The sequence below is a fragment of the Oncorhynchus mykiss genome, chromosome 6, assembly GCF_057628025.1.
Source record: "Oncorhynchus mykiss isolate SJ-2025 chromosome 6, ASM5762802v1, whole genome shotgun sequence".
In the NCBI taxonomy this organism is placed as follows: Eukaryota; Metazoa; Chordata; class Actinopteri; order Salmoniformes; family Salmonidae; genus Oncorhynchus; species Oncorhynchus mykiss.
The window spans coordinates 17,779,115-17,898,668 of record NC_143027.1 but is presented as its reverse complement, the minus strand read 5'-3'; the positions used below and the strand labels follow the sequence as shown (position 1 = coordinate 17,898,668).

General features: G+C 44.1%; 1 protein-coding gene across 1 annotated transcript; it reads right to left on the bottom strand.

The window, feature by feature from the left end:
- Window positions 1-12,800: 12,800 nt before the first annotated feature.
- LOC110525363 (protein FAM222A) lies at window positions 12,801-80,598 on the bottom strand. Its single transcript, XM_036979495.2, has 3 exons — window positions 79,623-80,598; window positions 45,755-45,909; window positions 12,801-16,253 (listed from the first exon to the last, which is right to left on the bottom strand). The coding sequence occupies exons 2-3, from the start codon at window positions 45,858-45,860 to the stop codon at window positions 14,770-14,772; spliced, it is 1,590 nt and encodes a 529-aa protein (XP_036835390.2). The 5' UTR covers window positions 45,861-45,909; window positions 79,623-80,598; the 3' UTR covers window positions 12,801-14,769.
- Between the last annotated feature and the right edge of the window lie 38,956 nt (window positions 80,599-119,554).

The window sequence follows — 119,554 nt, the reverse complement described above, 5'->3', positions numbered from 1 at the left end:
GTAACCCGAACGACGCTAGGCCAATTGTGCGCCGGATTCATTAGGGCTCACTGTGGCAAAAGGCTTTGCAACGGAAAACAAACTGAGCGTTTGTTATTGGACAAGTTCAGATAGGCCCTCCCTGTTTCAGTCGGTTTTCTTCCATTTAGTGCCTAATAAATTGGGCCCCAGGCAGTGGTGTAAAGTACTTCAGTAAAAATACTTGAAAGTACTACCTAAGTATTTTTTGGGGTATCCGTACTTTACTTTATTATTTATATTTTTGACAACTGTGACTTTTACTTCACTACATTCCTATACATTTCCCTGACACCCAAAAAAACTCATTACATTTTGAATACTTAGCAGGACAGGAAAATTGCCTAATTCACACACTTATCAAGAGAATATCCCTGGTCATCCCTACAGCCTCTGATCTGGCAGACTTACTAAACACATGCTTTGTTTGTAAATTATGTCTGAGTGTTGGAGCATGCCTCTGGCTATACATCATCAAAAAAAAGAATAATTATGCAGTCTGGTTTGCTTAATACAAGGATTTTGAAATGATTTATACTTTTACTTTTGATACTTAAGTATATTTAAAACCAAATACTTTTAGACTTTTACTCAAGTAGTATTTTACTGGGTGACTTTCACTTTTACTCGAGTCATTTTCTATTAAGGTATCTTTACTTGTACTCAAGTATGACACTTGATGGTACTTTTTCCACAACTGGCCCCAGGTATCATGGGGGAATGTGGCTGATGAGATGACCTTTCGTCTAGAATCTGAGAAGGAGCAAACTTGGGATGATTCAGAGTGTCAAAATAGCAGGTTGATGGTACAGTGACGGCAGAGCTACAGCAGCCCATTGGCTCATGCTATGGGCGTTTGTCCTCTTGATTTCTTGTGAAATTGCCAGGGACTCAATGTAGCGTGCAGGTGGATGAGTTTTGCTAATAAGAGAAGCATTTCTGCTCCACAGATCCCCTCTTTTCTGTGTGAGTGAGCGTGCATGAAATCAGTGTGCAGTGAGTCTCCCAGCTCCACATGCTCTGCTGGAGACGGCTGCCTGTGCCTGCCTCATCAGCCTGGGAGCTTATCACAGGGTTTAGGTGGGTGGAGTGGAATGGAGTGGTGGTGGGGATGGAAGGGAGAAAAACAACGACAGCTCAACTTTCAGAGTTGGAGGTGCCAGTGTCATTAAACATTTAACTGGGGTGCTTGTAGTTTGAAGCCAGGATTCAATCCAAGGCGCATTTAAATAGCAGTGCACTGGACAGCCAAACAATGAGCCTTTTTAAAGGCATTTTCCTCAAAGTTTGCTGATATCTCATTCACGGTAAACGCTACACATGTCGGCTCAAGCGTAAATTATAGCTGAGTTGGTAGCTCAGCTGGTAGAGAATGTCGCTTGCAACGCCAAGATAGTGGGTTTAATTCCCAGGACTACCTGTACTCAAAATGAATCCACACATGACTGTAAATTGCTTTGAATGAAAGCATCTGCTAAATGGCATATTTAAAATGTTTTAAAGTTTTTTAATTTAACCTTTATTTAACTAGGCAAGTCAGTTAAGAACATATTCTTATTTACAATGGCGGCCTACCCCGGCCAAACCCGGTGCCTTTGGAAAGTATTCAGACCCCTTAACTTTTTCCACTTTTTGTTAGATTACAGTTATCAATCTACATACAATACCCCATAATGGCAAAAGCAGGTTTTTGGAAATATTTGCTAATTTATTTAAAATATAAAAACATAAGTATTCAGACCCTTTACTCAGTACTTTGTTGAAGCACCTTTGGCAGCGCTTACAGCATCGAGTCTTCTTGGGTATGACGCTACAAGCTTTGCACATCTGTATTTGGGGAGTTTCTCCCATTCTTCTCTGCAGATGCTCTCAAGCTCTGTCAGGTTCGATGGAGAGCATTGATGCGCAACTATTTTCAGGTCTCCCTAGAGATGTTCGATAGGGTTCAAGTCCGTGCTCTGGCTGGGCCACTCAAGGACATTCAGAGACTTGTCCCGAAGCCACTCGTGCGTTGTCTTGGCTGTGTGCTTAGGGTCGTTGTCCTGTTGGAAGGTGAACCTAGAGCAGGTTTTTATCAAGGATCTCTGTGTACTTTGCTCCGTTCATCTTTCCCTTGATCCTGACTAGTCTCCCAGTCCCTGCTGCTGAAAAACATCCCCACAGCATGATGCTGCCACCACCATGCTGCACCGTAGGGATGGGGCCAGATTTCCTCTAAATGATGCTTGACATTCAGGCCAAATAGTTCAATCTTGGTTTCATCAGACCAGAGAATCTTGTTTCTCATGGTCTGAGAGTCTTTAGGTGCCTTTTGGCAAACTCCAAGTGGGCTGTCATATGCCTTTTAATGAAGAATGACTTCCGTCTGGCCACTCTACCATAAAGGCCTGATAGGTGGAGAGATGGTTGTCCTTTTGTAAGGTTCTCCCATCTCCACAGAGGAACTCTAGAGCTCTGTGGGTGACCATCAGGTTCTTGGTCACCTCTCTGACCAAGGCCCTTCTCTCCCGATTTCTCAGTTTGGCCGGGCGACCATCCCTAGGAAGAGTCTTGGTGGTTCCAAACTTCTTCCATTTAAGAATGATGGAGGCCACTGTGTTCGTGGGGATCTTCAATGTTTCAGAAATGTGTTTGTACCCTTCCCTGGATCTGTGCCTCGACACAATCCTGTCTCTGAGCTCTACGGATAATTCCTTCGACCTCATGGCTTGGTTTTTGCTCTGACATGCACTGTCAACTGTGGGACTGAATATATAAATGGGTGTGTGCCTTTCCACATCATGTCCAAACAATTCAATTTACAACAGGTGGACTCCAATGAAGTTGGACTGTATGACTGTATTACTGTATAATGCGCTGCTCTATAACGCATCTTGAATTGAATCCTGGCCCTACTTTGTGGTGTAGATGTGTTTCCAAATGTGCTTAACGCTCTCATACCCTATAGGCCTACTGTTGTACACGCTCTCACATACAGTACACACCAACAAATGAAGAAGAAAGGGAACTTATAACATGGTCACTCTGATTAAATACCATTCTTTGATTGGATCAAGTTATCACCTGACAGCCAGAGGTAAAAAACACACGTGTAGAATTCTGTCCAACTCAAAGCCCAGGAACAAGTACAAGAGGGAATACACATACATTTCACTTTGTCTACTGGAAGCTACTTTATAGTATGAGCGAGAGCAAGCGACTGTGAGAGGAGGTGAGGGGAGAGAGAGGTCAATGGCTTTCAGTTGACCTCTAACTAATCAGGGTTATTCCTTGTTTGGAGAAACCTCTGCTACCCCCTCCCTTCCCGATCATGCAATGTATAATCAGCTGCTATAGGACACCTCCTTTTGGCTAGCTTGCTAAATTGAGTGTAAAAAAGAGTTTAATCCAAAGCTTGTTTTATCTCGCCCTCTCTTTATCTAAGCCCATCTTTAGACGTTCCCAGGTCATGTGATCTGGCCAAGGCTTTCGACTCTGTCAATCACTACATCCTCATCGGCAGACTCGACAGCCTTGGTTTCTCAAATGATTGCCTCGCCTGGTTTACCAACTACTTCTCTGATAGAGTTCAGTGTGTCAAATCGGAGGGTCTGCTGTCCGGACCTCTGGCAGTCTCTATGGGGGTGCCACAGGGTTCAATTCTTGGACCGACTCTCTTCTCTGTATACATCAATGAGGTCGCTCTTGCTGCTGGTGAGTCTCTGATCCACCTCTACGCAGACAACACCATTCTGTATACTTCTGGCCCTTCTTTGGACACTGTGTTAACAACCCTCCAGGCAAGCTTCAATGCCATACAACTCTCCTTCCGTGGCCTCCAATTGCTCTTAAATACCAGTAAAACTAAATGCATGCTCTTCAACCGATCGCTACCTGTACCTACCCGCCTGTCCAACATTACTACTCTGGACGGCTCTGACTTAGAATACGTGGACAACTACAAATACTTAGGTGTCTGGTTAGACTGTAAACTCTCCTTCCAGACCCATATCAAACATCTCCAATCCAAAGTTAAATCTAGAATTGGCTTCCTATTTCACAACAAAGCATCCTTCACTCATGCTGCCAAACATACCCTTGTAAAACTGACCATGCTACCAATCCTCGACTTTGGCGATGTCATTTACAAAATAGCCTCCAATACCCTACTCAACAAATTGGATGCAGTCTATCACAGTGCAATCCGTTTTGTCACCAAAGCCCCATATACTACCCACCATTGCGACCTGTACGCTCTCGTTGGCTGGCCCTCGCTTCATACTCGTCGCCAAACCCACTGGCTCCATGTCATCTACAAGACCCTGCTAGGTAAAGTCCCTCCTTAACTCAGCTCGCTGGTCACCATTGCATCTCCCACCTGTAGCACACGCTCCAGCAGGTATATCTCTCTAGTCACCCCCAAAACCAATTCTTTCTTTGGCCGCCTCTCCTTCCAGTTCTCTGCTGCCAATGACTGGAACGAACTACACAAATCTCTGAAACTGGAAACACTTATCTCCCTCACTAGCTTTAAGCACCAACTGTCAGAACAGCTCACAGATTACTGCACCTGTACATAGCCCACCTATAATTTAGCCCAAACAACTACCTCTTTCCCTACTGTATTTAATTTATTTATTTATTTTGCTCCTTTGCACCCCATTATTTTTATTTCTACTATTTCTATTTACTTTGCCACCATGGCCTTTTTGCCTTTACCTCCCTTATCTCACCTCATTTGCTCACATCGTATATAGACTTGTTTATACTGTATTATTGACTGTATGTTTGTTTTACTCCATGTGTAACTCTGTGTCGTTGTATGTGTCGAACTGCTTTGCTTTATTTTGGCCAGGTCGCAATTGTAAATGAGAACTTGTTCTCAACTTGCCTACCTGGTTAAATAAAGGTGAAATAAAAAAAAATTTAAAAAAAAAATGTGGTTCCCCCTCCCTTTAAATCTCCATATAGGAAAGAATGTTATCCCATTGCACAATCAAAAAGGTACCCCTCCCCACTTCATGTTTTGTCCTCCCTTTGTAAACACCACACTACTACATACAGCTCATACTTTCTTGCTTCCCCCTCAAACCACTGCAGGACTTTTCTCCAGTGGTGGAAAAAGTACCCAATTGTCATACTTGAGTAAAAGTAAAGATTCATTCATAGAAAATTACTGAAGTGAAAGTCACCCAGTAAAATACTACTTGAGTAAAAGCCTAAAAGTATTTGGTTTTAAACATACTTAAGTATCAAAACTAAATGTAATTGCTCAAATATACCTATGTACAAAAGTAAAAGTATAAATAATTTTTTATTACTTATATTAAGCAAACCAGACAGCATCATTTTATTTGTATTTATTTTTTGGATAGCCAGGGGCACGCGCCAACGCTCAGACATCATTTACAAACAAAGCAGGTGTGTTTAGTGAATCCGCCAGATCAGAGGCAGTAGGGATGACCAGGGATGTTGTCTTGATAAGTGAGTGAATTGGACCATTTTCCTATCCTGACAAACATTCCAAATTTAACGAGTACTTTTGGATGACTCAAGTAGAACTTTAAAGCATTTTTACTTAAGTACGTTACACCACTGCTTTTCTCCTAACGTGGGGCACCAAGGTTAATTATGCAACAGTAATGGTCAAACTATAGATGAGAGAGAAGCAGTAGATAGTACCAAAGTCACCCAAATCCTACCTCACCCAAATCCTGCCTGCCTCAGTCTGCAACTACACCTATCAGGTGAAAAGGCCACAGTGTATTGCAGAGGGCAGCAGACTACAGTATGCGATCATGGTGTGGTTCATGGAGTTTCAGCCTCCCACCACTAATGGACTTACCTTGGTTACCATAATCAGTTAGGACAGGGGTGGGCAAGAATTTTGTCTTGAGGGCCAACATTTCTGCGTAGATTTCTTACCAGAATAATTTGTTAATCAAAAGGCAATTTACGGGCCAGATTGAATTGGATTGGGGGACGGATCCGTATGTTGCCCACCCTTGAGGAGGATCTGATGGGGGAGACCTTTACACAAGAGGTGGAGGGAGACAGAGGGAAACTGAGAGACAGAGGGACAGACAGAGAGAGAGAGAGAGAGCATGTGTGTATTTTATACTTTCAAGTGAGTAGGCCTACTTTGCAGTGAAATCATATTATCATAACATAGCCTTCTACCCACTGTGAGAGGAAAAACAACCAAAGCCGTGGACATAGAAGCCATCATCCATTTTATTTACTTAATGTCAAACAATATTACAGAACAGAGGACAGAATAAATTAACCATCTACATCAACATAAAGAAATTCACTCCTGAGATTGACAAAAAAGCAGGGAACAGTAATATTAGAATGATCCACTATGGTACCTGGGCTGGATGAGGGGTGGAATTGTGAATGAGGGGGCACACAGCGGCAGTCTCAGCAGATTGGATAAGATCGAGGTGGTGAGGGGGGCTGTAGGGGCGAATGGGGGGAGATTGTAAATGTGGGCTGGGATAGAGGGGGCTAAGCAATCACAGGGATGCTTTGCTGTAGGCACATTCAAAAGTTGAACATTCCAAGGCTAAAGGATTTTACAGCTGTTTTATTTTTAGAATTCAGAACCTTTTATTCAAAATCCAAGATTCAAATACACTGAGCAAAAAGATAAAAGCAAACGTAAAGTGTTGGTTCCATGTTTCATGAGCAAAAAGCTTATTTCTCTTAAATTTTGTGCACAAATTGGTTTACATCCCTGTTAGTGAGCAAGTGGACTGAACATTTCCCCGAATGCACTGGATATGATTTTCTCAAGGTTGTGGCACCCTCAGACTTTGGCAGCATTGGAGATCATTGTAGAATCTGTCCTGTTTGTCTACAGGAACCACACAAAGTGCCACACGAACAATGAATAGATACAATTAGAACAAACAAAAATTCCTCAGACTTTTTAGATTGGATACAGAAATATAGCCACCCCATGAAATAGATGAGAGATTTGGGGGCCCTTCTAGAATTAATTTGTTGTTACATACAGTTGTAACATTGAAGAAAAATTCTACTTCGTAGGTGCCTGAAAATTGTGCCCAGCTGCACTCCTTTGGCAGAGAAGGGCTTCTAAGCGGTGCCTCTGATTCTACTGATCTGATCTTGGATCTGTGCTATAGGTTTATTTTCCAATGCTTTTACTGCTTTTTGATGACATAAAGAGAGAGAATGCTAGAAACAACAGTACTGTTCATTCAAACTGAATATTCACATGCCAATCTGTCAACTGTGTCACCAGTGACCATGAGGGATAACTGTAAGCACTCTGCTGTGGGCGATTCAATCCCCAATATAGATATCATGCAACTTGTGTAAGGCTCTTATGTCACCTAAACAAGCCTCCTCAAGAAAAACAGATTTATCAATAGAAACGTTGCTTTGCGTTAAACAGAGCCAAACGGCGAAGATTTTGTTGATCTGATGTTCCAGTTGGTAGCGGAGAGGTGGAGGAGGATAGGTCCCTGAGATAGGGGACCACAGGGGCCCAATGGGGTAGCCAGGGGATATGTCTCAGCTAGCCCTCTGGTAAGGAGTGGAGTGTTGACCTTCATTGATCTGCCCCTGTCCCCTGTTCATATCTGCAGTAGTTCTATGGCCACAGGCATGTACACAAGGTGAAAAGACCCCATGGACTTGAAGCCAGGGGGCGGGGGTGGGGGCTGGGGGAGTTTACTGAGAGATCTTAACAGCCTGTCTATCACAGTCTATCCCTCTTCACCTCTCCCCCATTGGCCGCACACTTAGTATCTTCCCTCTGCCAGTGTCACTGTGTCTTTCAGATACCTGAGATGCAGAGCACTGGAGGAATGCATCAATAGACATTCTGTGATATTAACTTTTTTCCATATCCATTGGCTACAGTTAGATAGCAAAAAGGTTGTGGAGGTCATTCTCTCTGTAGTAAAAGAGTAGACGGTTGTTATATATCCACTGACCTCTGCCCTTCCAGGAACAACTGGCAGGTGATAAACAAGAACATACATTTGTGCTTCATACAAATGGAAACCATTCAATACCCCTCATTGAAGACTGTGCTAGACCGGGATTCAAACAAACTGCACCGACATCCCACTGCACTTGACTAATTAAGGTCATTTTATGCTTCAGCCGACATCTGCAGCATTTACCAGTGAAATTTACCAGTGAAAAGACCGTGTGATATTGGTGTAGTGGGATTTGTTGGAATCCTGGCCAGAGATCTTGATAGATTGGCAGAAGGGTTTGATGTGAGTAACCAGTGTGCATCATAACACTCCCAGAGGCACACACTACTGTTTCTCAAGCATAGCCTATGTGAATATGGGAGAACAGTCACCAGCTGGGAGGCTGAAACCAGCAGCAGCCGCAACGTGGCAATTATCCTGATTACTAAATGCTTCAGGGCTTGTTCTGACCCCCACTGCCTCTCCATCTCTCTCTGTTTGTGAGATCTGTCACAGAGAGCAGGCAAGGCCCCACAGCCAGCTAGGACCTGGGCACATACAGCCACATCCATGCATAATCCAACAGAAAACAAATCCCCCCCAATCATCAAAAACAGTAGGCCATCTTTCAAAAGAGCCTTCGCTGCCTCGGAGCCCAGGGTGTTGTAGAAGAGGAAGGCCCTCTGAGATTGGCTGTGTTTCAGTGACTCCCACCCCCCTTATTCTGCCCCATCCCTTCAGTCCTCCGAACATTGGGTTTGTTTAAGCACTGGTGAACTCTGTTGGCCCTGGATGAGGGCGAGGGAGGGAGGGCTTCCATAATGACATGCCATATGCCACTCTGCCTCTGCAGCTGAGAGAGGTCCTGCACGGATGGACCCATGGATGGACGCCCACAAGTCTTATTGAAAATGTAATTCCATTATCCTTATATAGGCTGAGCATCCATTGTCCCAAGTAGACAGAGGGTAAGGTATATTACATCAACAGTAACCCCCCTTTATCCAGAGTCTGGGACAGAGGGTTTTGAGTCTGTGTGACCACAAAATAAAGCCTCCTATCCCATCCAATGAAGCATGCGAGATACATTGTAATAGTATTACTGAATGCTAACAATCTAAAACAATCGCCTTTATTGACCAGGGGTCAATGGTTCCGATTGTTATAGATGGAATGGAACGATGAGACTTTCTTCATGGAATAGTTTAACTCAAACACAGTATTATTCTCTATCCTCAGACAAGTACCATTCTGAAAAGCAGTGTTGCAAATGGACATTACATAATAAATCAACTGTCTACAGTACTAGAATTTGAGAGGATAGTGCCCATTGTGGAGTGCAGAGCTTTAAATGTGGCTATAAAATAATATAAGCCTCAATTTAAGTCTGTGTGGAGTCAGGAGAGAGGAAGAGAGCTGAGGAGTAAAGTCCTGCACATCCACTGTTTCAAAAGCACATTGACAATCTGCGTTTCAACGCACAACAATAACCTCCCAAAAGGGACAGCCAGAAGATGACATGCCCTGCATGAAGAGATACCCGTCTGGAAGGGTGCTCCGAGACGTTCCTTTTGTGGTGACAACGATCTGACAGATACGACCCAAAAGAAGAAAGACAATCCGTCAGCATGCCAAGTCCCCAGGGGCTCATGTGGTCAGCTTGAGTGTCTGCCACAGTGAAGTCGAAGGGCAGAGGACGTGAGATCACAGTTCAGATGTTTATTTCTAAAATATTGTTTCAATTTTCTAATAAGGAAAAAAATGTAGATTTGATGGTATTTTGTCATTTTCTAAAAAAATTAAAACATGAGAAGAAATACCTGATGGGATAAGGGATATAGTACAATATAGTTAAAGGGTTTTATCGATTCTTCTGTCCCTCAAGAAAATCCCCTTGCTCTCTGAAAAACAGGATATAGTGCATTACAATCCTGTGGGCAAATTCATCCCACTCCCACAGTTCGTCACCCAGGCGTTATCCAATACTCTCATTAGATGGGAGGCCCATCACCACTAACGTTTCCTTGTGGGAAAACGCTGACACTAACTGCTCCACACACTGCCTGAAGTCTCACTAGCCCTCCTCCAACATCATGTGACATGGTTTAATGCATGGGTGCAGAAGCCAAAGGGAAGGGGATTTGGGATCTGATGCATCTTCTGTAAATCTGTCAAAATATTTCGACAAGACTGAATAAAACGATGCCAGAAACAGAACTGTGGTGGGGGTACTAAGCTGTTGAAACAACATGAAAATATTTTACTATGGAATGTTAAAAGGCCCAGTGCAGTCAAAAACATGATTTGCCTGTGTTTTATATACAGTGCCTTGCGAAAGTATTCGGCCCCCTTGAACTTTGCGACCTTTTGCCACATTTCAGGCTTCAAACATAAAGATATAAAACTGTATTTTTTTGTGAAGAATCAACAACAAGTGGGACACAATCATTAAGTGGAACGACATTTATTGGATATTTCAAACTTTTTTAACAAATCAAAAACTGAAAAATTGGGCGTGCAAAAGTTAATACTTTGTAGCGCCACCTTTTGCTGCGATTACAGCTGTAAGTCGCTTGGGGTATGTCTCTATCAGTTTTGCACATCGAGAGACTGACATTTTTTCCCATTCCTCCTTGCAAAACAGCTCGAGCTCAGTGAGGTTGGATGGAGAGCATTTGTGAACAGCAGTTTTCAGTTCTTTCCACAGATTCTCAATTGGATTCAGGTCTGGACTTTGACTTGGCCATTCTAACACCTGGATATGTTTATTTTTGAACCATTCCATTGTAGATTTTGCTTTATGTTTTGGATCATTGTCTTGTTGGAAGACAAATCTCCGTCCCAGTCTCAGGACTTTTGCAGACTCCATCAGGTTTTCTTCCAGAATGGTCCTGTATTTGGCTCCATCCATCTTCCCATCAATTTTAACCATCTTCCCTGTCCCTGCTGAAGAAAAGCAGGCCCAAACCATGATGCTGCCACCACCATGTTTGACAGTGGGGATGGTGTGTTCAGCTGTGTTGCTTTTACGCCAAACATAACATTTTGCATTGTTGCCAAAAAGTTCAATTTTGGTTTCATCTGACCAGAGCACCTTCTTCCACATGTTTGGTGTGTCTCCCAGGTGGCTTGTGGCAAACTTTAAACTACAGTTTTTATGGATATCTTTAAGAAATGGCTTTCTTCTTGCCACTCTTCCATAAAGGCCAGATTTGTGCAATATACGACTGATTGTTGTCCTATGGACAGAGTCTCCCACCTCAGCTGTAGATCTCTGCAGTTCATCCAGAGTGATCATGGGCCTCTTGGCTGCATCTCTGATCAGTCTTCTCCTTGTATGAGCTGAAAGTTTAGAGGGACGGCCAGGTCTTGGTAGATTTGCAGTGGTCTGATACTCCTTCCATTTCAATATTATCGCTTGCACAGTGCTCCTTGGGATGTTTAAAGCTTGGGAAATATTTTTGTATCCAAATCCGGCTTTAAACTTCTTCACAACAGTATCTCGGACCTGCCTGGTGTGTTCCTTGTTCTTCATGATGCTCTCTGCGCTTTTAACGGACCTCTGAGACTATCACAGTGCAGGTGCATTTATACGGAGACTTGATTACACACAGGTGGATTGTATTTATCATCATTAGTCATTTAGGTCAACATTGGATCATTCAGAGATCCTCACTGAACTTCTGGAGAGAGTTTGCTGCACTGAAAGTAAAGGGGCTGAATAATTTTGCACGCCCAATTTTTTAGTTTTTGATTTGTTAAAAAAGTTTGAAATATCCAATAAATGTCGTTCCACTTCATGATTGTGTCCCACTTGTTGTTGATTCTTCACAAAAAAATACAGTTTTATAGCTTTATGTTTGAAGCCTGAAATGTGGCAAAAGGTCGCAAAGTTCAAGGGGGCCGAATACTTTCGCAAGGCACTGTACATTTCCAAACGATGTTGGAATAATACTGTAAAATTGTGAAAATTATAAATGCCCTTTTAGTGTAAGAGCTGTTTGAAAATAATGCCTGAAATTTCAGCCTATTTTGGTGGGATGGAGTTTTGGCCTGCCTGGTGACATCACCATGTGGTAAATTAGTTAATACACCAATAAGAGCGCGTTCTAAACCGCTCTGCCAATAACAGCACATTTTCAGTTCTAACTGAAAACTTTTAGTTCAGTTCTTCCTGCTTGAGAAATGTTTGTTTTCAATTAAAATGCTCAAAAAGAAACAATCACAGTAAGGTAATTATATTGTTACCCCGAAATGATTTGATATTGAGATAAAAACTGCTGCATTGGGCCTTTGATGCTAACTTAAACTACTAGTGCAAGTCCAGGTACTCTTTGGTCTAAGAGCTTTGCTTTGTCAGCATTCCAAGGACTTCCACAAACATTATTAGCATATTCATTAAGACTCATGATTCTGATTAAAAAGCGGGTTGAGGGGAAAACGTAAATTATGTTTGCGGATGCCGTTAGTTGTCTCCTTTTTGTGGCTCTAGTAAATCTAGGGATACAGTGTTGGAATATCTTCAAATTCGAAGATACAACGACTGTAGGTTGATAATTGTTATTTTTCATTGTATGTGAACAATGGATGCAACTCATACTAGGCCATTTGAACACGTGGCAAATTTAAAAGAGCAATGCAAAGGTTAGTTTGGGTTCTGTAATGACCTCAAAAGCATTTATGAAGCCTTTTTAACACACATTTCACACACACAAACCTTAGATATAGCCACACCATGACTCGCCAAAAACACGATCATCTCCAGAATCATGGATATTTGACTTGAGATCCTTTTCTAATTTTTTTTTTAGGACAGTAGAAAAATAATGACAATTCTCACAGCCAAGATTTGGCTTCTGAATATATTCTCAAATGAGATTTATTTTACACCTGAAAACAGAAAAGGATGGGGATCGGGGAACATTGGGAATGTATTCACAACTGTAGTTTACATTTTTTGGTGTAAGCTCAGAGAAACGTTAATACAGTCATAATAATTGCACTTTATATATCTCCACTGTTGCCAGCATTTCCTCGTGACAAAGCCCAGCTCTCTCTCCAGTTAATAAATTCAATTTACCAGTGAAATTTGACTGACAAAGGAAATGCTAATTTAGGACCAGAGGACTGCTTCACTGCTGCACTGATCCAATTTGTCTTTTTTCTCGGGTTCACTCGAGTCCCAAAAGGCATTAGACATCTCAGTAATTTAAGTGCAGCACATTCAAGGGAAACTCAGACATCATAAATATTTAAATGTTCTGAATCCTAAAGTCAATGAATGACCCGGGCTCAACTCATCTCAACCATGGGCTGAAACGTACTAGGAAAAAGCAGTGAACCTTGTCTCATCTCACATCACCTGAGAGGACAGGGCATGATTGTTTCACTTTGTTCTTCGGGGTATGGGGCACATCGGTGTACCCTGGACAGACTCCCCTTTGGTCCCGGCTCACACTCCTTCTATATGATAGGGCCCAAAAGTGAAAGGGATATCCCACTTCTACCATACTTACTTATAAAAGTTAGGCAAGAGAGGAATAGCATTATAGCGGAATTAAGTAAAAAGCCCTCTCATATGAAAAAGCTGATTCAGCCTCATTTTCAGATTCCTAAACCGGGGGTTTCTTTGTTAGGGGGGGGGGGGGGGGTCTAGGGGACAAAAATAAACAAATACACACAAGAGGTCATAGTTGACGACCTCTCAATCTTCAATAGTGACATTTTTCTCATCTTTTCTTTGCAACATTTTTTATTTTGAAGATATACTGTAGATTCCAGTGTTGGTTAGAGAAGAGAGCACTCTGGCCAGCCACTATGCCTTACACTAGAACATCAGAAACTGCCTGTCAGTTTGAGGAGGAATAACTAAATAAACCAATAAACCCCAAATGAAACAATAAAAGCATTGAGACACTTTTCCCCATAGCAGCCAATGCATATAATATACCCACAAATATAGAAAACAACAAAAGTAGTTTCAAGTTTCTTCAACATATCATATCCAAACTACCCAATTCCAAACTCCAAAGTTAAATGTTTTTAAACTCCAAGCAGTGCAATTTATAGTATCAATTATAACAATAATTACTAATATTGTAATATATTTTTCAGTCAATATTGTGATTCTTGCACATCATACCAAAGTATTGATTCCATGTTTTTATTTTTCTTCTTAGTATATTGTGATCTGTTTGTGTATGTGTGTGTATGCATATAGGTCTGTGTGTGTGTGCTTGTGTGCGTGCGTGCGTGCTTGTGTAAGCAAATGTATGTGTGTGCGTATTCTTTTGGAGTTTAGAAAGCAGCCCTACACCTTGGCCCTTTGGGTCCTTCTATGTGACTACAGCACCCCACTGGCGTTCTATTTGGATGGGGGAACAGAGGTGGCTGTATGCACTTCATATCAAGCTATGATTCTCAGGAAAAGGTTTAGTCAACTCAACAACAAAACAAAACAAAAAAAACTGCCCCAAATTCCAGTTGGCAAACTCAACCACGGGACATCAGGAGAATCTTCTAAAAACCAAAACCATTGAAATCCCTTTTCTCCCCCACTGATAAATAACCACTCTGGGCTGAGTGGTTATTTACCCCCCCCCCCCCCCCCCCCCCCCCCCAGCCTGTCATCCAACACAGGATCCAGTCTAACGCCATCGCTTCCCTCCCTGGAGCCCCCTCCCTGCTTCAAGCAGTGCCAGTCTCAACAGACTTGTACATCCCCAGGTAATCAAGATCTTCTGTCCCTCACCTTTAATCCAGATTTCGCTTCATTCATTAATTCTTGAGCTCTGGCACTCGCGCTCTCATCCCCGTTCTATCTGTAAACTGGGAGGCGGATGTGGGCATGCTGGTGGTCCAACAGCCGTGGCACCGACACAGTCTCGTAGCCTTTGCCCAACATCTGCTCTTTAATGCAGGGCGGGTGGATGTCGTTGACCAGGTACTCCAGAGACTGCAGGCTGCTGCTCAGCACCGATGTGTTGCACAGCTGGCTCTTACTGGGCAGGCTGCAGCACAGGCCTCCCCCACTCCCGCTGTCCATGGCGGGGTAGTGGTGATGGTGGTGGGGGTGGTGGTGGTAGCCCATCTCCCTGTGGCCCCCCGTAGCTGGTCCTCCTGTGGTGGTCCTCAGGAGCTCCTGGTGGGGGTTGTAACAGTCACTGTCAGGGGTGACCAGCACGCTGTTCCAGGGCGGGGCAAAGTATTGGCCCACAGAGAAGTTGCCATGCATCCCCATGCAGTTCAGAGGGGAGGAGCTGACCTTGTCCAGGCACCCCCCACTGCCAACGCCCCCCGTCAGGTGGTAGGGTCTGGAGGAGGAAGAGGACGATGACGACAACACCTGGGCCTTGGCCATAATCCCCCCTCCCCCCGGGGCACCACAGCTTTCAGGGGACTTACTGATGGCCCCTCCTCCCCCGCTGCCCCCACTGTACATGCGAAGCACAGCCTGTTGTTGCTGTTGTTTCTGCCACAGGATGTAGTCCATACTGTCCGAGTACACCCCGGCCTTCATGGCCTCGCCACTGTGGGCCGCCAGCGGCAGCCCCGCTCCTGTGTACACCATGTTAGGCTGGGGCGCAATGCTGCCCACATAGCCACCCCCCGAGGAGCCAGAGGAGATGCCCATGACACCCCCCGCACCCTTCTTGGAGGGGCTGGGGTTGGTGGAAGGTGCGGTGGAGGAGGTGGCCCCCTGGCACACCTGCTGCAGAGCCTGGGCCTGGCAGTGTTGGTTTATCTGATAGATGATGCTCTGGATGGAGGGAAGATTGGACTGGGAGAGGGGCTGGGCCAGGCCTCGCCCCCCTGTCACGGGGATCATAGAGCCGGCCACAGTGACGTTAGGGGGCACCGAGCGGGATAGGGCAAGTGCTTCAGGGGGCTTCGAGGACCCCGTGTGGTACACCATCTGGCCGTGGCCATTGGCTAAAGTGCTACTGCTAGGGGGCGGGTACGGGGCCACAGCTATTTGGGCTGGGGAGAGCTTAGTCCGTCTGCCTTCCGAGTTCTTGATGATGCCCTTAGTGGGGCCGAAGGAGGAGGATGAGGAGGCATTGACAATGGCCAGGAGGCCTGTGTAGCCGCCGGTGTGGAGGTGTGGGTAGGGGCTATAGCGCTGGCTACCTGTGGTGTCGAAGCCATTCACAGTCCGGTTAAGGTGCTTGTGCTGGGGGACCCTGATGTTGGTGGGGAAGATCTTGATGGACAGCGGGCTGCTCTGCATCTTCTGGGCGTAGGCATCCAGCTCAGCCACACTTGGGTAGCGGGGAGAATGCATGGGAACCACCAGCTCACCTGCAAAACAAAGAGAGAGACACTGGAGTGAGAACAAGGGACAGAGCTAACCAACATGTGACCAAGTAATACTTCACCCCAGGGAACATCAAACTAATATGTCACCCCAGGGAACATCAAACTAATATGTCACATCAAACTAATACGTCACCCCAGGGAACATCAAACTAATACGTGACCACAAGTATAACTACAATGGTTCAGAATTTTAAAAATATATTTTAATGTAACGTTTAGATCTAAGTTGTAGTATAGGGGAGTAACCACAGATTGGATTCGAACACCTTAATATAGTCATATACGTACGCATCTCTATGGGTGTAACACTAGATAGATATTCTGCCTGGTACCAGAATTACACTTTCATAACCAAGCTCATGGGTCATGCACAACTGAAACTGGTGGTTGTAGTGGGGCTATGCTATCTGGAGTACCTGCAGCCATTCCAACCCCCCAAATTAAATGCCACAATGTTGGAGTCCGCTCACACAAAACACTTTGATTGGCCTTTACTCAAGTAGGAAGAGTTTAACCGACGTGAGTAGAGGTGGCAGGCAGCAAAATGTCCATACAAAAAAATAAAACATGTCAGTGTTGGGGGGTGGGGTACCATGGCGATATTGGATTCAAACAACATTATTCAGACAATTTCATGGCTAATTAACTACGTCCGACAAAAAGTGGCATCAGGGAATATAACTAAATTGACCAACGATAAATCAACTGCCACCAATGACTTGTAACCTCTTCAAAAATGTCATTTTTCTGCAAAAGCTAACAAAAAAAGCACCAAAATGAGAAGCCAAAGAACCAGTCAACGAATGTTATGGCAACCTGAGGAGTTGAGGGTAGGGGATGTGTGAGCGGGACTTACTCCCTTTCATTTCCTATCACAAAGTCATGTTAAAGAGACTCCATAGCTAAGCAGTCACAACTCTAATTTCTCCGCTCCAATTACTGATACCATGTAGAGTTAATTTCTACAATGCAATGGGCCTTCAACTGTGAAAATGATTCAATCGACAAGATCCATATCATAAAGGAAATAAAGTGTGAGTTAAAAAGCAGGGGGAGGGCATAGTATTCATGTCTGTGAATTTAATGCCAAAATGGAAGATGCTTTTTAAGCCGTTCCCTTTGCTCCGACTACAAGAGGATTAAATGCTGTATGTCGAAGTAAAACATTGATGGTTCAAGACAGATATATTAGGCCTATATATCACAACCTTCAATAGTCAATGACAGATATATTAGGCCTATATATCACAACCTTCAATAGTCAATGACAGATACATCAGACTCCAGCATCACAATTGGTCCTAAATTAGACTTATTAAGACTGGATTTAAAAAAACACACAATCCCATGTTTATGGCTGTAAATGAACTGATCACAATGGGATGGAACTGTCATACACAGTCTACAAAACATTAAGAACACCTTAATATTAAGTTGCAGGTGTATGACTAACATCAAGTATGAGTTTCCTGATAAGGACACTGTACATGTCCGAATCTGGACTTGTGCATAAAGGACCATAGGCATCCAGATTAGTGGGTAGCAGGACTGGGACACAACTCTCCCAACCCTCCCTGGTGACAGCAGTGGTGGCACCATGCTTTGATGTTCCCACAGGTACTTATTTCATTTGCTCTAAAGAGAAAAGAAACATGCTAATGGTACGGTGGCAGTTTTTTCTGATCTTCTTTACAACACAGGATAAAAAAACATCTTTGATCGTCACATGGTTTAAAGGACCTGTGCCGCCCTTCGCACCCCCATGATTTCTCCTAATTACTGCCACATGAGAAAAAAAACAATTAAAAAACCCTGCCAGAAACAGCCAGGAAATTCTTTAAAAAAGGTGGATAATTCCCATTCCTTTCTGGTGAGTTTCCACACCTAACTGCTGTGCCGTATATTTTCCCTCCTGCAGAAACCTAGACTCAGTCTATGAGATCAGGCTGGCCACAGAGAAACGCCCCACTACTCCCTCCATCCATCTCTCCCCGGCTCACCCGTCATTTGTCAACAGGTAGAACCTATCTCAGCCCCACAAAGGCAGAGGAGTACAAGGATGAGGAGCAGGAGGTGGAGTAGAAGGGTGAGGAGGAGTAGAAGGATGAGGAGGAGTAGAAGGATGAGGAGCAGGAGGTGGAGTAGAAGGATGAGGACCAGGAGGTGGAGTAGAAGGATGAGGAGGAGTAGAAGTATGAGGAGGAGAAGTAGTATGAGGAGGAGTAGAAGTATGAGGAGGAGTAGAAGTATGAGGAGGAGAAGAAGTATGGAGGTGGTAAATTAGTGTCTGTGCTTTTTCTGATTCTAATTGCCTACAATCATTTCTTTGTTGCAGGGTTTGTGACACACACACACAATTCTCTGCATCATTCTCCCGTTCTCTCGATTTTTCTGTTTCTCTCTCCCCCTCATTTGTGCACAAACACGCTCGTATGCACACACGCCCACAAACACACTTTGATGTGGTGTTTGATGTGCATGGCCAGGGTCTCTTCATCGGTCTTCTCCCAGGAGGAGCAGTATGTCAGGATAAGTAAACTAAGGCCATGGAGAAAGGACACTGCCTGGCGGTGTTCAGGCCAGATCTGCAGCTTTGTGGGACTTATTGGCTCTGGCTGCAGTAGATCACAGTGCTGAGCAGCAGAGTACAGATGGTACTGGCTGATAAACACACTGAGGCACCCACACACTGCATCCTCCCCCTACTGCCTCCCCCCAGGGCTAGGGGTTTCCTACACACACACACACACACACACACAGCATCCTCCCCCTACTGCCTCCCACCAGGGCTAGGGGTTTCCTACACACACACACACACACACACACGCACGAGCTCCAGCTGTGATTGTGTGTTTCACTTGCCATCACTGGAGCATCCTGCTCTCTGCTGAAATGTAGGGCAGGGACGACAACAGGTGCCTGGGCGGGCGACAGCCTGCAATGCCTCCTGGACTAAATGCTTCACACTCGCTTCATTTCAACACCTGACAGCCCTGTACGGATTAATTACTTCCCCTGGGGATGGAAGAACAAACTTTTTTCTCTTCTTCAGAACGAGGCATGAGGCGACAACCGGCACTCTCACGTGTACATCTGAAACAGTGTCACAGAACAGAAGAAAAACAGGAAAGACCAACACGGCTTTATAGCAAAATGCTACGACTACCACTCTCCAAACCATCACTTCAATGACTATCCAACCCCGATACCACAAGATTAAACTACCTGAAGTGAAGAGAAGTGGCATTGCCGGGTGCAGCTAGTGGTGGTGAGAGCTGGACTGGGCTCCCACGCCAGGGTGAGGAGATGGCAGGGAGGCAATTAACGGGCTGACCTTTGCCCTTAACCACCCAGCACACAATGCCCATGTGTCAGAGCGGGCACATCTCTAAATGCCATCGCTCATTAGTGCCAAGCACCCGAGTAAGAGAGGTAATGTGTGTGTATGTTAGTGTATCTGCTGATGTAAAAAGGGCTTTAAAAATACATGTATTTGATTGATTGATGCACGGGTTGCCCGCAGTCCCCATGGTTATATCCACAGGGTGGGCGGGTTTAGGGTCATTAAATATTATGTGGATGAAGGGCAGGTGGGTGACGGGCAGGTTGAATAAGAGAAAACAATACCTTAAAATCCAATTTACACAAGACCACCTGCTCTTTCCATGGCATAGACTGACCAGGTGAAAGTGATAATCCCTTATTGATGTTACTTGCTAAATTAACTTCAAATCAGTGTAGATGAAGGGGAGGAAGCAGAGGAGACAGGTTAAAGAAAGATTTTCAAGCCTTCAGACAATTGTGACATGGATTGTTTCCCATGTGTATCAAGAATGGTCAACCAACCCAAAGGACCAACGCTTGGCATTGTGCATGGTGATCTTAGGCTTGTGTGCGGTTTCTCCTCCATGGAAACACATTTCATGAAGCTCCTGACAAACAGTTATTGTGCTGATGTTGCTTCTAGAGGCAGTTTGGAACTCGGTAGTGAGTGTTGAAACCAAGGACAGATTGTTACGTGTTACGCGCTTCAGCACTCGGCACTCCTGTTTCGTGAGCTTGTTTTGCCTACTACTTCAGGGCTGAGCCGTTGTTGCTCCTAGGCGTTTCCCTTTCACAAACACAGCTCTTACAGTTGACCGGGGTCTAGCAGGGCAGAAATTTGATGAACTTTGTTGAGAAGGTGACATCCTATGACGGTACCACGTTAAGTCACTGAGCTCTTCAGTAAGGCCATTCAGGTACCAATGTTTGCTTTTGCATTTACTCCCCGGGCCCTAAACGAAAGAAACAGACAGAAAACTTTACTTAAGTCAACTATATTGAAGCAATCTATCAATTTATTAAATGATTCTGGTGAGCAAGGGTTTATTTAGTCTTCTAGGGCAAAATATAATGACAGAAGAGAAGCTGCATTTAGCTAATTAGACATGTTCTACCAAAATGTTGGAAATTAGAAATATTTTAAATCAGGCGGCAAAAAAAAATCTCTGACCAGCACACCACTAGTGTCTGTGTGTACCACTACTGTAAACAGAGACCGAGACAGAGACAGAGAGAGAGACAGAGAGACAGAGAGACAGAGAGACAGAGAGAGACAGAGAGAGACAGAGACAGAGAGACAAAGACAGAGACAGAGACAGACAGAGATGGCAGAGCTAGGGATAAACTACAGCACGGTGAGATGGAATTGAAGAGAACAGGACTGAACAGCAGAGGGCCTTTCTCAACAGGGCCTTTAATAACACAAAGCAGATAAAGTGGCTGTAACTGTTCTTGCATCGGTTTTGGTGACATGGAGCTCACCAAGGGCATCGTCCTTGGGGTGCCCTGTGCCGTCTTGTGGGAGCTGTGTGTGTGTGTGTGTGTGTGTGTGTGTGTGTGTGTGTTGCCCAATCCTGAACACTCAATTAACACTCCTTTAATTAGACAGCGGTACTCTGAATTCTGATTAACTCATTTTCTGTGTGTGGGGGTGGAGGAGGGAAAGATGTAGGAGGCAAGGTGGGAGGAGGAGGGAAGGATGGGGTGGGGGGTGGGGTCCACTGGGTATGATGAGGTCCACTGGGTACGATACAGCAATAAAGAGAACTGGGAACGGAATTAGACTGTAAAAAAAAAAAAAAAAAAAAATTCGGTGCACTTCTAAGTGAGGGGTCAAATTGTGTTGATCACAAGAAGCAGTGGCAGACGGAGTGAGCAGGAGAGCGTGGAGTTATGTGAGTTGGAGGCAAAGAAGGGAGGGAGCGAGGGAGGGAGCGAGGGAGAGAGGGAGGGAACAAGGGAGCGAGGGAGCAGGAAAGGAGGGAGAAGGAAAGGAGAGAGACGCGAGAGTACAGTATCAAATTCAGAGCAGCATAAAACTGGTTGGCATTCTAATTAGTGGCTTAATTGAATATTCACAGGAATAAGCCGGAAAGAACTGGATGAAATCCTCTCCTTCCTTGCTTCCATTTATTAGCGCTCCAAACGTTCTAAAATCATGAGCAGGTTGGGGATATTTCTAGTTATTATGAGAAGCCAACGAGTCACACATCAAATGAGAGCATCTGGTATTTTCTCATTCTCAGGCACAAGCCAGTATCAATGTGGTGCTTACTTTACACGTTCATCTATCCCCTCTTATCCTACACCAACAAAGCCAAAGGAAATGTCCTTGTTTAAAAAAAGAGGGGGAACTACTAGGTGGTTGGGCTGTTTGCAATTATGTCTTCACAGAATGATATACACATAACATGCATTAGCTTTAACCAAATCAAAAGATGCTGTGAGGACGAGAGAGTTGGGGCAAATACAACAGGAGCTGATTTGTAGGTAGGTAGAGGGAGAGGGAGAGAAAGATGAAAGAAAACACAGGGTCAGCCACAGTGCAACATCCACCAGGTTCACCGGCGTTAACCTGTTCTCCAGAGACGAGTTGCTGCTGTTAAATGTGCATGAGCTGTCAGCACCATTGAGGGCCACAGAGGACATTAGCTGCTGCAGCCCCAGCTTCAGCCCTGTCACCCTATAAACCACAATGCTTTTAGGCCAAGCCATCCTAATCTACTTTTTTCCATTTCCACCATGCTGCTGCATATTCAATCTGTCCTCCCTCCATCCACGGAGCGAGCAAGCAACGCTTTGCCCTTTCCACCTCATTGTTATGGAGCTATTCAAGTTAATAATTAATGGCTAGAATGGCCTTCCAATCCCTCATGCCCGAATCACTTACTTTGGAAAAAGTTTTACTTGTTTAAATGTATTGCCATTCGGGAATTGACAGATTTGAAAAAGCATTGTTGCGAGGGGACACCCTTGACCCGTGCCTATTGTTGGGTCCTTGGCTAGATTGAATCAGGGTCTATGACATTTCCCCCCCCCCCCCCCCCCAACGCCAGACAAAAGCAGGGCTGTGAAAGGAAGCGCAGGCCAGGGGGTGGAGGGAGGAGCCAGAGGCGGCACGCTAAACAATACCTGCCTTGTGCTAATGGAGGTGTCATCTGGCACATGGCTGATTAGTCAACGATTACAGGCCGGTCCTCGATTGCCGTGACAACTTCTGCAATGCACAATGGGCCCTGATAGAGCCAGCTGTTAGGTCCTCTGCAATTAACCCTGCATCCCTGTCGTCCCCGGCGGTGCGCCACCTCTAATTGACTATTGGGCACACAAAGCAGGGGCTGTAGGCCAGACCCCCCCCGCCAGAGGTAAAAACTATAATAAGAGCTGTCCTGCCGACTCGGCCACCAGTCAATCAAATGTCTGGCTCCCCTGCCGGAGCTTCCGGAGGAGAGAGAGATGGAGAGAGAGAAAACTGAATGGAAGAGCTTGCGTGAGCCAGCTATCAACAGGGTACAGTTGCCTGGCGGGGGTGGGGGACATGTTGATTATGCCCTCAGTCAGGGAAACGAATTCAAGTGCATGTGGGGGGGAAATGAGAGTCCCGCTGCTTGCTTTGCTCAGCATCAGGAAAAAAACATCCCAGGTACACTCATCTATCTCAGTTAATCACAAGGTTGATTGTTACACTGAACAAAAATATAAAAGCAACATGTAAAGTGTTGTTCCCATGTTTCATTAGCTCCAAATAAAATGTTCCATATGCACAAAAAGCTTATTTCTCTGAAAAACACATTTGTTTACATCCCTGTTAGTGAGCATTTCTCATTTGCCAAGATAATCCATCCACCTGACAGGTGTGGCATATCAAAAAGCTGATTAAACAGCATGATCATTACACAGGTGCACCTTGTACTGGGGACAATATAAGGCCACTCTTAAATGTGCATTTTTTACAAACACCACAATGCCAAAGATGTCTCAAGTTTTGAAGTGAGCATGCAATTGAGATCCTGAATGTTCACCAGAGCTGTTGCCAGAGAATTGAATGTTAATTTCTCTACCATTAGTTGCCTCCAACATCATTTTAGAAAAGTTGGCAGTACTTCCAACTGGCCTCACAACCGCAGACCCAGTGTAACCACGCCAGCCCAGGACCTCCACATCTAGCTTCTTCACCTGCGGGATCATCTGAGACCAGCAGCCCAGACAGCTGCTGAAACTGAGGAGTATTTCTGTCTGTAATAAAGCCCTTTTGTGGGGAAAAAAATAGTTCTGATTTGCTGGGCCTGGCTCCTCAGTGGGTGGGCCTGGCTCTCAAGTGGGTGGGACTATGACCTCACAAGCCAACCCATGGCTGTGCCCCTGCCCAGTCATGCGAAATCCATAGATTAGGGCTTAATGATTTTTTTTTGTTAATCGACTGATTTCCTTATATGAACTGTAACTCAGTAAAATTGTTGAAATTGTTACATTTATATTTTTGTTCAGTATTACACACACACACAAAATTATCTGGATTGTGGCTTTATTAATGTAATTGTCCATCTACCCTCATATATATTAGGGTAGATCAGCTTTATTGCAGATAGACAATTACATTAATAAAGCCACAATCTATATCACTTCCAATCCCCCATATAGATATCTATTTTTTTTGTAAATATATATGTATTATTTTATATATAAAGTACCAGTCAAAAGTTGGAACACACCTACTCATTCAAGGGTTTTTCTTTATTTTTACTATTTTCTACATTGTAGAATAATAGTGAAGACATCAACACTATGAAATAACACATATGGAATCATGTGGTAACCCAAAACGTGTTAAACAAATCAAAATACATTCTATATTTAGATTCTTCAAAGTAGCCACCCGTTGCCTTGATGACAGCTTTGCACACTCATGGCATTCTCTCATGAAGTAGTCACTTGGAATGCATTTCAATTAACAGGTGTGCCTTGTTAAAAGTTAATTTGTGGATTTTCTTTCTTTCTTAATATGTTTGAGCCAATTAGTTGTTGTGACAAGGTAGGGATGTTATTTAAAATATGTATATTTTACATTTATTTAACTGGGCAAGTCAGTTAAGAACAAATTCTTATTTTCAATAAGGGCCTAGGAACAGTGGGTTAACTGCATTGTTCAGCGGATTTTTACCTTGTCAGCTCGGGGATTCGATCTTGCAACCTGTATAAAATATATATATAATAAATATATACATAAAAAAAATACACACACACACACACACACACACACACACACACACACACACACACACTTGAAGTCAGAAGTTTACACACACTTAGGTTGGAGTCATTAGAACTCGTTTTTCAACCACTCCACAAATGTCTTGTTAACAAACTATAGTTTTTGCAAGTCGGTTAGGACATCTATTTTGTGCATGACAAAAGTAATTTTTCCAACAATTGTTTGCAGACAGATTATTTCACTTATCCTGTCACTTATCACTTACCCTGTCACAATTCCAGTGGGCGAGATGTTTACGTACCGAAGTTGACTGTGCCTTTAAACAGCTTGGAAAATTCCAGAAAATTATGTCATGGCTTTAGAAGCTTCTGATAGGCTAATTGACATAATTTGAGTCATTTGGAGGTGTACCTGTGGATGTATTTCAAGGCCTTCCTTCAAACTCAGTGCCTCTTTGCTTGACATCATGGGAGAATCAAAAGAAATCAGCCAAGACCTCAGAATAAAAATTGTAGACCTTCACAAGTCTGGTTCATCCTTGGGAGAATTTTCCAAACGCCTGAAGATACCACGTTCATCTGTACAAACAATAGCACGCTAGTACAAACACCATGGGACCACACACCGCTCAGGACGGAGACGCGTTCGGTCTCCTGGAGATGAACGCACATTGGTGCGAAAATTGCAAATCAATCTCAGGACAACAGCAAAGGACCTTGTGAATATGCTGGAGGAAACAGGTACAAAAGTATTTATATCCACACTGAAACGAGTCCTATATCAAAATAACCTGAAAGGCGGCTCAGCGAGGAAGAAGCTACTGCTCCAAAACCGCCATAAAAAGCCAGACTACGGTTTACAACTGCACATGGGGACAAAGATCGTACTTTTTGGAGAAATGTCCTCTGGTGGCTGCATCATATTGTGGGGGTGCTTTGCTGCAGGAGGGACTGGTGCACTTCACAAAATAGATGGCAACCTGAGGCAGGAAAATTGTGTGGATATATTGAAGCTACATCTCAGAATATCAGTCAGGAAGTTGAAGCTTGGTCGCAAATGGGTCTTCCAAATGGACAATGACCCCAAGCATACTTCCAAAGTTGTGGCAAAATGGCTTAAGGTCAACAAAGTCAAGGTATTGGAGTGGCCATCACAAAGCCCTGACCTCAATCCTATAGAAGATTTGTGGGCAGAACTGAAAAAGAATGTGCGAGCAAGGAGTCCTACAAACCTGACTCAGTTACACCAGCTCTGTCAGGAGGAATGGGACAAAATTCACCCAACTTATTGTGGGAAGTTTGTGGAAGGCTACCTGGAACGTTTGACCCAAGTTAAACAATTTAAAGGCAATGCTACCAAATACTAATTGAGTGTATGTAAACTTCTGACTCACTGGGAATGTGATGAAAGAAATGAAAGCTGAAATAAATAATTTTCTCTACTATTATTGCCCAGAAACCTGCTCCTTTTACTCTCTGTTCTGAACGTGCTAGACGGCCAGTTTGTAGTCTTTAGCCGTACCCTTATCCTACTTCTCCTCTGTTCCTCTGGTGATGTGGAGGTTAATCCAGGTCCTGCAGTGCCTAGCTCCACTCCCACCCCCCAGGTGCTCTAATTTGTTGACTTCTGTAAACGTAAAAGCCTTGGTTTCATGCATGTTAACATTAGAAGCCTACTCCCAAAGTTTGTTTTACTCACTGCTTTAGCACACTCTGCCAACCCAGATGTCTTAGCCGTGTCTGAATCCTGGCTTAGGAAAACCACCAAAAACCCTGAAATCTCCATTGCTAACTATAATGTTTTCCGCCAAGATAGAACTGCCAAAGGGGGCGGGTGTTAAAATCTACTGCAAAGATAGCCTGCAGAGTTCTGTCTTACTATCCAGATCTGCACTCAAACAATTTGAGCTTCTACTTCTAAAAATTCACCTTTCCAGAAACAAGTCTCTCACTGTTGCCACTTGCTATAGACCTCCCTCTGCCCCCAGCTGTGTCCTCGATACTATATGTGAACTGATTGCCCCCCCATCTATCTTCTGAGCTCGTGCTACTAGGTGACCTAAACTGGAACATGTTAACACCCCGGCCATCCTACAAACTAAGCTTGATGCCCTCAATCTCACACAAATTATCAATTAACCTACCAGGTACAACCCCAAATCAGTAAACACGGGCACCCTCATAGATGTCATCCTAACTAATTCGCCCTCCAAATACACCTCTGCTGTTTTCAATCAAGATCTCAGCGATCACTGCCTCATTACCTGCATCCGTAATGGGTCTGTGACCAAACGACCACCCCTCATCACTGTCAAACGCTCCCTGAAACACTTCTGCGAGCAGGCCTTTCGAATCGACCTGGCCGGGGTATCCTGGAATGACATTGACCTCATCCCGTCAGTAGATGATGCCTGGCTATTCTTTAAAAGTGCCTTCCTCACCATCTTAAATAAGCATGCCCCTCTGAAAGAATTTTGAACTAGGAATAGATATAGTCCTTGGTTCACGCCAGACCTGTCTGCCCTTGACCAGCACAAAAACATCCTGTGGCATCCTGCATTAGCATCGAATAGCCCTCGTGATATGCAACTTTTCAGGGAAGTTCGGAACAAATATACACAGGCAGTTAGAAAAGCTAAGGCAAGCTTTTTCAAACAGAAATTTGCACCCTGTAGTACTAACTCAAAAAAGTTCTGGGACACTGTAAAGTCCATGGAGAATAAGAGCACCTCCTCCCAGCTGCCCACTGCTCTGAGGCTAGGAAACATTGTCACCACCGATAATTTCACTATAATTGAGAATTTCAAAAAGTATTTCTCTACGGCTGGCCATGCTTTCCACATGGCTACCCCGGTCAACTGCCCGGCACCCTTCACAGCTACCCGCCAAAGCCCCCACCATTTCTCCTTTACCCAAATCCAGATAGCCGATGTTCTGAAAGAGCTGCAAAATCTGGACCCCTACAAATCAGCCGGGCTAGACAATCTGGACCCTCTCTTTCTAAAATGATCTGCCGAAATTGTTGCAACCCCTATTACTAGCCTGTTCAACCTCTCTTTCGTATCGTCTGAGATTCCCAAAGATTGGAAAGCTGCCGCTGTCATCCCCCTCTTCAAAAGGGGTGACACTCTAGACCCAAACTGCTACAGACCTATATCTATCCTACCCTGTCTTTCTAAGGTCTTCGAAAGCCAAGTTAACAAACAGATTACTGACCATTTCGAATCCCACCATACCTTCTGGTTTCAGAGCTGGTCATGGGTGCACCTCAGCCATGTTCAAGGTTCTAAACGACATCATAACCACCATCGATAAGAGACATTACTGTGCAGCCGTATTCATCGACCTGGCCAAGGCTTTCGACTCTGTCAATCACTACATTCTTATTGGCAGACTCGACAGCCTTGGTTTCTCAAATGATTGCGTCGCCTGGTTTACCAACTACTTCTCTGATAGAGTTCAGTGTGTCAAATCAGAGGGCGTGTTGTCTGGACCTCTTACAGTCTATGGGTGTGCCACAGGGTTAAGTTCTCGGGCCGACTCTCTTTTCTGTATACATCAATGATGTTGCGCTTGCTGCTGGTGATTCTCTGATCCACCTCTATGCAGACGACACCATTCTGTATACTTCTGGCCCTTCCTTGGACACTGTGTTAACTAACCTCCAGACGAGCTTCAATGCCATAAAACTCTCCTTCCGTGGCCTCCAACTGCTCTTAAACGCAAGTAAAACTAAATGCATGATTTTCAATCGATCGCTGCCCGCACCTGCTTGCCTGTCCAGCATCACTACTCTGGACGGCTCTGACTTAGAATACGTGGACAACTACAAATACCTGGGTGTCTGGTTAGACTGTAAACTCTCATTCCAGACTCACATTAAGCATCTCCAATCCAAAATTAAATCTAGAATCGGCTTCCTATATCGCAAAAAAGCATCCTTCACTCATGCTGCCAAACATACCCTTGTAAAACTGACCATCCTACCAATCCTCGACTTCGGCGATGTCATCTATAAAATAGCATCCAACACTCTACTCAACAAATTGGATGCGGTCTATCACAGTGCCATCTGTTTTGTCACCAAAGCCCCATACACTACCCACCATTGCGACCTGTACGCTCTTGTTGGTTGGCCCTCGCTTCATACTCGTCGTCAAACCCACTGGCTACAGGTTATCTACAAGTCTCTGTTAGGTAAAGCCCCGCCTTATCTCAGCTCACTGGTCACCATAGCAGCACCCACTCGTAGCACGCGCACCAGCAGGTATATCTCACTGGTCACCCCCAAAGCCAATTCCTCCTTCGGTCGTCTTTCCTTCCAGTTCTCTGCTGCCCATGACTGGAACGAATTGCAAAAATCTCTGAAGCTGGAGACTCACATCTCCCTCACTAGCTTTAAGCACCAGCTGTCAGAGCTGTTTACAGATCACTGCACCTGTACTTAGCCTATCTGTTAACAGCCTATCTACCTACCTCATCCCCATACTGGTATTTATTTATTTATTTTGCTCCTTTGCACCCCAGTATCTCTACCTGCACATTCATCTTCTGTTGATCTACCATTCCAGTGTTTAATTGCTATATTGTAATTACTTCGCCACCATGGCCTATTTATTTCCTTAACTTACCTAATTTTTTGTTTTCTTTTGTTCTACTGCATTATTGACTGTATGTTTTGTTTATTCCATGTGTAAATCTGTGTTGTTGTATGTGTCGAATTGCTACGCTTTATCTTGGCCAGGTCGCAGTTGCAAATGAGAACTTGTTCTCAACTAGCCTACCTGGTTAAATAAAGGTGAAATAAAAAAAAAATTAAAATTTAAAAAATTGACATTTCACATTCTTAAAATAAAGTGATGATCCTAACTGACCTAAGATAGGGATTTTTTTTGCTAGGATTAAATGTCAGGAATTGTGAAAAACTGAGTTTAAATGTATTTGTCTAAGGTGTATGTAAACTTCTGACTTCAACTGTGCATATATTTTTATATTAATTCAACTAGGCAAGTCTGTTAATTAAGAACAAATTATTATTTACAATGATGTCCCACCCTGCTGGGACAATTTTGTGCCGCCCCAATCACGGCCAGATGTGATACAGTCTGGATTCAAACCAGGGACTGTAGTGATGGCTCTTGCACTGATATGCAGTGCCTTTGACCGCTGCACCACTCGAAAGTATAAAGATAGGGCTATTTGGTAAAATACCAAGTCCATATTATGGCAAGAACAGCTTAAATAAGCAAAGAGAAATGACAGTCCACCATTACTTTAAGACATGATGTTCAGTCAATACAAAAAATATGAAGAACTTTGAAAGATTTTTCAAGTGCAGTTGCAAAAACCATCAATCGCTATGATGAAACTAGCTCTGAGGACCACCACAAGAAAGGTAGACTCAGAGTTCTCTGCTGCAGAGGATAAGTTCATTAGAGTTACCAGCCTCTGAAATTGCAGACCAAATAAATGCTTCACACGGTTCAAGTGTAATATTCTTGTTAGAACCTAGTATTGAGTTATTTGTTATAATTACTTGCCATTAGATTTAAGGTGATTGAATTGCTCCCGAATTGTAATGTTGTTAATGCATTTATTTTAAGAAATATTTATTTAATGTATAAGTGAATAGGTTGGTTTGCTTTTAATTTTAAGTTGACCAATAAGTTGGCTTGTTAGGCTGTGGCCAATGGGAGTTGACCTGGTTAACGGGAGGCCTGGGGGAAAAAGAGGGAGAAAGACGTTGAGAAAAGGATGGACGTTACATTATGACCGTTGGTGAAGAAACATTCTAAAAGAAGATGTAAAAATAGAACAACACCCATACCTAGAGTTTTGAAGGGAAATACCGATTTTATTTTATGAGAGTTGTTATAATTTTGTTAAGAAAGACTTAGTAAAGACTGAAGCTACCGTCTCATCGTGGAGGTATTTGACAGCCTTGAGGTTGGCCTAGCATCGTGTGACACCGAGAGAGAATTGCTTGGGAAAGATTAACGAGTTCGTGTTCCCATGGGATTTCTGTTACTGCTAAAGAGTACTGTCTGCATTGATAGCTGTGCTTCCTGTGGATCTTGTGAGGAAACCTGCAAGGAACTGCCATACTTCACTGAGGGAATATCTACGAGTAGTGAGTAACCACGACGGTGGGGTGCTTCTGGACTTTATGTGTGTTGTCATTTTTGTTGAGCTCCAACGCACCAATGGGGTTAACTTCTTGATGCACCCATCCCGTTAACAGGATCATTTTCATCAACATCCCCTGAATTGCAGAGTGCCAAATACAAAAAATATTTAAGTTTCATGAAATCACAAGTGCAATATAGCAAAACACAGCGTAGCTTGTTGTTAATCCACCTGGTGTGTCAGATTTCAAAAAAGCTTTTCGGAGAAAGCATACCAAGCGTTTATGTAAGGACATCTCTCTCAGCAGACAAAACATTACAAACAGCTAGCAGCAAAGTAGATTGGTCACGAAAGTCAGAAAAGCAATAAAATGAATCGCTTACCTTTGATGATCTTCGAATGTTTGCACCTACGAGACTCCCAGTTCCACAATAAATGTTCCTTTTGTCCCATAAAGATTATTTTTATATCCAAAATACCTCCATTTGGTTGGCGCATTATGTTCAGAAATCCACAACCTCGAGCGGTCACGACGGGGCAGACGAAAATTCCAAATAGTATCTGTAAAGTTCGTAGAAACATGTCAAACGTTCTTTATAATCAATCCGCAGGTTGTTTTTACAATTATATAATTTATATAATCAATAATATTTCAACCGGACGATAGCTTCTTCAATAGGAGAGAGAGAGAAAATGTCTGCTCCACTCTGTTGCCGCATGCAAAACGCTGCTGGCACCCAGGCATCCAATGACGCGATGTGATCTTTCTCGCTCATTTTTCAAAATAAAAGCCTGAAACTATCTCTAAAGACTGTTCACACCATGTGGAAGCTATAGGGAAATGAATCTGGTTGATATCCCTTTAAATGGAGGTAAGGCTTGCAATGGAACAGAGAACAGCACTTCCTTGTTTTATTTTCCTCAGGTTTTCACCTGCAATATCCGTTCTGTTATACTCAGACAATATTTTGACCGTTTTGGAAACTTTAGAGTGTTTTCTATCCTAATCTGACAATTATATGCATATTCTAGATTCTGGGCCTGAGAAATAGGCAGTTTCATTTGGGTATGTTTTTCATCCAAACATCAAAATACTGCCCTCTACACTCAAGAGGCAAGCTTGAAACAATTTGGACATGGGTTGTGCACGAATCATTAAGGTATATTATTTATTTATTTTGATGTGGTGCTTTGAAAATGTAATAATACACATCTTGAACCTTATGTTGCCTTGGTGGAGTCATTTACTGTTTCAATTTAATTTAATGCATGGGAAAGTATATCCTTAAACAAGAATCTATAATCATTCCATCTGAAGTTAATACCCTATTTGTCATCACCCTAGATAGTTTACAATAGGGATTCTTATTGAAGATGTCCTTCTCACTAAACATCCCATACTGTTGAGATATTCTACGTAAGTTAATATCGTGAAAGTCAAATTCGAGACTGGTGAGAGGCTTACACATGTACAGTGCCTTGCGAAAGTATTCGGCCCCCTTGAACTTTGCGACCTTTTGCTACATTTCAGGCTTCAAACATAAAGATAAAAAACTGTATTTTTTTTGTGAAGAATCAACAACAAGTGGGACACAATCATGAAGTGGAACGACATTTATTGGATATTTCAAACTTTTTTAACAAATCAAAAACTGAAAAATTGGGCGTGCAAAATTTTTCTGCCCCCTTAAGTTAATACTTTGTAGCGCCACCTTTTGCTGCGATTACAGCTGTAAGTCGCTTGGGGTATGTCTCTATCAGTTTTGCACATCGAGAGACTGAAATTCTTTCCCATTCCTCCTTGCAAAACAGCTCGAGCTCAGTGAGGTTAGATGGAGAGCATTTGTGAACAGCAGTTTTCAGTTCTTTCCACAGATTCTCGATTGGATTCAGGTCTGGACTTTGACTTGGCCATTCTAACACCTGGATATGTTTATTTTTGAACCATTCCATTGTAGATTTTGCTTTATGTTTTGGATCATTGTCTTGTTGGAAGACAAATCTCCGTCCCAGTCTCAGGTCTTTTGCAGACTCCATCAGGTTTTCTTCCAGAATGGTCCTGTATTTGGCTCCATCCATCTTCCCATCAATTTTAACCATCTTCCCTGTCCCTGCTGAAGAAAAGCAGGCCCAAACCATGATGCTGCCACCACCATGTTTGACAGTGGGGATGGTGTGTTCAGGGTGATGAGCTGTGTTGCTTTTACGCCAAACATAACGTTTTACATTGTTGCCAAAAAGTTCAATTTTGGTTTCATCTGACCAGAGCACCTTCTTCCACATGTTTGGTGTGTCTCCCAGGTGGCTTGTGGCAAACTTTAAACAACACTTTTTATGGATATCTTTAAGAAATGGCTTTCTTCTTGCCACTCTTCCATAAAGGCCAGATTTGTGCAATATACGACTGCTTGTTGTCCTATGGACAGTCTCCCACCTCAGCTGTAGATCTCTGCAGTTCATCCAGAGTGATCATAGGCCTCTTGGCTGCATCTCTGATCAGTCTTCTCCTTGTATGAGCTGAAAGTTTAGAGGGACGGCCAGGTCTTGGTAGATTTGCAGTGGTCTGATACTCCTTCCATTTCAATATTAATCGCTTGCACAGTGCTCCTTGGGATGTTTAAAGCTTGGGAAATCTTTTTGTATCCAAATCCGGCTTTAAACTTCTTCACAACAGTATCTCGGACGTGCCTGGTGTGTTCCTTGTTCTTCATGATGCTCTCTGCGCTTTTAACGGACCTCTGAGACTATCACAGTGCAGGTGCATTTATACGGAGACTTGATTACACACAGGTGGATTGTATTTATCATCATTAGTCATTTAGGTCAACATTGGATCATTCAGAGATCCTCACTGAACTTCTGGAGAGAGTTTGCTGCACTGAAAGTAAAGGGGCTGAATAATTTTGCACGCCCAATTTTTCAGTTTTTGATTTGTTAAAAAAGTTTGAAATATCCAATAAATGTCGTTCCACTTCATGATTGTGTCCCACATGTTGTTGATTCTTCACAAAAAAATACAGTTTTATATCTTTATGTTTGAAGCCTGAAATGTGGCAAAAGGTCGCAAAGTTCAAGGGGGCCGAATACGTTCGCAAGGCACTGTAACAGACATCTCAACATCAACTGTTCAGAAGAGACTGTGAATCAGGCCTTCATAGTCAAATTGCTGCAAATAAACCACTACTAAAGAACATGATTAGGAAGAAGAGACTTGCATGGGCCAAGAAACACGAGCAATGGACATTAGACAGACATCTCCCAAATTGGAGATGTGTATTTCCCACCGTAAGCATGGAGGTGGTGTTGCATCGGTTGACATGGCCTCCACAATCCCCCAACCTTAACCAAATTGAGATGGTTTGGGATGAGTCGGACCGCAGAGTGATGGAAAAGCAGCCAACAAGTGCTCAGCATATGTGGGAACTCCTTCAAGACGGTTGAAAAAGTGTTCCAGGTGAAGCTGGTTGAGAAAATGTGAAAGGCTGTCATCAAGGCAAAGGGTGGCAATTTGAAGAATCTCAAATATAAAAACCTATTTTCATTTGTTTAACACTTTTTGGGTTACTACATGATTCCATATGTGCTATTTCATAGTTTTAATGTCTTCACTATTATTCCACAATGTAGAAAATAGTAAAAATGAAGAAAAACCCTTGAATGAGTAGGTGTTCTAAAACTTTTGACCGGTAGTGTATCTGTACTGTTAGTTTCTCTATTTAATTTTTAAAGATAAAAACAATTTAGGTTAAAAGAGTTAGTTTTAAAAGATGAGTATGGAATTGCATGGCTGATTATTTGGTTAATTACTTGCTTGGAGATGACATCTAAAAAATATATTTGAATGAGATTTAAAGATTTGGTATGTAGGCTAGCTATAATTGTTCAGATTCTTATGAAAGTTCATGATGACAAAGATATCTTGAATTATGATTATGATGCATAGGCCTACAAACAGTACATGCAGGAAAATAATTCAGTCTCACCCCACCCCCATCTGTGAACGCCCGGTCTCTGATGGCTACTTGACTAGTAACAGAAATATAGGCATATTCCCGGGAAGGGAATGAGAGTGTTCCATTGACGGCCTGTTAGGCCCTGCAATCTCACATCTGATCTATCACAGCCAACTACAGAACCATGTCAAAAATGGATTTAGACATCAAAAAGTTGTAAAAAACTCATATGACTCGTAATTGTTATCTTTAATTTCAAAGAAGGTCATTCTCACCTCAAATCCAATCAAATAATTTCCTTGCAAATGTTGGCTTTGTGCTTCCTTCCTTCAGCCTCCTGGCACTGATCACCTCTCCTCTTCTCAGGCGCCTGCCTACGAGAGCAACTTCATTGTCATAAATTAGCTTCAACAACTGTAGCCAAGATCATTTTCTCCTCATCTTTGCATTATTTTCTACTAAAACATCGATACATACAGTTCTTTCATTAAATATTTCGACCCCCTTCACTTTGCTACCTTACAGCCTTATTATTTAAAAAAATCTACATACATCAATCTACATACAATACTGCATAATTAGAAAGCAAAAACAGGTTCAGACATTTTTGCAAATTACTATTTAAAAAAAACTGAAATATCACATTTACACAAGTATGCAGACCCTTTACTCAGTACTTTGTTGAAGCACCTTTGGCAGCGATTACAGCCTCGAGGCATCTTGAGTATGATGCTACAAGCTTGGCACACCTGTATTTGGGGAGTTTCTCCCATTCATATTTTCAGGTCTCTCCGGAGATGTTTGATCGATCGGGTTCAAGCCCGGGCTCTGGCACGGCCACTCAAGGACATTCAGAGACTTGTCCCGAAGCCACTCCTATGTTGTATTGGCTGTGTGCTTAGGGTCACTGTCCTGTTGGAAGGTGAACCTTCATCCCAATCTGAGGTTCTGAGCACCCTGGAGCAGGTTTTCATCAAGGATCTCTCATTTGCTTTGTTCATCTTTCCCTCGATCCTGACTAGTCTCCCGGTCCCTGCCGCTGAAAAACATCCCCACAGCATGATGCTGCCACCACGCTTTACCGTAGGTATGGGGCCAGATTTCCTCTAAATTATGCTTGGCATTCAGGCCAAAGCGTTCAGTCTTGGTTCCATCAGACCAGAGAATTTTGTTTCTCATGGTCTGAGAGTCTTTAGGTGCCTTTTGGCAAACTCCAAGCTGGCTGTCATATGCCTTTTAATGAAGAGTGACTTCCGTCTGGCCACTCTACCATAAAGGCCTGATAGGTGGAGTTCTGCAGAGATGTTTGTCCTTCTGGAAGGTTCTCCCATCTTCACAGAGGAACTCTGGAGCTCTGTCAGAGTGACCATCTGTCAGGGAGGTGACCAAGAACCCAAGGCTGTTCTCCACAGATTGCACAGTTTGGCCGGGCAGCCAGCTCTAGGAAGTCTTGGTCGTTCCAAACTTCTTCCATTTAAAGAATGATGGCCAGTGTTCTTGGGGAACTTCAATGCTGCAGACATTTTTTGGTACCCTTCCCCAGATCTGTTTCTCGACACAATCCTGACTTGGAGCTTTACGGATCTCATGGTTTGGTTTTGCTTTGACATGCACCGACAACTGTGGGACCTTATATAGACAGATGTGTACCTTTCCAAATCATGTCCAATCAATTAAATTTACCACAGGTGGACTCCAATCAAGTTGTAGAAACATCTCAATGATGATCAATGGAAACAGGATGCACCTGAGCTCAATTTTGATTCTCATGGCAAAGGGTCTGAATACTAATGTAAATAAGGTATTTCTGTTTTCTATTTTTAATAAATTTGAAAACATTTCTAAAAACCTGTTTTCACTTTGTCATTATGGGGGATTGTGTGTAGATTAATGAGGATTTTAAAAATGTAATCCATTTTAGAATAAGGCTGTAACGTATATAGCGATATAGTTACGTCCATTGTTTTTATTATCTATTTGGTATTTATCTCTATACCCAGACATTAATCAATCAACTAATTTGTTGGTTTGATGTAGCAACATGCCTTTTATGGGCTGTAGGGGAAATGATTGAGGATTGATTGATTCTGAAGGAGTTCCCTATGCACAGGGCCTAACACACACACAAAATCCTGTTTAGAACAGATTATCCAAACCACTCCTCTCCAGTTGAAGCTTACTTCCTCTAGTAGCTAGCACTGTGCATCATCTTATTAGCCTGGATTTTCTCCCTCTCATTTCTCACACTCTCTCACCCAGAGTAAGTGAGTTCCTTTTGGGGTGCTTGCAGAGTGAAATCACCTTGTGGCGAACACTTTATTATCTATAGTCAAAGCGTCACCAAATAGCATTCTACACACACACACACGTGTCACTTTCCATTTGTCTGCGCTCAGGCTGCATTAGCAGAGCCCCGGGCCGAGCCCAGAGCAGAGCCCCGGGCCGAGCCCAGAGCAGAGCCCCGGGCCGAGCCCAGAGCAGAGCCCCGGGCCGAGCCCAGAGCAGAGCCCCGGGCCGAGCCCAGAGCAGAGCCCCGGGCCGAGCCCAGAGCAGAGCCCCGGGCTGAGCCCAGAGCAGAGCCCTGCAGACACCACTGCTACAATACTCAAGTGTTACCATTATTAGGATTATTAGACAGAGTAGTCCTAGTAACGCTGGTGGTCATGTCATAATGGTACCTTATTAGTGATTTTGTTATCCAGAGAGACCGTTTCCATATGTCACCACCACAAAATTCCTATGGCTGAATTATTCAAATGAAGCTTTCTTGCTAAATATTTATTGTTGTTGGTCATCTTAGCTCAGTGTTGTTTGTGCAGCATATATCATGGACAGATTGTATAGCGGATAAACAGAGATGTGTCTGAAATGGCACTCTATTCCATATGGGCCCTAGTAAAAAAATACGGCACTATATAAGGAATAGGGTGCAATAGGGCTCTGGTCAAAAGTAATGCACTATATAGGGAAGAGGGTGCAATTTCACATGCAGCCAAATAGTTTAAAAAACTCCCCACATTATTAAAAGGAGGTAGCTGACTATATTCAACAGTGATTCTAGTCTTCCATCTCCCGGGTTGAGTAGATAGCGAGACCAACAGAGAGCTGGCCGAGCCGGTACCCCTTTGTGTTGGCTGGGGAGGAGGAATGCAGGACGTCAACAGTAGCCATGACGGCTCTATTGTGGGAAGGAGGCCCGTGTACCAAACAAACACTGAATCTGGGGCAACATGTTTACCCCCACAATTCACGTGACCCCGATAAACAAAACAGGCCAAACAAAAAGAGCTATGCCAAAAAACGGGTGTCCAATGGAACTTTTAGACAAATTTAAAAAATAACATTTACAATCTCACGGCGCCGGCAAAGCCCATAGACCCGACCTCCTTTCAAACACCAAGACACGCCAGTCTTTCTTTATTCACCAGCCTGTCCTTTGGTTAAAATGGAGTATACCCTAGGGGAGCCTGGGCCTGGTACCGTGCATGGTTCTGTACCAGGCCCAGAACCATGGCGGTATGGCTGTGACGAGCCTGGCCACCCTCATTGTACACACAGCATGATCTAGAAAGCAGAGCTTTATCAGCAAATACCCGAGTCAGCAGCACCGGCGAGTGGGGGGGCTGTTATGCGTTGCGACTGGCACACCAGCCGATATTGTCATGTGTGATTAGGCCTGTGCTCACGAGCCCGTGAACTCATTCCTGTGGCATCAAAGTCACCCCAGCCCCCTGATCTCTCCCTCCCCCGTCTCTATCCGTTTCTCTCCCACTCCGCCCAGCCCCCTCCAACACAATGTGCCCCCATTGCCCTGTTTGAAGCTGCGCTCCAGTGCCGAGGGACACAGAGCCAACATTCAACATCAACCCAGACTGGTTTTCATTTCCAAAACAGTAGTGTTGACCTTTTTATACACTAATGATCCCTGATCTCTCACACACACACAAGCATGCACTGGGGCACTAGTTTCAATCACAACACACCTCTCCAGATGATAGCCCTGATAAAAGAGGAACAAAAGGAGGCTCTGTGTAAAGCCACACACACACACACACCAGCTATATCATCTATGATTACAACAAGGCACCTCTTCTGTCCTGGCTGCTGTCTTTCAATAGTATTTGCGACTGTGCTACACTATTTCTTAAAAATGCCTACACAAGGGGAGCAGATCCGGCGGCAATGCACACAAAAACACACAGCACCCGTCCTCCACAAACTCAAGTAACCCAGAGTTTGAGTACGGGACCTGAGGACTGGAGATTGTAGGAGCACACAGAGACAAAAATAACAGGCAGTCAGGCAGGCAGGGCAGCAGAGGGAGAGGAGGGAAAGCCGGCTCTGGGCAGGGCTGTCAGACTGGAGAAGGCCTGCAGGTAAATGGGAGAAGGCTCCCGCAGGCTGCCTGAGGCAAAAGCCCAGGCCCTTCTGTTCTATCATTTAGGAGACAAGTCCTCCACTGATTCCCAATTAATATTTAACGCTGTACAGACAACAAGGCCCTCCACCAGCGAGTGAGAGAGACCTTTAATGACTCAATGCAGGTCAGAAAGGAAACTTCCAATCTGGATGGATACCGGTCTGGATATATGAGTAAGGAGAGATTGAGTGTTCTCTCTACATAAATCCTTGTGTCACTTAAAAGCAGTGTAGTTTGGATGGATGACTCGTTTTAGCCCTTAGGGATCCACAGAGCAGTAGTGACAGCCAGGGTCAGCAAGAACACTCACATCTGACACAGTTACTGTATACCGCTGTAGTCATGATACCTCAGAAGTCCAATCCCCTTACACATGCACACAATACAGTCAGGTAAGAGTATTACAGCATTGTTAATTATCCACATTTTGATGAAGAAAGAGTCCTACCCTTGGCAGTGATAGGCTGCCATATCTCAGCGACAATAGAATGTCACAGCCAGCACACAGTGATAGAATGTGTTACTGTCCTGCACCTGAGATACCAAAATGCCATCTAGCTGGGAACGGGTAGCCTACAGTACGTTTCCAAACCAAGTCCCAGTGTGGCCAAAACTAGAGTGGCCTGCTTTCTGGAACCTCACTGCCCTATGAAAAAACAACACTCCACACCCCAACGCCGCGCCCCATAAACAGACGGCAGAGGGCAGAGCGAAGGGGCATGGCACTGTGGGATGCGGCCTGCCGGAAATTATCTTCTGAGTGCCAGCCCTGAGATGCCCGCCACCCTCCTGGCACAATTGAGTGCCAGTGGGCATGAGACAGGCTGCTGGTGCGTGTACTGTATGTCCAGACTGTGTCCGTCCACCAAACCACAGACCCAGGTTCAAATAGTTGTTTTCTTTCAAACATATTTGAGTGCTTGATCGCGATTTGCACTTTTGGAACTATTCCATTCGTTCCATGGTGCCAGGCAAGCTTCAATCGAGCGCAGGTGAAGAAGTTACATCATGATTTTTAAAATTTGTTTTATTTATGTGAGTGGCTGTTACACTTAGTGGTACTGAGGGGGTGTGGCATTGAACACTTGGCTGTCAATCACCTCTCACTTTGAGAAAGGCCACTTTAACATCTCTCCCTGTTCCCCAACGCGGAATAAATGGAATAATGATGGCGGCCGGCCATGTGCAGTGAGCCTGTGGAATTCCAAACGGGAGATGGAAGAGGCAGTTCAATCAGTGGGGAAAGGTCAAGTGCATGCAGATTCTCCCAGGGTACACTGCTCCTCCCCTCTCTCGCCTATTCCCTCTCTCTCCTCCTCTACATTTCCACTCCAGTCCTCTCTCCCTCCGGGCTCAAAGGCAATCAGGGAAAAGGTTGTCATTTCTGCTGCCACATTTAAGTATTCTATAGAAAACCTTTCCCTTTCCCAGGCTGGAGGTATCCGATTGGATATGGAAAGGTAATTCTACGGTCATGTTTACCTCTGGCTCAAACACCAGCGAGAGAGTGGTAGATAGGGTTCTTTGTCAGACACAGACTATTCCCTATATATTGCACTACTTTTTGACTAGGGCCAATAGAATATCAGCGTATTTCCTGTTCTAGCCATTCTATGTCTATGGATACCAGGCACGTAGTGAACCTAGGATATCAGCATAGAAATAGATTATCAGAATGGACATTCCCATTCATTTTGACCCGTTCAAGTTATTCTATTTCTACTGATGCCATAGAAACCCTCTGTGCACCTCCGTGATTGGCTCTCGAGGCCTGCTGGATGATGATATCAGCGTGCCTTCTGGACGTGGGGTTTAGAATCAGGGTCTGCTGTTGGCTAGAGGCACGACACAGATTGAGCTGAAAGTCTGATCCAATCAGGGGGCAGAGCCCGAGGTCTGATCCAATCACGGGGCAGACACAGGAGCGTCTGTGACATGTGCGGTCTAACAAGGGCAGCACCTACAGCGGACTGACCGGGGAAAGAACCCACGACGTGCAGATCCCAATCTGACGGGGCTGTCAAACACGCCATATTGATAGCTACGAGCGTCACGGTCACTCTTGCTGATCTTGCCAACGTCAAACAAACCATATGATGAAATAAGAGAATAAAATGACCTGGACAGTGAACACATTCTCACATCCTTATCAAATTGTTATATTCTCATCAAATTGTTACTTTCTCACATACTCGTCAAATTGTTACATTCTCATCAAATTGTTACATTATCAAATTCTCACATTCTCATCAAATTGTTACATTCTTATGTAGGTGAAATGAGAAGTTGACCTGCTGTAGAGAGTACAGTAGCCTCTGTCTGGGACTATAAAAAGGTTATATCCTCTCCTCCAAATGAATGGCTGCTGAGTGCTGCTGTGCTGTGGTCCCTCCTGACCGGCCCTCTTAAGGGCCCTACACACGCTTTCAAACAGAGCGTCATATACAGTGTGTAGCGGCCTTTCGTTGGGACCCTCAGCCTCTCTCTTAGCCCTCAGCTACACCCTTCTCTGTCTACACCTCCCTATTTAGAGAGAGGCTGGTTCCACAACCACAAAGGGGTGAGAGGAATAAGCCTGGGTGCCTGGGGACTGGAAACTACGTTCAGTGGCATCCCTCTCCCCATACAGGCCCAGGGCCTTCCCTCTCTCTCCCCCGACTGGTCTGGGTGCCCTCTCTCTGGGGGAGAATGGCCTGAAGAGAGACACTGGCTCCATTGCCGTGTCCTCCCCTGCTTCTCACGAAGTGCAGCGTATAGTGGCAGAAGTGATGGGGAGGGGAGGACGGGAAGGGGGGTTGCTACAAATGTCCCATAAGGGGAGATTTAATAAAAAATGACAGGTCCTGGTGCGCGGATAGTGCAGCCCGATACACAGGGAATTTGGGAACGCTGAAAGCAAATGCCTATGATTTATAATTTAAGTAATTCCTCCCCACTCTTAATTCCACGGCCAGATAGCCAGAGAAGAGATTTTTGTTTTAAATCTAAAGGCCACCCCAGTGAGGCTAATCCAATAGGATGTTTCTAAAGGTCCAGTGCAGTCAAAACCTAGATATTTCAGTGTTTTATAAATATTTACACACTATGAGGTTGGAATAATACTGTGAAAATGATGATAATGCCCTTTTGGTGTAAGAGCTGATTGGAAAGACCACATTACATTTTTTGCCTGTTTTGGTGGGATGGGGTTTTGGCCTTCCATGGTGACGTGACCATGCGGTAAATTAGTCAGACCACTAATAGAATGGGAGGTTCAAACCTCTCTGCCAATAACAGCTACATTTCAGTTTTCCCTCCCACCCAGACAGTCCTAGACACATTTTTTCTTGAGAAATTGCCCTTTGCTAAGAAGCTATTTTTATTTATTTTAAACCATTTTAACTGAAAACAATCACAGTACGGTACTTAATTGTTACCCAGAAAACATTTGATATCGAGATAAAAATGGCTGTATTGGACCCTTAAACGCAGGGAGTCAATGGCATTTTAAAAAGCCAGTCTCCCTCTCTTGTTCTCCCCCATCGCTCTCCCACTCCCCATCTTTCTTTCCTTCTCTACATACCGCTCTCCCGCTTCCCATTTCTTTCTCTCCCTCATCACCCTCTCTTCATCTCTTTCGCTCTCCTGGCCCAGATGCAGAGCAGACTGTGATAATGGAAACATCCCTCTCTTTCCGCCTCCCGTTTCTCCCGCTAAGCTCTATGCGCTCGGGGGAAATTGATTGTCTGGCGAGCCGATCTGAACTCTTCCCGCTGATGGCGAAGCCAGTTAAGTCCTTTTTTATTGAGGGTATGAGGGATTTTTAATGGGAGTCGCATCAATGAACTGTGCAGCTGCTCAGCATCGCTGCCCCCCTCACCCACCACCACCACCACCACCACCACCTCCTCCTCCTCCTCCTCCTCCTCCTCCTCACCATCCCCCCACTGCTTTCCTGCAAGGACAGCAGATGCAAATAGCAGAGCAGCTCACCTCTCCTGCCACTTCCAGGTAATAATCTCCCTCACATCCTATTTCTCTCTGTGAGGGGGTGGTGTCTGGCAGGCAGGTAGGCAGAGACAGGCCTCACTCGGGCTACTAAGAGCCAGGGTCACTTTACCCCACAACCCCCACTCCTCCTCCCTCAGCTCAAACTGGGCCAGAGGGTGATCAATCGATGGGGACCTAGCTTTGCACGAAGGAGCCCAGTGTGTGTGCCCACGATCCCCCTGGCCAAAGCTGACATCTGCCTCTCCGCACCCCTTTTGAACAATCCCCTCTCTCATTGAAGGGCCAGTGGCTGTAAAGTACAGTACAATGCTGAAATCCAACACTCAGTCTCACCTCCGCGGGACAGAAAGGAGGTCATTCTTCTCAGATCCACTCATTATATATGGCCACAGTGGTAATATTTCAATCAAAGGGTTTAACAGGTAGAGAGAGGTAGAGAGAGAGAGACAGACTGTTATTTTTCTCTATTGATTCCATCTCTGACTCCCACTGGCTGCTCTTCAATAAGAGGCCCGAGGAGGAAGTGGGCTAATCCTGTTCAAATTGGAGGGAGAGGGAATCGATTAAGACAGCCATTGCCTCCCTCTTTTTCTCTCTTACCCTCCATTTCCCCCCTCTGACTCATTCTCACAGCCCTCCCTCTTTCTTCTCTGTCTCTCTCACTTTCTGGAAGCTCATTAGGGAACCTGGCCGGAACTCACGTCACCATATACAGTACCTGTTCCATTCCCATGGAACCAGGACACACACCCTTTTGGTCTCAACCTTGGCACATACTTGAAAAACGTACACACACGTAGATCTGAACAAAAGCAACACTGACCTTGTCCTCACATTCCCCTTTGCCAGTTGAACCAATCATGTGTATTACATGGGGGTGTGTGACACTTACCCCTCAGGCTGAGGTGTTGCGCTTGTGTCACCTCACTAGCTAGCTTTTGATGTGGCGCAATCGGCTAAGACGCTTGAGGAGGGCAGTCGTGAGTTTGGGAGGCAGAGGTCCCTATAGTTCAGGCCAGGTATGTTGTAATTTATTTACTGTGTTGAAAATGTATTTCTCTGAAGCTAGCTGGTTGTTGTACTCCCATCTTGAGTCTTGGTTCACGTTACTGTAAAATAAAAACAATTGGTTCTCGGGATATTTATTCTATGTAAAACTATACGATCACATTGTGTTATTATAGCCATGTTTGCCCTTTCATTAATGATTATGGCGCAGACAGAGCTGGAGGAATGCAAATTCATAATCGTCTGATTTGAACTTGAACACCTACGCTGTGTGCTTTATTGCCAGACTATAATAAACGGGGCAATCGCCTGAACCCGATGATCCTGTGTATGCCTGTGTCAGTCCTGCAAAGTAGCAACAGTCTAGGGGTTACAGATGCAACAGGAAGATGTGTACATAAGTGGGCCAGACCCACTAGTCGCGGTTAAATAGGGTCTTTCGGATGTCCAACAGTATGTTTTTCTCGAGTGGAATTTTTAAAATTTTACTACTAGTGATATGTTGTTGACAATTAGGCCTATTAGCAGGTGGAACTGTAACATGTTTAAGCTTTTGTAAACAGAGGTTGAAAATGTTAGGTTAACTCCTTCTCTCTATCCGCCTTCCCTTTTAAAATCGGCTTGCCATGCAAACATAGGCCACTAAAGACTCTTGGAGCGTTCTATAAGCGGAACAGCCCCCTCCACCACCGACACACACACACACACACACACACAGGACAGTCTCATTCCACTAAAGGGCTAATCCCGAGGCTTCAGGGAAATTAGGCAGAAAGTCACCTTCCAGGGGAATACGGCAGCTTTCTTTAATCCTTAGCTGGTCCAAACTAGTTTCTTTCCCATTCATTTCCATAACAACTTCCCATGGCCAGTCCCTTTATATACAGTATTTTATGAGAGGGATTTTGGGGATTTTAGAACCCCACAAGGATAGAAGAACTAACACACCTACACAGTCACCGAGGGCCAGGGAGGCACGTTAAACTCTGCACAGTCAGCACAGCTACACAGTCACCGAGGGCCAGGGAGGCACGTTAAACTCTGCACATTCAGCACAGCTACACAGTCACCGAGGGCCAGGGAGGCACGTTAAACTCTGCACAGTCAGCACAGCTACACAGTCACCGAGGGCCAGGGAGGCACGTTAAACTCTGCACAGTCAGCACAGCTACACAGTCACGAGGGCCAGGGAGGCACGTTAAACTCTGCACAGTCAGCACAGCTACACAGTCACCGAGGGCCAGGGAGGCACGTTAAACTCTGCACAGTCAGCACAGCTACACAGTCACGAGGGCCAGGGAGGCACGTTAAACTCTGCACAGTCAGCACAGCTACACAGTCCCTTTATAAACAAAGAGTAACAACATAGCAACCCCAAGGTCTCCCTCTACCAAATCAAATACATTGGGAAACCTAACAAAACTCCTGACCCTTCTTTGCCTTGGACTCACATTTTCGGCTGAGGGCTTGAGGCGGCTCCAGGGCCTTGCTGGCGCACAAGGGGTGCTGGGAAGATGGGATTGGAGGGTTCTGCCTCCTCTGCAGGCAGGCCAGCATGGCGGGGGGGCGGGCGGACAACTACAACTGGGGGACTGCCAAGGCCAACCTGGGGGAGAGAGAGAGAAAGAGAGAGGGGGTTGAACAAAGAATGTGAGAAAAGCAGGAGGATTTGGAAGAAGCTAAGCTCAATGGGCATGAAGGTCTGAAGTTCAGTGGCGGACTGGGACTGGCTCTATGCCACCTACAACTGTCTGCCTGCCTAGCAACTGGGACAGGGATAGCTCTATGCCACCTACAACTGTCTGCCTGCTTAACAACTGGGACTGGCTCTATGCCACCTACAACTGTCTGCCTGCTTAGCAACTGGGACTGGGACTGGCTCTATGCCACCTACAACTGTCTGCCTGCCTAGCAACTGGGACTGGGACTGGCTCTATGCCACCTACAACTGTCTGCCTGCCTAGCAACTGGGACTGGCTTAATGCCACCTACAACTGTCTGCCTGCTTAGCAACTGGGACTGGGACTGGCTCTATGCCACCTACAACTGCCTGCCTGCCTAGCAACTGGGACTGGCTCTATGCCACTTACAACTGTCTGCCTGCTTGGCAACTGGGACTGGGACTGGCTCTATGCCACCTACAACTGCCTGCCTGCCTAGCAACTGGGACTGGCTCTATGCCACTTACAACTGTCTGCCTGCTTGGCAACTGGGACTGGGACTGGCTCTATGCCACTTACAACTGTCTGCCTGCTTAGCAACTGGGACTGGGACTGGCTCTATGCCACCTACAACTGCCTGCCTGCCTAGCAACTGGGACTGGCTCTATGCCACTTACAACTGTCTGCCTGCTTGGCAACTGGGACTGGCTCTATGCCACCTACAACTGTCTGCCTGCTTAGCAACTGGGACTGGGACTGGCTCTATGCCACCTACAACTGTCTGCCTGCTTAGCAACTGGGACTCTCTCTATCCGCCTTCCCTTTTAAAATCGGCTTGCCATGCAAACATAGGCCACTAAAGACTCTTGGAGCGTTCTATAAGCAGAACAGCCCCCTCCACCACCGACACACACACACACACACACACACAGGACATGCCACCTACAACTGCGCTGGTCTGGGGGCAGCAGAGTCAGACAGGTTAGGAGTAGAGTCCAACCTTATAAATAGGACATCTGCTCGAGCCTGGCTCCTGTCTATGAAAACACATGCAGTACGTACATGTAACACTCCTTCCGGAGCAGTGCATAGCATGTGCCGTGGTGACAGCATTATCTATTGACAGCTAAACGGTAATGCTGAGAAAAGAGCAGTCTACCTGCAGCATGTTAACATAGGACCACACTGGGAGAATGTCAGCAAAGGCCTGGGGGACCAAGATCCTAAAGTCCCCACAAAGATAGTAAAACAAGGAAAAGTCTTCCTCTTGGGGACATTTCCCATGTAAGGGTAAGGGGTTAGGAGTTAGGGTAAGGGGTTAGGAGTTAGGGTAAGGGGTTAGGGAAAATAGGATTTTGAATGGAAATACATTTTAGTTCCCCACAAGGATAGAAGAGCAAAACGTGTGAGTGAAAATGGGTTGGGAGTGCCAGCAGTGCATCAGGTCCAGTGACAGCATTAATCAATCTCCCCCTAGGCTAAACATCTCCAGCTCTACTCTAGAGGAACAGAGCCTCTCAAAAATACCATCAGTGTGGAAACACAGAACACAACACACACGCAGCTAAGATCACCTCCGTCAAGGCCCATACACAGACCTGCAGGGCAGCCTCATCCACTGGATTAGATCTAAATTCAGTCACATCGCCATCACCCAACACAATGAGGGATTACAAGGACCGTGGGCTGAATTAATGGCCATAAAGAGGCAAACTGTGTCTTCTCATTAGACGTAGACTAACATTTTGTTTGTAAACTAAAAAGAGACGTGCAATGTAAAAACAGTAGGTCAGAACCTCAACCAGACCTAAAACATTATTGTCTACGATGTTTCAAACTATTTATTTGCTCTGTCTGGGACACTGTGCTGATGGAGTCTCCTGATGGCAATGCATGGATATAAATCAGTATCGTTTTCATTACATGAAAACAAAGAGAGCAGTCAAATATTTCACCGGGGCTGTCAATGCCGCCGTCTCTCGCCGTGATGCACAGCAGATTATTGAACAATTATTTCTCACGTGCTTGTCAAATGCGGTGAATCACTAGATGAACATTTAGCCACATTCGCTCCAGTACTTAGTGTTATAGATTCAAATTGTAATATGAAAGAAATTAATTAAAATGATGAGTAAATGACTAGCGGTAACTCTTTAGAACCCGTAGCGGCCATCGAAGGCCTTTCTTTAAATTACTAAAGCGGCCACGAACTGCCTTGCTTTTCTAACAATAATATCTGTGTCAATATCGCAAAATGTACTTTACCTGTTGTACTCACGTGGCTGTTGTCAACCATAAAAAGAGAAACAGGGTTCACTTCACTTCTCAAAATAATGGCGCCGAAGCGGACACAACTTTTAACTGTGAAAGAGGCTGTATCTCTGTTGGTTAGTGATACGGATTCGGACATGTCCTGGCAGATTGAAATACGATGATGTTGATGTGAGTTAAATAAGTTAACAGTACATACAGTGCCTTGCGAAAGTATTTGGCCCCCTTGAACTTTGCGACCTTAGGCGTCATCAATAAGTGCATCGAAAGGGGCCTCCCGGGTGGCGCAGTGGTTAAGGGCGCTACCCGGGAGGCCCCTTTCGATGCACTTATTGATGAAGCCTATGACTGATGTGGTGTACTCCTCAATTCCATTGGAGGAATCCATATTCCAGTCTGCGCTAGCAAAACACAGTCATATATCTTAACATCTGCTTCATCTGACCAGATTTTATTTCTCGAGTCACTGGTGCTTCCTGCTTCAAATGTTGCTTGTAAACAGGAATTAGGAGGATAGAATTATGGTCAGATTTGCCACATGAAGGGTGAGGCAGAGCTTTGTATGTGTCTCTGTGTGTGGAGTAAACGTGGTCCAGAGCTGTGCCATCAGAGACTCTGGGTTCGCGCCCAGGCTCTGTCGTAACCGGCCGTGACCGGGAGTTCCGTGGGGCGACGCACAATTGGCCTAGCGTCGTCCGGGGAGGGAGGGCTTGGCCGGTAGGGATGTCCTTGTCTCATCGCGCACCAGCGACTCCTGTGGCGGGCCGGGCACAGTGCGCGCTAACCAGGGTTGCCAGGTGCACCGTGTTTCCTTCGACACATTGGTGCGGCTGGCTTCCGGGTTGGATGCGCGCTGTGTTAAGAAGCATGACTTTCAACTTCCGTCTCTCCCGAGCCCGTACAGGAGTTGTAGCGATGAGACAAGATAGTAGCTACTAAAAAAAATATTGGATACCACGTCGTCCCCACCGTGACCGTACGTACTGCCACTTTCAAGGAGTGGGACTCTAACCTAGAAGCTTATAAGAAATCCTGCTATACCTTCCATCAAAGCGTCAATACAAAACTAAGATCGAATCATACTAAAACAGCTCGTCAGATGTCCAAGCACACCAACACAGTCGTGAAGAGGGCACAACAAAACCTATTTGCCCTCAGGAGACTGAAAAGATTTGGCATGGGTCCTCAGATCTTCAAAAGGTTTTACAGCTGCACCATCGAGATCATCCTAACTGGTTGCATCACTGCCTGGTATGGCAACTGCTTGGCCTCTGACCGCAAGGCACTACAGAGGGTAGTGCGTACTGCATCACTGCTTCCTGCCATCCAGGACCTCTATACCAAGCGGTATCAGAGGATGGCCCTAAATGTTCAAGACTCCAGCCAACCTAGTCATAGACTGTTCTCTCTGCTACCGCATGGCAAGCGGTACCAGAGCACCAAGTCTAGGTCCAAGAGGCTTCTAAACAGCTTCTACCCCCAAGCCATAAAGACTCCTGAACAGCTAAACAAATGGCTACCCAGACTATTTGCATTGCCCCCCCCACCCTCTTCTACTACTCTCTTATTATCTATGTATAGTCACTATAATAACTCTACCTACACGTACATATCACCTCAATTACCTCGACACGCTGCACATCGACTCCGTACCATATCCCCTGTATATAGCCCCGCTATCGTTATTTACTGCTGCTCTTTAATTATGTTATTCTTATCTTACCCCCAAAAAAGTATTTTCTTAAAACTGCATTGTTGGTTAACTCAAACTTGCTCCCATGCAGACACAATCTGTTTTTAGGTTGTTAAAGGATGGGCCATTGTGAGCGCATACATTTGTTTGGGGTTTTTGTAAAATTGTATTTCCTGCCACTGATAGACATCTGTTTAGGATTAGAATAGGTGAAGAGGAGGGGATAAACGGACGGACAAGGGGAGGGGGGGGGGGGGGGGGGGGGGACGTGACAAACAAGTCCAACTTCCTCCTCTCCTCTCAAAGTTAAGGCAGTAATAGGAGAAAATTGGTTCTTGAAATGGAATGGAAGGGGAAAGCGGTCTCTTTGAGAGCAAGATAATGACTCGGAATACATTTGGCAAGAGCAAATGGAGAATAATGGAGGGGTAGTTACACAATTGTCTTTCATTTTAGGAGAGGGAGGGAGGCAGGGAGGGGGAGATGAGGCATTCCCCATTAGGATGGTCTTTGGTCTCTATCTATGCTTTGTGCCCCCCCATCATCCCCCTGAACCACTAGCCTTTAACGAATGGGCTGTGAGGGAGGGCTTGTTGTGAAATTAGTATCTTCACAGAGGACACAGAGAGGCTTTTAGCCTGTGAATGGCCAGTAATGAGCTCAAAGTGCCTGTGTGTTTGGGCCAGGCCTGCCTGTGCGTGTGCGTGTGCGTGTGTGTGTGTGTGGAAATGGCACTGCACACTAGTGGGCTTTTCAGAGGCACCTGGCGGGGGGAAAAGAGTGCTCCTCTTTTTCAAACCCCTTTGTGTGCGCACATATAGGTCTTCTTTGACTATGCATACAGCATATGCACACATTTAGCTTCAGTTGGTACACTATGTTACAACAATTTGTCTAACAGATCCACAGTAAGGATGCATGGTGTAGTTATATTAACAAGAATTTAAGCTTTCAGCCGATATAAGACACTTATATGTACCGACATTTCTTGTTTCTCTAAAATCTGCAATCGTGACAAGGCGCTGCATGATTTACAACTGTCCCGTTGACGGGACGCCTATCCCCAAGTCTTAACCACATCTGAAGGTACTGCTAATGGAAACACACCACCTGCCCCCTATTCACTAATCAAGTCCACACACAGTTATTTTATTACACCAATGAGAGGAGAAGTCCAAAGCCAGGAGTATTGGCCCCTGCCCCAATCTGCTAACTCCACTGCCACAGGGTTTGGAATGGGGGGCAGAAGATCCATCTCTGCACAGGAGCGAATAAGCTGTAATAAAGAGACTGTGGGCTGATGGAAAGGGGGTATTCTCTCAGTTTAAAGGTTGTTAAAGTGGAGCATTGATCACAGGAGATGTCTCCCCCTGTCTAGATAGACACCAATCCAGGTGGGGAGAGCAAACCGAGAAAAGGGCCGCTCACACTCCAAAAGTGGAAGCCATAATAGAAATGTATGACTAGTGTGTGTGTTGTGTCTATCAATGCATGTGTGTGCACGCGTGCATGCACTCTGTCCTGGTGAACCCCCTCCTCATCCACCATAGCAGGCCTGGTCAGGGAGCCTAGTGGCTGGCTGGTAGTGGGCCTGCTTAGTGAACAGGGCGGGCTTGGGCCTAATTGAATGGTGACCCACAGGCCCACTGTGGGACGCCCCATGAAGTGCTTTTAACAAGCTGCTGTGTCTCCCCTGTTAATCAGTCCAAACAAGTTAATCCAATAGACACACTCAAAGCCCTTTCTTTTCCTTTAACAAGGCACTGCCTCTACCCCCTAATCTCCTAGCTCCCTTCTTTCTCTCTCCTCTCTTCCTAACCCCCTCTGTCTTTCTTTCTCTCTCACACCATACCACCACACGAATGGAGGGAGAATGAAAGGCCCCATTAGGAGTGGCTGGCAGTAAACCCCCCCCCCCGCCTTAACTTTCCTCCACACACAGCAATAAAAACACACACTACTCTATCGTGGATAGAGCAATAGGACCGCTACAGACAAACACAAAAGGGAGAGACTCCCACAGATCACAGACACACACCACCGCACAAGTACAAACACACACAAATTCTGAGAGGACATTTGCTGACAGGGATATTAAATAAAGCATTGTTAACAAACCCCCCACAGCTACACAAACAAGAGACCCTATAACAAGTCTATACACAACAGTCCTGCCCAGCCCAACACACCAGCAGAACCAATTCCTAGACCAACAGAAGGTCATTGTGTTCTAAATCCTACAGAAACCATTTGTAAGGTGACACATGATTTAACATGTAAGGAGGATGGTGCAGCAGGATGCATTAACTTCACTGCTAGTATTGATGGTAATACTGTACGATAATAATTAGAAAACCTTACCTCTGAGGTAAGTATGCCTACCAGAATGTATCCATTGTCACCACACAGCCCAGTTTGTTAGTTATTGCCAAGTTAAGTACCAGCTAAAACTGGGCTGTCAAATAAAGTGGTACCCTTTTGGTTCCATATTCCAGTCAGCTTCAGTTTATCAGTCATGAGATGCTGTCAGTCCAATGGCAGAGAGTAGGTCATCTACACACCTGCATAGACTAATCAAATGTCAACCATATCATAGCAATTGAGTTCTGAGCCAAATGCTGCATCAGTGAAGGGCTAGTGGTCATTAATGCCCAATAAAAAAGGTCACCCAAATGAGTCAACCATGAAACTCTGACCAAGCAACAAGCCCTGCATTACAGTATATGTATGACAAATAAATACACTGATTGGTGCTGTTGTTGGCCAGTGGGAAATGAAAGCTTAAGTGGAGTCTGTCAGAGACAGAGGAAACAGGAGCAAGTCTGCATTTAGTCTCTTTGGTCCACCGCAAAGAAGCAACTTTCCTGTTACGGCCCCAATGATGCCTCCAGCTCTTGACATGTCAGTGAGTCACTGGGTTGCTCTATAGCCTACACCGCTTACTGACTACATGCTAAGACAGCCACTTCTGAAGTAGGACTTAACATCCAAATTACAACTCCAAAATCAGCTTAAATTGAATCTATTTTAGAAATGTTATTAATGTTTCTTTGTTGTTATTTCATAGATTTTTTGTTTAAAGCTAAGCTAACTTTAAAATTATGCCTAGCGGGCTCTTACTAGACTTAATCAGTTCCAGAACTCTTTCAGTAAAACCCTATCATACTGTTCTCAAGGTCTCATCTCCAGACCTGGTCTCAAAAAACCCACAGAGTATCCCAGGGTCACACTCCGAAATTGTGTCACAGTTAGATCTATTCATGGATTAACACAACAACACAACGGTCTATTATACTGCCCCCTCACCCACACTGCTCCCATTTGAATATTCAAACAGAGCGTCGTCTTTCACCGTTTGGTTCAATGTTCGTTGGTGCCGTCGTTTCTCAGCTTGGCTCCAACAGATCAAAGAGAAGCCGTCAAATTTTTAGGAAGGAATCAAATGCAGCTGAACAGAGGGCGACAGAAAGAGCAAAGATTTACAACCGCGTACACACACACACACACACACGTCACATGCACGCACCCACACAACCCATCTGAAAACATGTACGTCTGAAAATGTGTGTGCTGGTCAATAAATCAATGGAATATAATTAAAAAACAAACAATGTGATGCCTTTCCTTCTCGGCTTCATGTTTAAATCTGAACAAATCTGTGTTACTAAGGTGACCCCAATTTCCATTGCTGCAAAGCACAAGTGCAGGGTCTCTGATTGGAGGGAGTTATAGATCAAATGTACAGTTACGCAGGGATGAGGCTGTCACGACTTCTACCGAAGTCGTTGCCTCTCCTTGTTCGGGTGGTGCTCGGCGGTCGACGTCACCGGCCTTCTAGCCATCATTGATCCATTTTTCATTTTCCATTGGTTTTGTCTTGTCTTCCCACACACCTGTTTTCAATCCCATTCATTACCTGTTGTGTATTTAACCCTCTGTTTCCCCTCATGTCTTTGTCAGAGTGTTTTATGTCAAGTGTTGTTTTATGTTGTATAGGTGTGCGACGGGTCCTCGTACCCATGGTCGTTTATGTACAGTGCCTTGTGAAAGTATTCGGCCCCCTTGAACTTTGCGACCTTTTGCCACATTTCAGGCTTCAAACATAAAGATATAAAACTGTATTTTTTTGTGAAGAATCAACAACAAGTGGGACACAATCATGAAGTAGAATGACATTTATTGGATATTTAAAACTTTTTTAACAAATCAAAAACTGAAAAATTGGGCGTGCAAAATTATTCAGCCCCCTTAAGTTAATACTTTGTAGCGCCACCTTTTGCTGCGATTACAGCTGTAAGTCGCTTGGGGTATGTCTCTATCAGTTTTGCACATCGAGAAACTGAAATGTTTTCCCATTCCTCCTTGCAAAACAGCTCGAGCTCAGTGAGGTTGGATGGAGAGCATTTGTGAACAGCAGTTTTCAGTTCTTCCCACAGATTCTCGATTGGATTCAGGTCTGGACTTTGACTTGGCCATTCTAACACCTGGATATGTTTATTTTTGAACCATTCCATTGTAGATTTTGCTTTATGTTTTGGATCATTGTCTTGTTGGAAGACAAATCTCCGTCCCAGTTTCAGGTCTTTTACAGACTCCATCTGGTTTTCTTCCAGAATGGTCCTGTATTTGGCTCCATCCATCCATCTTCCCATCAATTTTAACCATCTTCCCTGTCCCTGCTGAAGAAAAGCAGGCCCAAACCATGATGCTGCCACCACCATGTTTGACAGTGGGGATGGTGTGTTCAGGGTGATGAGCTGTGTTGCTTTTACGCCAAACATAACATAACGTTTTGCATTGTTGCCAAAAAGTTCAATTTTGGTTTCATCTGACCAGAGCACCTTCTTCCACATGTTTGGTGTGTCTCCCAGGTGGCTTGTGGCAAACTTTAAACAACACTTTTTATGGATATCTTTAAGAAATGGCTTTCTTCTTGCCACTCTTCCATAAAGGCCAGATTTGTGCAATATACGACTGATTGTTGTCCTATGGACAGAGTCTCCCACCTCAGCTGTAGATCTCTGCAGTTCATCCAGAGTGATCATGGGCCTCTTGGCTGCATCTCTGATCAGTCTTCTCCTTGTATGAGCTGAAAGTTTAGAGGGACGGCCAGGTCTTGGTAGATTTGCAGTGGTCTGATACTCCTTCCATTTCAATATTATCGCTTGCACAGTGCTCCTTGGGATGTTTAAAGCTTGGGAAATCTTTTTGTATCCAAATCCGGCTTTAAACTTCTTCACAACAGTATCTCGGACGTGCCTGGTGTGTTCCTTGTTCTTCATGATGCTCTCTGCGCTTTTAACGGACCTCTGAGACTATCACAGTGCAGGTGCATTTATACGGAGACTTGATTACACACAGGTGGATAGTATTTATCATCATTAGTCATTTAGGTCAACATTGGATCATTCGGAGATCCTCACTGAACTTCTGGAGAGTTTGCTGCACTGAAAGTAAAGGGGCTGAATAATTTTGCACGCCCAATTTTTCAGTTTTTGATTTTTTTTTTTAAAGTTTGAAATATCCAATAAATGTTGTTCCACTTCATGATTGTTTCCCACTTGTTGTTGATTCTTCACAAAAAAATACAGTTTTATATCTTTATGTTTGAAGCCTGAAATGTGGCAAAAGGTCGCAAAGTTCAAGGGGGCTGAATACTTTCGCAAGGCACTGTATGTACGTATTTAGTGTTTGGAGCATGTTAAGTGGATTTATATTAAAAGACTCCATTTACACTCCGTTTGACTCTCCTGCGCCTGACTTCCCTGCCACCTATACACATGACTGACAGAACCTCTGACCATAAAAATATGAAGTCAGCAGGAGAAGACACTACGCTCATAGAGATGGAGGAACGCGTCCGGGAACAAGCGGAAGAGATTGACTGTCTGAGAGCCGTCATGGATGCATTGTCCAGAATATGGACCTCTGGGAGAGACAGGGAGTTTCTCCAGCGCCTCCACCACCACAACCGGGATCTACCTTGAACGCTTTTCCCCCTCCTGAACCTAATAAGATCCATTTATCCCTACCCACAGGATACAACGGAGATACTGCCGGCTGCCAGGGTTTTCTTCTTAAACTGAACTTGTATCTGGCCACGGTCTCCCCAGTACCATCGGACCGTGAGAAGAGTTGCACCCTCGTCTCATGCCTCACCGGGAAAGCCCTGGAGTGGGCCAGCGCTCTGTGTAGAGAGGAGGATGCGGCGTTGGACCATTTTGAGGAGTTCACCCGCCATTTCCGGATAGTATTCAACCATCCACCCGAAGGCAGAGTGGCGGGTGAGCGCCTCCATCATCTGAGGCAGGAGACGAGGAGTGCACAGGAGTTTGCTCTGGAGTTTAGGACCTTGGCTGCTGGCGCTGGATGGAGCAACAGGGCCTGATTGACCATTACCATTGTAGTCTACGCGAGGACGTCCGTCTGGCCTGTAGGGACACCACCCTCACCTTTGACCAGCTGGTGGACACGTCCATCAGGCTGGACAACATGCTGGCTACTCGTGGACGTCTAGATTGGGGTCTGGTTGTTCCATCCTCCTGCACCCTCTCTCCCGAACCTATGGAATTGGGAGGGATGGTGCACAGGGAGACCAAAGGGGGTTCCCGCTCGAGCACCATCTATGGTCGCAGAGAGCACACTGCTGGTCGGTGCCGGGTTGGTTCCTCTGGAAATAGAGAAGGCAGGCAGGGCACTCTGACATCACCCCAGGAGAGTAGGCACCCTTCTCATCCAGAGCCCTCTGTTGCACTAATGGTTATCTCAGTCACTTTTCTGGATTTTTCCCTGCATTCCCAGTATAAGGCGCTAGTAGATTCAGGCGCGGCTGGGAATTTCATTAATACAAATTTAGCTCATAGTTTAGGGATCCCTAGTGTTTCTGTGGATATGCCTTTCCCTATTCATGCCTTAGATAGTCGATCATTAGGGTCAGGGTTTATCAGGGAGGTCACCGCACTTTTGTGTATGATAACACAGGGGGTCACAGGGAGAAGATTAGTATTTTCCTTATTGATTCTCCTACGTATTCTGTGGTGCTAGGCCTACCCTGGTTAGCTTGTCATAACCCCACTGTTTCTTGGCCACAGAGGGCTCTCACAGGGTGGTCGCAAGAGTGCTCAGGTAGGTGTTTAGGGGTTTCCGTTGGTGCTACTACGGTGGAAAGTCCAGACCAGGTCTCCACTGTGCGCATTCCCCCCGACTGTGCCGATTCGGCTCTCGCCTTCTGTAAAAAGGCGACTCAATTACCACCCCATCAACGGGGGGGATTGTGCGATAGATCTCCTGGTAGACGCTGCATATCCCAGGAGTCACGTGTATCCCATGTCGCAAGCGGAGACGACAGCTATGGAGACATATGTCTCTGAATCCATGCGTCAGGGGTACATTCAGCCATCCATTTCACCCGTCTCTTCGAGTTTCTTTTTTGTGAAAAAGAAGGATGGCGGCTTGCATTGATTATCGAGGTCTAAATAAAATCACGGTGAAATATAGTTACCCGATACCTCTGATAAATATGGTTATTGAGTCAATGCAAGGGGCACGCTTCTACACAAAATTGGATCTCAGGAGTGAGTACAATCTGGTGCGTATTCGGAAGGGTGATGAGTGGAAGACGGCATTTAGCACCACCTCAGGTCATTATGAGTCATGCCATATGGGTTGATGAATGCTCCATCAGTCTTCCAATCATTTGTAGATGAGATCTTCAGGGACCTTCACGGGCAGGGTGTAGTGGTGTATATCGATGATATTCTGATATACTCCGCTACACGCGCCGAGCATGTGTCCCTGGTGCGCAGGGTGCTTGGTCGCCTGTTGGAGCATGACCTATATGTCAAGGCTGAGAAATGCTTGTTCTTCCAACAATCCATCTCCTTCCTAGGGCATCGGATTTACACTTCAGGTGTGGAAATGGAGAGCGACCGCATTGCAGCCGTGCAAAAGCCTTGAAGGCATTGGCTTGAGGGGGGCTAAACACCCTTTTCTCATCTGGACTGACCACCGCAATCTGGAGTACATCTGGCAGGCGAAGAGACTGAATCCTCGCCAGGTAAGGTGGGCCATGTTTTTCACTCGTTTTGTCAAGGCAGACGCATTGTCTCGGCTGTATGACACAGAGGAGTTTCCTCCTGCTCGGTTTGCGCCCAGTGCAAGGCTCCTAGACACCTGCCCAGAGGTAAGCTACAACCTTTACCCGTTCCTCAACGGCAGTGGTCGCACCTGTCGGTGGATTTTTTGACTGATCTTCCACCTTCACAGGGTTACACCACGATCCTGGTCGTTGTGGATCGGTTTTCAAAGTCCTGTCATCTCCTCCCTTTGCCCGGTCTCCCTACGGCCTTACAAACTGCAGAGGCCCTGTTTACACACGTTTTCCTGCACTATGGGGTGCCTGAGGATATAGTGTCTGATCGGGGTCCTCAGTTCACATCAAGGGTCTGGAAGGCGTTCATGGAATGTCTGGGGATCTCGGTTAGTTTTACCTCAGGTTTTCACCCCGAGAGTAATGGGCAGGTGGAGAGAGTTAACCAGGATGTGGTTAGGTTTCTGCGATCTTATTGCCAGGAGCGGCAGGGGATTGGGCGAAGTTCGTGCCCTGGGCAGAGATGGCTCAGAACTCGCTACGTCACTCCTCCACTAACCTTACCCTAATACACATAGAAAAGGAGTATCAGCCGGTTCTGGCTCCTTGGCATCAGAGTCAGACCAAGGCTCCTGCTGTGGACAATTGGTTTCGGCGCGATGAGGAAACCTGGGAGGCAGCCCACCTCCACCTTCAGCACGCCATAAGGCGCCAGAAAATTGGCGCAGACCGTTGCCGCAGTGAGGCCCCGGTGTTCGCACCAGGGGACAGGGTCTGGCTCTCGACCCGAAACCTGCCCCTCCACCTGCTCTGCCGGAAGCTGGGTTCGCGGTTGTGGGGTCGTTTAAAGTCCTGAGGAGAGTGAACGAGGTATGTTATGGATTACAACTGCCCACTAATTATCGTATTAACCCCTCGTTCCATGTGTCTCTCCTCAGGCCGGTGGCGGCTGGCCCGCTCCAGGAGGCTAAAGTACATGATGTTCCTCCGCCTCCTCTAGACATCGAGGGGGTCCCGGCATACTCTGTTCGATCCATTTTGGATGAGACGTCGGGTGAGGGGCCTTCAGTACCTCGTGGACTAGGAGGGGTACGGGCTGGAGGAGAGATGCTGGGTTCCGGTGGAGGACGTGTTAGATCCTTCCATGTTAAAAGAATTCCACCGTCTCCATCCGGATCGCCCTGCACCTTGCCCTCCGGGTCGTCCCTGAGGCATCTGGGGGGGGGGTACTGTCACGTCTTGCGAAGTCGTTGCCTCTCCTTGTTCGGGCGGTGCTCGGCGGCCTTCTAGCCATCATTTATCCATTTTCCATTGGTTTTGTCTTGTCTTCCCACACACCTGTTTTCAATCCCATTCATTACCTGTTGTGTATTTAACCCTCTGTTTCCCCTCATGTCTTTGTCAGAGTGTTTTATGTCAAGTGTTGTTTTATGTTATATAGTTGCGCGACGGGTCCTCATACCCATGTTCGTTTATGTATGTACGTATTTAGTGTTTGGAGCATGTTAAGTGGATTTATATTAAAAGAGTCCATTTACACTCAGTTTGACTCTCCTGCGCCTGACTTCCCTGCCACCGATACACATGACTCTGACAGAGGCACTCTCGGGATAATCAAAAACAGTCCAAAGTTTAAATACTGACTCCGATTGCATTCAATAAAACTGACAGATGACAGACAAATTAACTTTTGTTTTGTTGGATTTCAGGTCCCTACTATATGTGGCAATGAGCACACAGCAAAACAGTCAGAAACCTAGCAGGTGTTATCCTCCACACACACTCACTTTTCAAACCCGGGGATCTCAGCAGTCCTCCCTCTAGCCTGTAATGCTCAAGAGTCCAGCTGTTGTCAACATGCTCCTTCTCACCACAAGAGAATTGCACCACAAGAGAATCCTATTGGACGGTGAGGGAGGGGAGACCCAATGCACATTTATCTTAATCACCTGCTGGCTACAGACGGCACGGAAACCACCAAGCTATTCTCATGGAACCAGGAGATATGGAGACCAATATGACTGGTAGACTTGTCTCCCTCAGACTCACAAAACACTGAGAATGAAGCCCAATCGAAGAAAACGAGTGTGCAGTAAGATGAACCGTTGGGGTCAGCAATCGTGGAGTGAGAATGGCTGGGGACGACTGATTATTAGGCTATCTTCAAGGATTTGGAGAAGTTGTGTCTCCTGGGGGAGAGGGGGTTATGTCAGATTGGAACAGAGTTTGCCTCTTTCTTCTTTGAGAGATGGAGAGACAGAAAGAACGAACTAGGATGAAATCATCCCCTTTAATAATGTCGCTCCTGAAGTTTAATTAGTTGGTGTTCCCGGCGCATCAAAAACATCAGCGTAAAAAAAAGCCCAGAGACATCTTTCTTCCTGTGGCCACCTCTCCATCAGAATAGTGGCTGCTACTCCAGGCTGCAGCCCTGTGAGTTTCAGCTCTGCGCCCAGGTTAGTCCGTCACTGGAGACAGGTAGTGCTGCCAACACCCAGTAATTAGTGCAGATGGAGACTGTAATACTCTCTTCCCTCCCAGCAGAAATGGCAAGGGAATAAAATCTATAAATTCCGGCATATTAATTCAATTTCAAACCACTCCTGAGTCTGACACCTTGCTGGAGGGTGGAGATAAAGGGAAGGGCGAGTGGCAGTCTGACGCGTGACCTCCTCTCTGAACATTTAAGTCTGACGTCACATACACATAAATACTATGGACAACCTCTATTCTCTCTCCGAAACAAAACCTCACTCCTGATTCCTGACCCTAAGCATTACAACTGGGACCCATCCACAGTCAGTTAAAACCTATTTTAGTTAGGTTGGTTGTTCCTGCACCACCATGCCTCCCTCCCTCCATTTTTTTTCTATTTTTTCCCTTTGGAAGATCTAGTTGGAGAAACCATTAGCATGAGAAAGCAGCCTGGCAATTGTCTTCACCCCACTGAGTCATCCCTGGGTAGAGGATTAGCTAGAGAGAGCCTTGTTTCAACTGCACAGATGCTGCTGCCTCCTAACCACAACAACCACCCACTCCACATTAGATAAAGACCGCCCAGGAAGAAGCCAAGTGACCCATAACTTCAAACAATATTAACTCAAAACACCCCGGCAGTAAGTTGAAAATGTAATCCCCCCCCCCCCACACACACACACACACATTGCACCACCCCTACTACACAACTGTTGACCCCATTTGCTTTTTCTAAATGTCCCCTTTATACATTTAAAAAAAAAAAATTAAAAAAAAAAATTATATATATATATATATTTTTTTATTATTTTTTTTATCTACTCACTAATATGCTTTTCTGTTGAAAATGCAAATCGAAGTATAGGCAGCTTAAACGTGTTCCCTATCCCTGATGATATATGTGATGTATTTAGAGATGGATCTGCCTAAATCGACCCCATGGGCCACCCTTTCTGCCTCTAATCTCCACGTCAACGCCTGGCCTACTCATATGGAGGTGTCACATTTCAGGCTCGCTTCTTTATGAGAAAAGGCACTTCAAACATGGCCGCCTCTTCTCCTGACCTTTCCATGGAGATAATCGATTAAGCCCAATTGGATTGACTCCATAAACGCATACAACTGTTACATAAAAAAAAAAACTAGGAATTCACCCCAGAGGCACAACTTCAAATCCATATAATATTTGTAGGCTCAATTTTCATTGGGGGTTTCAATCCACTTTCTCCAACTTTGTGTAGCGAGGGAGAGAAAGATCCCTTTCAGTAGCTGTTCTGGTATCTGAACTATGACACAGTCAAAAGCTGTATCAACAATCGCTGTTGCACATCCCAATTCAGGGATGTGGCCTCCACAGGACTCATCATAGGGAACAGTCATACGGTCTGTTTTCAGTCTGAATGGTCACTTGACCCAGCAAACACACAACGAACTACCACACAATGTTGCCTCAATTATTGGTTCAAATAGTTCCTCCCTGTTTAGGACTGTTTACTTCCATTTCTTCCCTACCGAACATGGCCAAATCATGTTCCATACCGCATCGCCGTGCGCCTCCCAAATTTAGTAAAAAAGCGTATGGGTCCGCATTGACATGATTGGTTGATGGTAGGTGGGGGCGGTACGTCCTGTATAAACACACATTTATTTGACAACTTCTTTCACAACAGCTCTGCTCTACAAAGCGTGAGTATGAATGCCCTGACTTCTGCATAGGCCGCATAGCAGTAAATGCTGTACTGCCAATGCAGATAGTGGAATAACCATAAATCGTCTTTCACTCTATGCTAATCACATCCTATTTGAATAATGAGGCAATAGCACCCCTCCCTCCTGCCCAGATCCTCTGAATCCTTCACTGAATCCTTCACTGGAGTCTTTGATAGACACTCATTCTAGTTTCATCTATAAAGCTCCTCTCATGCATTATTTATAGAATCTATTACTTTAGGATTATATCTATATATATATATATATAAATAAATAAATAAATAAAAGACTGTCCTGCTTACATTTTTTTAAATAGTTTGCATAATTGGAATCAGGGTCCCAAATTCGAGCTATAAAAATCTGGTTTGTACAGGACTGACGTCCGGAACGATCCAGACCAAGCCTACAGAGCACTGTCTGTACACACACTAACTCTGGTCTACTGTGCCCCAACACCCCCTTCACTTTCCCTTTCTCTGCAGCGTCAGGAAGTCTGCAGAATAATGCAACAGCCTCCTTTGTTTCACTGTAATGGGAGGCCATCTTCCCCAGCCAGGATCTCCACTCTGTCCTGACCAGGCATTGTGAGGAGGTACACAGCCATTTCACTCATCCTCCTCTTCCTCACTTTTATTACAGCAGCCCACAGCTTCCCCAGTGTCAGGGCCAAACCAGGTGGCTTATCCGTTTCCTCCATGGCTCGCCAAAGTTTCCACCCGACACAACTTCAATTCAATTAAGATGATTTAAGCTAGCCAGCCTCCCAGAGAATAAGAGAGGAGTACCCCCAGACGAGGGGGTAAGAGAGAGAGATGGAGGTAGGAAACTGCAGTGACATCACATCATAGTGAAAATAGAAAAAGGCTCTAGGTGTAAATTGTCCATCGCTCATGACAAACGATCTGATAAGGGGAGTTTCTCTCAATGATGCGCTCATTCCCAATAGAGCTGTGAATAACCAGTCTATCACCACACTACTTAGCACCGGCCCCGCTGCACAATTAATAATACGATGGTGTAAAATATGTATATATTCAGATATGCAGTGGAGCTGTCACCAGCTGGTGCGGGGGTGTCGAGGAGGGGAGGGCCGTTGGTGGCGTTTAACCCTAGTTTGAACTATCTGAAAGGAGGAGCAGCACAGTAGTTGGTGACTGTGGGGATTGGTGAGGACCTGTAAACCTGCTAAGTAGCCTTTGCTGTTTTTGTAGGTTGACAGTGGTGGCAGCTGGTGCCTAGGGACACCTAGTTCTGTGGTAGCCTGTTTTTCTTTTCTCCCTCTCCCCATGGAAGAGACAAAACAAATGTACATTTTAATAAATCCTCAAATCAGCAGTGAAAAGACTAGAGTGGCATCAGCAGTTTTGTAAGCCTAAATGCTAACTAAGACCAGTTTGAACTGCAAATCAGTTTGGAGTGTTTCCCCCTTACATCTCAGATGTCCTTTGAAAGCTTGATCCAGGCAGCCTGAGCTGAATAGGCTGGGATGTTAAAGGGGGAGACGCTAGAAAAATGTACAGACAGCCAAGGCAACTTGACCTTCTCTCACACAACACACACACACACACACGTTTGTTTGGGGGACAAGGTGACCCTGTCACTCGGGGGGAGGGTCTGTGAAGGCCTCTCATCTAGACACAATGAAGGCCTCTCATCCTTCACACAGACTCCCACCCGGCTGTGTCAGTTGCGGCCTGAAACAAGACGGGGAGAGAACACCCCACCGCAGCAGTCTTAAAGCCCTTTTCAGAGACAGAGAGCCCCATGAGGTGGGCTCAAATCCCTGCTTGCGATGCCCAGGCATACAACCGACAGATGGGGTGGCTATTGAGTGGCGGATGGGCTCCCCGATCCATCCCCAGTGGAAACAATGGGGCGGCAGGACAAGAGTGCTGCCTCAATGGGGAGGGGAGGAGGAAAATGCCCACACACAACTGTTGAGCTATGCATAGCAAACCCCTTGAAAGTGAAAGAACAGAGAATATTTTCGGGTCGAGGGGAAAAGGATAACACGCATTGTGTTTTGACGCTGGCTGCAGAAGCTCACAGAACTCAATCTGGGACAGCAGTGTTTGTAATGAACCTTATCGACTTCAAACAGAAAAACACAAAGACGTCCCCTCACCACACACTTGCAGTCTCACATAGGTATACATTCATACACACACGCATGCACAGAAATAAGGTTCAACAGAAACACTGCTGTCCAGATTCAGTGTTCACATAGCCTCTCTTCAGTCTACCAATGCCAGTAGAACGAGCGTGTGCGCTGTCATAAGATTCTGGAATACATGAAAATAACCAATAGGCAGCAAGTTCTTCCAGTAAGAGAGGACCAAACAATTATTACAACATCGTAACAACTCTACATTCTGTTAATAATCTACCATGGATATTTGTGTAGATCAAGTTAACATTTACACCACAGATTAATTTATAGTAGTGATTATGGTACTGTAGGATTCTGCAATGACGGAACAGTGTCACACTGTGTCACACTGTCTCAGTGAGCTCAGCCAGGCTGATTGGAGCTGAGCTTTCCTGGTCTGATCAGGTTTCCATGAGACTACCACCAGGCAGTACCCAACCCAACTGGCCTGGAGGGGGAGAGTGGAGACAAGTACCATGATCACATACTTGAGCCACCATATCTGATAAAACAGCTGAACTCTTGCGGCTGTATATTGCTGTTCTGTATATTTTCACACCATCCGTGCTTAAATGAAGTGGGGCTTTATTAGCAGTGCACAGAGGCTTTCGTGACAAATGAAGGTGTCAAGAAGGCTTTTCCTTGACAAAGGCAGTAATTGGGACTCTGAGAACAGTTTTCCCACTGTTAGGAAAATTAACACCAATTGCATGAAACAATTAAACACAAAAACCCAACCCTTAGTAACCACAAGTCAGTCTTCTGAGAATAAAAAAAAATAAGATTGTTGTAGACAACATGGAACCAGCTGTGATCTCCACAGAGTTTATTGTAGGTTACAAGAAATGCACTGTTCTACAAGGTCCCTGTTCTGTTATGCACAGAGTGACTTGTTGGCCTGGTTACTGTTGCATGTCTCATTGAGATGGCTACACCATGACGGCTCAGTGCTCCGCCATGTCGGAATATACTGTAGCAACATTGAAACACACTGCTGCTACAGAAAGCAGTTTATTTCCAAAGATATTCTCCCATAACAAAACTGATCGACAATTCCATATATGCTTGGAACTAGCTATAAATACAGGGATTTCTTCCAGATCAGAGTACAGACACCTGCTGGAGTCATTTAGGAGAGGAGTGGCTGAGGGAGTCCTAAAATGTTGACCGTACTAGAGTATCAGGTAGGGCCAGTGTGCTTTTGACTCCGCATGCCCCCACAGCAGCAGACCAAGATTAGACTTCTAACATTGGAGGCTCAATTTTCCTGCCACAAATGAGACCTAACCCAGCCCTGTTTCTTCTCCTTTTTCCTTTTCAGTGTGGTCTCTGAATGAGCTCATCTAAGTTCTCGGCAAGCAATACTGCTTCTTTGCTCTTCTTTAAAAGATTAATAGGATGCTGTTGTTGTGGTTGAAATGAAATCGGAGGGGTTTCTGTGACAGCAGGAAAAGTGTGAAAACAAGGCAACGAGAGACCATTGTCACGGTTACCAACTGGCTGCCTCCCTCGCCACCACACGATTGTACTTTCAGGTCCAGCTGCCAATCACAGTGGTGGGGCATCAACGGAAGACATTTGAATGCTAAAACCATAGGTCAGGAGCAGACTATTTCCTTGTCACCGACGGGCTCGGTGGGGACTGTGGAGAATGGGGGCTGGAGGAAGGGAGGAGAGGTTTCACCACTACACAGCCGTATGGCTGTGTAATGCCGGATTCGCCCCTCAATCATCGGCACAATGATGCGTTATCACCAAATGTCTTCCTCACAATCCCCTGGTACAATTGGCAGCACGGCCTCGTCACCGTCAATGGAGAACAAAATGAAAACGGGACTGGAGACGAGCCTTACGTGACACTTAATTGGAGACATCCAGGCATTCTCTCTCTCAGCTCCAGTCAACGGTATCCATCAAACTTTGCTTAAACCTATTGCAGTTTAAGCAGCCGCTGTCAGTCTAAAGGGAGACAACCAGCATTATATGCCTGAAAAGCCCGTTTTTAAAATAGTACATCCACTACTTCTGGCTCCTAACAAAAACAGTCCAAGTCAAGGAAGGTGGATGGCAGTGTCACTTATAGAACTGAGCTTTTCTCAGTCAGTCCATAAAGAACCCTGTGCTATTATATGTACAGATGTAGGATCTTAATTTTATCACCCTGTTGCAGGAGAACTTTGATGCAATGCAGGACATTTAAAAGATCTAGTGTATTTGAGGTTTACATTTTTTTGAAGTTTTTAATTCCCACAGAAATTTCAGACATCAACCCCTACAAAACTAGCTATTAATTATAATCCAAATAATAATTCCTGTTGCCACCGGATTATTTTCCTGCTGTACCAAACTGGCTCAAATTAAGATTCAACATCTGTACAAGATTTTCCTCTTCCATGTACTATTGCACCAACAGCATGAAAGAAGCTAAAGACGGACAGCATGAGAGAGGGGGAGAGAGGATAAAGCAAGCGATGCGGTGAGAGAAAGAAACAGAGACAGAGACAGAAAAAAAGCTCAGTGAGCATCTGCTTTCCTCCCTTTCTCCCAGGCTGATCCCAGGAGGAAGTCCCATGCAAGCTTTCCCTCTCAGATCCTGCTTTGTGGCTGACAGACAGGACTGCCACTCGGCTCTCCCCACTCAGACGGCTTTATGGGCCTCCTCGTCCTCACTCTCTCTCTCTCCCTCTCTCCATGCTGCCATGAGCTTGGAAGCGAGGGAGGCGAGAGGGAGAGAATCTCCCAGTGGGTTCTTGTCAGTTCCAGGCCATTACACCTCACTCGCTGGGACTTTGTTTACACACACACGCATGTGCACACGGACACACAGAGGTTGAGAATTGTTAGGAGGGATGCTGCTTGGAATGTGAACAAGAGCTGCAGACAGAGGCAACACTTGAGGAATTTAACAATGTCAAAAACAGGGCTCTCACACCCATCAAATAAAGAATGATACGTGTAGTTGGCCCTTCTGAAAGGGTGCGTTAAGAGTTTTTTACTTGTTGGTTTAAATAAAAATGTTTCATTTACAATGCATGACAACCAAAATGACAGGATCACAGATCCATTCTATTTTTCATTTTGGTTGTTTGATGCTGCACAGAGTGGATGTTCCCTAAGTAGGCGTCGCCAAACAATCAGCTCTTCAAGTCTCATTGGGTGGGCGTATTCCAGTGACAATGTATAGTGTGACAGACTATATGTGAAAAACCATGTCAGCCATTTGAGTGTACTCATGAGGGTGCAGTCAAATTTCTGTGGTCTAAGGTGCCCCCCCCCCCCCTTCTAGTAAATCTATTTATAATGGTCAGTAGTTAAGTCTACTGACTCAGTACAGTAGTCAGGTAGGCTGAACATGCTTGACACACTTCCGTGGTCTTTCAGGACCTTCCTTCCCGGAGAAGCAGTCACAGAACCATACCACATGGGGAGGGAGGGAGGGGGGTTTCATATGTCTGTATGAAGTTCCCCGGGTGGGGGAAGCTGTCAAACCAAGCAACGGACGTAGTAACGATTTGAGTCTCTCTCTGTCTCTCTGAAACGAGACTGAGTGAAGCAGCTCACAGTTGAGCGAACACCAGAAAGAGATGGATGAGATGGCCAATGAGATGGCCAATGAGTTGCCCCCCCCCCCCCCCCCCCATTAACATTTTAGTCATTTAGCAGATGCTCTTATCCAGAGAATTCATCTTCAGATAGCTAGGTGGGACAACCACAACCAGACGGATTACCAGGACATGTACTCTGAGCATGGGCTGACCAACTGGCAAGTGTCTTCACTGACATTTTCAACCTCTCCCTTTCAGAGTCCATAATACCAACATGTTTCAAGCAGACCACCATAGTCCCTGTGCCCAATCACACTAAGGTAACCTGCCTAAATGACTACGGGCCCATAGCACTCACATCAGTAGCCATGAAATGCTTGAAAGGCTAGTCATTTCTCACATCAACACCATTATTCCAGAAACCCTAGACCCACTCCAATTTGCATAGCGCCCCAACAGATCCACAGATGATGCAATCTCTATTGCACTCCACACATGGACAAAAGGAACACATATGTGAGAATGCTATTCATTGACTACAGCTCAGCGTTCAACACCATAGTGCCCTCATAGCTCATCACTAAGCTAAGGACCCTAGGACTAAACACTTCCCTCTGCAACTGGATCCTGGACTTTCTGACAGGCCTCCCCCAGGTGGTAAGGGTATGTAACAACACATCCACTATGCTGATCCTCAACATGGGGGCCCCTCAGAGGTGCGTGCTCAGTCACCTCCTGTACTCCCTGTTCACTCACGACTACACGGCAGGCACAACTCCAACACCATCAGTAAGTGTGCTGATGACAACAGAGGTAGGCCTGATCACCGACAATGATGAGACAGCATATAGGGAATTGGTCAGAGCCCTGACCGTGTGCTGCAAGGACAACCTCTCCCTCAATGTAACCAAGACAGAGTAGATTGTAGACTACAGGAAAAGGTGGACTGAGCACGCCCCCATTCTCATCGAAGGGACTGTAGTGGAGAAAGTTGAGAGCTTCAAGATCCATGGCATCCACATCACCAACAAACTAACATGGTCCAAGCACACCAAGACAGTCGTGAAGAGTGCACGACAAAACCTATTTGCCCTCAAAAAGATTTGGCATGGGTCCTCAGATCCTCAAAAGGTTTTACAGCCAGTCAAGGTCCAAGAGGCTTGTAAACAGCTTCTACCCCCAAGCCATAAAGACTCCTGAACATGAATTTCCCCTCCCCCTCTGCTACTCTCTGTTATTATCTATGTATAGTCACTTTAATAACTCTACCAACATGTACATATTACCTCAATTACCTCGACACTGGTGCCCTCGCACATTGACTCTGTATCCGGTACCCCCTGTATACAGCCCCACTATTGTTATTTACTGCTGCTCTTTAATTATTTGTTATTTTTAGCTCTTAATTTTTCTGTTGTTGTTATTTTCTTAATACTGCTTGGTTAAGGTCTTGTAAGTAAGCATTTTACTGTACCCCTGTTGTATTCAGCGCATGTGACAAATACAATTTGATTTACACTTTTCCTTAATAAAGTAGTTGTGAGAAATCGCAAGTGTTGGTTCAGGAAAGTGGTTTTATTTAAAAATATAAAGGGGGGGGGGGACGGGATTATTTAAAGATACCTCTTTGAAGAGGTAGGGTTTCAGGTACATTCAGAAGTTGGCCAGGGACTCTGCTGTCCTAGCTTCAGGGGGTAGCTGGTTCCACCACTAAGGCACCATGGTTTTGTAGAGGATGCGAACTTCGACTGGAAGCCAGTGGAGTGTGCGGAGGAGCGGGGTGAGATGGGAGAACTTGGGAAGGTTGAACACCAGGCGGGCTGCAGCATTCTGGATAAATTGCATTGGTTTGATGGCACAAGCGGGAAGCCCAGTCATCAGTGAGTTGCAGCAGTCCAGATGGGAGATTAAGTGCCTGGATTAGGACCTGCAACGCATCCTGTGTGAGGTAGGGTCGTACTCTACGAAGGTTGTAGAGCATGAAACTGCAGGAGTGTGTCACTGCTTTGATGTTTGCAGAGAACGACAGGGTGTTGTCCAGGGTCACACCAAGGTTCTTTGCAGGGCAACACTGGAGTTGTCGTAGCAAAAGAGCGAAACAACTGAATTTACCTGCTCAATCGTCAAAGCAAAAATCTTGGGTTAAAAAAAGGTTGAAGCCGTGCCAGTCATTTCTGCCAAGCAGAGCAGGCAATTCATTATGCCACCAAGGGTCAACAATTCCTTCAACTCAATAAAAATGTTAATAAAACTAAGAGCCTACAAACCTGAGCTCTGATCCCATTTGGTCTCTGAAGAGAGAGCAAGAGAGAGGATAACCAGCATAGCTCTCACACTGAGAATGACATTTAGCCAGTGGAATAATCCTGGTCAAACTCTATCAATGGCTGACCACCAAGTAGATAATGCTTCAGCGTATATACGACAGCAGGCAGTTTGAACTTATATATGGGGAAAAGGATCAACACACACACCGAACACGGTTGTTACGGCACTCTGTAATCTAAGAAAACCAATCGAGCTCCAACCCCCACCCAAATCTCTAATTCCATATCCACTCACCTAAATAAATGAAAAGACCCATTAGGCAGATTTCCGAGGATGGCGATGGGCTTATAATTATACATGACATCTGAGAGATAAAAAGTGATTACTCTGGATGCCAGTCAGGCAGGGTGGGAGGGGGGATTGCTTAGCAACTAGTCATTATCCTCGGGAGTGGAGCGAGGTGACCGGCCATCCGTCTAACTCTGGTGGCTCGCCTGGCTCCACTGGCCCCCTCGTTGCAGTCTCTCCGTCAGAATACAAACAGAGATAAAGAACGCGGCAATCGCTCTCGACACACAAATAGGTTAACACAATAAAGCCGGCTTTGCCTGGCTTAGTCGGGGGAGGAAAGCAATTCCAGCAGCAGGCAGGAGGTAATAAAACAGGCGCTAGGAGAGAGAGGGAGAGTGTGTGTGTGTGTGTGTGTCCATACGTGTCCTCATGCCAATATTTCTATACGTGAGTAGACGCAGGCATAGAGACGCCAGGAGGCCTGAGGGTCTAATATCACAAGGATTTCCAACCCTGTCTTGACACAAGCAATAACACAAGAGAAAATGATGGAAATTCCTGTCTACTCCTCTGCTCAGATCAGGGCAACAGTGAGTTTATGCTAGAAACATATGGGTAGTTCCACGGTAACAGAGTGATGCATGTCAAACAAAAATCAAGGATTGCAAAGTTAAACAAACCATACAACTCTATGCACAAGGACTGCTTTTAACAATTTCCACTGAACATTTTACAATGACGCAACCGAATGGTGGAACAAACAGCAAACCGTCATTCTGTTACCAAACTTTGCATCTGCACACTTCAATTAAATGTGTTTTTGTAAAATTTGCAGTGGAAATGGTTCAAAGTCTAATTGCCCATATAGCAACTCCCCCACCCCTCCCCCCTCACATGCCCTCTCACAAATCCGTCTCCAGCATGGTTAAAATTCAACAGGTAAAATTGAATGAGTTTTATCCGTGCACGCCTCGGCTTTCCATTCTGTGTTGCCGCTGCTAGGCCCGGCAATAAAAGATCAAAATCTACAGAGTTTTATTAAATGGTGTTGGATTCACGCTGAGCTGGGGAAACGAAGAGGGGTGTTTTCTCCAATTACCATGCAGACCAGATAACATTGTTTTCTCCAGTCAGTGGAAATGTCATTACCTTTACAGCAACACCATCAGAATAGGGTAACAGACTATTTTTTTGTCACAACAGCTAACAGTCGCTGTGTCACCCACATATGTAGTATCCATTGGCAACATTAAGTAATGTAGCCATTGTCACACACACTCCAGGCTAGCATGCACAATGCCTATTGTTTTTCAATGATACATAATAAACAGAATTGGATGAGCAAAATTGTAGTCCGCAGCTTATGTCTGAATCGACTGCATTCTACTTAAACAAATTAATCCACGACACATCCATACAGCTGAAGCCCATCTACGGCACAGACCCTAAGGATGATCTAGGTTATTCACATAGGGCCTCCATCCCCTGTGTAAAACTGGCAATATGTAAAGGGCACTGGGCACCCATAGCCAGAGCTACATAATCTTTTTTTTTTTTTAAATGGCTGACAAAAGTTCAACCAATTTAGGTCATATGGCTATTTGCAACTTTGTCAATCATTGACCCTGATAATTCGAGCTGACAGCTCCTTCAGCCAGGTAATGAACCAACAAGCAGAGCTGTAAAGTGCTGGCTAATGTCAACTGAGAATTAATGACCAAAGCATAAAGAGAAAACATCTTTATCTTGCTGATGTATTTCCTGCTTTTGTAGAAACAGTACAAAGCCCCAAGGGAGGATAGCCAACCAAAATCCAGCAGAGAAGGAGATTAGGATGATGTGCAGTTCCTTGTTCCACTAAAGCTTGATCTTCCTCAATAGGCGAGGAGAATCCGATAGTGCCCATTCAAGATTAAAGTACAACAGCATTGGGAGAAGAGAGATTAATCAGACGCTCGCACGAGATAAAACCATCCCTAGCTGCTTCTGGCAGGGAAACAAGAGGCAATAAAGAGTTCTAGAGATAATAAGAAACACGGGAAAACACACAATAGTGAATCAAATGGCACCCAAGCCTCCACTGCAAATCAAAACTTCCTTCATGCATAATTGTTGATGAGGCCATCACACACACACACACACACACACAGGGGGGGGGGGGGATCCAAGGCCTTAATGCACTACTGAGGGGTAGGGGACCCCTTTTGGCACAAGAGCACCCATAGATAAATAAATAAAAAGGCCCCTCCCCATCCACTATATTTATCTTCTCTGCGCAAACCTGAAACCTTATAGGATTCACATAACTATCTTCAATGGGGTCAAGGTCCTCTTGGAGATTCCATCTTGTATCTCAAATGCATAACTGCATTTGAACCATTCTGCATGATGGGGTTGTATATTAACAACTTTGAAAACTGGTTAGCCCATCACTGAGGAGGAATGGAGTGCTTTAACTTAGCCTGGTCCCATAATGTTGGATGGGCTGTAGGCAACTCTTCAAATTGTTGCCATGCCACACAAGGTATTACAACAGAAGAGTTGGCTAACGCACCTATAGTAGTAGCTAGGCTAGGGGACCAGGCTAAGTTATAGTTCCACTCTTGTAGAGCCTGATGAAAAGTCTACTGCCTGCCATCACTATGGGTTACAGTGGATGAACGCCTGCTAGGATACAGCACATTACTACTTCGTCCTCACAGCCAAAGGCAAGGAAATCATGTCTGGAAGGAACAGAACAAGAACAAAACCAGCACCCCACAGGAGCCGCATAATTCGCTGTGGACACCAAAGAACTTGAAACTCTCGACCCACTCCACTACAGCCCCGTCGATGTTAATGGGGGCCTGTTCGGCCCGCCTTTTCCTGTAGTCCACGATCAGCTCCTTTGTCTTGCTCACAATGAAGACAGGTTGTTGCCCTGGCACCACACTGCCAGGGCCGTCTAATCGTTGCCGGTGATCAGGCTGACGACACTGTTGTGGGGTTGGAGTCGTGCCAGTCGTGGGTGAACAGGAGGGGACTTTGAATTTTTACCCCTTTTTCTCCCCAATTTCGTGGTATCCAATCCAAGCTACTATCTTGTCTCATCGCTACAACTCCCGTACGGGCTCGGGAGAGACGAAGGCTGAATGTCATGCGTCCTCCGATACACAACCCAACCAGCCGCACTGCTTCTTAACACAGCGCGCCTCCAACCCGGTGTTGCTTGCAATGTGTCGGAGGCTACACCGTGCACATGGCAACCTTGGTTAGCGCGCACTACACCCGGCCCGCCACAGGAGTCGCTTCACTAACCTTCACTTCCTTGGGCACAGGGACTATGGTGGTCTGCTTGAAACATTAAGGAATTACAGACTCAATCAGGGAGAGGTTGAAAATGTCAGTATAGACACTTGGTCCGCGCATGCTTTGAGTACGTCCTGGTAATCCACCTGGCCCAGCGGATTTGTTAATGTTAATCTGTTGAAAGGTTTCGTTCACAATGGCTACCGAGAGCATTATCATACAATCATCCAGAACAGCTGGTGCTCTCGTGCATGCTTCAGTGTTGCTTGCCTCGAAGCAAGCATGTTGCTTGCCTTGCGTCACTGGGCAGCTCGCGTCTGGGTTTCCCTTTTTAGTCCATAATAGTTTTCATGCCCTGCCACATCCGACGAGTGCCAGAGTCAGTGTAGTAGGATTCAAATCTTAATCGTGTATTGATGCTTTGCTTGTTTGATGGTTCGTCTGAGGGCATTGCGGGATTTCTTATAAGCATCCAGATTAGTCTCCCGCTCCTTGAAAGCAGCAGCTATAGCCTTTAGCTTGATGCGGATGTTGCCTGTAATTCATGGCTTCTAGTTGGGATATGTACGTACAGTCACTGTGGGGACGACTTCGTCAATGCACTTATTGATGAAACCGATGACTGAGGTGATGTATTCCTCAATGCCATTGGATGAATCCCAGAACATATTCCAGTCTGTGCTAGCAAAACAGTCCTGTAGTTTAGCATCCGCGTCATCTGACCACTTCCGTATTGAACGAGTCACTTGTACTTCCTGCTTTAGTTTCTGCTTGTAAGCAGGAATAAGGTGGATAGATTTGTGTTCAGATCTGCCAAATGGAGGGTAGTGGAGAGCTTTGTATGCATCTCTGTGTGTGGATTAAAGGTGGTCTAGGATTTTTCCCCCCCCTGGTTGCACATGTGACATGCTGGTATAAATTTGTTAAAACTGATTTAAGTTTGCATGCTTTAAAGTCTCCGGCCACTAGGAGCGCCGCTTCTGGGTGAGAATTTTCTTCTTTGCTTATGGCCTTATAGAGTTGGTTGAGAGCGGTCTTAGTGCCAGCTTCACTTTGTGGTGGTAAATAGACGGCTACGAATAATACAGATGAGAACTCTCTTGGTAGATAGTGTGGTCTAAAGCTTATCATAAGGTACTCCACCTCAGGCAAGCAATACCTCGAGACTTCTTTAATATTAGACATTGCGCACCAGCTGTTATTGACAAAAGACACACCCCCACCCCTCGTCTTACCAGAGGTAGCGTCTATGTTCTGCCGGTGCATGGAAAATCCTGCCAGCTCTATATTGTCTGTTTCTTCGTTCAGCCACGTCACGGTGTAACATAAGATGTTACAGTTTTTAATGTTCCATTGGTAGTAAAATCTTAGTAGTAGGTCTTCAATTTTATTTTCTAAAGATTGCTTGTTAGCAAGGAGAATGGAAGGCATTGGGAGTTTACTTGCTCACCTCCGGATTCTCAGAAGGATCCCCAATCGGTTACCCCTTTTCCGGCGTCTTTTCTTCACGCAAAAGTCCTGGATCTGGGCCTGTTCCAGTGAAAGCAGGATATCTTTCTGGTCAGACTCGTTAAAAACCTCTTAAAGATCTGGGCGCATTCTTTCAACTTTTGGATAAAAAGCGTGCACAATTTCAATGTCCTGCTACTCATGCCAGGAATATAGCATATGCATATGATTAGTATGTGTGGATAGAAAACACTCTGAAGTCTATAAAACTGGTTAAATCATGTCTGTGACTATAACAGAATGTGTGTAGCAGGTGAAACCCCAAGGAAAAACTGGTCAAAAAAAGAAAAAATCCCTCCGCCAGTTCAATGTATTGTCTATGGCAAGGGAAAATAGATAGCGCCCAGTTTACAGTTCCTACAGCTTCCACACGATGTCACCAGTCTTGGAATTGGGTTGAAGTTTATCCTTGGTGAAATTAAGAATAGGCACTTCCTGTCAGTGGGTACACGCTGGATGGATATGAAAGAGAGAAAATCGTCCATGCTTTGTTGACTTGCAGCTATTGGATACAGATCGCCCCGTGATCAATTTGATCGATTATTAACTTTTATAAATACCTAAAGTTGGATTACAAAAGTAGTTTGAAGGTTTTTGGCAAAGTTTATAGGCAACTTTTTGAATTTTAAAAAATGACGTTGCGTTTTGGAAAGCTGTTTTTTTCTGGATCAGACGGGCTTTACAAATTGACATTTTGGGTATACATGGACGGATTTAATCGAAAAAAAGAACCAATTGTGATGTTTATGGGACATATTGGAGTGCCAACAAAGAAGCTTGTCAAAGGTAATGCATGTTTTATATTTTATTTCTGCGTTTTGTGTAGCGCCGGCTACGCTAATTATTTTGTTTACACCTCCTTCAGGTATTTCGGGGTGTTGCATGCTATCAGATAATAGCTTCTCATGCTTTCGCCGAAAAGCATTTTTAAAATCTGACTTGTTGGCTAGATGCACAAGGAGTGTAGCTTTAATTGAGTACCCTGCATGTGTGATTTAATGAAAGTTTGAGTTTTAGCGAGTACTATTAGCATTTGGCGCTACGCATTTCCATTTCCTGTTGGCTAGGTGAGACGCTGGCGTCTCGGTGTCTGTAAGAGGTTTTAAAGGACAAAGTTTCTTCCAGTCCGCGGTGAGTAATCGCTTTTCTGATGTCCAGAAGTTATTTTCGGGCATAAGAGGCAGTAGCAGCAACATTATGTACACGGTGAGTTAAAAAATAAGTTACACAAAGCGCAAAAGAAATAACAAAATAACAGTAACAGGAACTCAGATCAATATCTAAATGAGATGCTATTTGGATGCCTTTGAGAGAAAAGGTGTCACTAAAATGTTTTGCCTAAATGTGTTTCCTGGAAAGAAAGAAGCAACTTTTATTGTCAATGGTTGTGGAAGCTGAGCCACAAGATAGGATCCCTGCTTTCCATTACCTATAATTTAATGAAAATGTATCCTATTCAGAATAAACTAAATGCCTCTTTGGAAAATAAATATGCTATTACATTTCTGTAAATATAATTTTTTCAAATCACAAATAATCTAGCTGGCACAGTAAGCTTAGAAATTAATATCTATTGAAGATAAACCAGAGCAGATTATTTTTTATATATACACTACCGTTCAAAAGTTTGGGGCCACTTAGAAATGTCCTTGTTTTTGAAAGAAAATCATATTTTTTGTTAATTAAAAGAACATCAAATTGATCAGAAATAAAGTGTAGACATAGTAATTTACAACATTAACAATTGTAGCTGGAAAAGGCAGATTTTTTTAATGGAATATCTACATAGGCATCCAGAGGCCCATTATCAGCAACCTGTGTTCGTTCCTATGGCACGTTGTGTTAGCTAATCGAAGTTTATCATTTTAAAAGGATAATTGATCATTAGAAAAAAAAATTGCAACTCTGTTGTTCTGATTAAAGAATCAATTTTTAAAAACTGTCCTTCTTTAGACTAGTTGAGTATCTGGAGCATCCGTATTTGTAGGTTCAATTACAGGCTCAAAATGGCCAGAAAAAAAATACTTTCTTCTGAAACTCGTCAGTCTATTCTTGTTCTGAGAAATGAACGCTATTCCATGTGAGAAATTTACAAAAACTGTAAACTCATACAACGCTTTGTACTACTCCCTCCACAGAACAGAGAAAACTGGCTCTAACCGGAATAGAAAGAGGAGTGGGAGGCCCCGGTGCACAACTGAGGAAGAGGACAAGTACATTAGAATGCCTATTTTGAGAAACAGACGCCTCACAAGTCCTCAACTGGCAGCTTCATTAAATAGTACCCACAAAACACCAGTCTCAATGTCAACAGTGAAGAGGCGACTCCAGGATGCTGGACTTCTAGGCAGAGTTCCTCTGTCCAGTGTCTGTGTTCTTTTGCCCATCTTAATCATTTCTTTTTATTGCCCAGTCTGAGTTATGGCTTTTTCTTTGCCACTCTGCCTAGAAGGCCATCATCCCAGAGTCGCCTCTACACTGTTGACATTGAGACTGGTGTTATTCCATAAAAAAATATAAAAAAATACACCGTTTCCAGCTACAATAGTAATTTACAACATTAATAATGTCTACACTGTATTTCTGTTCAATTGGATGTTATTTTAATGGACAAAAAAAGTTGCCTTTCTTTCAGAAAAAAAAGACATTTCTAAGTGACCCAAAACTATTGAAGAGTAGTGTATATCATCCAAGGTATGTTTGCAGTGGCATTGCACACACCGTAGTTCGGTATTGTTGTCTCTGGGTCTGCATTAAGACAATCAAACCATTTTGGGATTAAAATAATATTAATACATAGAACAGGAAATTAAAGTGAAGCTATTATGAAGATATTCATGAGCAAACCTTACTTATTCACTCAAGACTGCAGTTTTAATAAGCAAAGAGTACAGAGCATTCACCCCAATGCTATCAATCAATCAAATTGAAATAGTATTTCAGTGAAAATTGATATAGTGCCTGGGCTTGCTTAGTATATTACTTCCGCTTTAATATCTTAGCCAAAATTAAATCTGTCCTTCAACCAACTCTTTGCACATTAAGAAGGATACTTGTTGAAAGTTCAGGCAACGGTATAAAATGTGTTTTGCTTTTTAGATGGTTTTGGGAGGCATTTAAATCAAAGACGGAGTATGAAACATAGGCTAGTATTATTGCATTCACCCAACATAAAGTTGAGTTTGGCTGGCACCGCTTTTAGTTTTAACAACAAAAACCTTGCTTTAATGATTTCCTGTATGGATTTATTTCTGTTTTGAATAAAAACTGCCAGGCTACTGGCCCTGGAGGTAGAGGGGTCCCATGTAAGATTATCAATGAGCAAGTAAGGGACCAGGGTAAAGTCCACTGTACTGTACTCCACTATCCAGCCACTGAAACAATGCAGAGATACTTTTAGCAGAGGCCTGGCCTATAGTGGTCTATGAATACATGGATTATCTAGGCCTGTTAACTAGCCACAAACTCCAGGAATTTCACAGGAAAAAATGAAACCCCTTTGCTTATCAGTGTGTTTGTGTGTGTGTGTGTCTTCTGGTCGCTGAAGAGGTGCATGTGTAGCCTGATGGTCCCCCATGTTACATCCTACACAGATTAAAAATATGTACTTTTTTCCAGGTCAGCACCTGCTGTTTACAGTAGCCTGATATTGTGTGTGTCGCATGTACTTGGGTATAGCCTGTACTTAATGGCTATATAGAACATAGGCTATGACACCGAGCTCCAACTGAAAAGTTCTGAGGAATTACGCACTGGTGATGCTCGTTCATTTGAGGAAGATCACATCTAAGCGCGTCCTTAATCAACATCAGTGAATGTCATCAACTATTTAAAGAAACTAAACCAGTTATACTTGGGGGTGAAAATAATTAATTGCCGCTGAAACTCTTCACCCACCGCTCATTAAAAATAATATGACACATGGGGGCATACACAAAATAATTCCTTGTGTAGAATACTTCCGACAATATACTCAATTGCTCCCTATCCCTGAAAAGAACAAATACAACACGTCAAAGCAGATCCTAAATCCACTAAGTAACTGACATCGATTTTACAACATGTCCTTTATTGTAGGTTAGCCTAGGCTACGCATGAAAAACAGGTTTTATAGCCTGTCCTACCCCAGTCATTTCAACATCTCTGTACTGTAGACTCAGCATTTTACATCCTCATTCTATTTTCCTACAATACTATCCTTCAATTTAATGCAATGTGCCAGCTTTCTTACACTCCATCCATCAATTCGGATATGAAGACATTTCGCCGAATGACCCCGCTGCCATTAGCAGCAACACAATTCCCAAATTACGCATGCGATAAATGTATGACTATAGTTTTGATACCTGAAGATAAAATAGGCTAGTTACCATAAATTGTTTCGTAGTGCAGATTAGAATTCCATGCAGGTTAGCTGGCGATGAGTAGTCTGCTTCAGAACGTTGCGGTCCAGAGATAAATCAGATAGGTTTCATTCCGCTCTCCAAAATCCAAAAACCACCCGTTGTTGATCAACAGCAATACAGTTTATTCTCCCCCTTTCAGTATCATGCACATTTTCAGACAGTGAATCAGATTCCAAACTGAAAAACCCAATGGTTAAATGAATTGCTCTTTCCGTCAATGAACAATATTATTGTAACTGATGCGTTTCGTTTCCTGGGCTGAATGACCGTGAATTCAAAGCCTGGGAAATAACAGGTTGACAAATTCAGGAGTGTTGCGTGTCAGTCTCTCCCGTTAAACTGTGCTCTCACCTAACGCATTTCATACTCAACCTTTCGCCCCCCGAAACTAGCCTGTAAAATGATCCGCTATCGTGTCATTTCTTCTCCTCGTTTCCCCGTGAATATTTCCAAAAAGATTTGTAACAAAACGAAATTCTCAATCCAAAAGAATTGATGGATGCGAATTGTTCCCCAAAGCAATTACGCATATAGGTCAAAGTGGTTCACCTATTTAGTCTAATCAATCTGAATTTGTCCACTAAACAAAATGTTTCAACGTTGTCTGTAGCACAGAGTAACCGTGCAGATTCCAATACTTTGAAACAAATGCAGTTGTGAGAAATAAGAGATGCTATTAAATCCTTTGGCATACACTTTCTCCGGCGATGTCTGTCTACAGCCTCTCGCAAAACGTCTGTCCTCCCGATTATAGACTCTAATTTCCAATTGAGGTGACAAAACCAGTTCCAAACATTCCTTTGCGTTGACCTTCTCTTTGATCTAAATACCAAGCAATATTGATAATGTCCGAATAAATATTTGGATGTTTAAGGCAGCTCACTGCTATTCAGGATGCGATCCTCTCCTTGTGCAAAGCTGCCGAAACTGACAATAACCCGGAACGATGCAGACTCTAACCGCTCCTTAAACCGCCCACCAACCAATCATTGTACTGAGGGAATTGAAACGTTCCCACGGGTTAGCCAATCATTGATAATTGAGGATTGTTACCACGGTGACGTTGTCAGCGTCAAGTTTGAAACCACATTGTTTAATCGCGGAAAGGTTTATCCTAGTCAGTGAAATAAGTAGTTGCCTAGAAAGCAGAGAGATTCAGTCTAGCCGACTCAACTGAACATTGTACTATAAGTAAGACATGTCAATCAGTTTATTATAGACCCTATAATATATTATAGACCCTAAAATAAACGGAATACATTGATTTATGTTTCTTTATATGCCAATGTTTTAAATGTAACCTTTATTTAACTAAGCAAGCCAGTTTACAATGACTGCCTACCCGGACGACGCTGGGCCAATTGTGCGCCGCCCTATAGGACTCCAAATCCAGCCTTGAATCAAACCAGGGACTGTAGTGACGCCTCTTGCACTGAGATGCAGTGCCTTAGACTGCTGCGCCACTCATGAGCCTTTATTATAGGCCTTATAATAAAAGCCTTAGCAAGCTGCATTACAGTGCACAGTCAGTGGTGTAAAGTACTTAAGTAAAATTGTTTTAACTACTACCTACATTTTAAGTATTTTTTTAAATATCTGTACTTTACAATTTATATTTTTGACAACTTTTACTTTTATTTCACTACATTCCTAAAGAAAATAACGTACTTTTTGCTCCATACATTTTCCCTGACACCCAAAGGTACTCATTACATTTAGAACGTTTAGCAGGACATGAAAATGGTCCAATTCATGCACTTATCAAGAGAACATCCATGGTCATCCCTACTGCCTCTGATCTGGCGGACTCACTAAACACACATGCTCCATTTCTAAATGAGTGTTGGAATCTGCCACCAGCTATCCATAGAATAAAATAAACAATATAATGGTTTGTTTAATATAAGGAATTTGAAATTATTTCTACTTTTACTTTTGATCCTGAAGTATATTTTAGCAGTTACATTTACTTTTGATACTTAAGTATATTTAATGGCAAATGCTTTTAGACTTTTACTCAAGTAGTATTTTACTGGGTGACTTTCACTTTCACTTTACAAAAGTATGACAATTGGGTACTTTTTCCACCACTGTCTCATGGTGTTCACAATTTGTCAAACAAATGCTAGAGCCTGTTGCTGTCAGCACCATATAGGTAAAGCCTGACAACATGGAACAGAGCAACCCAGCCCACAATTAAGAACACTGTTAACTTTTCCCACCTCAACAATACTTTAATTAAGACATCTTATTACATGTATCATCCACAACAAAAATGGACACTAAATAACTAACTCTGTCTTTTTGAACTTTTATTCCTGACCCTAACAGCTTCTAGACTATCCGTAATTGGATTTCTGCTTGCAAAAAAATGCATTCTACATTGATTGCTGGGAGCTCCATGGAGTTTGTAATGAGTGACATGAGGCCATCTCCACAAGCACCAGTCCACTCTGTCCAGCCCAGAACACACACAGATAGACCCTGCTGGAACACACAAAAGTAGTACAAGGCAATCACATCATGGCCTCTCATAATAAGCTGACGCTGGGAAGTGGGTGATGCAGCACTCAGCTTATGCCAGTGCCGATAAGAGTCTGAAAGTATTACCTCGCTCTGGCAGCCCGCTCTCCCAGAAATCCATCCTGAGCCAGGTCATCAATTCTGCCCTATCTGATCGCTCACCAATCCTTCTGCTCCTGGCAACTCCATGTTATGTTGCTAGCTGTCCTAGCTCTTCCCTTTGAAAATACTCTGTATGACTTTCACTTTGATGCTAGCCTCTTAAAGCACAGTAGGCTAAAGAGTAACAGGTTTCTGGAGGATACATATGGTATGTGGTATTTTATGTCGTCTGAGACTGGACAATAGCCTACTCTCTGAGAATCCATAGTTAACCACTCTGATAGTTCCTCCCTTCTAGTCAGCCTCCAGTTGTCATGCTGCTTCCTTTATCGAAGTACCTGGATGGGTTGTGAGAGAAAATCCTGTCCCAACTAACTGTGTCCATTGAATCCAGCAAGTCAATCAGCAGCAGCCTGCTCATTCGGGCGCTAGGGGCGGCGCCCCACTTGTGATTGGTCCCCCCCAAAATGTATTTATAAAAATAAAATAACATATATTATATAATTATGTTATAAATGCTCATAAAAGTGTGGTAAATGTGTACATTTTCCTGTTTCAAAAATATATTGTTCAAAACAAACTGTTCAGTTACTTACTACTTTGCCCCTCAGTGACTGCCAGCAGCAGCAGAAGCAGCAGCTCCGCCTCCATGGGCACATAGGTGGTGCAGACATTGCTTGGAATGTTTTGCCAGATATTTGCTATGAGGAGGAACTTCCCCAATGAAATAGTAGGATTTCATAGCATAAATTATAACTGCACAAAGTAAATGGACCATCCTGGGGCCCTCAAATGTGTGTCCATTCAGTCACAACTTCTGGGTCTGCTCTAGTCTTTCTCCCAGTGATGAATCTCTCGCACGTGGGACTAGATCTGCTCTATCAGGTACAGATGATGCTAAAGCAAATGTTAATTGACTTGTAAATAAATAATCCTAACTGTCATGGGAGGCTGGGACCTGATAAACTGTACTACATCCAATAAGAGTCGAAGGACAGCGGGATACACTAGCTAGAACCTTCTCATCGCAGATCTGGTAGGAAAAAAAATGCATGGCCAATTTTATTGTTCCCCCCATGTTGTATATCAGGATCTACTGTAGGTCACAGGGCGACATGTTGTGTGGACTTAAACAGCATAAAACTGGGTGTATCACAAAGCATGATAACATGTATTAGGCAGCTACAGTAATTTTGAGAAACATTGAGACATAGTTTGGTAGATTTTTGTTGGTCAAATTAACCAGCTACACTATATATATATATGAAGGTATGTGGACACCCCTTCAAATTCCGTCTATTTCAGCCATATTTCAGCCAGCTATTTCAGGTGCACAAAATCGAGCACACAACCATGCAATCTCCATAGACACAATTTGGCAGTAGAATGACCTTACTGAGTAGCTCAGTGACTTTCTACGTGGCACCGTCATAGGATGCCACCTTTCAAACAAGTCCAATTTTTGCCCTGCTAGAGCTGAAGCACATAGAGCGTAAAAATCTTCTGTCATCGGTTGCAACACTCCCTACCGAGTTCCAAACTGCTTTTGGAAGCAACATCAGCAAAATAACTGTTCATTGGGAGCTTCATGAAATGGGTTTCAATGGCCGAGCAGCCGCACACAAGCCTCAGATCACCATATACATTGCCAAGCGTCGGCTGGAGTGGTGTAAAGCTCGTCGCCATTGGACTCTGGAGCAGTGGAAATGAGTTCTCTGGAGTGATGAATCACGCTTCACCATACGGCAGTCCGACAGACGAATCTCGGTTTGTCGAATGCCAGGAGAACACCACCTGCCCCAATGCATAGTGCCAACTGTAAAGTTGAGTGGAGGAGAAATAATGGTCCTTGGCTGTTTTTCATGGTTCGGGCTAGGCCCCTTAGTTCCAGTGAAGGGAAATCTTAAAGCTAAAGCATACAATGACATTCTAGATGATTCTGTGCTTCTAACTTTGTGGCAATAGTTTGGGGAATGCCCTTTCCTGTTTCAGCATGTCAATGCCCCCCTGCACAAAGTGAAATCCATACAGACTGGCCTGCACAGAGCTCTGACCTCAACCCCATCAAACACCTTTGGGATGAATTGGAACGCAGACTGTAAACCAGGCCCAATCACCCAATATCAGTGCCTGGCCTCATTAATGCTGTTGTGGCTGAATGGAAGCAAGTCCCTGCAGCAATGTTCCAACATCTAGAGGATAGCCTTCCCAGAAGAGTGGAGGCTGTTATAGCAGCAAAGGGGGAGACCAACTCCATGTTAATGCCCATGATGTTGGAATGAGATGTCCGACAACAAGGTGTCCACATACTTTTGGCCATGTAGTGTATAGTTTAGTTACCTTTGATCAGTAGCTAGCAAGCTATAACTAGCTGGTAGCTCGCTAGCTAGTTAGCTCCATGCCAATTTCAAGTTCTTCTAAACTAATATCTGACTAACTTAGTTAGTTATTTCAGAATGAAAGTTGACTGGCTAGCACATCATGCTTTCTGACGTTATGTTAGCTAGCTATCCCCAGTCAGATAATGTGTTTTCACTTATTGCACCTGTATTCTTGTTGCGTTCTCCCTGGTGTACTTGTTTGTTCGTGACGCGAGTTGGCTGCTCGTTCTAAATATTATAATCTAATCTGTTCAAAACAGTGACAGCATGTGCAGCACTGGTCATTCGGTTTTTGACATGCAAAAGTAAAATAGGATTTATGCTGTTGTTTAAATGCACAGATCGCTTTATATATCTTAAAGAAACTACCGGTAGTAAAACTTGGCATCATATTACTGTCATGCTGCTTTGTTGACAACTTCAACCACCTCACGCCCGGGTATTTAGCCAATCAGCAGCCGCCGCTACAGTCAATCAACGCAATATCTTATTAATTGAAAATACTGGCCTGGGTACTGCTGTTGTGCCCGAGTGAGGCATGCACGCACACAAGTCATTTGATTAGTTGATAAGCAGATGACTGAGCTGTTGAATCTCAACAAATATTCAAAACATGTTTACTATCTGCTTTGATTAGAATACACCCAATACAGAGAAGATTGGACACAAATACATTGTGAAAACACTCAGCCGTTCCAATCCCCCAAGTCACCATGAGGGAACATAACAATAATTAATTATTTATGCAGGAGACAAGGGCAATATCACAGTGAATCATTTTCTTTGCGGCTATATTAAATATATATATATATATATATTTTATGTCTGAGCTTGTGCATCGGCTGGAAATCATTCCTAATGATACCTGAATCTGTGACCTAAATGCATGATGATAGGCCCAGCAGATCACATTGAACATTTTCCTGCCAAGAGACCTGGAAGTATTGCACAACAAAGCAGTGCCACACGCAACGCAAAACTTCCCCCATGCAATGCACTGGTAACCCAGGCTATCAATTGTTGTTTTCTCCCCAAATGAGATTAAACAAAAATGGCCTGGGTACTGCTACAGCAATTTTTCTCTTTTAGTTTTTGAGTGGCCATCCGGCCTACAGTATATTGGGTACTGTAAATCTAGAGAGGTGGCTGTGGTTTCCCATTGTATTTGAAAACGTTTGATCCAGATTAGTCTCATTGAGATACAATGTATTTTGCAAGAGAGATCTTTTTTTGCAAGAGATAACCTTTATCTTTGATCCAGAAATTGTATATCAACTTTGCAATAACATTAGTGGGTGTAAGTCTTACATCCTAAAGACATCACGTCCCAGGCCAGTTAAAAGTTGTGCAGTTCCTTTTTTTCATGGGAACCTCATAAATACTCTTAGTCTAAGATCTAGCTAGAATTTCTGTCTGTTACTCAAATGCAAAACTTGTCCTGTTACAATTAGCTTCCCGGGCAAAGTGAACTGGGGTTTAATTGAACAAAGTTCAAGTCTCCACAAACAGCAAGGTAACAGCAAAAAAAATCGATTGCGGCAGAGGCATGGAAGAAAGAGATAGCATTGATTTATCTGCCATTGATTTGGGCCGGGATCACTGCATCGTGGCCCCCGGGTGAAACACGCTGTCTGCCAACTGAAGGGGATGAATCTGAAAAGGTGTCAAGTGGTTAGGGGACACAGAGGTGGGGGTGACAGGGTAAGGAAGGTAGACAGGGGTGGGGCAATGGCAAAAAGTACCAGATTGAAAAAGAGAGTGTGGATGGATCTGTCTGGATGAGGTACGCTATTGATGACTTGTGAGCTGTAAAGACTGGAAACAGTTTCTGGAAACAGTGATGCTTTTAGGTTTCCAGATCATGCATGTGTGACATTGCTAAGGGGTGATCAGGGAAAATCAACTACCGAATCCCTGTAAACCAAGATCACCACACTTAAGTACTGATGGGAAGTACACGCCATGATATGAGTGATGCTGTATCCAGGATGTTTGATTGCAGGTCGGGTACGGTGTTAGTGTACATGTATTTACATTGAATAGATTTGGCTTACATTAGAATTAGATCACATCCAAATATGTAATTTCAGTAATGCAAATGCCTATTTTTATCATCAGTGCTCACAATAGTAACATATTTCTCAAAAATAATTAAATTCCAGTGTGATATTCAACTTGAAATGTCTTGCTTAATTGTTCATTAAGGTTTTGACTGACCTAGTGGGTTGAATTGTCCCAGGATATTACATCCATTTGTCTTTCAACTCCCTTGAATATAAATGAATACATATATGCATGCATTGTGTAAATGCTTGAGATGTACTAATGGCACACTGTTGACATGTTTTTGTCTGGTATCCAAAGTGATTTTCCTGTGACTTGACTTGTGATCAGTAGCACACAGTGTGACTCCTCTCGCCTGAGGTGTACAATGTCATACAACCTTTCTACACTCATAAAACAGGAGCTGTGCTTTCATCGCTGTCAAGGCATAGCCATATGGATGTCGTATATGCAGGTTAGCATTTCTCGTTTTGAATCTTATTCTGGAGGCAACTCTGCAGTGTGGTCACTAGCTGGCACAGCCACAAAGTCATACAATCTGACCTTAACCTTAATAATACTGCTAACCCTAACCCTAAATTAAGGGCAAAAAGCACACTTTTGGTTTATACATTTTTACAATATAGCCAATTTTGACTTTGCATACAAATCAAATTTGATTGGTCGTGTACACATATTTTGCATGTTATCGCAGGTGCAGCCAGATGCTTATGTCTCTAGCTCCAACAGTGCCGTAATACCTAACAATATAAAACCATACACACAAATCCCCAAAACATTTAAATTAATAATAATTAGAACGAGCAATGTCACAGTATGGAATATAAATATATATGTATATAATGGTGTGTATAGACAGTATGGACAAAATATGAATATAAAAAGTTTGTACAGCAGTAGTTACAGTGGGGCAAAAAAGTATTTAGTCAGCCACCAATTGTGCAAGTTCTCCCACTTAAAAAGATGAGAGAGGCCTGTAATTTTCATCATAGGTACACTTCAACTATGACAGACAAAATTAGAAGAAAAACATTCCAGAAAATCACATTGTAGGATTTTTAATGAATTTATTTGCAAATTATGGTGGAAAATAAGTATTTGGTCAATAACAAAAGTTTATCTCAATACTTTGTTATATACCCTTTGTTGGCAATGACAGAGGTCAAACGTTTTCTGTAAGTCTTCACACACTGTTGCTGGTATTTTGGCCCATTCCTCCATGCAGATCTCCTCTAGAGCAATGATGTTTTGGGGCTGTTGCTGGGCAACACGGACTTTCAACTCCCTCCAAAGATTTTCTATGGGGTTGAGATCTGGAGACTGGCTAAACAACTCCAGGACCTTGAAATGCTTCTTACGAAGCCACTCCTTCGTTGCCCGGGCGGTGTGTTTGGGATCATTGTCATGCTGAAAGACCCAGCCACATTTCATCTTCAATGCCCTTGCTGATGGAAGGAGGTTTTTTCACGATACATGGCCCCATTCATTCTTTCCTTTACACGGATCAGTCGTCCTGGTCCCTTTGCAGAAAAACAGCCCCAAAGCATGATGTTTCCACCCCCATGCTTCACAGTAGGTATGGTGTTCTTTGGATGCAACTCAGCATTCTTTGTCCTCCAAACACGACGAGTTGAGTTTTTACCAAAAAGTTATATTTTGGTTTCATCTGACCATATGACATTCTCCCAATCTTCTTCTGGATCATCCAAATGCTCTCTAGCAAACTTCAGACGGGCCTGGACATGTACTGGCTTAAGCAGGGGGACACGTCTGGCACTGCAGGATTTGAGTCCCTGGCGGCGTAGTGTGTTACTGATGGTAGGCTTTGTTACTTTGGTCCCAGCTCTCATTCACTAGGTCCCCCCGTGTGGTTCTGGGATTTTTGCTCACCGTTCTTATGATCATTTTGACCCCACGGGGTGAGATCTTGCGTGGAGCCCCAGATCGAGGGAGATTATCAGTGGTCTTGTATGTCTTCCATTTCCTAATAATTGCTCCCACAGTTGATTTCTTCAAACCAAGCTGCTTACCTATTGCAGATTCAGTCTTCCCAGCCTGGTGCAGGTCTACAATTTTGTTTCTGGTGTTCTTTGACAGCTCTTTGGTCTTGGCCATACTGGAGTTTGGAGTGTGACTGTTTGAGGTTGTGGACAGGTGTCTTTTATACTGATAACAAGTTCAAACAGGTGCCATTAATACAGGTAACGAGTGGAGGACAGAGGAGCCTCTTAAAGAAGAAGTTACAGGTCTGTGAGAGCCAGAAATCTTGCTTGTTTGTAGGTGACCAAATACTTATTTTACACCATAATTTGCAAATAAATTCATTAAAAATCCTACAATGTGATTTTCTGGAATTTTTTCCTAATTTTGTCTGTCATGAGTGGGAGAACTTGCACAATTGGTGGCTGACTAAATACTTTTTTGCCCCACTGTATATAGGATGAGCCTTGACTGGAATGGAGGATGAAGTGGGTAAAACAGTATGTAAACATTATTCAAGTGACCAGTGTTTAATGGCAATGTAAACATAGGGCAGCAGTCTGCAGTCTTTAAGGTGCAACTTGCCCATCTAGAAGAAGTTGCTCAGATCTGCCTCCAGGACAAGACTCATCCCAATAAACGTCAACCTCCTTCATGCACAGTACTATAGCGCTAAAAACGGTTTACTGCTTTAAACAGCAGGTATTCTAGTGGTTAGGCTACCTACCTAGCTAGCGGCAGGCAGCCTTGTGGTTAGAGTGTTGGGCCAGTAACCGAAAGGTTGCAAGATTGAATCCCCAAGCTGACAAGGTTCAAATCTGTTCTTCTGCCCCTGAACAAGGCAATTAACCCACTGTTCCTAGGCTGTCATTGAAAATAAGAATTTGTTCTTAACTGACTTGCCAAGTTAAATAAAAATAAATAAAAAACACACAGAGAGAGAGAAAAAATAATACAAAGCAAAGGATACATCCATTGTAACCTACATGGTTATATACAGTTGAAGTCGGAAGTTTACATACACTTAGGTTGGAGTCATTAAAACTTGTTTTTCAACCACTCCACACATTTCTTGTTAACAAGCTATAGTTTTGGCAAGTTGGTTAGGACATCTACTTTGTGCATGACACAAGAAATGTTTCCAACAATTGTTGGCAGACAGATTATTTCACTTATAAATCACTGTATCACAATTCCAGTGCATCAGAAGTTTACATACACTAACTTGATTGTGCATTTAATTAAACAGCTTGGAAAATTCCAGAAGATTATGTCATGGCTTTAGAAGCTTCTGATAGGCTAATTGACTTAATTTGAGTCAATTGGAGGTGTACCTGTGGATGTATTTCAAGGCCTACCTTCAAACTCGGTGTCTCTTTGCTTGACATCATGGGAAAATCAAAAGAAATCAGCCAAGACCTCAGAAAAACATTTGTAGACCTCCACAAGTCTGGATCATCCTTGGGAGCAATTTCCAAAAACCTGAAGGTAACACGTTCATCTGTACAAACAATAGAACACAAGTATAAACACCATGGGACCATGCAGCCATCATGCCGCTCAGGAAGGAGACGCGTTCTGTCTCCTAGACATAAACGTAATTTGGTGCGAAAAGTGCAAATCAATCCCAGAACAACAGCAAAGGACCTTGTGAAGATGTTGGAGGAAACAGGTACAAACGTATCTATATCCACAGTAAAACGAGTCCTATATCGACATAACCTGAAAGGAGGCTCAACAAGGAAGAAGCCACTGCTCAAAAACCACCATAAAAAAGCCAGACTACGTTTTGCAACTGCGCATGGGGACAAAGATCATACTTTTTGGAGAAATGTCCTCTGGTCTGATGACACAAAAATAGAACTGTTTGGCCATAATGATCATCTTTATGTTTGTAGGAAAAAGGGGGAGGCTTGCAAGCCGAAGAACACCATCCCAACCGTGAAGCATGGGGGTGGCAGCATCATGTTGTGGGGGTGCTTTGCTGCAGGAGGGACTGGTGCACTTCAGAAAATAGATGGCAACATGAGGGAGGAAAATTAGGTGGATATATTGAAGCAAAATCTCAAGACATCAGTCAGGAAGTTAAAGCTTGGTCGCAAATGGGTCTTCCAAATGGACAATGACCCTAAGTTGTGGCAAAATGTCTTAAGAACAACAAAGTCAAGGTATTGGAGTAGTCATCACAAAGCCCTGACCTCAATCCTGTAGAAAATTGAAAAAGCTTGTGAGAGCATGGAGGCCTACAAACCTTACTCAGTTACACCAGCTCTGTCAGGAGGAATGGTCCAAAATTCACCCAACTTATTGTGGGAAGCTTGTGGAAGGCTACCCAAAACCTTTGACCCAAGTTAAACAATGTAATGGTCAATGCTACCAAATACTAATTGAGTGTATATTAACTTCTGACCAACTGGGAATGTGATGAAAGAAATTAAAGCTGAAATAAATAATTCTCTCTACTATTATTCTGACGTTTCACATTCTGAAAATAAAGTGGTGATCCTAACTGACCTAAGACATGGAATTTTTACTAGGATTAAATGTCAGGAATTGTGAAACTGAGTTTAAATGTATTTGGCTAAGGTGTATGTAAACTTACGACTTCAACTGTAGGTCCTTAAATGCAACCTTTTCTCTATAGTCTGTATTGTTGAACACATAACCTAGAGACATAATGTGCTAACACTGTACAGGCATTAGGTAAAGTAGTTTTAACAAACAATTCAGAAAGCTATGTCAACATCTAAAATGTTTATAATTAGGGATGGAGTGGACTTGTCTTGGGTGGTTTGCGCGTAAGAATCTGAACGGTCTCAGGGTCCAAATAAACAACCCTCAAAATGTTTTTTTATCACCAAAGCAACAGCTGTTTTTGGCAGTGTCACCAACAAACATACCCAAACCCTCTTGTTTGTTCATTATGAAAGCCTCTCAAACCTCTCTTCTAAGACAAGGCCATTGTTCCCTGATACCTACATGCCACGGGTGGATGTGACAGGTGAGAGGGCCCTCTTCATACAGAAACCTGGCAAAACAGGGCACCAATTACTGTTGTTACTCTTGCTATCTTCCCAAAATAACACAGTAATGGTGGGATATGATAAAACATAGAAGCCCAATGTAAATGTAATATAAATATAATAAGCATAATAGAATATTGAGTATTAATTACCAGTTATCATTATTGTTAGTAGTTAGTATCTGTATTAACTAGGTGTTTTATTCAGTAGTGTTATTGTTATCTTATAAAACTTCATCGATGATTTGTAGAGTTTTTGTAGATATACGTAACTGTCACCGTCTTTGGTATTGCTTCGATTTGTTCATTAACCGTTAAAAAGGTTTAGACTCCCACCCTCCCTCAGCCCCTCCACCCTCCTCTATCTCCGTCAGTCAGGCTCCATCATCCTTCGCTCAGCTCTGTCCTCAGTGTTGCACCTCCGTTGGCAAGTGATAGTGCTCTATCAGTTCTGACAGCCCCCTGGAGCCATTGGGATTTGAGTGCTCCCACCTTTTACCCACTCCCCCTCTCACCCCCACCACTCTCTCTTTTCTACACTCCCCCTCTCACCCCACCACTCTCTCTTTTCTACACTCCCCCTCTCACCCCCACCACTCTCTCTTTTCTACACTCCCCCTCTCACCTCCACCACTCTCTCTTTTCTACACTCCTCCTGTCACCCCCACCACTCTCTCTTTTCTACACTCCCCCTCTCACCCCCACCACTCTCTCTTTTCTACACTCCCCCTCTCACCCCCACCACTCTCTCTTTTCTACACTCCTCCTGTCACCCCCATCACTCTCTCATTTCTACACCCCCCCTCTCACCCCCACCACTCTCTTGTTTCTACACTCTCTCTCTTCTGTTTTTCTAAAAAATAAAAAACGGGGCTATAGATGATAGGCGGAACAAAAGCTGTCATAAACAGAGAAAGATCTGCAGGGGATGCGGAGGACAATGCGTTACTTTGTCCCTGGTTTCATGATTGGCACATGTTTCATTTCAAGCAGACAGCTAATCACATTAGGGACAACCTCTCTCTCTCTCTCTCTCTCTCTCTCTCTCTCTCTCTAGAACACTCCAACACTTTCTCCAGGAAAGCCAATCAACACACTGAACTGTCTCATTTGACTCTTGGTTCAATTAATACTTTCTCCTCAGTCTCCTTCCTCACAAATTGTCCTAGTTTAGAATGGAATGACTAACTATGAAGGTTAGGCTCCCTGACCACACTTCTAAATATCTGCAGAGTAATGTATTATCGTTTAGGTTGGAGCACATTGCTTGCGAGAAATGTGCTCCTAAAGCATCATCACTGGGTGTGAAACATTTTCATTACGGAACATTGATGATGATGATGATGATGGAGACATTGTTGCAGGCCCTGGTGACATTGTTATATCAATTCTTCAACATTTTTCCATGATGCTGAATGAAGCTGGAAGAATTTGACTAAAATGACACTGCTGGCTCCTTTGTTATCCAAGCGGAGGCTCCGTGCTAAATTGATGGAAAGCTCACAAACTAAACAACATTTAGAATATTATCTAAGATGACTGTGCCACTAGAAATACTTTCCAAAGATACATCAAGGTTGTGTTCATTAGCGTGCACAACGGAATTTAAAAATATATATATTTTGCAATAGGAAAATGTGCATTTCTTATCGGACTCAGGTTGTCCCTCCATGTTTCAGTCCTCTTTCTTCCATTCGGTGCCCAATGAACAGCACTGGCAGGGGCCCAACAAGCACTGTGGGACTTTGGGAAACGAAGCACTTAAAGTACGAATGAGGGCAGAGAAACGGGGCTAGAATCAGGGTCCTGGGGTGGAGTGCAAACGAGCCGGAGCAGAAAAGAAACATGCTATCACCACACAAGGGGGAACCCAGTTGAAACAAGCAGCAGTAAATTAGAAATGGTTACAGGATGGGGCTCTGTACAATTAAATAGTCAATTTCCCATTTCACAGGATATAATTGACTCCCAGAGTTATTTTGTGCTATTCAGCTGATGTTGCCCTAAAAAAAGAAAGACTCAAAGAAGCTTTTTGAATAATGGAGAGCCAGGTGCTAATTTTCATTCCATCATATCCCACTGTCTCTATCTTGGAGACATCATCTAGAAAACGCTGTTCATCTCTGTTGTGTGGTGTGCTGGGTCATGTTCATTAGGACACATTGTATAAATGTCTAAAAACATTTAAAAATGTAAAATGGAAGTCCAGATAGTCCTTCCCTCTTTCAGTCTGTTTTTCTTCCATTTGGTGCATAATGAACACAACCCTGGAGTTTAGAACTTCACTGACATCTGTCTCTGAGAAGAAGGAGAGTTATTTTCCCTCGCTTTTCTTTCTCCTCTATTTTCTCTGTGTAGTATCCATATGCTCTCCATATGTACCTTAATTTCCCCTCTCTTCCCCTCTCCTTTCCTGCTCTTCTTTTCTATCTTTTTAGCCCATTGACATTTTCTGCAATTCTTTTATCTATTTTTCTCAGCACTGGATCTTGACTAGTGTTACCTGAATTAAACATACAGGTAACTGCCAAAATAAAGGAAACACCAACATAAAGTGTCTTAATAGGGTGTTGGGCCACCACGAGCCAGAACAGCTTCAATGCACCTTGGCATAGATTCTACAAGTGTCTAAGTCTTTTGGAGGGATGCACACCATTTTCCACGAGAAATTCTATAATTTGGTGTTTTGGTGGAAAACGCTGTCTCAGGCACCACTCAAGAATCTCTCATTAGTGTTCAATTGGGTTGAGATCTAGTGACTGACACACACACACACACACACACACACACACACACACACACTCTTTAAACCCCCTATCCTTCTTTGAGACTCCTCTTTTAAAGTCACTGAGATCTCGTCTAGCCAGGGTAGCCAAAATAATGGGCAACTGGGCATTTTATTCATGACCCTAAGCATGATGGGATGTTAATTGCTTAATTAACTTAGGAACTACACCTGTGGGGAAGCACTTGCTTTCAATACACTTTGTATCCCTCATTTACTCAAGTGTTTCCTTTATTTTGGCAGTTACCTATACCTCCATCTTCAGTATCATTCCACCTCCTCCTGCTCAACTCTGACCCCAAAATCTCTCCTTTCTTTCCCTGGTGAATTATTATCCTGTCTTCTGCGAGACCCTGCCAATCTATTAATCTATCTTGCCATTTGACTGTCCCTCAACCCTCCCTTCCCCACAACTCTGAGGTTGGCTGCCTCCCCTCTCTCTCTCCATCTGTCAGTCAGTCTTTGTGTGCAAATCCCACTTCTTTCTCCCGCAGACTGCATTATTCAATTTAGAAGCCATTTGTTTCACAGCTGGTAGGAGAGGGCCGGTATGCACTCTCTTCCATGTAGACCTTGGTGCTAAATCGTCCACACACACACACACACACACACACACACACACACACACACACACACACACACACACACACACACACACACACACACACACACACACACACACACACACACACACACACACACACACACACACACACACACACACACACACACACACACACACACACACACACACACACTCTACCACTCTGCCTCCCCCTCCTTACCATGCATGCATCCCTATTTCATGCATGCATCCCGGGGCGGCAGGGTAGCCTAGTGGTTAGAGCGTTGGACTAGTAACCGGAAGGTTGCGAGTTCAAACCCCCGAGCTGACAAGGTACAAATCTGTCGTTCTGCCCCTGAACAGGCAGTTAACCCACTGTTCCCAGGCCGTCATTGAAAATAAGAATTTGTTCTTAACTGACTTGCCTGGTTAAATAAAGGTCAAATAAAATAAAAATTTCTATTTCACATCCATTTTCTCTCTTCCTCTGAATTAGCAGCAGGTATATGTGTGTGAAGAGGGATTTAGGTGTTGCAGCCTCCTGGGGCAGCTCGGGGTTTCACACCTGGAAATCAATTTGTTGAAATGAGCATTTCCCTGAAAGCCGCTATTATGATTTGCTAATTCCCCCGGTGCAGAGGTAGTGCGTGTGATCCCTACCTCCTCTTAATTGGGTTCTTCGGAAAAGCGTGTCTCACCTCACAGAACATAGAAAGAGGTAAGTTGTGTTTCTGTTGCGATGCCATAATGGTGAAAGAGAGATACATATGGGTTTGACTCAAGGATATATTTTTAGATTCGCTCAGACATGTTGATTTACCGCATGAAGGTGAATATATCACATTGTATGGAAATCTTTGGTTGCGGCTCACTGAAGTCAACGGAATTGGATTGGATTATGTATGAGAGCATCCAAGGGGCAACATGATTCTCCATTTTGATATCCATTTTCTCCATTTTAAATTGAATGTATCTATAGTGACAGAAGATACTCACTAATGTACTAAACCTGAGTGGGCCTGTTGGTCTGGTTATCTCTTAGTGGAACATTGTACCAAAATACATAAATACTGTATATCATGAAATGCAGTTCCCATAGAGATGTGGACCCAATTTAATTTGAAATGTCACCAAAGGTCCAAAGTCCTCTTGTCAGTGTCATACACTTGTCCTCAGGGCCATGCACAGAGATTTGGAGGAGGCAGGTGCTCAAGCCCCCAAAATGCCACTCCGCCCTAAAATAAAATTGACTTTCATAACTCTAAATTCATACCATGCCAACTGTCTTTGTAGCCAAAATGTCAACATTTATATGCCTTCACAATCACTCATCACACATTGTAACCAAGTAAGTGCCAGTGACTCCTAGTAACTAGTCTAGAGATGACTATGATTGACATTGGGAAAATAGTAGCTATCAGCTGATCATAGCGAATGGAATGAGGATGTGAATCTGCTAGCTAGCTGTCACGTTTTTACTTGATTTTAGTTTGTTCTGGTGCTGCTGACATCTGCCTCTTACAAACAAGCAGTGGAATTGCCCCCTTCTCTGCCCCCCATATGACAGATCCAACTCAAATGTAGCCTACCAGTATTGAAACTCTCCACACGGTGTCCATAGCCAGTGGCCACTGCATGCAGAAGTCAGGCGAGTGCATGCTTGGGGCTGAAGTGCGGGAGGGGACATTTTCCGAGGATTATGAAATTAGTTAGTTTGATATGCACTTTGTTACATTTCAAATTAAAACATTGAAAAGTGACTCAAAATAAAATGTAAAAGTAAATCATAAAAACTGTACAATCCATGAGCTGCAAGGGCACTTTTCATAGGAAGGCAAAAGGGCAGGTGCTCGGGCACTGGTTGAGTCCTACCTGTGCCTGCTTGTCTTCTATTCTCTGAGCTCTAACAAACATGTGGCCTTTCGGGGCCTGTCTCCTTCTGCATACCATGGGCTTCAGCTCCTCAGCCTCCTCTAGTAACCAACTGCAAATGGAGGCAATCCGTTGCCCGGGCAACACACCCTCCTGGCTTCTGTCATGCAAATCTATCTGAAGAAAGGGCACAAAGTTAAGGAAGCCAATTCAGTCACTTTGCACTGTCCTGTGAGAGAGAGAGAGAGAGACAGGATTTTCTGGTGTTGCGGAGGGATTCTTCACAAAAGAGGCCTTGTGCCTGTCTCTGTCTCTCTTTTTTCTCTCTCTTCACCTCTCCCCATATAGTAGGTGGTCAATTGAGTAAGGAAATATATATTTATTTTTTTACCACAACCCCATTAATTCCTCTTTCAGACACACACACACACAAAGGAACAGAGCCTACCTCTTGAAACATTTCCCCAACCTAAAAATGCACTGTGCTCTTATCTTGAAAACTACAAACAGAATTGAAATAATAATATATAAAGCTCCAAATAATATAGGGAGGGGGGGAGAGACGATACCATATTTGGCTAATGAAATGTAAGAGTGCTTTTGTGTACCCAGAGGACCCTACCATGGGCATTTTGTCCTCCCTGGACTTAGAGCACCCTCCTGCCTAATGGAAGCGAAGCAGAACAGATGGGACACAAATTGCACTTTCATACACCTCAAGGTTCAAGGCAATTTCCCCTGTGCCTGTGAAGTTCTCGGATTGCCTCTCCAGCCCTTTGAGCTGTGCACTCTTCAAAGGGGTTTGGTTTGTTCTGGGCCCAGACACACACACACACACACACACACTCACACAGTTACAGACAGACAGACACACACACTCACAGTTACAGACACACACACATATACACACACACACGCCTCCTCCATAGTACTCGTTCACACCCGACATGAGTTTTCACAGTAGTCGCTGTGCATTTGGTCTGAACACACAATAAAGTGTCCATGATTGTGTAGTTGTGTCGGTGCTAACCGCAGCTAGCTGCTCCAAACTGGCCATCCCCATACATTTTGACGTGCCAATAGCACTACTTTTGTATGGCACTCCAACCTACACTCTAACAGCACAATCCGGCAGATTATTACAGATAGAAAAAACAGACTTGTATTTTTAAAGGGAACAGCATTTCTGGTATTATTAAATGGAGCAGATTTGTTTCTTTTGATGTCACGTGATGTGCTGGTTGAATGGTCCAGGTGCTGGCAGAGCAGAGTGGAGGGAGGGAGCTGCTGAGGAAGTAATAGATGTTGTTTACTGCTCCATTAACAAACAAACATCAGGGCCCATTTGACTAAAAACTGCTGACGGGGATTGCAGTGATTAACTGCCATGGCAACCACCCCTGGTTAATAAAGTACTGGATGCTTTGGGGAAGCGCAATGGACCTTGTTAAGAGAAAGGGTATGGGTTTGTGCGTGAGTGTATGTTTATGTGTGTGTTTTGGAGGTTGATTTTTAAGTGCTCTGTGTTGTATTTCTGGCCTTTGTCCGGTGAAGGGAGGAGTAGGCCTGCTCTGCATCCAATCGAAGGGTTGGCCATGTCTCCAACGCCATGTCTCCAGTTAGCAATTAGTGGATTAAACGTAATGAGTTTGACGTTACCATGACAAAATCATTTTAGATGATACTTGTTAAAATGAAGAGCACTTGAAAAAAAGAGGACATTGTTTCAGCTACTATTGCAGGCTATATCCATTAGACCTGGGTTTTGCTACATAATAATCATCAGTTTCGGAGATAAACGTGATTTGTTTTATTGTTTCTAAAAGTAAAACAAACCAACAAATAATGCAATTAGCTCAGAATAATGGCCGACAATGGATACCAAGCCACAAGCTGAACTCCAACTGTGACAGAGGGCTCTTGCTGTGGGTGGCATGAAAGCAGCCATTACTCAAAGCTCCTTCATTGCAATCAGACTAGTTTTAATGAACATGGTCTGTGTTAGGATTACAGCTTGATATAAATAGATATGGTGGAATAATTGATTATTGTGCTTAAGCATGTCCTGTGACTAACATGAATTAAGGCCCTGCGACCTGAGATCATAGAGAGGCTTTGAAGTCTACTGATTTATGTTCTTGTCACTGAATTATCAACCATTTATTCCATATATTTCCACTTCATTCTCACTGTACTTATTCACAGTCCCAGCTTAGATGTTGAGAAGTGTAAAACCTGTAAGAGTGTAGCGCTGAAGGATCTGAGCTAAAAGGAGAGGCGAGGTATTCTGAGAACCAATGACTTAGATAAGAAGTCCTTGTTCCTGGCTCGGACTTACTGTGCTCTTACTAAAACTTGGTTGAAGAGAGTATTAAATGCTAAGTAAAAACAACTACTAAAGTGACTAACCTACAGACATATATGGGAATGGGGGAGATAAAACGAGTCACACAGTCCAGTATTCTTCAGTGTGTAGAGCATGGCGCTTGCAATGCCAGGGTTGTGGGTTCGAATCCCACTGGGGACAAGTACGAAAAGAAAAACAAGTATTAAAGTGTATGCACTCACTACCAGGGGTTGGAACAAAATGACTTCCCAAAAGTTTCAGAACCATTATTTTTTTTGTTTCGTTCCACTGTTCCGACCAGCAAAATCAAGTTCAGAATTGGTTCGAACCCCAAAAAAGTAATGGTTTATATCATTCCATTCTGTTCCTTTTCTAACCTGTGAAATCAACAGTTTTTTTTACATTTAGCTCATTAAATGACTTCATCAATCAGTGCAGACAGAGCAGGCAAGCTAGTTGTTTACATGCAGGATGGACAGACAAGTGTAGCCTATGGCGCAAGATGCGACTGAAATTTTGCAGGTGGGGAAAGAGCGAGAGATGGTTGAGGAGGAGACTTGAAGCGCTGGGCATCTTGTTATGACATGCATTATCTGAATTATACCTAGGATGAGCAGCTTCTATGGAGGAACTTTGAATGTCCTTGGAGGTAGCTAGCTAAAAAGCTTGAGCGAGATAGCTAAGAAGCTGGTGTGTGCAGAGCGTCACCAGAATTAAAAACATGTCTTAGCTTTTTGTAGTTAATAAATCCAACAAGTAACATGATAACTAGGCCTATGCTTCGGAGGGGGGAGGGCCAGGTAGCCTTAACACACACAGGTAAAGATTTTGCACTTGCAGGCAGACACAGGAATACATTTCTGAGTGACAGATGGCTTTGCATAGGTACTTTGTTGCGTTTTGTTGTGGCACAAAAAAAATGCCTGGAGCACAAAAGAATGCTATTAACCGGTTCCCATGCTTTAAAAATAACGGTTCTGTTCTGGAACAGTATGGATCACTTTCATTCCATGTTCAATTTCTTGAAAAACGTTATTTTCCGGTTTTCGGTTCTGTTCCCAGTACCAGTTCCAACCCGTTTTCGGTTCTGTTCCCTGAAGTGATTCCAACCCCTGCTCACTACTGTAAGTCATTCTTGATAAGAGCGTCTACTAAATCAGTGGTTCCCAACCAGGGGTACTAGTACTAGCAAAATACAGTTGGTGGTACAATAACTGATTAAAATGGTAAAGAAAAAGAAAACATCAAACACATTTTAGTTTCGCAACTGCAATTTAGTCTGGATATTGGACAGTTCTTTGTCTGTAGCTTTTCCTTGTTTCTTTATGAAAACATCTGTGCGAACGTGGTCAGAGTTCAGAGATGATTTATGACAATTTATGAAGAGAGGCCGAGGGGGGAGAAACAGATTAGTTCAAAATCTGGAGTGATAAAGATGAGATGGCTGTCTGCTGCTGAGGGCAACGAGACAAGCCCAGAGCCCCCATCTGTATCGGGCTCCAGGGAATGCACTCAGGGCTCTGACAGAAAGCAGCAGACGATCTCAGAGCAGAAAACAGTCAACATATTTTATTTTTATTTTTGGGGGGCGTGGGAACATTAAAAATATTGACATGAGACACAGACAAATAATTGGCATTCATGTCTGACGTTGGAGCAAATTACGATATTAAATTCCCTTTCTTGGGTTACTTTAGAACAGCCATAGTCATTGTGCGCCTTGTGAGAGGCATGCATCTTTCGGCACCTTAATTGGCAGCTCGCGGCAATAATCTGATTGAATGTGTTCTGCAAACGCCTCCTAGTTCATAGAACCGTGGTTACATGAGTAACCTTTAGATATAAGCACCTGGGACTAAGGTAGCGGCAACAGCGGTTTCTAGAGCACCTTGAAAAAAATTATCCAATGAATTTGGATCCAGCTTTAGAATGGTTGGAGCTATTATCGACTCCGTTCCATTCCTCTCAGGAACACGTGTCGGTTTCCATCTACGACGCATACAGGCTTTGTCGGACTCGTTAGAAGAGAGTGATGAATCTGAACATGATGACTGAGGAAATGAAGATTGCTTGATGAACATTACCATCCCTGATGTTGTTTTCCTGAACTTTCGAATACATTTCTGATGAATTTCAATCACTCCAAAGCATGGACTTCCTTCAGATTGAAATTTGCCATTACCTGATTTGAAATATCTTTGTGCTATATCTTTAACTAAATTAATGGCAGTAAGGCCAGATTCAGAAGACTATTTTAAACTGTTAGAAATGTGTTGCTGATACCCCTGAAGTTTCCTACAATAGATGATTAAACAGCTTGATGGTCCATGTTAATAGTATCTTAAATATAAGGTGTGAATCCATTTGATATTATGTATGAGTCAATTTGACTTTGAGGTTGGGGTTGTTTCACAAAAGTGGCTTCCTCAGAAATATTAGTGACTACCATTGCTTTAGAGCATGTTGCCAATTACAATACAGATGCAGCATAACCCTTAAGAAACATGTGAGTAGGAAGATTTTTTTCATATGTTTTGTTCTTTTAATTTCTCTTCAAATCAACAAGGTGGTCTCCCGAGTGGTGCAGCGGTCTAAGACTCTGCATCGCAGTTTAAAAGTAGAAAGTTTGCAGCCATCCACTTCCTTATGTCTGAAACACATGCTTCTAGCGAGGGCAATTTTGGGGCTTCACCATGTTTCATTGAAATGTACAGCTGTGTGTCATCCGCATAGCAGTGAAAGTTAACATTATGTTTTCGAATGACATCCCCAAGAGGTAAAATATACAGTGAAAACAATAGTGGTCCTAAAACGGAACCTTGAGGAACACCGAAATTTACAGTTGATTTGGACAAACCATTCACAGAGACAAACTGTGCGCAGCCCCATGGGTCTCCCGGCCAGATAGAGCCTGGACTCGAACCCAGAATCTCTATTAGCACAGCTAGAACTACGATGCAGTACCTTGGACCACTGCGCCACCCTGGGACAAGTCTGTAACTTCCAATTGGATGTCACGAAATTGGGGAGAAAAATAAAAAATAAAAACAAAAAACGTTCTAAACAAGGACCATCCTCTCCTACTTCACTGGACGGAGCACATGTGGTATTGGATCCACACACCGTAAAGCTACTAAAAGGTTCCTGTCTGCAGTGAGACCATCTGATAGCAGCTGGAAAGGAGAGGTCTGATCCACTCAGCTGAGCTCATAAAGAGAAGACAGCATGATTTATCCAGCCCACTCCTTTCCTCTGGACCTGCTGCTTTTCTGGCTGCCAGAGGGAATCAACAGTAGTAACAAAGGCCATAGAGATAGCATGAGAGAGCCATGGCATGCATGCCAGGAATCTATATTAAAGCAGTCAAAAAGCCACTGTCTGGTATTTTCCGGAAATGGCCAATAAATCCCTGTCTGTCTGTCATCCTGGGGAAAGATTGTTTGAAGTCACCTCAACGTTACATTAACATTACATAATCTGCTACCAGACAGAAACCAAGGGGAACTTTGTCATCTGGCCACTTTTTATAATTTTTTGTTGTCGTACTGAGAGAAAAAAGCAACAACATTTGTGCTGATGAATCACCAGTAAGCTGGGCTGATTTAGCTTATTTCCCCTGCTTTCAGCTTCCATCTTCCTTTCATTTCTACCCCTCTCATTTAGTTAGGATGGCTGTCAGCTTTGATGCTGGCCAGCACGAGCCGGGTGCTGCTACACTGGGACAGGGAGCTAGAAGGCCTATGCGATTATTTGTGGCCTCCACGCTTGGAGCCACTGCAGAGGGAGTAAGAGAGAAGAGCGAGAGAGTGACAAGCTTTTATAACCACGCACAATAGGGCACCCCGAACCCCAGACAGGCACCATATTTATACAGAGCCTTATGACAGAGCAGACGGAATGATGGCGCCTATGCCTCGCAGCCAGGGATCCATAATTCATGAAGCGAGGTGGATGGGGGCTGAAAACAGGGGCCATGCTTACAGAGGGGGGCACCGCCCGAGCAGTGTATCCTGAGCCCTGTGTGTCTAAGTAATTAAACGGGATTAGGCATGTCCTGAAACCATTTTGAGAGAGACTGGCTGGCAATGCCATTATTATTGGAAAGGATCAGAAGGGCTTATAGGCACTGGGAAGAAAGGTAACTGAAGAGAGAGGTTTGAGGATATATATATATATATTTTTAAAGAAAACAACTCTCTCAACTGGAGACAATCACTTTTTTTCTCTCCATCTTTTTTTCCCCCTCAGGATGGAGGTGAGAGTCTCATGGTCCAGTGGATCCGGTCTTCCTGTGTAGGCGTGGGGGCAGTCAACACATCAAAGGAAGCCCAGTGCTGAGTGGGTCCACAGTCCGCACCTCTCCTCTGCCCCTAAATGGACGTTTCTCATTTGTGTAACAATGCACTACGTGGATGGTAACTGATTTGCAAGAGTATGCCTGGACCTGCTCTCATTTGAATATACCCATATGGGTTATCTGGGATCAACTAAAATAACATTTGATTTGTCACATGCACTGAAAACAACACGTGTAGATTTTACCGTGTAATGCTAACCTCCAAAACCCTTCGCAACGATGCAGAGTTAAGTAAGAAACATTTGCTAAATTAAAAAGGAACAAGTAACACAATAACTTAGGCTATATACACAGTTGAAGTTGGAAGTTTACATACACCTTAGCCAAATACATTTAAACTCAGTTTCTCAATTCCTGACATTTAATCCTAGTAAAAATTCCCTGTCTGTCACGGCAGAGTTCCTCCTCTTAAGAGGTGAAACAAGGATCGGACCAATATGCGGCGTGGTAAGTGTCCATGGTATTTAATAAGAAAACAAATACAAAACAACAAAGTGAACTGGCAATCACCCACAAAATACCCAAAGAACATGGCTGCCTAAATATGGTTCCCAATCAGAGACAACGATAAACACCTGCCTCTAATTGAGAACCAATCTAGGCAACCATAGACATAAACACCTAGACTAGGAAACACCCCATAAACATACAAAACTCCTAGACCAGCCAAACACATAAATCCCCCATGTCACACCCTGACCTAACCAAAATAATAAAGAAAACAAAGATAACTAAGGCCAGGGCGTGACACTGTCTAAGGACAGTTAGGATCACCACTTTATTTTAATAATGTGAAATGTCAGAATAATAGTAGAGAGATTGATTCATTTCAGCTATAATGTCTTTCATCACATTCCCAGTGGGTCAGAAGTTTACATACTCTCAATTAGTATTTGGTAGCATTGCCTTTAAATTGTTTAACTTGGGTCAAACGTTTCAGGTAGCCTTCCACAAGCTTCCCACAATAAGTTGAGTGAATTTTGACCCATTCCTCCTGACAGAGCTGGTGTAACGGAGTCAGTTTTGTAGGCCTCCTGTCACGTTCTGACCTTAGTTCTTTTGTTATGTCTTTGATTTAGTATGGTCAGGGCGTCAGTTGGGTGGGTGTCTATGTTCCTTTTTCTATGTGGTGTTTTTGTGTTTGGCCTGGTATGGTTCTCAATCAGAGGCAGGTGTCGTTAGTTGTCTCTGATTGAGAATCATACTTAGGTAGCCTTTTCCCACCTGTGTGGTGTGGGTGATTATTGTCTGTTCAGCGTTTGTCATTGTATTTGTTTTGTTCAATTACTTGATTTAAAAAAATATGAACACTTACCACGCTGCGCATTGGTCCTCACCTTCTTCCACCGATGACCGTTATACCTCCTTGCTGCACACGCTTTTTCAGTTCTGCCCACAAATTTTCTATAGGATTGAGGTCAGGGCTTTATGATGGCCACTCCAATACCTTGACTTTGTTGTCCTTAAGCAATTTTTCCACAACTTTGGAAGCATGCTTGGGGTCATTGTCCATTTGTAAGACCCATTTGCGACCAAGCTTTAACTTCCTGACTGATGTCTTGAGATGTTACTTCAATGTATCCACACAATTTTCCTCCCTCATGATGCCATCTGTTTTGTGAAGTGCACCAGTTTTTCCTGCAGCAAAGCACCCCCACAACATGATGCTGCCACCCCCGTGATTCACGGTTGGGATGGTGTTCTTCGGCTTGCAAGCCTCCCCTTTCCTCCAAACAGAACAATGGTCATTATGGCCAAACAGTTCTATTTTTGTTTCATCAGACCAGAGGACATTTCTCCAAAAAGTACATTCTTTGTCCCTATGTGCAGTTGCAAACCCTAGTCTGGCATTTTATGGCGGTTTTGGAGCAGTGGCTTCTTCCTTGCTGAGTGGCCTTTCAGGTTATGTCGATATAGGACTTGTTTTACTGTGGATATAGATACTTTTGTACCTGCTTCCTCCAGCATCTTCACAAGGTCCTTTGCTGTTGTTCTGAGATTGATATGCACTTTTCCCAGTAAAGTACGTTCATCTCTAGGAGACAGAATGCGTCTCCGTCCTGAGCGGTATGACGGCTGCGTGGTCCCATGGTGTTTATACTTGCATACTATTGTTTTTACAGATGAACGTGGTACAAGCTGAACCAGACTTGTGGAGGTCTAAAAACAAATTCTGAGGTCTTGGCTGATTTCTTTTGAGGCATTGAGTTTGAAGGTAGGTCTTGAAATACATCCACAGGTACACCTCCAATTGACTCAAATGATGTCAATTAGCCTATCAGAAGCTTCTAAAGCCATTACATCAATTTCTGGAATTGTCCAAGCTGTTTAAAGGCACAGTCAACTTAGTTTATGTTAACTTCTGACCCACTGGAATTGTGATACATGCACAATGTCAATGTCCTAACCGACTTGCCAAAACTATAGTTTGTTAACAAGAAAATTGTGGAGTGGTTGAAAAACGAGTTTTAATGACTCCAACTTATGTGTATGTAAACTTCCGACTTCAACTGTGCAAGGAGTACTGGTACCAAGTCAGTGTACAGCGGTACGTGGTAATTGAGGTAAAATGTACATGCAGGTCGGGGTAAAAGTGATTAGGCAATCAGGATAATTAGACAAACAGAGTGGCAGCAGCGTATGTGAAGAGTATCAGGAGACAGACAGAGGTTCCTGCCAGACAGACGAACGGGCCGACAGACAGACAGACATGGCAGAAATTCTTTCCCCGCATTTCTGAACACCTTAACACCGCTGCTAACAAACCCTAATGCGTGCGCCTGGACTTAGTGTAAGCCCAACATGCACAGCTAACACATGCTCCCCCATATGGTCCGCCATGTAAAGCCCTCGGCAGACTTTAACTATCGGAACAAAATGAAATGCAACACAGTAAGTAAGTGAATGTCGTTGTTCGTCACAAAATTGGTGGCTCCTTGTAATACATAGGTCTGCCTTCGGTGCTTTCAATGCAGATTTGCTCCACTCAATTTATTTTACGGAACGGATAATTACATCCACGGTGGTGGGGGCAGTGCTGTGCACACAATGAAGCTGTATTTTACCACCCAACTCAACGGGATGAAAAGGAACCAGAAAATGGATTTAGTTGTTTGACAAAATAATTAACTCTACATCTATCAATTATACAGAAGATCACCCTATTTGGTAAAATAGCAAGTCCATATTATGGCAAGAACAGCTCAAATAAGCAAAGAGAAACGACAGTCATAATTACTTTAAGACATGAAGGTCAGTCAATCAGGAAAATGTAAAGAACTTTGAAAGATTCTTCAAGTGCAGTCACAAAAACCATTAACATGATGAAACTGGCTCTCATGAGGACCGCCACAGGAATGGAAGACCCAGAGTTACCTCTGTTACAGAGGATAAGTTCATTAGAGTTACCAGCCTCAGAAATTGCAGCCCAAATAAATGCTTCACAGATTTCAAGTAACAGACACATCTCAACATCAACTGTTTAGAAGAGACTGTGTGAATCAGGCCATCATGGTTGAATTGCTGCAAATAAACCACTACTAAAGGACACCAATAATAAGAAGAGACTCGCTTGGGCCAAGAAATTTGAGCAATGTGTAAGGACCGACGCTGGAGTAGAGAAGCAGGTACAGGGAGTCAAACATTTAATTAGGAACAGACATGAAACAAGACAGGAACAGCGTCAGCACAAGGACATAAGTCAATCAATGCTTAAGCAGGGAACAGAGCGGGGGAACAGACAGATATAGTGGAGGTAATGACAGAGGTGATTGAGTCCAGGTGAGTCCAATAATCGCTGATGCGCGTGACGGAGGAAGGCAGGTGTGCGTAATGATGGTGTCAGGAGTGCGTAATGCTGGGGGAGCCTTGCGCCCTCTAGTGACAGGGGGGAAGAGCGGGAGCAGGCGTGACAGTATCCCCCCCTCTAGGGGCGCCACCTGGCCTGACAGGCCGGCCGAGGCATGGACGCTGGACAAGCCGGCTGGGCATGAAATCCTGACGAACCGGCAGAGGCGTGAGAGCCTGGTGAGCCGGCTGAGGCATAGGAGCCTGACGATCTGCCTGAGGCATAGGAGCCTGACGATCCCTCTGAGGCGTGGGAGCCTGATGATCCGGCGGAGGCATAGCAGCCTGACGAGCCAGGCTGGGCGTAAAAACCTGACAATCCGGCTGATGCCTGACGTGGAATGGGTGCCTTCCGAGCCAACTGGGGCAAGAAACTTCTCGAGCCAGCTAGGGTGTGAAAGCCCGGCAAGCTGGCTTAGGCACCCCTTGTTCCATAGGTGGCGACCCCAAGATGCGACGTCACAACTAACCTGGAAAGCCAGCACTCCCCGATGCTTCGTTTGATGGCTTCAGCATTCTGTACGGACCGACGCTGGAGTAGAGAAGCAGGCACGGGGAGTCAAACATTTAATCAGGAACAGACATGAAACAAGACAGGAACAGCGTCAGCACTCGGTTATACAAGGACATAAGACAATCAATGCAGAAGCTGGGAACAGAGCGTGGGAACAGACAGATATAGGGGAGGTAATGACAGAGGTGATTGTGTCAAGGTGAGTCCAATAATCTCTGATGCGCGTGATGGGGGAAGGCAGGTGTGCGTAATGATGGTGGCAGAAGTGCGTAAATCTGGGGAGCCTGGCACCCTCGAGCGCCAGGGGAAAAGAGCGGGAGCAGGCATGACAAAATAGGCATTAGCCTGGAGTCCAAATTGGAGATTTTTGGTTCTAACCGATGAGTCTTTGTGAGACGTGGTGTGGATAAGCGGATGATCTCTGCATGTGTATTTCACACTGTAAAGCATGGAGGAGGAGGTGTTATAGTGTGGGGGTGCTTTACTGGTGACACTGTCTATGATTTATTTAGAATTCAAGGCACACTTAACCAGCATGGCTACAACAGCATTCTGCAGCGATATGCCATCACATCTGGTTTGGGCTTAGTGGAACTATAATTTGTTTTTCAACAGGATAATGACCCAACACACCTCCAGGTGGTGTAAGGGCTATTTTACCAAGAAAGAGAGTGATGGAGTGCTGCATCAGATGATCTAGCCTCCACAATCCCCCGACCTCAACCAAATTGAGATGGTTTGGGATGAGTCAGACCGCAGAGTGAAGGAAGAGCAGTGCTCAGCATATGTGTGAACTCCTTCAAGACTGTTGGAAAAGCATTCCAAGTGAAGCTGGTTGATAGAATGCCAAGAGTGTACAAAGCTGTCATCAAGGCAAAGGGTGGCTATTTGAAGAATCTCAAATATAAAATATTTTTTTTGTTTCACACTTTTTAGGTTACTACTGTACATGATTCCATATGTGTTATTTCATAGTTTGATGTCTTCCCAATTATTCTACAATGTAGAAAATAGTAATAATAAAACCCTTGAACTAGTAGGTCTTATAAAACTTTTGACCAGTAGTGTAGGTTATGCATCAAGTAAGAAGCCTATTTTGTGTTGATTTCAAAATATGTTCTCAGCAACTGTTCACACAATAAACCAACATTAAAGCCTTTTTAAGAATCCCCCCCAAAAGGTGTTTGTTCAAAATGTATAACTATGTGATTGTGGGCTATTCTTAACCTGTAAATACAGCCATTAGCCATGTCCTTTTTCTCTGTGAGCAAAAACCATGCCTTTCTATTTTTAGGTGATTTGGGAGCAAATACAGTAGAGAAACATATCAAACTGGGATAATGTTGTAGGTTAAACTGGCAAGAATAATAATATTTGCCAGGGCATATTATTTTATTAAAAATCAGATTATTTCATATGGGGGAAGCTAAAAGGCTAGCTAGCTTGCTGTTTTTAGCCAGCTAGATAGCAAGACAACAAGAAAATCTCTGCTATCGCCCCCTTGTGAATGTATTTGGCAGTCTAGGAATGCATGGACTGGCGAGGTCTCATGTTACCAAAAGGAGCGCGTTGCTCCAAGAAATATGACTCTGCCCAAGCGCACGCACGGCCGGTAAACAACAGGGTAAGCTGTGGATTTCCCTTAACAGCATATATTGTTTTCCAACCTGAATGGATGGCAATTGCGAACTAGCGTGTCCAACTGAATGATGATTTCCTCCTTCTGTCAAAACAGCTGAAGCGAGTTCTTGTTTGTGCCACTTTGAGTTTTTTTCCCTTCTTTCCTTCCAGACAGAACCTTTCGGCGACAGCATCCCAGGGAAAGACGCAGAAAGTATGTCCCCCGGGGAGAAAAGCTGCCTCGGGCTTCAGAAAGCCTATTTACAACAAGCTGTGCTTGTTACTTTCATCAAAATAGAGCACTGAGCTTTTCTTCTGCCTTGTTTTTTTCCCGTTGCACTTTTGGCAGGAGTTTGTTATTGTAAAGCCTTGAGTCTGACTCCTCTGTGCTCAGCGGTGCAGTAACAGTGTGGCTTGCCCTTGTCTGAGGAGAGGAATGGAGGAAAGGAAAGGAGGAAGTATGTACAGAGAAATAAGACCCTTCCTCCCCCTCCCCCTGTTTTATGGACCTTGGATGAGTGTTTTTTAGAGAAGGAGAGAAACCTGCTGTGTCACTGAATTTCCCCGACCTTTGATCCTCAGCTGTACACCATCAGGTTCAATTAGAGAGGATTGCTGGTCTCTCGCGGCCACGTTTGTCATAATCTATTGGGTACGGCGCATTCCAGATATTGAAGGAGAGGACAGAAAATCAATAGACTGAATTGGGGCTGCGAGGCCCGCAGGGAGGTCTCCTTACCCCTTCTCGTCTTCCCAGCCTTAACTTGCCTCTCCTCCATCAAGGCTCTCTCTCTCTTCTGCTCTGTTCTCTGTGGCCATCAAATTTCTAATTGAATTTCAGCAATAAAAAAAGAATGTCAGGTTTTTGTTTTTACACAACTATACCCCCCACAATCTATTTGAGACAACAGAGGTTGTTTTCTGCGTCCACTAATCTTACATTCTCACATTCAGTGGTGATTTTAGCATGCAAATCTTGGTGGGGCAAACTCATCATTTTTTTTAGATGCATGCCAGCAAAGCCACTACACAACACTAAACAATACATGAATTGCAATATGACAGTGACAAACAGTGCCCACAAACTGTTAGGGCCTACATAAAGCTGTACCAACAGCAGAGCTTTCCTTCAGCACCATGGAGTTGATCCTTACCACCTCTACACCTGGCCATCAGCGGAGCCTTATCTGGCAGGGAAACAGTTCATTCAGCCTCATTTACTGACTTTTTAGAAACCATAGCTGATATGGCTGACTTGCTTAAATAAATATGATTTCTACTAACTCGTGGATTTGTGGAACTCGATAAGAACCACATTCTTCTTCATTAGTAAGTAATGCCGACATGAATTTTGACTTTTGAACAATACAAAAACATTATTACATTTATGTTCAGTAATCTCATAATGTTTGTTTTTATATCATTAACACTTAGCTCTAAGTATAAACAAATACAAGTATACGAACTGTGATGAGGTAAGCCTATTCGTTCAGCACTTTCAAAATGGACACCAACAGAAATTCAGATATGTTGTTCAGATCAATTCAGCAAGATGTTGAGGCCTTAACGTTACTCTTCTTTAAGTCACCTCCCTGCGAGAGAGAGAGAGAGAGAGACTTGGTTAGACTACCATTTGAAGTATTTTACTAGGTGTCCCGTTCTGACCATAGTTCTGTTATTTTATTCTTTGTTTTAGTATGGTCAGGGCGTGAGTTGGGGTGGGCAGTCTATGTTTGTTTTTCTATGTTGGTTTTTGTGTTCGGCCTAGTATGGTTCTCAATCAGAGGCAGGTGTCGTTAGTTGTCTCTGATTGAGAATCATACTTAGGTAGCCTGGGTTTCACTTTTGGTTTGTGGGTGTTTGTTTCTGTGTGAGTGTTTGGGCCACACGGTACTGTTTCGGTTTTCATCACATTGTTTTGCATTTCAGTGTTCAGTTCGTTTTTTAATGAATCGTCATGAACACTTACCACGCTGCATCTTGGTCCGATCCTTACTCCTCTTCAGATGAAGAGGAAATCTGCTGTTACACTAGGTCTAAAAATGAAGGAAAATACAATCACTTTTACAGACAATATACAGATGCACAGGCAGCAAACAAAATATCCCTTGCAGTATCAACTGGAATTACACAGGTCTATTACTGAACTTTTTGTTGGAAAAAATATTTGAATGGGAAGAGATAGTCACTGGCAAACATGGTTACAGACTCAACAACATTATATAGTATCCCCTCCTCATGAAGAAAAGCACATGAGCTAATTGTAATACACAAAGTAAGCAAAAAATTAAATGCATCATTCTAACTGCCTAAAATAATGAATAAGATACTAATGATATAGACCCATAAAAGCAACATAAAAATTGAGATGTACAAACTATGGCATAAGGGAAAGATGAGCGGATAAGAGGCAAGACAAATTTTCGATTAAGACATTAATGAGCGAGCTAATACTGACGTAGTCGATATGCCGATTTGATCAGCACTTTTGAAATGGACAGCAACAGAATTCAGAACATGGGCCATTCTTACAGTATTCTCCTTGTACACCAAGTCAGAACCGTAGGTTAATAACGAGGACATATAATATGACAATGAAAGCCCTTACAATATTTGATGATGTCATTTCTCTAAAGCAGGCTATAGGCTACATGTGCACCTCCAAGTCAGAACAGTAGGCTAAGTTCCAAGGGGAGAGGGTTCCAAATTCTTAGGGTGAGACACATGGGCTACTAACAGCTTACTACACAACATACACATAATATTACTTTCTTAGCTATAGTATACAGTATCACCCTGGCATATTACATAATTTATGCAGCAGCATACAATACATATTTTTGTGCTGTGTCCACTTGAACAGGAAGGTAACGCAGTGGTCCTCCTCGTGGGCAAACTTTGTCATCAAACTTTGCCATCAAGAGTCTGGCATTTTCTGAATAAAGTCATGCTGGATTGAAAGCATGGTCAATGTATTCAACCTTTTCTGGCCCATGGTGTTGTGTGTGAATGTTTATCCTTTTAAGCTCTGAAAAAATACCCTTTCAGACAGATGTTTTACATCCTTAAATCCAGACCTGGACCACACACACTCTAGACCAAATAGCAGGCAGGAGAAGCAAAATTGTGATTGCTTTGCGATGCTCGCGGTTAGCCACGGATTCCTTCCAAACCAGTCATTGTTGTATTTGCGATTTCCAACTTGTTGTGTAACTTTTATGTACAATGGCTGATGAGCACCAATCCGTTTTATCTACACTGAACAAAAATATAAACACAACATGTAAAGTCTTGGTCCCATGTTTAATGAGCTGAAATAAAATATCCCAGAAATTGTTGTAAAGGCCGTCGTCGGTGGAAGAAGGTGAGGACCAAGGTGCAGCGTGGTATGTGTCCATATTTATTAAATGAACACGGAAATAACAAAAATAACAAAGAGAAACGACCGAAAACAGTTTTGGCTGGTGCAGACACACAACAGAAAACAGAAAACAATCACCCAGGAAACACTGGTGGGAAAACGTTCTCTGCTTTTGCTAGCTGCCCCTCCAACACAGGAGCACTGAGCTAGGCTAAAACACCTGCATTTTGGAGCTGCCTTACTCAAGATAGCGCCTTGGACAATAAGTCTCACCTATGTGAGACTGCTGTTCATCGACTACAGCTCAGCGTTCAAAACCATAGTGCCCACGAAGCTCATCACTAAGCTAAGGACTCTGGGACTAAACACTTCCCTCTGCAACTGGATCCTGGACTTCCTGACGGGCCGCCCCCAGGAGGTAAGAGTAGGCAACAATACGTCTGCCATGTTGATCCTTAACACTGGGGCCCCTCAGGGGTGTGTACTTAGTCCCCTCCTGTATTCCTTGTTCACCCACAACTGCATGGCCAAACATGACTCCAACGCCATCATTAAGTTTGCTGACGACACAACAGTGGTAGGCCTGATCACCGACAAAGGTAAGACGGCCGATGGGGAGGAGGTCAGAGAACTGGCAGTGTGGTGCCAGGACAACAACCTATCCCGCAATGTGAGCAAGACAAAGGAGCTGATCATGGACTACAGGAAAAGGCGGGCCGAACAGGCCCCCATTAACATCAACAGGGCTGTAGTGGAGCGGGTCGAGAGTTTCAAGTTCCTTGGTGTCCACATCACCAACGAACTGCCATGGTCCAAACATACCAAGACAGTCGTGAAGCGGGCACGACAAAACCTTTTCCCCTCAGGAGACTGAAAAGATTTGACATGCGTCCCCAGATCCTCAAAAAGTTTTACAGCTGCACCATCGAGAGCCTCCTGACCAGTTGCATCACCGCCTGGTATGGCAACTGCTCGGCGCTACAGAGGGTAGTGCGAATGGCCCAGTACATCACTAGGGACAAGCTTCCTGCCACCCAGGACCTATATAATAGGCGGTGTCAGAGGAAAGCCCATAAAATTGTCAAAGACTCCAGGCACCCAAGTTATAGACTGTTTTCTCTGCTACCACACGGAAAGCGGTACCGGGGCACCAAGTCTAGGACCAAAAGGCTCCTCAACAGCTTCTATCCCCAAGCCATTAGACTGCTGAACAATTCAGCATAGTCACTTCGCCCCCAACTACATGTACAGGTTACCTCAACTAGCCTGTATCCTTGCACACTGACTCGGTACCGGTTCCCCCTGTATATAGCTTCGTTAATGTTATTCTTATTGTGTTACTTTTCATTATTACTTTTTATTTTAGCCTCTTCTTCTTGAACTGCACTGTTGGTTAAGTGCCTGTAAGTAAGCATTTCACGGTAAAATCGGCGCATGTGGCAAATAAAGTTTGATTTGATTTGATGTTTGTTCAAGAAAGAAACAATGTTTGTATGCGACTTTATTAACTCAATGATTTAAAAAAAAAATTGCATTGTTTGCAAAACTGATATGTGGCATGAATTAATGCCAGAATAACATTGCTGAATTTAAACAGGTGTGGCTCAAAACAGGTGAGGCTCTGCCCCACATGCCCTGAATGACGTGTTGCCACTGCTCACATTATTTATTAACTATGATTGCTTGAAACCTTTTTTTCAACAGATATGACAATATTGATGATATTAGTGTGACAATAACCTCAGAGGTGAAACCTGTGTTAATAAATGTTTTTTGTACCAACAATATTGATAAACAAATGTTCTGGCCTGAAGAGTAATGTTATAATAATAACAGTAGGCCTAAGTATGTTTTCAAATAAAGTTTAAAGGAACACTCACACAAAATCTAAAATGAAATGTCCAAAGACTAGCCTGCTGATGTTGCGAGCCTCTTCACTCCCTCTGTGTCAACACAAGACTCCCAAATGAGATGCCAGGAAGGAACTGTAGGAGGAATCAAGGTCAGTGACTCCTTGACAACTGTTCCATCTGTGAAGTATTATCATGTCATTATCATATCATTACCTGCCCATGTCAATGGCCACGCCTGTTTTTTACTCCATCTCCATAGTAACTATTGATTCATTGTTTGTTGAGCCAATCATTCCTGGACAATTACCCCTTGATGGTGCGACATGAGCGGGTTGCTCTGGTGTGTGTGTGTGTGTGTGTGTGTGGTGTGTCAGCATGAGTGTCAGTGTGTGTTTGTTTGCATGTGCTTGGCCACCCCATGGACAGTGTCCAATCTCTCAACCACAGCAGACAAAGCAGAAGAGTTGCAGAGGACATGGATCTTCCCCCTCCCATCATGTGTATGGGGGAGCTCCATGCAGAACAGTGCTCATTTAGTGGATATGTTTTTTATAGCCTACTTGTCAACCCCTGTGTTCTCTCATATCAGGGCAATGTTCAATAAGGAACGTAACAGATAATGTTTGTGTTTTTAAATTGCAACAGAAAACGAAATTAAGCGTTTCTTATTGGACAACTCCAGGTAGTCCCTCCCTGTTTCTGTTCAGTTTGGTGACAAATGAATATGACCCAGGAGTGTTTCCCACTTTTCCCTCTCTTACTTTCATGTCTTCAAGTATGCAGAACAAATGAGGAAATAAATATCCCCCGAAGGAGGTGGTCCACCTCAAAATCTATAAAATCCTCCATCAAAAATCCGCTCCCCTGCTTTACGAGGACATTAATCTGCTGGCTCGGCGCACTGCTCTGCTCTTCAAAGCACCTTGACAATGCGCTTGTCCTTTCCTCAGCTACTGGGGGTTTCTTGTGTGCTTTGTTATAGGAATTGAGAATCTCAATAGTTTATCAAACAAAAAAAGAGAGTGCGTGCGAGAGAGAGGGGGGACAAAAATGGAGATGAAAAGAGAGAGGAAAGAAGATAGAGGAAGAGAGAAAGAGAGAAGAAAGACTACTGCCTCTGAGTAATAGCCCTGCTAAAAGAAGCCCTCCAAGGAAAAATAAAATATCCCTCTGAAATAAAAGTCATCGCCTTCCAAAAACACTGCTCCATCTATTAATGGACTTTTAGATACATGTCTGGAGAGAGATGGAGAAGTTGTCCTTGTGGTTGTGGTTTCTGCCCCCACATACATACACAACTCCTGCACAATCACACACTCCTCTGGCACATATACCTCCATAGGCGACCGGGTCAGTCTAGCGAACTCTTGGCCTTCCAGGTTGCACTACCATTCTGATTTAATTGGCAGTCTGTGCATGGGGAGAGTGATGTCAGTCCAGCCAGCAAGATGGATACATTAGAAGGGCTGTATGAGCCATGGACAGAGTTGGAGAGGAACAACAAAGGCCTTGACAATCTTAGATGCATCACACAGAGTTGCACTACTAGATAGCAGGAACCACTGTAGACCCAAAGTCTTTAAACAAGCGACATTGATCGTGATTAAAGGCCTCTATGCCAAAGCCCACTGTCATCACCCTAATATTTATCATTGGCGGTGCTCATTGGCTTCGGCCAAAGTGCGCCATTGAGATAATTTACGGCGCATTGGAAGGCCCTGCCCTTTCCTTTAATGGCACCGCCACCGCTGCAGTGTGAATAGAGAGTGCTGCCGGGAACCTGAGCAGAGCTGAGCCGAGCCGGTGGCACTGCTCTGTTCTTTTAGTAAATAAATTAAGTGGGTAAATGAGGGCCGAGAGCAGCAGGAGCAGAAACCCCACTCCCGTTAATGATGCTCTTGGCTGCAGTGGCCGGGACTCTGGCATACTAACAGGCGGGCCCAGGGTAACTAATGGTTCCAGGTGGCCTTGTCAAGCCAAAGCAAGCCCCTCCCTCTGTAGGCTACTGTGGACAGGTGAGATGCCTGCGTGGGGTCTTATATAGACATCAGGGCAAGAGAGCCAATAAGGAATATGATGGGGGGAGAGCCAATCGACCACCAGTATCATGTACAGCCCGGGAAGCACCGCCACTCCAGTCGTTTCTTTTAACGGCCTGTCTTTTTTTAAAAGACGAAATTCATAATCACAGAAGAGAGACGACACAGCGAGCATCAAACTAGACGAGCGACGTTGGCTTCTACACAGCCGCCTAATAAAAAAGCAAACAAGTGATAAATAAAAGAGAATTTTATAGAGGGCGTCTGTCGGCGTGCATGGGGCAGGGTGGAGGTTTGGGGGGAATTGGGGGGTGGGGGGACGGGTGGGGGAGAAAGCACAGGAGAGCTGGGGGGAGACATCAGAGAGCACGTTGCCGTGACATTGCCTATTATAAATACAATGTGTCGCTATTTAAATATCACGGCAGAGGCAGGTTGGCTTCGAGCGGGGCTGATATGACAGCTCGTAATGAGGTCTTTTGATGTGGCAGATGAGGGGGAACTGAGAGAGGGAGAGAGGGAGAGTGATACTGAGGGCCCTCTGGAGGAAAGAGAGGTGAGAGGAGGCCAGCATGTCCCTCCCACAGGCACAGGGGAGAGGAGAGGCCGGAAGCAGCTACTCAGTGGCCGAGCCAAAGCAAGGATCCAACAGAGCATTGAGAGGGAACTGCGTCAGACAGAGGAGAGAGGCGTCCTACATGAAGCCCCAGTGCAATATGCTCCAGAGCTTGGAATCCAAGTCAACATTAGAGTCTGAACAACCATATAGACACACACATACATACACACAACACACACACAAAAGCTCACAGAGCATTGGTTCTAGCTATTATTCTATAGCAGATGGCTCCTACTGACTAGGTCCCACAAACAAACCTCTTCACCTGCTGCCTCAAGCCTAAAGAGCTGCATTTGGACACACACACACACACACACACACACACACACACAAACACAAACACAAACACAAACACACACACACACACACACACACAAACACACACACACACACACACACACCCTCTCTCAATCAAGACGAACAAATCAAGCCACCGCTAAGATGGAGACTCCTCTAGCTTCATCCACCCTACTTTTGCCTATAAGCAGACAGAAACTCCACACACACACACACACACACACGATCCATAAACAAACATAAACAAACATGCCTCATGGGGAGCTCTAAAAACCAAACACGAGGCGCTGCTTGATGTCTTTTACTGTGAACAAAGCGCAACATGGAAGGAAGGGATGATTTGACAGGAATAGATCATGTGACAATGTGTGTGTGCTGAGGCCTTGTACTTTTGACATCTCCAGGTGAGGCAGTGCTATTGAAGCTTTGACGAGAGCTCGACATCAGTCTTGTTTCTCTGATTGGAAACAAATTAGTTTCATTACCCGGGTGTCATCACATCACATGATCCTATGGATGGAAGAACAGAGTGTAGGTGAGGCCTTTTGATTTTGGGGTTGTATCAACACACTCTTTTCATCTTGGGACAAGTTTGTTTTTCCCCAACTGTGTTGCCTTGATCTGGGTCGAGCTGGCTGATCTCAATACTCCTCCGTGTTTTATATCTCAACTTCAGACCAAAGTCGTAGAGGCTATTGAAAAGTTGATTGGATTTGTACTGAACATTATTAATGACTTAAAGAATCATGTATAAACTGTTAGGCCAAGGATTCCATTTGATTGACAAGAAAATAGAAAAAATAAGGAAAAGTTGATTGGAGTAGATGGCGCCGATATGGTAGCTCTGCTTCTAGCTCCTAAGCAGCTTTGCAGTATTTCGTTTTTTTGTGTGTGTTATTTCTTACATTATTAGCCCAGAATGTTTTCTGTGTTATTACATACAGCCGGAAATGACTTTTGGACATCAGAGTGGCGGTAACTCAACAGCATTACGACCAATAATACGACTTTCCCGAATTGGATCCTTTTTTCGTACCCCCAGGGCAATAGAACTTATCTCAGAGGCTGCTCCAACACACCACCGGTGGAGAAGAGGTATTTGGAGTGGACTTCAGGTCCGACTCAGGAGGGATGCACACCATCCACCTCTTCCGAGTATATTACTCATTAATGTTCAGTCTCTGGTCAATAAAGTAGACGAGCTCAAGGCGAGAATCTCCTTCCAGAGAGACATCAGGGACTGTAACATACTCTGTTTCACGGAATCATGGCTCTCTCAGGATATACTGTCCTCGTCCATACAGCCAGCTGGGTTCTCAGTACATTGCGCAGACAGGAATAAAGAATTTTCAGGAATAAAGAAGAAGGGTGGTGGTGTATATTTCATGATTAACTACTCATGGTGTGATCGTGATAACATACAGATTGCACAGATTTCCAGGACGTGGTCTCTGAGCATGCGCTGACCAAAGTGTCTTCACTGACATTTTCAACCTGTCCCTGAGTGAGTCTGTAATACCAACATGTTTGAAGCAGACCACCATAGTCCCTGTGCCCAAGAACACTAAGGTGACTTGCCTAAATTACTACCAACCTGTAGCACTCACGTCTGTAGCCATGAAGTGCTTTAAAAGGTTGGTCATGGCTCACATCAACACCATTATCCCAGGAACACTAGACCTACTCCAATTTGCATACCGCCTCAACTGATCCACAGATGATGCAATCTCTATTGCACTCCACACTGCC

Excerpts from the sequence above, each read along its gene's own strand:
- LOC110525363 (XM_036979495.2), bottom strand. The coding sequence starts at position 45,860 with ATGCTGGCCTGCCTGCAGAGGAGGCAGAACCCTCCAATCCCATCTTCC. Across the intron at positions 16,254-45,754 it reads TCAAGCCCTCAGCCGAAAAT|GTGAGCTGGTGGTTCCCATG; the intron begins GTGAGTCCAAGG and ends TTTGTTTTGCAG.